General features: G+C 45.0%; 1 protein-coding gene across 1 annotated transcript; it reads right to left on the bottom strand.

The window, feature by feature from the left end:
* Window positions 1-27,620: 27,620 nt before the first annotated feature.
* LOC147698669 (myb/SANT-like DNA-binding domain-containing protein 4) lies at window positions 27,621-113,069 on the bottom strand. Its single transcript, XM_086935253.1, has 4 exons — window positions 112,885-113,069; window positions 51,313-51,914; window positions 46,006-46,050; window positions 27,621-32,549 (listed from the first exon to the last, which is right to left on the bottom strand). Exons 2-4 carry the CDS (start codon window positions 51,784-51,786, stop codon window positions 31,974-31,976), a joined length of 1,095 nt encoding a protein of 364 aa, XP_086791379.1. The 5' UTR covers window positions 51,787-51,914; window positions 112,885-113,069; the 3' UTR covers window positions 27,621-31,973.
* Between the last annotated feature and the right edge of the window lie 31,110 nt (window positions 113,070-144,179).

The raw sequence follows: 144,179 nt of genomic DNA, 5'->3' as shown, positions 1-144,179 counted from the left end.
CGGCTCTCTCCGCCTCCTCCTGCGATGACGCGGAAGGGGGCTCGGCCGGCTGGGCCAATCCCAGCGCGGCCCGGGCTTGAAGGCGGGCGCTGCTTCCTCCTCTCACTCGGGGCCGCGGCGGTGAATACACGGAGCAATGCCGGGTGGGCACCGGCCTTAAATCTAAATATTAAGCGAGGTGGGCACTCGCTCGGGGTACCACAACAGCGGCAAGGTCCCTGGCAGGGTAGGCACCTGCCAGCGGACAAAATAATCGAAAATCAGGTGCCGGCAATGCCGGACCAGATTCGGGGGCGTTCCCGGCTTTTGGCTGACGTATCATGACGTAGCCAAAAGCCAAAGATTCTCGGGAACGCCCCCGTGTCTGGTCCGGCATTGACGGACGCCTCTCTGTTCCAATGGCTAGCCTCCATTTATGGAGCTAGCCAATGAAGCAGAGGGGCGTGTTCAAGTCACCCATACTAGAAACTACAGATTTCTCTGGAGGAGGAGCCTAACGGCTCCGCCCCCCAGCGAAACCTAATCAGTGACACTCGGGTTAAACCAGGTCATCTTATTTTCAATCGGTAGGGTACTATCGTTTACATTCGGTTTAAACCGAATTCCGGACAGCCTATATATGTCTATGCGTGTGCTGTGCCGTGAATACATACTGGGAAAATATTATTAATGCAGTCCGTCCGATGCGACAGAGGCGGCCTCCGACAATATCACAGCGGTCATTGTGCACTGCTCATATTCCGTGATACATTGAGACATTTTGTAAGTTTCACAGAGCCCGATTTTGCAAGGTCATAGGTTTAAACCACCCCAGATCTCCACGCATTTTATAAATATTTCGAGAGATTAGTTTAACATATAATCATTGTGTACATTAAGGCTGTTTACGCTCCTCCATAAGAGATATAGACAGGCTACAGAAGATATTACACTCCGCGATGAGGGTGAGGACAGTAGCTCTAAAGTTCTCCTGCCAAAGGTCATCTCCATGGTGATTCTACCGCACCCCCTTCCAGAACACACATCGCGAGAAGGTGCAACGATGAGATCCATGTAAGGTATCTCTATAAACACATGAATTCATGTGCTTAAATATTTTGAGGTTTGTCTTGTTTTCAAGTGCTGAAGCTTGCAGCTTCACGGGTGTAATGACTACAGCATTCCCGGAACCATAATCCCAGAGTGCTGTCGCACATGTAAATCACAGGCCGTCATTCATGGATATGACATCAATCCGTGGTTATACAACCAACTGGGAAGCTACACAATTGTTGCATGGAATGTTAAAACTCTGCTAACAATCGTTCTAGGATCCTTTAATGCTCGATAGGAAAGATGAGTAGAAGAAACTACGGCACGCGCTGCGATACCTTTTGTATTTTGAGGGGCAGCTCAGCAAAAAAATCCACAGAATTACAGAGGCAGAATGAGTGCGAGAGCCTCAGAATATGCTTCTTAGCACTAGATAGATTTGGCAGAATCGTGAGCATTTTCAGAAGGATGCATATCTCAAGGGATTTTGTTATATATGTATCTGATGTAGTCCGTAACACAGTGGGCCTAATGAGGACCTGTCTAAAACACAGAGTTTGAGTCCTTTATCACACGGACAGAAAATAATTATGTCAACCGAGCGCCTCTGTTCATAATAACTGCAAAGAGAGGCAGAAATGAAGGCAGGGCAGATAGGCGGGCGGCTCCAATGTACTGGTTGACGGGCAAACTGAGAGCAAGAGGTGAAGAAAGGGACAGACGAGAAAAGAAAGGAGAGATATAGATATAGATATATATATATATATATATATATATATATATATATTACCTACTGGCGGTCGCCAGTAGGTATATATAGTTAGGATTTTTTCTCTATGGGACTTTTGAAAATTCTATGCCTAATAACTTTGGCGTTTGTGGACGGAATTGGCTGAAATTTTCAGGAAAATGGCACATTTTGTTTCTGAGCAGCTCCTGGAAATTTGGGGGGGGTTCGTCAAGGGGGGGCCGAGAAAAAAGGGGGGTCCCAAAACGCGTTTTTCCCATGTTATTTTCCATAGGGCGGTTGGACTCACTTTTAGCCCGAACGGCTGAATGGATTTTCACGAAATTTGGCAAAATTGTAGGGACTGTTAGCCCGATGTGCCTTTGCTAGGTCTCAATATATGTGCTTCAATGGATTTTGAGAAATTAACGTTTAAATCAAGATATATATCTGTAACAGCGCTCCGGGCAGCTATCCGGTTAGCGAACCTTTCGCGTAACGGAACTTTGCGATGAGAAGCTGATTGGCCCTCCGGTGTCTGTCAACATTCTAAACAGTCCGGAGCGGCCGCCATCTTGTCTCTCGGTAGGATCGAGAGACAAGAGGAGGCCAAAACAAAGGGGGAAATTACCATAAGGGGGCATAGTAGATCCTCGTTGACCCCCTAGGTTTTATGTGGAGGTTTTAAAAGGGCCTAGAGGGTCCAAAAAAAAAAAATTTTTTTTTGCGTGGTAAGCGCCAAGTTCGCGAACCGGATAGCTTTCTGGGCAGCGAACTTTATGGATAAAAGAATGAAAGACTTTTCTAATACTGTATGTTAATTGTTTGTTGTTTTTCTTGTTTTTTTTTGTTTTCTTTGTTTATTTATTTTTTTTATTATGATTGTGTTTCATACTTTATTAAATTTTCTAACATTTCATTGTCAGAAATGTCATAATTTATTATAGGGTGTAATTGTTTTTCATTTTGAAGCAAGTTGTCTACTGCTTCAACACATTGTAGAAGTTCGTGGTCTCTACTGTCATCCATAAAGTCATCAAGTTTGTCTTGGCTGTTCTCCTTCAGTTCAATCGAAAATGAAACTTGTTGTTCGCCTTCCATTTTGCCTGAAATTTTGAATAAGAAAATATATATTAGTAGAGATAGGGCACTGTTGGGATTAATTTTAGATAGGCAGTTTTTATCAGTGAATTTATCTTTTGGCAGTGTATAGTATGAGAGTGGAAATAGGACTATAAAAAAGTGTATGTGATTTAACCAAGACAAGCCTTACTCCATTGATAACTATAACAGAGAAGTCTATCTAAATACATTACTACTACAGAGGGATAGTGTATATCTAGCAGAAAAAGTCTACTATATTAAGTCATAGTGCACAATATATTAAATTATAACTTACCTTCACAAAGAAGTTGAAGTTTTTTGAAGCTTTTGAAATAGGAGGTACAACAAGAAGTAGTAGTCAAAATGGCTGTGTTTCCTTCTCTCCCTTTATATATATACAGGTATATAACCAATCAAATGTCAGGTAATAAAAGTAGAAAATGAAAGTAACATTTTCATTGGTTGTCAATTCCAACAATTCAGATGTGTTTTGTGAAGTAATTTACCTCACGGTACTTGGAGAGGTCTACAGGCTAAATGGCTAAATGGAATTTCAATGAAATTTGTGAGAATGGAAGGGATTGTTATGTAGTATGAGCTAATCTATATTTGGTGTGAGTGTCTCTAGTCGTTTTTCTGTAAATTACTTTCCCGCCTTTTTTTAGGACCGCTTTCCGGGAAGCTGCCCGGTTAGCGAACCTTAAGCGTCACGGGAGTCCACCATTTTGTGTTTCGTTCGCATTAAGATACAAGATGGAGGGCAAATAATGTTTAGAATGGGTAGAAGGGGTCATGGTAGACTTATCTTGACCCCCTAGGTTTTCTGAGCGTGGCTGAGGAGGCTTATATATGCGGGAAAAAAAAAATTTTTTTTAAAAATTCCGCGAGGCTAGCTTTCGGTTAGCGAACCGGGTAGCGCTCCGGGGAGCGAATTTTGTGGAAAATTAGTGAAAAAAGTTAGAGAAAAATAATAATTGTGAGTGATCAGATGTAGGGTAGCTCTGAGAAGAGCTTTTGGGTTTATGGTACATTTAGGTACTTATAAGTAGGTACCAATGCACAGTCTTAAATTCAGAATGAAAATTCTGTTGCCCTCATCTGAGAAGTGAACTCCATCTCCTCTGTAGATATCTTGCATGTAGTAACGCAAGTTGTTGTTGTACAGAGAGCCCATTCCATGGTCTCTCATGTAAGCTGAAACAGATTTGTTTACATGCTTCCTCGCTTTCTCAATTTGTGGACAAAATTGGTTGGACCACCTCCATTTCTGTCTTTGGCATATATTGGAATATACCAAGGCAGTTTGAGGAAAAAGTGCCATTAATTGCTCCAAGGTGTCCTTTAAAAGCATTTCCAGACCTACCCCTGTCAAAGTGCCCAAATCATTACCTCCACAGTGCACTATTAACAGGTCAGGTTTTGGCAAATGCATAAAGGTTTTCACCAATGGAATCAATTGGTGACATTTTAATCCTCTTTGGCCCAACCAGTTAATTTCCACATCTTGTAAATTGAGGTTGTGTAAATTTCTGCTCTCAGCATACCTTTGAGCCCAGTGGATGTAACTATGTCCAACAATCCAGACGTTAAACATGGTGGAAGAAGGTTGTTCTGCAGTCAGATGAAGTGTGGTAATGAAAGGGCAGTTGAAACAGTAGGAGTTTCTAAAGAAAAAAAACTGTGGTTTTACTATGCTAATGATTCATTAGCAGTGATTGGTGCATTTCCATTTCTGAAAACAGAAAGTTAGGGTGCATGGATGTGTTCTTTGAAAGATGTAATTTGAATGGTCAAGGAAGAAACAATTAATGAAAGATTGCACTGGATACGCAGGTGCACTGAGAGTTCAGAGTTCAATTGAAACATTGTTTTGTGAATTTGGAAACATGAGAGGTCTTCCAGGAGGTGGTTGCTATGGAAACAAGGCAGACAGGGTAGAGGGGGGAAGGGTTTTGATTTGAAAAAAGTGAGGGAAGAGGTATGATTGGCTAATATGAGAGATATGTGAAAAGAATATCTGTATTTCTGTGCTTTCAATAGCTGCAGCCTTTGGAGTGCATCCTTTTTCTTCTGCTGAAGACAATTTGGTGTATTTCTGAGACTGTTTTCAAAAGTCAAAAAATATTTGCTAAGGTGAGAAAAGATTTATTTAATTTAGATAGAGAATAGTATGATATGAGGAGAAAATGATGAAGAAAGCTGTGTTTTTAAATTGTGGTTTTGTCTCTAGTGATATACTAATAGAATTAGTTTCATAGAGAAATTATAATTGCATATTTGGTGTAACATTCTGGCATGCAGTAACACAAGATATTGTAATACATGGAGGCCATTTCATGGTCTGTTATGTAAGCTGAAACAGATATGTTGCTTTTAAAAACGATTTAAGAAATCAATTACATTTCTGGATATGTACTGCTAGAGCTTTATAGGTTGTTTTGGGCCATATTTATAAGGTATTTGAGTGTCTAAGATGTTGTGTTCGCCTTTTAAAATGTAAAGTGTTCCTCATGGGACAAGTGTCTTGTAAATACGCTCCCACTTGTGCTTCGCAAATTTAGATTTTGATTATGGGAGTTACCTAGCCATGTTAATAGTGTCCCAAAAATGGTGCTAGGGCATTCCAGAAAACACTTTCATGTGTCTCAAGGATATTTTTAGTTATTTCTTCATGAATGCAGGTATACAATTGATTTATATGCTGTGTTTAAAAACGAATTTTGAAATGAATTAAATTTCAGGATATGTACTGTTAGAGCTTCATAGGTTGTTTGGGGTCATATTTAGAAGGCATTTTAGTGTCTTTGAAGTTATTTTTCCCTTTTTAAATGGAAAGCGTTCCTCATGGGGCCCTGAGTAGTTCTTAGCCATGTTATTTAATAGGAAGTGGATAACATGGCTAATAGCATTTGCTGGAAAATGCATGAATATCGCTGATTTTTCTGCTATATTCTTGCATTGTGGCCGTTTTTTTTCACATTGCTTCATAGGTTGTTTGGGTTCATATTTAGAAGGCATTTTAGTGTCTTTGATGTTATTTTTCCCTTTTTAAATGGAAAGCGTTCCTCATGGGGCCCTGAGCCGTTCTTAGCCATGTTATTTAATAGGAAGTGGATAACATGGCTAAGAGCATTTGCTGGAAAATGCATGATTATCGCTGATTTTTTTGCTATATTCATGCATTGTGGCCGTTTTTTTTCACATTGCTTCATAGGTTGTTTGGGTTCATATTTAGGAGGCATTTTAGTGTCTTTGATGTTATTTTTCCCTTTTTAAATGGAAAGCGTTCCTCATGGTGCCCTGAGCAGTTCTTAGCCATGTTATTTAATAGGAAGTGGATAACATGGCTAAGAGCATTTGCTGGAAAATGCATGAATGTCGCTGATTTTTCTGCTATATTCATGCATTGCGGCAGTTTTTTCCACATTGCTTCATAGGTTGTTTGGGTTCATATTTAGAAGGCATTTTAGTGTCTTTGATGTTATTTTTAGGAAGTGGATAACATGGCTAAGAGCATTTGCAGTGCTGGTGGAAAATATTTGCTATGTTAAATAATTAGTACGGCATTAAGTTTTAGATGACTGTTATTTATTTACTGTTTGGTAATAGTGGTTAATAACATTTTATATTATATTTTTTCACAGATTCAACTGCAGATTCTTTCATAGTTTGGAAAATGCCTTCCAGAAGTCGAATACGAAAGGCTAGAAAACGTCAAAGACAGCAGGATGATGTTTTATTGCAGCAGTCCTCTTCCCCAAATACTTGTCAAAACACCAAGAAAGGGCCGGGTAAGAGCACGAAATCATTCTTAAGAAATATTTGTAGTAAAAAAAATTTTGCACAAAAAAATGTGTCTGTTCACAAAAAAAAACGTAATTTAAATGGAAAGGAGAGACACATCACAAATGTTACTGGTAGAGGAAGAGATAACTCTGTGCATGATAGTAGAAGGAAACAACAGTTTAGGGACATTCGACAACGAATGTTCCGTAATAGGATATTAGTTAATTTATTGAAAAATATTAAAAAGAAAGGCCAACAGAAAGCGGCATTTTATAGGAAGAAGAAAAATGTAGAGAAAATTATTGATCATGCTTTTGAAATCAAGCGAAAGTTGTTTATTTTGGTAATCAATAGAATTAGGAAACTAAGCAAGGTAATTTCTGATTTCAAAACAAAAAGTAGATGGAAGAGAGTAGTAAATCGTACTAACTTTTGTGAAGTTTTTTCTGGAGAATGGATGCATAGTTCAAGTTCTGAGGCATTTTTTAATGAAGAGACTTATTTTCAGGATAATGATTTGGTGCATGCAGTTGACATCAATGGTCGAGCTTATGAAGTGAAGGATGGTTGTCCAGTTGAAAAAGAACAACTTGTGACAACAGAGACAGAAGAGGCGCTAAGTGATGAGGTTTTAGGAAGACGTCCTAAGGGTCCTGTGTACATTTGGAAGTGTAGTTCTATTTGCAGTGTGCGACAGGTTTCCATCAATTTGCTTTGTGATTTTATACGGACATTTAATAAGAAAAGTTTGAAGCAGAAAATGAAGTTGTTGCAAGATTTAGATCCTTGCAGAGTGAGACAAATGACAGGTTTGCGTGGTCATTCACTGGCTTGTCTTTCCAGGAGAGTATGCCAGAGTGTTTTTCATCATTTCAGGATGCTAGCAGTGCATCATAATAAAGTGAGAAAATTAGTGAGAATGTTGTATTATGCTAAGAGTCCAGCAATTATGCTTAAACAGTTATGTGCTGCTCTTTTGCATGGTTCTGAAATAGATGTGAAAAATATTTGTGAAGAAATTGAGTTTTGTTACTTTGGTAGTAAAGATGAGAATGTTCAAATTGACCCTGAAGTAGAGGGTAATGTGGAAGATAATGTACAGGTTTCCAGTACAGATAATTTTCAGAAGGAAATTGCCACGTTTCAGATGAAATCAAGTGAGAGGCCTAATTTCACTTGTGTATGTTGTCGACGCACTTATTACAAGAATCAGATTAAGTTAGTGGATTTATATGCAAAAAGTGAAAGGGAAAATAATAGTGAATGGAAGGATTTAGCCACATACTTGATGGTAGAAAATTATTTTGATTTGGGATCGGATCAACGTGTGTGTACTTATTGTTGTAATAAATTAAACCAAAACCAGATGCCTGCTAGGGCAGTTCATAATAATCTGGAATTGGTTGAGATTCCTTCTGAATTGAAGGATTTAAATACTTATGAATCTATTTTGATTCAAAGTATCCATCCCTTTCAGGCTATTGTAAGAATGGAGCCAAAGACAGGGAAGTTGCCTCCAGCAGATTTACAGAGAGGATTAAAGGGAAGAGTTGTTTATTTGCCTCTAGATTTGAACAAAAACATTAACACAATTGGAATAGAAAAAGTGGAAGAGGAACCTCTGGTTATCTTGGTTAATGGGGTTCCGACAAAGAATAAGAAAATATGGCAAGATTTAGTGGATGTTAGGAAAGTCAAAAAGGCAACAGTGTATTTGAAGAAAAATAATAAGTACTATAAGAATGTATATGTTGCAGAAGAGGAAGTAAGTGATGAAGAGGATAGCGATTTGTGTGCTGGCCAAATTGAGAAACTAGAGGCCTCTAAAAGTGAAGAAATATATGAACATTATAGTGTTCATCCTTTGCATTCCAAGGAAGTCATGGGGAATGCTATTGAGTTGTTTCAAATGAAACAAGCCAAAGGGAGTCCCATTAGTGTTTGGGAGGAAAGTTTGGAAGCTCGGTGTTTCCCACAGCTATTTCCCATAGGTCAAGGAGGAAGATATGATGAGCGACCTCGTGAAATTCCTGCGTCTGAATACCGGACTTTACGATTGTATGCAGAAGATCCTAGGTTTCGGCAATGCATTCCCTATTTGTTTCATCTCCTGTTTGAAAGCGATCTGTCTGGACTGTCATATGCAGTGAACCACATCTTAAAAAGTGGTATACAGATGCGAAACATCTCGGCAAGTGACTTTATGCATAAAGTCAATGTCCAAGACAGTATTTTGGATTCTCACTTAATTAATCTCATGGCGTGTCAGCGTGGTACTAATGAGTACTGGTACCGTCGTCATGGTGACTTAAAATGTATGCTGAGGAACTTAGGAACTCCGACATGGTTCCTCACTCTGAGCTGTGCCGAGTATGGCTGGGATGACTTACTTGAATTTCTACGAGAGGCAAATGGAAATATTGAAAATATTGAATTCAAGACACCTGGAGAACTGTGTTCTTTGGATCCTGTGAATGTATGCAGGTACTTCAATCATAGATTTGAAGCTATGATGTCTTTCATCACAAATAAAAAGAATCCACCTCTTGGAGAGGTGTTGGATTTCTTCTGGAGAAAGGAGTACCAAGCAAGAGGTGCCCCTCATATACATATGTTGCTGTGGATCAAGGATGCACCTAAATTTGGAACAGATCCGGATGACTTAGTGATGAATTTCATCGAACAGTATTCTACGTGTGCTGTTCCAAACGCAACGGAGAAGAAAAGTCTAAGAGAACAAGTTCTACGTTTCCAAAGCCATCGTTGTGGAAAGTACTGTCGTCGTAAATTCAGAAACAAGGACAAGTTCTACACCAAATGTCGTTTCAACTTTCCACGACCGGTGATTTCTAAAGGAAGAGTGAACAGTTTGATGTCTTCGCTGCGACATAATGTGACGAGGAAATCACCCAAGAATACATACAATTTGAAAAGGAACGAAGAGTCCAAGTACATCAATGACTACAACCCAGTGATTTTGTCCATGTGGAATGCCAACATGGATATACAGTTTGTGGCTGACAACTGTATGGCTGTGGCTCGGTATGTGACATCTTACATCACCAAAAAAGAAAAGACTGAACTGAAGGATATGTGGGAGGACATTTCCCATGAAAAGAGCCTCAGCAAGAAGTTGTACAGTTTCAGTCTGAAGATGTTGTCGCATCGAGAAATCGGAGCTTACGAATGTTCTGATCGATTGTCTTCAGCAAGTCTCTATGCCAAATCCAGGAGTCTCGTTTGGGCGAGTCTTGGTCTTGCTGCAACGCGAAATCGAGTTCTAAAACCTGTTCGGGAAATTGAGTATTTGGCAGAAAAGGAACCAAACAGTACCGACATTTTGAAGACCAACATGTTGGATACATATTATCCAAATCGAAGCAGTCACCTTGAGAATGTTTGTCTATATGAGGTTCTCCAAAATTATATATTCAAGAGGAACATCAAAGAAGATATTGAGAAAGGAGTGTATGCTGTAATTGGAAGTGAGGGATGCCTGGTCAAGCAAAGAAAATGCCAATTAGTAAACCATCGAAAATTAAGTGGCGAATCTCCAGAAAAAAAGGAGTTTTTCTATTTAGCACTTTTGCAACTTTTCAAGCCTTGGCGTGCAGAAGAGGAACTGCTTGGAGATTTCCTCTGTTACGAAGACTCTTTCAATGCAGCCAAGGAGTCCATAGAATGTCCTGCTTTTTCTAAATATCAAGAAATGCTAACTTTGGAAATTGAGCAGGAAGCAACGATTGCAGCTGAGATTGCCAGAGACAGTTCTCAGGACAGTCAGAGTTCTGTTTCATTGAGTCAAGATCCACTTGGAGGACCTATTATCGAAAATGAAGCTGCCACTGCTATGAATGAAGTAGAAAGAGCCATGGCACATGCTCAGGAGGATTCAGTTAACTTACAAGACTTGGAAAAACAACTCAACGTTGAGCAGAGGAAAATATATGATGAAGTTACCAAGGAAATTGAGCACGGATTAAGTCATGAGAAGAAAGAGTGCTCGTGTACGTCGTTGAAGCCTGTCCGACTGTACGTGAGTGGAGAAGCGGGAACTGGAAAAAGTTTCCTCATTAAAGCAATCTCTTGTTATTTGCAGGAAAGGACTGAGTCATCGCTGTCTTGTGTTGTCACCGCTCCTACTGGACTGGCAGCACATAATATTAAAGGTATTACTTTGCATCGTCTATTGATGCTGCCGGTGGAGCATGACAACAAATTACAATACAACAAGTTATCTGGAGATGCTTGCTGTGAAGTTTCAAGAGTTTTGAGGAAAATGAAACTACTTATCATTGACGAAGTAAGCATGGTTTCCAATGTCATGCTTGCCTTTGTGCATTTGAGACTGCAAGAAGTACTTAAAACTGAATATGATGTCTTATTTGGTGGGAAACACATTATTGTTTTCGGAGATCTTCTACAGCTGACACCAGTAAAAGGTCAACCTGTGTTCAAAATACTCACGCATGAAGATACCAGGAAGTGCCTAGGGAGCATTGGCAACGTCAATATATGGTTAAACTTCAATTATGCAGAACTGCATCAAAATATGCGTCAGGCAAAGGATGAAGATTACAAGAATATTCTACAAGATATTAGAATTGGAAAAGTGACCGAGTATGGGAAAGAAGCTTTAAATGCACGGTTACTGTCAAATTTGTATCCCAAACAAGAGATTGTGCCTGAGAATATTTTTCAGAAAATTACTGAGAAGAAATCCGGGATATGTCTCATGCCAACTCTTGCAGAATGTGCCATCTTCAACAACAAAATGTTGAATTTAGAAAAGCAAGAGATTGTGAAACTTGAAGCTATCGACAAATTAGAGCATATGGGATCAACAATTATTTTGTCAGATAATTTGAAATCAAAATTGGATTCATTAGAGAAGACTATATCTAAGACAGCGGGTTTTGAAAAGACTCTGAATGTGTGTTTAAATTGCCGAATCATTTTGAGACGGAATTTACATGTAGAAAGAGGTCTGGTAAATGGATCAATGGGTAATGTTGTTGATTTTGAGAAATACAGAAATAGAGATGGAATAGAATTTTTAAGAATTAAATTTGATGGTATTGAGGAAGTACAGAAAATTGCTCGTTGTTCTGCTAGGTTTTTGCTTGTTAAAGACTTATATGTTCGCCGTAAACAGTTTCCTGTTTGCTTGGCATATGCGGTGACAATCCATAAATCGCAAGGTTTAAGTGTAGACTGTGCATTGGTGAATATTGGCAGTTCAGTGTTCAAGGAGGGTATGGCATATGTGGCATTGTCGCGAGTTAGAACTTTATCGGGATTGTACTTGATTGACTGTGATGTCACAAACATTTGTGCGGATCTAGATTGTGTTAAGGAATACAATAGGTTAAGAAGAGAGTATGCGCCACATTTGCCTCAATATCCTTTGTTTGAGAAACGTGTGGTAGGCCGGAAACGTAGAAATAGTAGTAATAGTAGGGAAGTTGTTGCAAAAAGACTAAAAGTCAATGAACCGAAAGTTGTTAGCAGAAATAAAGTGGATTCTGTTGAAGATGTTGTCGGTTTTCAATTTGAAAACAGTTCTGGTGTCAACTGCTATGCAAATGTAGTGGTTAATGTTCTCTTTTCACTAGAGAGTTTAAAAGAACAGATTCTGTTGAATTCTGAACAAATTTTATGCTGTTTGTTGAATTCTGTTTTCGAGAAATGTAGCACTGATCGAACAAAAGTAGAAAGTGTGTCTGAAGTTCGTTATCTGTTAGATGAATGTTCAGGTCAAACAGACTTCTCTGAAAATAATCAGCAAGATTGTCAGGAGTTTTTAATGTATATGCTTGATATATTGCAAGTTGAGGGTGTAGATGTAGATCACCTGTTTGGGCTTTCTTATCAATGGCAGCATGACTGCGAGAACTGTATGGTATCAAGTACTACTAGTGTAGACTCAGAAAGATTTATATATTTAACTTTGCCAGACAGTAAATCAGTCTCCTTTAATAAGCTAGTAAATGCAGCGGATCACAACATGGAGTGTAGTCAATGTAAATGTGATATGATGTCAACATTATTTATACGTAGATATGGCCAGTATGTCATTTTAATGATGCAACGATGTAGGCCTGATGGAACAAAATTGTCAACTTTAATAAAAAATTTTGTGGCTTCTCAGCTGTCAATATCAGGGAGGACTTTTGTTACTGTAGCAATTATCTATCACGATGGTTCATCAACTACATCAGGACATTATACAGCTTACTTAAAGTCTGGAAACGGCTGGTCATTCTGTAATGATTCTGTTGTAACGTTCAAAAAAAAATTGCCGTTTGACCTTAAAAATTCTTACCTGGTGTTTTTAAAACCAAAATTTTAAGTAGAGGGAATGTAAGTCTGCAATGCTGTCTCGATTAAAAATTCAACTATATAAACCTGATGCAAGTAAGTCTGCTTCATAGTAAGCAGTATCAGTGTCATAGGAAAAGGAGAACATGAGTGACAAAGAAGAGTAAGATATTAGTAGTCCAGGATTGTGAAAATAATCTCAAATATTTTATTTTTGAAAGTTGCGAAAATAGAAAATGTCGGGATTTGATTGGAAGAATTACAAGATTTGCGAATCGCGGCAACATGATTTGGCCTAGTGGAAACATGTGATATAATGAGAGAAGTTTTTTTTCTATGTAACATATTTCACGTATCGATGGAGGTTTTCTTTCAGAAAGTGGCGGGCTGAAAATATTTAAAGCACAACAGAGTGGATGCTGTTTATAGGAGATCCTTCGACGTCATTGAAAGTAAGTTAATTTTAAGAAGTTTTGAAATCAGATTTCTTAGGTTGTATGGGTTTTTTAAACACAGTCATTTTGATTGTGTTTTTTTTTCCCCGCTGTTACATGATGAATACCTTCAAGTCACTGATTTAAGTGAAATTTGATACATTCTGAGAACAGCAAAAATAAACCATTTAACATGTATAATTAATGTTATGCTTTTTGTCCTTATGATATACATTTAGAAATGTGTGGTACATATGGGTAAGCTGAGTTCTGTAAATATCAATTTTAAGGCTTAGAGTGCTGTACTTCTGGGTAGTGTTTTTTTTTTTTAAAAAAAAAGAGGCCTCACCTCAAAGAAAGCTCTTGAAAGCACACATCTTATTTGCATCCTAAAACAATCATTTACAATGTTAGACACAATTTTTTTATGGCTTTACATCTTTTTTGCGCTGCTATTGCATCACTATTGTGAGACATTAGCAGTGCAAGAAAAACATCATGTTCCAAAATAGGCCTCAGTTCAGCAACATCAAGATACAGTTTCTTTCGAATATATATCTTTAGGATTGTGTAGTGAACGTAGAGAAGCAGAGACTTCTGTAAATGTCAAAGTTGTTGAAAAACTGTTTGTTTTTGAACCTTTTCCCTTGTCTTTTCTAATTTTTAAATACATGTTTTAATATTTTTTGAAATGTTTGTTCTTTGTTTTACAGATTGAAAGTATGGAAAAATATTTAAAAAAGGTAACAAGAATTATAAGGTAAATGTTTTCCACTCTTTTTACCCGCAATGCACTGCTGATGATGTCATTGACACTATCTCTCATTTACTCTCTCTAGCTGTCTTTCTTTTTACATTATTCCCTGATTACTTCCCTTATACTAACTCTTCTTTTTTTTAAAAAAATATTTTTTTAGTTCGCTTAAAGTTCGCGAACCGGTCAGCGAACTTGAAGCGAATCAAAAGAAATAGAGCTTGCCAGAGTGATAAACATTCTAGCAATTTTGTTTGAAAGGGGAGGTAGTTCTGAAAAGAACTGTTTTTTTTTGTTTTTGGTGTTTTATATTTTTTTTTTATTTTTTGAACATTTTTTGATTTTTTTGTATTTTTAGAACTGTTTTATGTTTTTTTTGTTTTTTTTATGGAGGGGAGACAACAAAAAACAGGCTTTCAAAACGGCTCAACTGGAGCAAAAAAAAGAAAATTACTTTTTGGGTGCATTATGGCATTTATGATTTTCATATGCAATGTTCATGAGGTTGACACTCATGTTGCCATATGACAGCATTTCACCACAGTGAACACAAGATAACTTTATGTGCTGGAAGTTAGGTTGGATGTTTGGCACAGTCTCTTGTGCCTCTCTTCCCGTCAAAGACAATGTGGATGTAGATCTTGCCACAGGAGTTGCCGTCGGATTGTCTACAAGATCCCTTAACTCAGCCCGGCTGTAGTTCAAGGGATGCCACCTGCTCATGTGACGATGCATTGTATAGTTCCCCATACTGTACTTCTTTTCTGTGCCTCTCGACAATGTGTGATCACAGATGAGGCAGGTGGCATATTTTGCATTCACTTTCTTTGTTCCAGGAGGGATGGTGAAAAACTGCCAGATAAAACTGGATTTTCGTTTAGAAACCCGGGGCAACTCATCAACAAATTGTTGTCCCTCTCTCTCCTCTTCTTCTTCTTCCTCATCTTCCTCCTCTCTGTTAGTCAGAATTTGACTAGGTGGTCCTCTCTTCTTATGAGGAGGTGGAGGTGGTGGTGGGGGTCCACCAGCTGCAGCAAGAATGGAAGCCATTGTGGATCTTCAGATAAATGGTCTTTCTCTCACCAAGATGAAAGTCAGAGTGAGGAAATAAGGAGGGGTTTACATGATTTGGGGAAAACAAAAGTTCTGAGCCAATGAAAAGTGTTATTTTTAGGGCACATGACCTAGTCATACATCATTTGGAAACCAAAAGTGAAATGAACCAATGAGAAGTTTGATAAACAAGTCACATGACCTGTTCCGCTTACGTTACGCGGCGCGCGCCGCGTCCCAGATCGCTTTTGGACCGCGGTCCGGAGCACTTCCGGGAGCGCTAACGCGACGCGTCATTAGACGCATTACGCGATAACGTGATATGTCGCGCTTCCGCGACGCGTCACTGTTCCTCTAACGTAACGTTGACCGGTTCGCGGACTAGATCGCGGCATCAAGATGAGCTAACGGAAAGCTTCCCGGTTCGCGAAATAGAAGCGAATAAAAAAATATTTAAAAAAAATTATCAATAAATATCTATATATATTTTGGGATTTAAAGAATAATACATTTTACAGCTACAGATGTTAGCTTTTAAAAAACCAATGAAATTCAATGAAAAAACCATAGGTTATAGACCATATATAGTTAGGAATTCGCATTTACAAAACCTTATTTTACTCGCACAAAACCATTGAAATTCCATATATAGTTAGTTGCACTAACTATATATCGCGCACCCGCAATCCACTGCTGATGATGTCACATATTACATCATTCATGACATGGTCAGTGACATCACTGATGACATCACTGATGACATTATCCAGTGACTGTATGTTTCTGTAAAGTTAAAATATGTCTTACATATTGAAGAATGAGTGGATGTATAAGTGTCTGGATAAAGGATTTAGTAGGTGCATGACTGACTGTATGAGAGAGTGATTAAATGTGTCTCACTGAGTGCATTGGTTAGTGACTAAACTGTCTGAATGTGTGCATCAGTATGTCTGTTGTTGTATAAGATGATGCATGTGTTATTCTGTACCTATATGAGTAACTATATGGGTTATTGATTGGTTGCCCAAGTATTTGTATGGGAGAGCGAGTGTGTGTGTGCGGGTGTCTAGGGGGTGTGTGACTCTGTGCATAGATGTGTGAGCAGTGGATTCACTAGATGTATGGGTTCAAAAGTGCATGTGGAAACAGCTGTATGGGCGGTTGACTGTGTGCATGAGTGTATTGGTGAGTGAATGGATATCTCAGTGCTACATGTCAAAGTAAGTATATATGTAAAACACAGTACATGTGAGAGTTGACATATATAAATAACTGTGCATAAGAGCCAGTGAATGTGTGAGTGGCTGTATGGATCATTGTGAACTTGTATCAGGGATTGTATAAGAGAATAAATATGTGTTAGTATATGTTTGAATAAGTAAAGTTTGTATAACTGTATAGTTGAGGAAATGGAGGTGTGATTGATTCTTTGCATGACTGACTAGGTGTGTGAGTAACTCCATGGATGAGTGACAGTCTGTGAGTGTCTGTTTACACTGATTGTATCTAAGGTTATATTAGAGTCTGAAGAGGTTCATTGTATTATCACATGAATGATATCATCAGTGATGTGATCAGTAATGTCAAATGAGATGTCATCAGTGATGTCATTTGAGATGTCATCAGTGATGTCATCAGTGATGTCATTTGAGATGTCATCAGTGATGTCACTGACCATGTCATGAATGATGTAATATGTGACATCATCAGCAGTGGATTGCGGGTGCGCGATATATAGTTAGTGCAACTAACTATATATGGAATTTCAATGGTTTTGTGCGAGTAAAATAAGGTTTTGTAAATGCGAATTCCTAACTATATATGGTCTATAACCTATGGTTTTTTCATTGAATATATATATATATATATATATTTATTTTTTTTTATGCCCGGTCAACTTTCCAGACCTCCTACACTCAATGCTGCACAGCACAAATACTACTTGACACAGGAATCCAGTACCTGATATGTTACATTTATTGCCAGTCCACAAGTTTAAAAAACAGGTGCAAAATAACATAAAAATATACGGTGGACACATATTTATTTGAAAAGTTTTATAAAGCGCGAACAATACCCTGCAGGGTATCAGAGGGCTGTACATCGAAGCCGGTTGGTTAAGCTGGTACAGGAAAACATCATGGATAAATACACGGATACAGCAGCTGCACATTGCAGACAATATTAGACATCAAAGCAGTTACCCAAGATGCATATTGCATAGTAGATAAGGGAGACCAAGGTTGTAAGGCCATTTCAGTTAGTTTGTATGGCTACAGGAGTATTGTTCCAAACCAAACATCAGCCAAGACATATTGGATAACCTCCGACCAATATCCTTGCTACCCTATGTGGCCAAGTTAGCGGAGAAAATTGCTAATAATCAACTTATGGAACATCTTGAGGCCCATAATGTCTTCCACAAATCCCAGTCGGGTTTCAGATCTGGCTTCTCTACGGAGACAGCTCTCCTGAGGGCCACTGAATCCTTACGAGAGGGAGCAGATGAGGGCAAGACCATGGCCCTCATCATGCTCGATCTCAGTGCCGCGTTTGACACTGTAGCACACTCCATCTTGCTACAGTGTCTAAACAAAGCGGGAGTTACCAACAAGGCACTGGGATGGCTGAAATCTTTCTTGATCAACAGGAGCTTCCAAGTTCAAAGAGGGACTTTCCTCTCAGACAGGGTGATGCTTGAACAGGGGGTTCCTCAGGGCTCTGCCCTGAGTCCCACCCTATTTAATCTATACATGGCCCCCCTGGCAGAGGTGGTGCAATCGTTCGGCGTGGAGCTTGTCTCCTACGCCGACGACACGCAACTTCTTATATCTCTGACCCAAGCCCCGTCTATGGAAGCTGATAACTTTAATGCCTGCATGACCAAGCTGGCCAATTGGATGACAGAGCATTGTCTAAAACTTAACGGTACAAAAACGGAGGTTCTCATTATTGGAGGCAATGAGGTCAAATGGACGGCAGAGTGGTGGCCCAGTTGCCTGGGACCTTTGCCCGCTCCTACACGAGAGGCGAAGAATCTAGGCGTATGGGTTGACAATAAGCTGTCCTTTGATAGCCACATAAAGAAAACTGTAGGCAAGTGTTTTGGGGTGATGAAAACGCTCAATCGCACCCTTGACCTGCTACCTATCAACTCCAGGCGTACCATGACGCAGGCATTGATAACTTCCCGTATTGATTACGGTAATGTACTGCTCATGGGTACATCGGAGAAAAACATCAAGAAACTACAGGTGTTACAAAATTCGGCAGCACGCCTGGTGTTAAGGCTTCCCCGCCGAGCCCCTTCACGCCCCTCTTTAGCAGCCCTCCACTGGTTACCTATTGGTAAGAGGATTGTTTTTAAAGCTATGCTCTGGTGCCACAGGATAATCCATCACAGAGCACCAACCTATATGTCGGATCTGGCATCCTTGTATGAACCCAATAGACCTCTCAGATCCAAAGGAATAGGTCTGCTCAGAACTGCCTCCCCCAAAAAAGCTAGAATGGGGGGCAGATCATTCCGCACCTTAGCGCCTAAGCACTGGAACCTCCTGCCTCTGGATATCAGGCTTGAGAGTAATGAATCCTCTTTTAGGAAGAAGCTGAAAACTTACCTCTTTACTGTATGAATGGTCCCTCTCTCTCCGTTAATATGCTCTCTCCACAGCGCGGGGACACGCCGGGAGGCGTCACCAGGCGCTTTACAAACTCCTTTAAACTAAAACTAAATTGATGCATACCGTACTCTGGTTAAATAAGGTTCGTCTTCTCTTCAGCTCCACTGTTTCACTTGCTCACAGAATTCCCGAGGGCAGTGCCAGTCTCCGAGATGGGTTCTTCAGCGCTGTTGTCCTGCCTAAGGCAGGTTTTGCTTTTGCAGCAATCATGGTACCCATACAATCTCTGGCACTCTCAATGGATAGTGTTTCATAACAGTTTAATCTTATAGCAAGTTAGGTGGGCTAGCTGGACTGCGAGCTGGGACAGTGTGTTAACACCATGCCCCCGCAGACATAGCAAGCGAAGAGGGTCTTGAGGGTTACTGGGGAATTATCCCCCAAAATGCACTTTTTAGATGGAAGTCAAATAATTTATTCCATAGTGCATTTTTCTGAAATGTATGCTCAACAGTCATAGATTTTACAAGACTTCGTAGTAGAGAGAAGCGTGAAATATTTAAATCCTTTGGGGTCTGGCATGCATGAGCATTATTCCTCTACGAGCGCAAATAATGGTTGAGCCTTGAAAATACATTGAGCCCCTCAGGGCGGCTTAGAACTCGGTGGTCTGAGGATCCCTGAGCCCAGCCAGCTCTCGAAGCACCACTTTCTAAGACCAGCTATGTGCCATATAAATACCAACTAAAACGAAGAGAAAAAACTTCCAGAAACCTAGACACCTTCATGCGAAACTGATATAATAGAGCAGTATTGAATAAAAAAACGAAATCCTCTCTTAGCCAGTGCAAGAGCTTTGTGAAGAAATCCTGCCTCCTTTATTGAAACACAAGTCTAGAACTTTGAATAGAATATTTCTCCATGTAGCTTTAGCTGTCTTATCAGCCTTATGTAATCACGTAGCCCATAATACTTTTGTACTGTTAAAATGTCATTCACAGTTTGCTTCCACCCGGCACAACATAAAGCAAGGTGCAATGTGTCAGCCTTCTTCGGGCATTGGTGCTCTTGCACTGTGTAACCATATTTAACCTGATCAAATAGACAACCCGATCACATGTGCACATCCCCTCTAAAAGAAGTGCTCTTCCGAGCCAGGGTTGGAGACCATTGCTTTACTTAAGCCAATCATTTTTTTCCTTTTCGTTCTTAAACCTTTTCTGAAGTTATTCTTGACACTGTCTGCTCCTTACAGTCATTATTTTCTTAGCCTCAATAAATCATATTCTCTGCGATGGATTTAAACAAAAAAAGGGTTTCTATGCTCAGTCTCACAGCCCCTGCAAAGAGCACCCGTGCTGTTTTATTAAAATTATATATAAAGATATTTTTTATTAATTTGCGTGTTTGTTGCAAGTTTAGGTTCTCGGCTGGAATATGCTTGCAATAAAAAAAAAAATAGCAGCTGCTTGCAAAGGCCAGACCATTTAGCACTGCAAATGTTCGTTTTTGTAGGAACACAACATACAGGAACCAAACTTCCCATAAGAACCATACCGTAATAGTGATAATTGTATTTTTGTACCCAGTTGTAATCGGAACTGTGTTTTATTTCGTAATAGGACTCCTGTTTAGGGTTCCAATGCAAGAGGTTGAGATGTTAAATACAAAAAAATTCTAACAAAAGCAATCAGTCACATAAACTGTAAATCTATGCGGTGCTGCGTAAACAAGTACAAGTGAATAAACCGTTTTAAAGCAATAAGTAAAAGACAAACGAAGTAATAAAACCCAACACGACGGGGGGTAAGTTTACAGACCAGGCGGGCTGACGGACGTGAAATTAGCCAGGAAAGACCCCATCCGAGGGGAAAACACTACAGGCATTCTCTGCACTTACTCACCCTAAATATATATATATATATTATATATATATTATATATTCATCCAGCAGAAAACTCCTTCTGGATCCCAGGTGACCCGTGGAAGGTGGCGTACGTGGCGGCGGAGTGAAGCCGACTTGGATCAATTACACAAAACGATGAGTCAATAAAGTACGCTCTCAGGGCAGAAACAGGCAAACACCGGTAGTTTCTTTAGTGCTGTTTATTCCACAACGCGTTTCGCCGTGAAGACGGCTTGATCACGTGATCAAGCCGTCTTCACGGCGAAACGCGTTGTGGAATAAACAGCACTAAAGAAACTACCGGTGTTTGCCTGTTTCTGCCCTGAGAGCGTACTTTATTGACTCATCGTTTTGTGTAATATATTATATATATATATATATATATATACACACACATATATATATATATATATCCAAACGAGTGCGCATAAACCCACACACACCTAGGCACCACACACATGGCACGCATAACACACAAAAAAACGCGTAGTGCTCTTACAGACATGCACAAATGTGTGTATGCAGGCATGATTAAAGACATGCTAGCCGAGCGCAGGCAAAAACTAGCAAAGCCTACACATGCGTGCATGCACCAGACACACACATCCAGTGTGACGGGCTCTCAGAATGATCGGAGATGGCTTCACTCTGTTTGGATGAGGTCTCGGTTTCTCTGACTGCTAGTTATACTAGAATGTATATTTATACCCTAGGCACTGTCAATTTGTTGCAAATTGAGCACTGAATTACCTTCAGAGCTGCGCAAACATTTTCTCAGTGCTCCAGCTGCAGTTGTGATGTGGGCAGATTGGCGTAAGTGGCAGGGGCCACCCTGCCCGTGGTTTGCGCTAATATATCCGAGTCTCCCTTCAAGTGCGATGATCCACGCGCACTGGGGAGGGAGAGGGGGCGAAGGAGGGCAGGCGACCAAAGGGATGAAGCAGTGAGATACTAGAGGCGGAAGCTAGTATTGCGCATGTGTTAGAGTCGGCAAAAAAAAGCCATCAGCAGAGCGACATGAAAAGGGAGTGCAAGCAAACAGCCAATCCCACAACAAACAACCTTTTCTTAATGCAATAGGACTCGTATTTACGAGAGTCCTATTTACATGGGGCAAAATTAGTTTTGAAGTAAAGGAGCCAGTAGCCGGGGAAGGATAGACGGGACAACATGGTTGGCACTAACAACCTAAAAACGAATGAAAATGCAGAAATTACGATTAAAGCCATTGAAAACATAGATTGGAAAGTGGGCAGAGCTTCCCCCACAATACTGTATACTGCATCTCTCGACGAGACAGCGCATGCGATGCCTACTCAGAGACCTAAAAAGGAGATAAGGATAAGCCTCAATCTTACTGTCCAATCTCCCTATCGATGCTGTAATTAAGGTCCTGGGTCGGGTACTTCTATCTAGACTGTCTTTGTGGGCCACAGATAACCATATCTTATCGGAAGTCCAATATGGTTTTCGTGGTGACTTGTCAACATCGGATCAATGCCTCAATCTATACCTTCTGATTTCTATGTACACTATGGGCCAATCAGGTGTCATGTACTTGGCCTTCATGGACCTTACGTCTGCATTTGACCTGGTAAACCGGTCTAAGTTGTGGGACATCTTAATCTCACTGGGAGCGGATCTCAGTATTGTACATCTCCTCGTATAACTCCATGCCCACACATCGGCAGCAGTGAGAGTCTTACAAGAGGGAGACCTGTCTAATCATTTTAATTGTACACAGGGGGCGTGCCAAGGGTGCATCTTAGCTCCTTTCCTATTTTCAATCTATATTAATGGCCTCGAGGCGGCACTCTTGGCCCTTCAGTCAGACCCCCTAGAGTAGGTAGGAGAGCTTTGCCATGTCTACTCTATGTGGACAATGCGGTGCTCATGGCCTGTACTAGCCGGGAACTGCAGGTTTTGATAGATGGTTTTGTGGCATTTATGGACAGGCTGGACCGGTCGGTGGACTATACTAAGTCTTATGTACTAGTGCTGGGCCCACGGGGGCTTTGGCCAAAAAGCTTTCAAGCCGGCAATCATATTCTTGGAAAGGTCTCGGCCGTTCCCTACTTGGGAGTGTTATTTGATGACAAGCTTCAGTGGGAAGCCCTCATAGAAGGGAAGCTGAACGAGCTGACACATCCTTGGGAGCTATCACCAGTTTTGAGAGTAGATTGGGTTCATGGGCCCCGGAGGAAATTTTTAAACTGTACAAGTCTAAAGGTATCTCAAGAGTAGTATATGGTAGTGAAATCTGGGGGTATGTGCCCCCCACACAGGTTACAGGTGGCGGAAAATAAATTCCTACGCCAGATCTTACGAGTCCCCGAAGGTACGCCAGTTTGGACCGTACATAAAGAGCTAGGGGTTGGTTTTCTGGCGGACCAAGTAGCAATTAAACCCTTAGTGTGTTGGATAAAGATTTGACTTAAGAATTTAAATCGAATGATCGTATCGGATTGTTTGAAATTGGAACATGGTAACAAAATACCCTGGATTCACTAAGTAAAGGAGTCCTTCCAGGCTATAGGCAGGTCAGATATCTGTTTTGCACATGACACTTTAAGTAAGGTGGATGTTAAAATCATAAAAGCCCTACACCACATATTGTTTACCACGAACCGTGACAATTGTGAGCTCAGTAAACCCTCAGTTAGGGCGTATGCATTGTTAAATCAGTATTGGGTATTGAACAATACCTTTTGGCCCCAACTAGTACTCACAACAGATTTTTAAACACGTCAGCTCCATCATCTTTTAGCATCCCCGGCGGGGTTCTTTCCCTCACCAGATCAACAAGGTTCCTGTGGCTGCGATCTTCGATCTCCACAAGATACGTTACATTTCATACTTGTGTAAATATTTTTAATTCCCCAGAAAATGTTTCTTCCGACCCTTGTTAAAAAGCTTGAAGTTCAGGCATTCTAAAGTGTCCCTCCTGCATTTACAGTCGTTACCCAATTCTCTCACTCTTTGTGCAGTGTTAAGTTTCTTGCGGGCCGCTTATAGATCTAGACTATCTAGAAACGATTGATTTTGTGCAGCTGCTTTTTATTTATCTGTATTGATTCAAACTTTGTGTATTAGCATGAACTGTTTGCTTATTTATTATATAATGTGCTGTATCTTTAATGGTTGCTCCGCATCCTAATATAGAAATATTATATATAGATAGATAGATAGATAGACAGACAGACAGACAGGGGTCTTGATTAGCAGGATCCCAGTCAGACTAGTCAAAGACAGCATCACATCAAGCAAAAAGTGGGGGTAACCATAGAAGCAGATCCTACTTTCCTGCACAGTCCCACACCATACTATGGAATAACTAGCCATACCATATCATACAACAGGTTACACAATACCATGTTACACCATTGCACACAATGACAGGCCTTACTATACAATACCATAGAATAACAGTACATGCCATACCATACTATATAATGACATGCCATACCATACAAAATAACTATCAAAAATTGCCAAAGCCAATAGATTTCGCACAGGCAAGACCTATTCCTTTTGACAATGCTTGTAATTTGTTACGTGTGCAAATACCTTAAGGTGTCCCGGAGTTAGTCTTTCTCTTTTAGTATCAGGTCTACCAGGGATTGATGGCCAAAAAGCATAGATAATTGTGTCCATGCCACTAAAGCTGGTACAGAGGAAGGTCTTTACTTGGCTCTGTCTAAAATCCAGCAAAGATATCCACACTTGGCACATCAAGAAATTCTTTGGATTGCGCTACATTGTAGAAGAAATGTGCTTGCAGAATGGAATATAAGTTTTAGAAGGAGTGAAATTTTGCCATAGACCTAAAATGCTTGAGGGACTGGAAGTAGTTTACTGAAGGGGACTCAGTGATATATCAGTATCAGCTATAACGGTGCTTGGACAAAATAGGATACTTTGGATGTAGATATCAAAGATGCTTTGGTCAGCATGGAAAGAGTTACAGTCCTTGGAATTGTGAAGTTAGGCGCTCTATTCTTAGCTTTCAAAGTGATTCCTAGGAGAAGAGGTTAGTCTCTTCTGTCTTTACCTTGATGAGCCAAGAAGACTTTGTCTTCACTCTCTCCAGTCATCTAGTTAAAGTTACACTCTAATAGTAGTAACCGTCCACCTCTAAGCCACAATGCTCGAATGCTTCACTTAGTGATCTGTTCAAAATCCAAAGACTACTGCAGCAACTTGCCACCAAATCACAACAGGAAAAAATATTTTGGATAGAAATAACCATTAGAGTACAAAAGAAGCTCTGGGATCCTGAGACTAAAGCATTCAAAAGAGGGACAAAAGTCACAGGTGTGGAGAGAGAATATATGTACTTAGTACAACACATCGTTGAGGTAGTCGTCATGCAGCTCAAGAGACAGCTCCTCATTCATGCTTATTTGGAATTATGAAATACAAAATTCAGATTCTAACCGGAGGACGGCGGGCGTCTCTAGATAGTCTACCAAAAAGTAAGTAATCATAAATGCAAATCAAGAGATTCAAAAGTCTAATTGAAAAAGATTTTTGGGTGTGTGTACAAGCTCATTTTAAACATTTTAATTATCATTTAATGTACATAAAAGAAAGACATTTGACATTCTTGTATAACGTTAGCATTCAAAGGATGCATGCAATACAAATGCAATGTTAATCAAACTGCTTTACTATGTGAACAAAGCACTTTCTGTTGAATGTCATGATTAAGCCCAGTAGGACTAACAAACTGCTGTTAATTTTTTAATGGGACCAGTTATGCCAGGCCTTTTTCTGTAATAAGTATAATTGGCTAAATAAAATTGAGGTCAAAGGTTGTGTCTGTGTGTCAGGGGAACTACACAATAACAGGCTGGATTCAATTCAATCTCCAAGTCATACATGGTGCAGAAGACCGGAAACCAGAATGACTGATATTTAAAATTGTAGTGCGGAACAACACGTTCCTCAATCCCACATACATAAATGCAGTCTGAAAACCAACGCGTCTTTACCATGCATGCCTTTATCACAAATTTTCGTGGTAAAGGCATGCATGGTAAACGGTTACGCGTGGCTAAGGTCACCACCCCCCACCCCACCGCCCTAAGGTACAAACTCCCCTCTGCCCCTCCCCCTCGAAGTGCAAATACCCCTACACCCTCCTAACCCTCATGCTGTGTCCTTCTGCCATAACGCCTAAAACCCTCTCCCTTAACCCGACCCTGGCCAGCCCTAAAAACTGCCCACCCTCCCACAAGCCTTAAAAACTACCCTGACTACCCATGTCCCTCCCCTGAGGTCTAATACCCTAACCCCTAATTAAAAACATGTACCCCAACACTCCCCACTCCCTAAAAACTAACCCTTCCCCCCCTGCCCTGAAGACTAACCACGAATTCCCCAGCCCAGAGAACTACCCCGACCCACTCCCCAGCCCAGAAAACTACCCCGACCCACTCCCCAGCCCAGAAAACTACCCAACCCACTCCCCAGCCCAGAAAACTACCCAACCCACTCCCCAGCCCAGAAAACTACCCGACCCACTCCCCAGCCCAGAAAACTACCCAACCCACTCCCCAGCCCAGAAAACAACCCCCGACCCACTCCCCAGCCCAGAAAACAACCCAACCCACTCCCCAGCCCAGAAAACTACCCGACCCACCCCAGCCCAGAAAACTACCCGACCCACCCCAGCCCAGAAAACTACCCGACCCACCCCAGCCCAGAAAACTACCCGACTCACCCCAGCCCAGAAAACTACCCGACCCACCCCAGCCCAGAAAACTACCCTGACCCAGCCCAGAAAACTACCCTGACCCAGCCCAGAAAACTACCCCGACCCAGCCCAGAAAACTACCCCGACCCAGCCCAGAAAACTACCCCGACCCAGCCCAGAAAACTACCCCGACCCAGCCCAGAAAACTACCCCGACCCAGAAAACTACCCCGACCCAGAAAACTACCCGACCCACTCCAGAAAACTACCCCGACCCACTCCAGAAAACTACCCCGACCCACTCCAGAAAACTACCCCGACCCACCCCAGAAAACTACCCCGACCCACCCCAGAAAACTACCCCGACCCACCCCAGAAAACTACCCTGACCCACCCCAGAAAACTACCCCGACCCACCCCAGAAAACTAGGTGACCAACCCCCAGCCCATAAAACTAGCCGACCAACCCCAGCCCATAAAACTAGCCGACCAACCCCAAGCCCATAAAACTAGCCGACCAACCCCCAGCCCATAAAACTAGGCAACCAACCCCCAGCCCATAAAACTAGGTGACCAACCCCCAGCCCATAAAACTAGCCGACCAACCCCCAGCCCATAAAACTAGCTGACCAATCCCCAGCCCACAAAACTGCTGACCCCCCCCAGCCCACAAAACTACCCCGACCAACCCACCCAGCCCACAAAAGTACCCAGAGCCACCCCCAGCCCCTCTCACCTCACTGCGGACCTCTCCCTGCTTCCATCCAAATCTAGACTGCCCGACCCCCCCCCCCAGCCCACAAAGGTATCCCCTACTCACCCCAGCCCACAAAACATTCCCTACTCACCACAGCCCTCAAAACATTTCCCGACTCACTCCCAGCCCACAAAACAATACCCGCCCACCCAGCCCACAAAAGTACCCCGACCCACCTCCCAGCCTCACTTACCTCACACTTACCTCTCTGCTTCCGTCCGTCTGCAAGTCCAACCGCGCACTGCCTTAACCATGCACATACTTGGTTAACGCATGCATGGTAGGGCTAGCGGAGTCCAAACACTCGTCGTTTAGACCGCGGTGTTCCGACTGTTGCCCGATATTTAATGATCTAATCATGAGATTGATCGCTGTCAGTTACCAAATGATCAGGGCCGTAGTAAAGATTCCAATAGGCAGTAAAAAGAAACTGAAATGTGTTTTATTGGTCAATACACACATACAAAAACAAAACACAAGAACTTCAAACATGGTGTTAGACATTTTTAAAACACAGTTATATACATGTTTTTTTGCGAATATTGGACCACACTGGTACAAAAATACTGTGTGATAAAGGATCAAGGATTTCTCAAGCTGTCATTAACGGGAAATCTAACTACTACCCAAAGCACTTACATTCAGAAAATACACATCGGGTTACCTCTAAGCAATTACTTGACTATCAGATAATTAGCATTAATCCTCCCAAATGTATAACCTCACCGGAATGTTTTCAAAAGCTGCTTGACTCTGGCAGCTTAGATAGATAGTTTACATGAACAAAAACATTATGTTCTACAACACTTCTGATTGAAAGGCTAGCCATAAATCCAACCTTACATTTGCTTTGCAAAACTCGGGATCTTCTGTCCAAGTGAATAATCTTACAGTGCAATGACCATGAAGTCTGTAAAATATGACAAAAGCACTAGTTTCAGTTCGAAAACACACATTTAACGTCTTCATATTTTCTGCGCTTATTAACAGCAAAAAACACCAGCATTACACCAACAATGCTAACACATTACTATAATGTATTATTTAGGCAGCTTAAGAAAGTAATCCTGTTTAGGCTTTGATGTGGCAACAGCTGTATGTGACAATCTGAATGGTGAGGTCTAATTTCCTAAAAATCTTGCTCCCATTGGAAGCAAAACAAATCTATGGAAACAAGTGATTTGAAAACTGGCTGAGCAACAGAAGTTCTCAAATTTCTTTTAGGACTGCAACACTAAACAGACATCCGACCAAGCACATACACTAATAATACAAGAAATGGTTACTTTTCTTGATTAGTTTTGCACCCTCACGCGATTGTAGAAAAACACACATGGTGACGAATGACTTAGTGCTGTGCAATTGCACACATGTTCAATAAAAACATTTACATGACAACAGCTTAATCAATACAGTAACTACATCTGTATCAAACTTGCGTATTTGGCAGTTGATTCTCAGGCTGCAACTTGTTGGTTATCTGTTATCTATATGTTGACTTTTTTTAATGTAATGGCTCTCTCTTGCAGGAGAGCTGAAGGGGACTGGAGGCACCCAGCACAATTAGTGAACACACACAGAATCACTGAGTGATGTTTGAAGAAAGGTATCTTAAACCAAAACCGAAAATGAGACCACAGCTTGATGTTGTTTGTGTTATTCTAGATTCAGAAGTGTTGGCATTGGCCCAAATCTTTCTCCTACATTGTTTGCTAAGCAATTGTAGTGCTAATTAGGTATACACATCAAGAAAGCCACAGTTATGACATACTAATCATAATGAAACTCTCCATCATGGCCAATATCAGTATGATTTATAGTTTGCTTTGCATGGCCAAACTTCTCGAAGGAGGTAGCAGCGTTTCAATTGAAGCCGTTTTATTAATTACTCAGATATACCCCACTTGCAATTTTAAGAGTGTGATTATGTTTCAACACTCAGTGAATTTCATTGTTTTATGCTAGTCAGCGGTCTGATCCAATTGAATACTGTTTCAGGGTGCACCCAAACCCATCTATAATCACATATTCCTCCTTAAGTACAGGTAAAGAAAACTACATTCACACAGTGTTAGACTCAGAATCCTTAATTTAATAAACACAAAAAAACGCATTTAGGGCTGCCTTCTTCTATTTTGATGAATAGACTGTGCAGTATGTCTCTTTCACATCAGAAAGTATTGATATACACCTTACTAACAGACGTGCTCCAAATACGCATTTGCCTGCTACTCTGTACTCTGTGCCAAAATGCACATTGTGTGGCAAATGCATAAAAGTGGCTATGTGTTCTAAAGGTGTTTTACTAGGACTCGCAGAAGTAAAAAGAGTAAGCAGGCAAATATATACCCATCTATCCATCCACTAACCTTCTTTCCTTCTAAGTATTTGAAAACAGATAAACGGTGTTACTAGTACAGCAAAAACGTTGGTGTATAAAATGTTAAAAAGAATAATTAACAATGTATAAATAAAATAGCCGACATAGAACAGTAAGACAATACAAGAGTAGAGAAAACAAAGACGGTTCAGGAATGAAATTGTCCAAAACAAGTCCTCTGAGATTAGAACTATCAAGATATAAGAAATATTGTAAATGGGGACTATCAAAACAAGAGGGCAAAAATAAAAACGTTGTCATGCACCCGCATCATACATCACAATGGGGCAGCCATTTCCCTTTATTTATTTTTTTGGATTACGATTCAAAGATGGTGAACGCCAATCATGGAGTGGTAAAAATGATTGCAAAAATTTGCAAAAGTACATTTGCAGAAAGGAGCGGCTGGTAGCAAATTGTAGCTGCAGGGCCCTCCTAAAAGTTTTAACAAAAATAATTTTAAAAAGGGACAGGGAGGGGCTGCAAAACAACGGACGAGTGAGGCAATGGAGAGGTGCTACAAGTAAACCCCACCTCGCCGATAAGTGGAATGGGAATCAGTGGGGGAAGCAAAACGTGGAGCATATGGGGAGCAGGGATATGAATGGTAAAGCAGCACACAAGGGAGAGAGCAAGAAAACGTGGTGAAAACAAAAGAAAAAAGTAGTTCCCTGATGCGACCTATGGAAGACTACAAATTTTCCAATCAAAAATGATGGAAAAGAGGCAGAGCAGAGGGTCAAACACAAGTAGAGGAACCCAAGCCTTTGCATAAAGAGCAAGAAACTGGATTGTTAAGAAAGCCAAGCCATGGGATGACCAAAGTCCACTGTAAGTATACTGTATAGTCAAATGTCTTAGATAACCAAAGCTTCCGGTAGGCAACCTTTATTTAAGAGAGAAAAAACAGCAAGGAAGGCGGTTTATACAAAGTAAAATAGTAAGAGGGGAGGAGGAAAAGGAGCGAGAGGTAGCACACATTTCGAGATGTGGTGCGTGGATCTAGTACACGTGTTTCACTGCAGGCCTGCTTCTGACTTTTAGGACAAACATGTACAGCAGAATATAGATGGCTGTGCTGTAAAACCACAATGAAGTCAGCAAACAGGGACAGGATTTTGGATGCACAGAAAATTCAGAACTTCCTGCGCCTCTTTTTTAATGTGGTATACGACCTTGAAATTTCCGTACACTCTGGCCAAATGACTAATGAAAAGCAACACACAAGAATAAGGACTCTAGCTACAGATTTACTAAAAAAATAAATAGTTAGGGAACTGTAGGTACCCTACGATTCCATACCTACGCCCCAATGTGTATGGAGTTCTTAACTTGCTTGTTTGGCAAGAATCTTTTAACAACCGAAGCTAGCTATCTCATTTAACTTATACAATTTGGCCACCAACCTACCTTGATGTAATCAATATTACAATCTTACTAATACTTTGGTTACCAAACAAATCTGCAGGTTTATACCCAGTGGCAAATACAGGATACAAGTGTCCCCAGGAAATTAAAGGATATAAGCATCAGTAGTAGATGTGTATTACCCTCTTTGGAGTAATATAGTAGTTGAAGTGAAGCTTAGTCTGGAACTGATCACTGTTGAAAGCAAACAAAATCAATTTTGCATTTTCATTCCAGACTACTCGAAAGCAGTACTTGCACCCTTACAATGCAATGCAGCATTTCAAAATATTTTTTTTATCAAAAAAGGATCCAGATTATGAACCATCTTTGAAAGAAAAAGCACATGGCAAATTAAGTCATGTAGTGTTACAACTAAAATAATATTTTAGAATTAGTGTTCTTGATAATACTCGAGAGAGAAACTATACTGTAGTAAAGAAGGGCAAAAAAGCAGCAATTCATTGCAATGACTAGTATAAAATCTGCAGGAGTACAGAGGTCCTCTGTACTTGCTTAAAGTGAAAATTCACTGACATGACAGAGAAACCCTTCAATTTGTTGAGTAGATGCAACAGATAATTTGAACTGTTAACTTCTTAAATTCCAACAACAAACCTTACTTATTTGGTTAGGAAACTGCAGCCTGTGAAACTCCAATACTAACTGCACAATCTAATTAATACTGCCCATAAAGTACATGCACATACTTCATGAATTATTGCTACACTACATAAGGTATTAGAAGACATTTCATTGGATGCAGAATAACATTACACTGAAAAACGTGGTTCATAACAAACCCTCCGATAATACATGTATGCTTCTTTTTCAAATACAAACTCTTCACATCCACTATGAACAGACTACAGAGGTTATTAAGAACAGTGTTAGTGTTACATGATTACCAGAAGGTTACAAGACCACAATAAACTGGACACTGTTGCTACTTGTTCACAACTATTAAAGCTAATAATGGCGCTTCAGTAGAGCTATTGAGTATGTCCTTCTCTCTGAATTAGGAGACGTTCCTTTTCAACCTGCAAGCGCTCCCTGTCAATCTGAAGCTTCTCAGATTCAAACTTTAAAAACTGCAGCCTCTCTTTTTCCAGCTGCAATCTTTCCTTTTCGAGTTTTAATTTTTCCGTTTCAATATCCAAGGGCTGCAGAACAGTTTTTTCTGTTTGCAAATGTTCGTTGTCTACAATAGATTTTTCTGCATGTACTACATTCATTCGGAACTTCTCGCGTTCAATCTGAAGCCTCTCCTTCTCTAGTTGAAGCCTTTCATACTCCATGTCTAGATGTCGTAATCGTTCCCTTTCGATTTGCAGCCGCTCTTTCTCTACTTGAAGACGTTCAGCCTCAATGGTCAATCGCTGTCTTTCAAGCTCGATTTTCTGCTTCTCTATTGCTACGTGAAGATGTGAATCCCTGTATCCAAGCCTTGTTTGTGCAGAGCTCTGGGTACCAAATTCTTCATTATGGGGAAAAACTTCGGTCAGTTCATTTTCCCTTTTTGAATCAGGCATAACCGAAATACCCTCTTCTTGATCCTCAAACTCATACTAATGAACAAAGAGAAATTACTGTAAATTATTTCAGCAAAATTAAAAATGAATACTGCTCATTTTTAAGTGCACGAACATCAGAAAATATAAAAGAATATGTAATATTTGAATAACATACTATTATTTTTTGATGGATCACATCATACACGGTAGCATTAAGGCAGATCATTTAATTTAATACAGTAATTGCAGTATCAACTGGACAAACTACTTACCTTCGGTAATGATTGAAATCATAGATTCCTTACATGAACCACATTCAAAGGTGCCGTATTGGAGCCGCAAACTGTAATTCACCAATATAGAGTCCCAGGCCCAATGGTGGCGCTGACTGATGTTCTGACTGGAGTTGTGTGAATCCACTGGAAAATGCTTATCTCAAAATAAGGCGCAACATGAGCTGGTGAGCTTTGCTCCATCCAATTTTTCCATGCACTACATAATTGAAGGACGGAGCAAAATAAAACAGTGAGAAATAAAAAAAAGGCAGTTCATTTATCCTCAACAAGCGACTTGTCCCCCACCCCTCCGACTAACTCTCGCGCTCAGCTACCCCACCCCAATCCGACCTCAATCCCAGTTCTTAATCGCAACAACCGCCCTCGCCGCACCCACAATTCTTCTGACCTCGACACACCCACCCCCGCGACCAACTCTCGCGATCAGCTATCCCACCCCAATCCGACCTCAATCCCAGTTCTTAATCGCAACAACCGCCCTCGCCGCACCCACAATTCCTCTTCTGACCTCGACACACACACTCACCCTTCTCCGCTCCTATGACCCAGCCCCCGAACTTCACTCAACCACACCACACCGCAACATTCCCACGATACACCCAAATCCCCTTAGACCACCCACACTAAACAGCAGATCCTCTATCCCCAATAACCTTAGAAAAATCCCTCTCTCCCTAGAACCATCTAACACCCTCTACACACCCCGTCTCAAATGCACTCTTCTCAACTGCAGATCGGCCACGAAACATTCCGCCGCCATTGCTGAACTACTCTTATCGCAGGACCTTGACCTAATCATCCTGACTGAAACGTGGCTAACTGAATCTTCAACACCCATAATGGACATTCTGGTTCCTCCCAACTATCACATTATCAGGCTCGACAGAAAAGGCCAAATAGGTGGTGGAATCGCATGCATCTACAGGGACAACCTCTCTGTTCAGAAAGTCAATTCCACATCCCTACCATCCCCAACATCCTGGGAATACATCTGCCTCGACATCATTAGTGAGGGCAAACCGATATGCTCTCTTCACAGCATTTACCACCCACCCAGGGACAATCTCACCTTTTCCCAACAAATCATGGATATGATCTCAACCAATTCCGGACGGCAGCGCACCCAAATATACCTTGGTGACTTCAACCTTCACTGGAATGACCGCAACGACGCAGTGGTAAATAGTCTTAAAAATGTCCTTGTTGCCCTTAACCTCACCCAAATATGCAACAGCCCAACCCACAAGAAAGGCTCTACCCTCGACCTGATCATCTCCAAAGAGGAGTCTATCCAACTCGAATCCATCCAACCCTGTGACTGGTCAGATCATTATATTATCACATTCTTTATCAATGAAAAAGTCAAAATCATCCCGGCTCAACTCTCCAAGCCCAAAGTCTGGAAAAGAGACTTGAAAAAACTCAAACCAGGCTCTTTGCCCCCTAACAGTTGCAATCTCCTACTCCCACCTACAGGCGCCACGGACGTCCAAATTCTGACTGACCACTATATCAACGCTATGACCTCTATAATTAATGAGGTCGCACCTATGCAGCTAAAAAGAGTCTCTACTAAAATCTCCAAACCATGGTACGACGGGAGTCTCAACGAGGACAGACGAGACATGCGAATGGCAGAACGGACCTGGAGATCAGCCCCCTCCGCAATGCACCTAAAAGATCTGAAGAAAAAGAGAAACGCCTACTTCAGGAAAATAAAACGCTCAAAATCGGACTTCTTCAGCCTCCAACTCGACCAAGCAAAAAACCGCCCGAGAAAACTGTTTGAGCTAATCAAGTCACAATCAAAGGAGCAACCACAACCACTAAACACTGGGCGTGAGGCACCCTCCTGTGAAGACTTCGCTGCTTTCTTTATCCAAAAAACCGACAAAATAAAAAGCGATCTCCTTATTGACGCAAGCCTCTACTCCAAACCCCAATGCCTAGCACCCACTGAACCAAAAAACAATGCTACATGGTCAACCTTCGGCATATACTCGGAAAAAGAAATTGGCAAACTGCTCAGCACCCTGAAACCATCCAATCACCTCACGGACCCCCTCCCTGCCTCCGCAGTAAAAGACTTTACCCCTTTTCTTCTCCCTCTCTGGACTAAAATTATCAACAGCTCTCTCCAACAAGGCATCATACCTGACTCCCTCAAAGTTGGCCAGGTCACACCTCTGCTAAAGAAACCTACAGCCGACCCCTCGGATCTCAACAATTACCGTCCCATCACCAATATCCCCACTCTCGCCAAACTGCTGGAAAAATGCGCACAACTACAATTGTCTAAACACATTGAGCAATTCGATCTCCTCAACCCTCACCAGTCAGGCTTCCGAGCAGGACACAGCACAGAAACTGCTATGACTCACATAATTGACGACGCACTTCAAATGCTAGACCAAAACGACACCTGCCTCCTCATCCTTCTTGATCTCTCCTCAGCATTCGACACCGTTAAACATGAGAATCTACTAGAACTACTAAACACAAGAATGGGCTTATCTGGAACTGTCCTCAAGTGGTTCACTTCCTTTCTTCACAACAGGTCGCAAAAATTTAAGAGCAACAACCTGATGTCCTCGCCAATACCTGTAACGCTAGGCGTCCCCCAAGGATCTTCTCTATCCCCAACTTTGTTCAACCTAGTCATGGAACCTCTCACCACCTTGCTACAAGCATCCAATGTACACTTTCACATGTACGCTGATGACACCCAACTTTACCTCAAGCTACAATCACCCAATGACATCCTGCTCCTGAACTCAACGATCAGTTGCACCCAATCCTGGCTTGCCGATAATCACCTCAAACTCAATGCCCTGAAAACAGAGTTCCTTCTGATCTCACCTCCAGCGAAGATTTCCACCACTCAACATTGGCTTAAACTCCTAACCGCACTTAATGTCCAACCCACCATCGTGGATTCAGCAAAATCTTTAGGCATAACACTCGACACTAATCTGAACATGCAGCAACATATCAGCAAGGCAACAAAGGGAGCGAACTTCCAGATCAATACTCTGAGGAAACTTAAACCCTACCTCCCAGCCAAAGACTTCCAAACTGCAGTACAAGCACTAGTCATCCCACGAATTGAATACGGCAGCACCGCCCTCTGCGGACTCCCCCTAACTACAACCGCACCACTAAAAGCTTCTCTAAATGCTGCAGCGAGACTCATCACTGGGTCAAAAAAGTACTCCCACATTACCCCTGACTTGAAATCCCTGAACTGGCTGCCTTTTGAAGCCAGAATACATCTGAAAATCGCCTGCATGACACACAAGGCGGTACACCTAAACTCACCCGGCTACCTCGCTCAGAAGTTGACAATCTCTGGGGGAAGTAGAAACACGAGAGGCACAAACAATCTCCTGCTGAAACCTCGAAGATTCCGGAAGGAAAAAACATGCAAGCGCTCCTTCTCAGGAATGGCGCCTAGGATCTGGAACTCTCTCCCTCCCGAAACCAGGCTTATCTCCTCCACTGCACTCTTTAAAAAAGAAGTAAAAGCTATCCTCATGGCTAAATACACTTGAGCTACTATCTCGAACCCTGTTAACACCCTGCACCGATCTGTATTACATGTTTGACCCTTGACCTATTTGTAAGAGTTGTTTTTATCATTCACATGATTGGCTTTGTCACTTAGTTGTACTATTTATACTGTGATTTATTGATTTACTTGTTTGAATATGCTCCCCCATGCACCCTTCTATGTAAAGCCTGTTTACCTGTTTGACATTGCTCCCTCATGTACCCGTCTATGTAAAGCGCTCTGATATCTGTAAAGATCTTGTTTGCGCTATATAAAACTTTTTAAATAAAAATAAATAAATAAGCGAGACAGGAGGGTGATCAGGAATTTGCAGGAGCCACTATTTCCACTAGAAAGATCATTATCGAATGCAAGTACATAACTTTCTTGTAATTAATTTTTGCCTCCGCTGATTCTTCACATGAACCAGCCAAGAAATCAGAGAAGGAATAGGACCATTTCTGGGAATCACAACAAAAAGATTGTAAAATCTCTTCAGCATGATAGGTCTACAGTTCACATCAGAACAATAAAGTAAGGCTCAGGTAGTGGCAAATCACAGTAACAGAACCAAAAGAGTAAAGGCAGCTCCCATTCCTCTTTTATAATGAACACAATACTTCTGGTGGGGGTTACCCTGTCAATTTGTAGCAATATTTCACTGATTAGAGGGCAATCTGGAAATGGGGTACTTTCTGCTCATCTTCCACAGCTTTTTGCCCCCAAACCCAAGGAAGAGGTTACCACTGAGTCCAGAATGTTGTTTTGTAAATCTATTGACCCGCACATCCCTAAATCAACACTAACAACATCTGGTCTCCCTGTCTAAATGGGGTTGAGGTCTTGAGGGAGGGTTATCTAGCTGGACTGCTGTTGACATTGCATGTGGGTTGGTTAAGCTAACATGTATGTGGAGACGTCTGAGCTCGAAGCAACAAACTCGGGGGTGCCTTGTGTGGGGCAGGCAGAGGGGGGAAATGTTTTGGTACCAGAACAGTCAAGGTGGAATGTCTGGCTAAATACTGCTACATTTTTTTTAGCAGCACGCTACCATGACCTTATGAGAATCTCCTATTAGAAAGTTCAGTTCTTAGTTATGGGTGGCAAAGTAGTTACCCAAACATCAGCCGCAGGAATAGGACACACATAGCCAGTAGCGTAGTTCTGACACATGATTACTACCTGGGTTCATTGGGTCTACAAATGGTAGACCCAAAGAATTGGCTATTGGAGAAAAAAATGCAAAAATGGAGAAGAACTTGACTGATATACGAATCAAATCTGATTGACACAGACCTTTTGAATCCCTTGACCGTCTTATAATTCATGAACCTGCTACGCCACTCTATAACCAACTTTGATCTAATGGGTTGGAAAGATATTGGATTTTGACAACAGCGGCCGTTACAAGTTTTGGGAACTGGATAACAAGTCTGTACTGAGATAAAACCATTTGGAGGCACAGGCCTTTTACAGAAGCAACCATGGTGGAACTGTGATGAAACATATGAGAATAGTAAATGTTCCCTACAAAGCACACAAAAGGTGAGATGGCATTAAAATAGACCTTACAACTAACCTAAACTCTTCAATGTTTGCACGACAAACTGGGTCCTGTCCACAGTTGTGAGAGGCACTTGCTGGTACTGAAAACATTTGTAGATTGGGATGTGGGCCACAGGGTTCATATGAGATCCTGCATTATACCAAGCCTCTCTGCCAGTTGAGGGTAAGGAAGTAAATGAGTCATGATATCTGATGGCAGGACCCAGGGTGCCACAACAGCTGAGAAACACTTAATGGGTATGAAAATGAACTGCATAACATGGAACGTGAGAAGAGAAGGTAAATCTTGTAAACGCCACAGGATCCTTACATATTTATAGTGTAGGAATGTGCATGATCCAAGCTGGCTTGGAAGGCTTCACTGGGGACAGAAGTATTGAAAAATACCTCAGAGACAGACCTTTGGGATATGGCCAGAATGTTACCAGAAATGCACAACTCAAATTTAACACAAATAAATGATAGACACTAAACCTTTATATCGTCCTACAAGATAGCTAAGATGTACCGAGGGCCAGGGATGCATGCCCTAGGTGCATACAGTTCGGGGCACATTTTTATCGTATGGCCGGTGAGCATTTCAACATTCAGATTTTTTGGATGAGGATATGGGGGAGTGCTGGGGGAAGTAACAGGTAGAAATATCCCATTGGAGCTGCTACAGTACCTGTTCCAGAGACCTTAGCCACTCCTGCAGATCTGTAGGTTCCTAGATTTGGCCATCAATCACTAAAATAAATATTTGTATGAACTGGAAAGCTAACGCGAACCCACATATGAATGGTCTAGAGCAGAGGGGACCACCATTGTGGCCCAATACAGAAGGAATAATAAGGGCCCATCAATAGATGTTTAGGATACTATTTTGCTTGCATTGGAGCGACCACCCTGAACAGAGATAATCCAGGTTTGGAAAACTGATAGGCTCTCGGTCTTCGTACAGAAATGGAGGGGGGGGGGGGGGGAAAGGCTTGCATATATTTTTTTACTTACTTATAGTGTAAGGTTCGAATGCGTAGTGGCGACAGGACTGAATACGGGGAAGGGAGGTCTTGGCGGTTCCAAAAGTAGTTTTATATTCTGTTTTTTCATTGAACTACAATGTATACCAGTTTGATAAATATGTATTCGGAAACATTGATTCATGTAATGGTTAACACAGAAAAGATATGTGTGTATCAGCCCTGAGAAGGGCGCAAACATAATGCATGATACCATCTGAGTTATATAAGTGAGAGAAATGGCAATAAAGATATATTTATATTTAAAGAAAACCAGTTCTGTGGAATTCTGAGCCAGAAACACACGATTGCTCTACTGTGCAGACTGAGTGTGGCTCTACCACGTGGTTTGATACCACAAGACCCCAAACCAATGAGGATCTGTGCTGCTTTCTTTTGACAGGTGTTTATGCCCAGGGTCCCAAACTCTTAAACATACATAAAAAGGTCCTACAAGAGCAACATATTATTGCTACTCACAGCTAATGTTAACTTATAATCTAAAAAACTAAGATTGAGCTTCAGTTTTTGATAGAAAGCTGATCTATTCAAAACAAACAAAATAGTATGATAGGGTTGTAACACTGCCAACAGTATTATTTCCCAAACCTTCAAGAAATGTTATTTGTCTTTCTTGAGGACAATTTAGCTGCCCAGCATTGATTGGTTGGTGTCACATACAATTTGTAAATTGAGTGATTTATGCAACTTAAATGGTCTGAAACATTATGGTCATTCCCAGGTCTTTTTGTTGTCACACCTGGCACACTTGTAAGGTTCAATGTGTCTGTGCATACCTCATCTGGCTGTGGCGAAGCTATTTATATGACCTGGGCATTAGCTTCTCGAGCACCCCAAAACAGTTCCTAGGATGCTGGTTTCCGGTCCAGGGAGGACCTGGGTTGGCAGTTCGGGCTGGACTGTTCCCATGAGGCAAAGGGTCAAGACTGATTTTCATATGACCAGGTCTAAATTGGGGTGGCATGGTGAGATAAAGAATGATGGATTTAACCCAGATCTTTTGACTGGGGGTGAATGTTTTGATTTGTTCTGCATTCTGTCCATCAATTGTGTCTCTCTTGCTTTCTCGCCATAAGTGCGCCAGGTGTGCCCAGACGTGGGCCCTGGGCTCACTGTGCCACTGGAATCAAGCTATCCTGGCTGAAGAGGGGTGAAACCCCGAAACCAGTCCTAGGATCCTGGTTTCCGGTCCAGGGAGGACCTGGCTTGGCAGTTCAGGTTGGACTGTTCCCATGAGGCAAAGGGTCAAGACTGATTTGCATATGGCCAGGTCTAAATTGGGGTGGCATGGTGAGCAAAAGAGCGATGGATTTAACCCAGATCTCTTGACTGGGGTGAATGTTTTGATTTGTTCTGCATTCCGTCCATCAATTGTGTGTCTTTTGCAATTGTAATAGCAGCCTTAAGTTTAACAGCGAAAAAAATGAGGTGCTGGTGGTGGGGAAAAAACCATTTGAGATGGATGGAGGATGGACATTCCTCATTTTGTGCACCCCCCAAAAATAAGAAGTCAAAAGGCTTGGCTTTTGGATTGATGATAAATTAACAATGGAGACACAAGCCCAAAAATTAGCATCCACCTGTTTGCCATATTAAGAGTGTTGGACCCGGGCCTTTAGGCAGGTTCACCCCCGAGACTTTTTGCTTTTCCCTAGCCTGTTTCTGTGACCTAGTGTTGGTGATTTTAGGCCTCTGCGCACTTTTTCACTGTGGTACAGTGTAAAGTGCTTGAGCTCTCTGTGTATGTGTGGTGAGTGACCTGCCCTCCCATAGGAATGAATGGGGAATATGTATGCCCATGGTAGTTCCTGATGTGTGGGGAGTGCAGGGGCGAGTTTGGTATGAGAGAACTCGTGAGACTGAATGCTGCGAAATGGTATATGCGGCATGAGTGTGTCTAGTCTAGAAGTGCCACTTTTAGAAGTTGGCATATTTGTGTAATTTGTGTCTGGCGTGTGATTGGCTGGTGAGCCTGGGTCAGGAGTGCCTGGGCCTGCTTGTGGATGGACTGTCTGGTTTGAGGGTGACAGGGGCTGGAGAGCCCAGGAGGTTGTCTGAGTCAGCCCATGGATGAAAGGCAGCATCTGCTGCCAGGGAAGTGGGAGGAGATGGCACCTGATAGTGAAGGGCTGTGCCTGCCAAACCACAATGCTGGCTCCACCCCCCGCTGGGCGACGTCACCTCTGTCCCTGATACTGACAGGACTTCCCTATAACCAGTTCTAGCTGGTTCTCACACTGCCTACACAAAGACTTCAAAGACTTTTCTGTGTATAAGAAGGGGATGTGTCCCCTTCCAAAATGTTCTTGTTTCTGACTTGAGTCTACCAGGGGCGGGCGCTGCCCAGCCCCTGGATGCCTGGAGGACTTCTGGGGGACCCCTTTGCCTTGCCTGGGCTGATGGGGGGACTTGGCCCAGCCCCTGGACACTTGATGGACTTTCCCTGGGGACCTTTGCCTGTGGTCCCCTGCTACAGACTTCTGGGGACTTTCTCTTGCTTTTGCCAAGGCTTGTTATAGCCTAAAGTGTCTGGAAGGACCTTGCTGCATCCCCTGAAGCACTTCTGTGGACCCTTCTTGCTATAGGGGTCATTTCTAGGGGCCTGTGGGTGCTACCAGTGCCCCCAGCACGATGGAAGCGCTTTATTTTTGTCTCCTAGCACTTGAGAGCGCTTTATTTTGGACCCGTAGCGAGCGTGTCGCTATCACGCATTTTGCGTGAGGTTTTGCAGGTGCCACCCTGCTTTATGCCCGATATTGTTATATCTTTATTTACGGGTGCCACCCCGTTTTTATTTAATTACTTGAAGCCAGTGCCCACCCGAGGAGCTGCGCCCGCCCCCCCTGCCAAGGGCCGCGCTGCCATTGGCGGCCCTCGGCGCAGGAAGCCAGGCAGATTCTTCCGTGACGTTGGCGGGGCCTCGAGGCGGTCATTTCCGCTGTTCGTTGCCGGTCTCCCGTGTGGAGAGGGAGACCGGAAAGGCTGGCCGCGGCACGAGACCGGAGAAGAAGATGGCGGCGTCTGTTGTGGTGCTCCCGTGACCGAGAGGGAGCCCCGAGATGAAGAGCGGCAGAGAGCAGCTGAGCGTTCAGGCGGGGCTCCGTGGTGGAAGAGGAGCCCCGCGCTGCCCAAAAGAAGAGACCGGCAGTGAGTGCTTCCCTGCCACCGCAGCAACCGCAGACAGCCGGTGAGTGAGTCGAGGGGGAGGGGGCGTCGGGGCACATTGCCGGTGCCCGCCCCTTTCCTCCAGCACCAGTGCTTAAGTGTTAAGAGGCGGGGGGGCCCCACTTGATACCGAGTCCCCCGGGAGGGACTCCAACGTAGGCACTGCTTCAGGGCGGCCCCGGATGGCAGCGGGCTGCCCCAACGGTGTGTAGAGCCTGAGAAGGCTCTGGGGGCATTACTTGAGAGCCCCGAGAAGCTTAAAGCGCCGCATCGGTGTTTGAGGATCCCACGAGGCTCAGGGGCATAATTGATGTTCAGAGCCCTGAGAGGCTCCAAGTGCCCACATTGTGTTGCGAGCCCAGAGAGGCTCGTGGGGGCATTTTTGTTTTTAGAGTCCTGAGAGGCTCCCTGTCCCATGATGTTCAGAGCCTGTGTAGGCTCCAACGGGGGCATGAGTACTTCAGAGCCTGTGTGGCTCCTATAGTTGGCGCAGTTTGCGCCTAAGGGTCAGTGAGGGCCCTGGCGCAGTTTTGAAGTTCCCCAGCTGCCCAGCAATTAGTGGGCAGCTGCACCGTTTAGGTTTTGGGATGTTTCCAGGTGCCCAGCAAGTAGTGGGCACCTGCTATGTTTAGGCTTTCTTTTCTTGAGACTGGCGCTGCATGGCAGCGCACCCTGACATTTGGACTCAGGGCGTCTTAGCCCCAACAAGGCCAGTTGGCCTAGGGACTGCCACAGGTGGTGGCTTATGTAAGTTATGCGCAATGTGATTTCTATGTTTTTAATAGTAATTGCCTACTGTGTGTTTTTGCGCTATTGTGTTGTTCTGGCACCTCTGAATGTTTTTAGGCATCATGTGTCTTTCTTTCCATGCGCTGCACCTCTGAACGTTTTAGGCATCATGCGTCTTCTTGCGCCGCACCCCTGAATGTATTTTATTGCATCATGTGCTTTATTCTTAACACCTCTGAATGTTTTAGGCATCATGTGTTTCTCTTTATTACTCCTCTGAACGTGTTTCATGCATCATGGGTAAGGTGTTCTGGTGTACACCCCTAAAATGTATTTTATTCTTAGGTGGTTGTTCTTTTTAGTACAGGTGGTCCTAGTAAGGTCCTGGTTCCTGTTACCAGTGGATACTGGTTGTGATCTTTTTGATTACCATTTTATGTTTAGTATTCCTTATTCTAAAAGTGCTATATCTGATTCTGACAGTGTCCCATGTGGCCCTGTCTTGTAAATAATCCCTTATGAATGTTGCCCGTGCCAGTTGGCACAATGCACATGTGTGATTTTTATCTGATATGTGTTTTGACAATACAAAAGTTATTTTTATAATAACCTTGTGTGGAGTTCCTTTTGTGGTGTGCCTAGTATGTTGTTGCTGTTGTGCGCTGACGCAAATGCTTTACACATTGCCTCCGAGTTTAGCCTTACTGCTCGTGCCAAGCTACCAAGGGGGTGAGCAGTGGTTATCTTGGCGTGTGAGTTCCTTGCCCTGACTAGAATGGTGGTTTCTGCCTGGCTTTGGCGTCAGCCTTAGCCTACCAGAAATGGCCAGTTCTAACAAAGAGCCTTCATAAAATTGCTTAGATGGCTACCAGAGACATCACATAGGCTAATAATACAAGGTTTATTGATCTCCTGACTTGATTATGGGTATTTTTGTATATCTATGCAGCCCAAAGTCTGTTTTGCAAAGACTTCAAGTTGTTCATAACGCTGCAGCACAGATTAAAAAAAAAAATACTTTGAGCATTTATTCATGAAAGCATACTGACAATAGTATGTGCAACAATGCTCATAACCTATGCCAACCATCATTTCTCTGATCTTCCTCCCTTTCTGACTGAGGGTTCCTCCCTCGTGTTCACAGCCGATTATGTGGCCAGTCTCTGTGCCTGTGTCAGCACTCTTTACACTTTTTCGGAAGTTGGAATGTAATATAATGACTCATGCGGCATACAATGCCTCTGCTTACTCCATCTCAGATGGCAACCCCTTGCCCCCCTCCTTTCTTCCCATGTCTTGAATTACCTACACTAATGCCCCCCTCAGTTTCACTCACTTGGAACCTCGACTCAGAAGTCTTATTCTCCACTCATCCTTCAGGCTTCTATTAACTGGATGGCAGACCCAAACCTTCCTTCTCCATTCCATCCCTTCCATGTCTTTAGATCAGGCTACTTTATGGTGCAGTCTTTTGCGAATTCCCCTGTCGCCCTTAATCCATGGTTTCTTCTGGCTGCTTGAGTTGCACTACCAACGCTTCCCACGCCCTAGCTGCCTCAAGCGCCTTCTCACTACGATTCACGCCGCAGCACTGATAGTATTGAAGATTCCCAAGCATCAAGCTACCACTACTGCCCTAGCAAGCCTTCACTGGCTGCCAGTACTTAAGAGAATAGACTTCAAAGTATTGTGTATGGCTCATAGAGCAATACATAATAAAAGAGGTCCTAAACTGAGTCAAAATCTTCTCAGTCCATATTACTGCAAGAGTATCGCGGTCCAGCACTCAACATCTTCTTGCAGTCCCAAGGATAAAGAGAACCAGGAGTGGTGGTAGGTCATTTACCTTTTTAATACCCAAATTGTGGAATGGACTCCCTCTGAACTAGCATTTAGGAATTTTCTAAAATCTTTTCCGTTCTAGTTATAGATTCATTTGAGAACATCATGTTGTTCTACTACTGGGGAGCCTCTTGTGGTAGCCGTGTGCTTTAGAAATCCCGGTGAATATGATAGAATTCTGCTGTTGTGCCAGCTGTGTGGTGGTTGTGGTGGTAAGATAGCCACTGCGAGTACGGTGGGCCTAGTGCTGAAAGTCTATGACATCTACAACCAAATAAGTCTGAACCCACTATCTAGGGGAAGCACAGACCCAGGGTCTGCTCCAAAGACAGGAAAAAACAACACTTTATATGGCAAGCAATCCTTCCCTGCAGGAATCCAGTAATGCTGCATGTGCAACAAAAAAAGGTTATTTTTGATAAGCAGATGGATCAGCAGCAAACAGTATCTCCGACTAACCAACTGTACCAGAGTCCATTGAGGTACACTTAAAGTCTATACTCTGGACTGAAAAGTAGCCATGCTGATTGAATTTTTCACAGTGGTAATGGGTTTGTATTGTTTCCATACATATATTTAAATGTTTCCAACTTGGGCCATAAAAAAAGGTTTAGAAAGGCTTAATGAGACCGGCTAAGAAATTGACGAATCAGATGACAAAGGGTGCCATTTAGGTGTGCAATACCCTAATAGAAGCTGAACACTTGTTAAGGGAGTTGAGCCTACTACTGCCAAAGCACCACCAGACTAAAGGATAAGGAGAAGACGTGCCATCTCCCAAAAGTATATTCGATAGATCTTTATCCAAAAGGCTTATTGGAACGTATAAGGGGACTTCTAATGGCCTGGAATGCTACTAAGTTGACAATGGCAATAGATCAAGATTAGATGACTGGAGTGGCTGCAAAGGCAGTCTAATTGTCATTAACATGTGGAGTCTGTGGGGGATGATGGCACTGTAGACCTTTCTTATTTCAACAACCTATACCAACAAAGTGGGGCAAAAACTTATTTAGGGGTGGATACATTCTAGCCTTAATGAATCGAGCCATCTCCCAGCTAAAGCGCTGGGGTTTATTAATACGATTTTGACTGAATAAATAAGTGATGAAAAGCATTTATGTGGCTCAATGGCTAATAAATGTGTCTTGGCGCTTAATTTCTCCTTCCACTTGGATACTATATATTCAGTACTTACTCTTCAATTTCTAAATTGGAAATGCATATAAAATAGTGCAAAATGTTGTAAATTAGATTGTCTTCAAACCAGCAACTCGTACAAAGCCTATAATTTACACTTATACAGTTTTGGAGAGGTGCTAATAAAGTTTAAGACTAACCTGCTCTTGAAATTTCCCTGGTCCACGCAGATGATTGTTCCAGGGCTGCAAGAATAAAATAATAAGCAAGGATGAATAGGCAGGCAAACTGTTTCAAAATTACAGAATCCCAATATTTTAAAAATAACTATTCTAGAAATGCAAATATTATCATTCAAGGTTGAATGTAGCATCGGTAATCTTTCAGTCATTAGTTGCCAACTGCCCAAGAAGTATTTGGTTTTTAGACGATATTTAGGTATGTGTTTTTATTATAATTTCTTCAAAGATTATGCAAAGACCAGGCCCTCAACTCAAAGCCTTTATAGGAGAGTCCTACAATTAGCGATGGACATTCAGCACAGCAAAAAGAGTTGGAAAGATTAAAACCAATCATGATAGATTTAATTTATTTGCTGTATATTGATTGTTGGAGAATGATAAATACAAAAACGGAGAAGAGCTTGACTGCTATAGCTTGACTGATCTACAAATCCAATCTGATTGACATAGAAGCTTTTGAATCCCTTAGCCATCTTATAATTCCCTAACGGGCTACGCCACTTTACAACTAAGTTTGATCTAATTGGTTGGAAAGATATGGGATTTTAACTACAGCAGCCATTATGAGATTTGGGAACTGGCTGACATTTGGAGTCGCACAGGCCAGCTACAGAACCCACGAGGTGGAGCTTTGATGAAAAATATGGGACTATACATATTGTACATACAAAGCAAACAAAAGGTGAGGTGGCAATAAATAGACGTAACAATTAACCTAAACTCTTCATTATTTGCACTACGAACTTGGTAATGTCCTGTCCAAAGTTGTGAGTGGCACTTGCAGTTACTGAATGTATCTGTAGAAAAATACTACTTGGGGAAAACTGCTTATAGCCATGATGCCATGCATGCAGTTTTTCACACACACAAAATATGACCACCTATGTTTGATCAGGTTAAAACATTTACAGATAGGTCGCAGCAGACAAAGGTTACAGGAATTTACAAAAGTTGTTGTTTGATTGAAATACCTACAAGGAATTCAATAAGTGAAAACACAAGGACTCCTGTCTAGTTAGTACTATTGAATCAGCACTTTCCCACCATACGAGCACTGACCTGAGGCCAGGCAATGCATACGGGGTATTACCATAGGTCACGCCTTGTATTTTGAGACTTCTTGGTAGAATTATAAGCCATATTGAGCTGGCAATTCTAAGTTATTCTTCGAAGGCCGGGGAACAACGTGCAGGAAGGTGTCAAAGGCCACGCCATGCTCCTTGCAACTACTGGGCAAGGATATAGGACATGTCCAGCATTTGCTGGAGGCAGAGTAATGGCGGCAGGGGAACTAGGTGCAGAGTGTGACTTAAGGCTATGCCCAACACCTGCAATGTACAACCACAGGATGTGACCAGATAGCTTTTGAGTATGGGAAATTCTAGACATCTAAGCTTATCAGAAAACAATTCCCAAAAATCCACTAAAGAAACTTACCCTAGGAATGAAATGGATGAGCTTTAAACATAGTAACCAAAAATCTTTTTTTTTTTAATGGTTTTAAAAAGTACGCTCAACCAGTACCAAAATAACAACGGGATGTTATGTCCACGAAGCAAAACCTAAATGTTATGTTCACGAAGCAAAACCTAAATTACTCTGAAACTCATCAGATATTGTTAAATTCTACAAGTACAGCTCAAGTAATGCACTGCTCCACTACTCATGATCAAGAGTTGTGGAATCTTATAAATGATCTACTTGTCCGAGGGTCTGGATGATTTAGAAATGTATTTGCCATGTACAAAAAAAACACACAGATCTATTTGTTCGTTGTGGTGCCATGCAGTGAGCTGTCTCATTGAGGCATGGTTCTCCATCTATCAGAGCACAAATAACAGCCTCTCTGATCATTCATTACAGACACGAGCAGGAATAAAACAAATTCTACAGTGGGAATAAAGAATGTGCAGAGAAATTAAATTTGCACTTGCACCCCAGATTTCGGCACATGCAAATATATACATATATATTTGCTCATTGGAAAATGGAATTCACAAATATTTGATAGGAGTTCAGATTCCAGACCTACATCTGCAAACTCCTATGAATTCTTGAATAATGTAACTGCACATCAAAGAAAGGACAAATACCTCTGGATACACTGGTGTGCGTTTCTTTGAGAATGTCGCTCATAATTTCTTTTTATCTTGCCCATAATGGTTTTACATAGATGATCCTCCGTCCACACTGCCCGACTGCATTTCCTCAACCTTGAACACGAGAAAGTCTTGCCTTACTCTCAGACAACCCCCTTTCACACATCGATATCAAGGTACTACAAACTGGCAACCAAAGAATGTGTGTTGCAGGGAGGTGTGCCTACTTGTCCAGTAGACAAAATAAACAGCAACATTCCCTGCACTTGGCCCCCAAACAATGTCTCCTGGATGTTCGGTGACTAATGTCACTTGTGTCCTGCATATACATCACAAGGATGTAGGTAAAAGGCAACAGCATGAATTACCTTCAACTGGGAAGGTAAAGGTGTGCTAGCATTAGAATGACTGATCTGTATCAAGTGCGATCACTGTAATGTTACATAAACAAGGAAGGCTGTAGTACCTCTCGTGATGTGCTTCCTTAGTACAAGTTTATAAAGAGAACAAGCATTGGTATAGCCAATAGGTCCCGCCTTTGGGACCTTATAAGTGTTGAGCCAGAGCTATTGACTTTCCCAATGCCTTTTAAGCTATGTTGAAAAGTTATAATAAAGTGTTTTAAGCATTTTTGTTATCTTATATAAAACCAAAAATACATTATGTACAACTGACAATCCTATTAAAAAATAATTAACATGGGGGGTGTGGCCTGGCGGCGATCGGGATGGCCGTGTAACGCCGGAACGCGTCCGGGGACGCACTGAATGCCCCGAAAATCCGACCATACATCCTGCGGCAGGCACTCACTTGTTAGCGTCCCCCGACTCACGGGAAGCTCCGGAGTCGGGTGGTACGCTCAGCTTCTCCGTCGCTTGCCGGGAGGCTGAGTGGCGCCGACCGGCGGATTCGAGGCCTGTGGGGCCTAACTGCGTAAGCACCGGCCTCCAGTTGCAGGGCAGGCCGACTGGGAGAGGAGCGCGTCGGCGCCCACACTCCTGGTGAAGCGGAATTCAGACGCCGGAGGACACAGTGGCCCGCCAGGCTGCTCTCTGCCCCACGGAGGGACCAGGCCCTGATCCTCTGAGCTGACATAGGCGCTGCTCTGGGCCCCCAGGTGCATGACTGGAATTGGTGGCGGCCGTGCTCCCGGGTGGAGAGCATTACAGTGGGCCCATATTTACCGATGACAGACCTGGGCTGCCCGGTGACTGCCTGAAGACCGGCCGGACGATCATCGCTTTGCCTCCCTGCTGACCCCGGTGAGAAAGAGAGGAAGCGGGCCGGTGGTGGTGGGCAAATGCATATGAGGTGGAGGAGTGCCACGTGCAGCAGTAAATGAGTGTGCCAGAGGGTCTGGGGCCTGGCGCTCTTGGTGAAATTGCAGCGGCGGTGCGTGACCTGACCTGGCCCCCGTGGCGGGAACCTAGTACAACACCGGGCATTGTTGTTTTGGCCGCCCCGGGAGGCATAGGAGCTGCGGAGAGGGCCTGTGACGAGGACCACCACAGGGAACACAATGCGCCCCAAGAAATCTACCACCACGCAGACGAATACTATGGACAACTATACGGCGCAGCCTGGGGGGGCCAAGGTGGGTCACCCTGGAGCCTCTGGGGCTACGGAGCCGTCCCTGGCAGCCATCATGCCGGCGATTCAGTCACTGGGGGCAATGTTGGAAGCCAAAATAGACGCTGTCTCGATAGAAATGGACCTCCAACGAGCTGACCTTAATAAAACATCCGAGAAGGCAACCCAGAACGCGTTGGCGAATGCGGATCTCCAGCAGCCCACCAAGGAGGTACAGGGCCAGGTCCAGCGACTTACTCAGCAACAGAGGCACACAGAGGCACGCCTGGAGGACCAAGAAGGAAGGGCGTGGAGAAACAACGTGCGCGTGGTGGGGGTCCCGGAGGAAATGGAGGGGCCAAGTGTAGATCTATTCCTGGAGGATCTCATCCTGAATCACCTAAAGCCCGAGAGACTCTAAGTTCTTCGTTGTTGAACGAGCGCACAGAGCCCCGATCCCCCCTCCTCGCCCCGGCACCCCTCCTAGGACGATCATTGCAAGGATCCTGAACTTTAGGGACCGGGACGCCATCTTGCAGGCCGCTCGACAGAATGGGGACCTACGGATCGAAAATTCTACCATCCGGTTCTTCCCGGACTGCACTATCAAGGTCCAATGGGAGCGCAGGTCATTTGATGCAGTTAAAAGGGAGCTTCGAACCCGTGGCATCAAGTACATGATGTTCTTCCCTGCGCGCCTCAAGATTCTTCTGCGTGGGAAATCATACTTCTTCACATCGCCGGAGGAAGTCTTCACCTGGCTGGAGGAGCAGGCACAACATCGAGACAGTCCGCGGCAGGGAGATAGCTGGAGAGAAGTGGCGGAGCGGTCCCCGGCCTCCTCCACGGGATCGGCGGAGAGGGGAAGAAGGAACCAGGATGCGAGTCGAGGGATGGGGGGCGCAAGGGCTCGCAGCCTGTCTGCCTCACCTGACCTGGGCTGTGATCCACCAAATGATGTGTCTAATTAATAAAGCTTGTACTGGATTTTGTATACGTGCACTCTACATACATCATGTATAAATACAATGATGCATTTTATTGTATGCTTTTACGTTATTTTGATCTAGTCCTCTATGGCTCTTTAATTGCAGTAACTGGTGATCTCGCTCTTGTTTTAGTTAAAATTCCCTGATTCGTATTGCACTTCTCTGGCGAGTTTTATTTTATGATGCTTTGCTCTTTGTGTTCTAGGGCACCATTGATACCCCCAACACTTAATCTGAATGATTTCCCCTATGTTGTAATTTCACCTACACTGTACAGTGCTCTGATACCCCTATGGGTCTTGTTTGTGCTTTATAAAACTATTCAAATAAATAAATCAAATAAGCAATTTTTGATGCCTGAAGTACGAAATCTATTTACACTGTCTGGTGGAGCAAACAGTATGCAGCATTGCCAGAGAATGAGCCACCTGATTGATGGAGACCAAACAAAAATTAAACTGTTTTGCAACAGGACCGAACTGAAATAACTGCTCGGGTGAGGGCCGGACATATTGACTGTGCTATCCCCTCACCAAAGAGACTTGTGAATATGGTATAGGAATCAAACTTTAAAGCCAATCAGCAGTAACAACATTCTTGTGACATACCTCAAAGCCATGGCGATCCTGCTCATCATCCTCTTCCACTTTAATTTCTCCTGAGGACCCAGTTGATTCTCTGAAGTCTGCAGAAGACTGCCATTCAAATCCAGTTTCTTTTGAAAATGATGGTTTTTCATCTAGGTCTTCATTTAAGGAGTCATATAGATCAGGTAAGGGCATGCTGCTAAAGCCACTGGTCACCAGTCTAAAATTTGTTGCATTTAGCTGCTTTCTTTTCATTAGTGCTCTCCAGTCCAGGTACCTTCTTTTCACCTCTAGACCAGTCCTTTGCTCTCCTTCACCTATTGCATTTACACACTCTGCTATCTCCTCCCAGGCCCTCCGCTTCAGTTCATTAATTCTTGAATTGAGCCGCTTTGAGAAAAGTACTTCTTTTCTGTTTCTTATTTCCTTTAGTAAAGTTTGAGTTTCTTGAACACTAAAATTACCCTTTCGCTTTCTTCTTAACTGCTTCATCATTGAATAAATCTTTATTTTAGTGAACCGTTACAACCCCAAGGAGTGGAGAAATTAAGACGCTAACACTTCTCTGTTAAATGTCACTATTTCGATACCTCTTGGGTTCTAGTCATCCAATTCCTTAATGCCTACAAGAAAATAACAAAAACCGGTTTAGATCAATACATATACCCCATATAATAAGCAAATAATAGATAGAAGAAACTAAAAAATCGATTTAAAATAATTATCTTTTATATTTGCAGAGCTTTTTGTCACACATGAAAACACACACAATTAAAGGTAAAAGGAGGTCATCCTGTAGGCTGCACAAAACTGAATAATTATATATGCATGCATTCAAACTTGAATCTGATATGGACTGCTTTACCCACACATACTCTGTAAATTCCAAAGTGTTGATATGGTCTCCTAAAGCACATGGTATGAATTTGAATGCAGAAATACCTGGCATGAATTTGAATGCAGAAATACATTAAAGGTCAGTGGGATAGTGGTAGAATAAACTACGAAAACAGCCAAAACAGAAACATCCTACTATGTGTCCACAAAACCTTAACATACAATTATAAGTATTGTGTCACTGATGGAACATTTTTGCCTCGTTAGGCACTACACAAGGTTCTGGATTTCTACCATTCAATGACCCACTCTCCGGCTTTTTCAGACTTGATACACTCCCTGATGAACTGCTTCCTCAGAGTCCTATTTAGTAATAAAGCTGCATGTCCATTTAAGTACATCTGTTCACAGAAGAGGGACCTCCAAGTCATCAAAAGGGAGCAAGATTCTCCATCGGACTACTTGCGCTACATATCACCAGCAATGTTCAGACAAGCCTAGTCGCTTAGTATTTCCTATATGGGATACTCATAGATCATGAGAGAATTCGGAGTTTTTCACAAAAAAATCTGGATTTCTTTTTTTAAATCGCAATACTTAAAACTTAACCTTGCATACCCTTTCCCCACTACTACCTACTACACAATCTGTAGGAAAATGTATACCAGCTATTTAGGCATGTTCTTGTATGAAGGAAATTGTGCAAGATAAAAGTTATATGGCATAAACCACTGCGGAAAAATTGTGTTTTTGGTTACTAACACTGAACAGGCAGAGAATATCAATTCAGATTTGATTTATATGTATAGTCACTGAAAATAAAACTGTTAACCATTGAGTTATGGTTCTGCCTCTAATGGCCGAAATGTACAAAACACATGCTAAAACTCATAACGCATGCCATGTTGTTATCTTGATAGCTCTTTTTGTTTCTGTGCTTTCTGCAAATTGGTGGTTTGAGTATGGCAGGTGACCAACAGTATGCATATATTGTGTGCGTTGCCGACTATACCTGGCGTATTACAGTGGTTTGGGGCATTTGATATAGAGACATGACTCAGATTTATTGTATTTATTTATATATTTTTATAGAGCAACTAATACCCGGAGGCGTCTAGGCGCTAATATCCAACCATTTAACTGCGCGTTTTCAGTTAATTTAATTTTTTTACTACGTACTTCATTTCCAACCCCCACAGCTACGACTAGGCCATGAGCCCAACCTGCAGATGGGTGGCTAACCCGTTCAGTCGAGCGCAGCAGGATTTGTTGCAGAGCCGGACCTGTGGCCCTAACCCGTTGTCAGTCGAGCGCAGCAGGATTTGTTGCAGAGCCTGACCTGTGGCCAGGCCTTTTGCCTAACCCCTACTATGAACAGCCCATGGCCGTGCACAGCAAGAAATGGCCACAGGGCCTGTTCCCCAACCTGCCATACATGGCCAAATCTTACTGGTGTAAGCACTAGAAGAATTTTCCTTCTCAATGTGGTTTGCCAAACTACCTACATACACTGCACTGTAAACATAGTGTGGTGAAAGTAAACCGCTCATCCAAGTCTTATAAAAGGTTAAAGCCTGGTCTGCAAATTTTGTAAATGCTTATGCCTACAAAAATACTACTGAACACACTTACAACACATGAGATCATGCTGAGTAAATTCTACTTTCATGCCAAGTTTGCTGGCTGTAAATGCAGTTAGCCGTGTTGGCTATAAGTGCAAGGAAAGTTTCCTATGAGCTATAATTAGAAAACAAGTGTTTCTGCACCGTTTCCAATTTTTTTCTCCTCTACGGATTTGCAAAAAAACATGCATACTGAACCGTAGCCGACGACACCAAGCGAAAGCCAAATTTGGTGCAGAACCCTCCATCGGGTGAAACGTTATGGCAAATGAAAAAATCATCTTTGTAATGGCAAGTGTGGCTGAACCATAACTACATAGTGGCGGCTAACACTGTGTAAGAGTTAAATTGTATGTTTATAGATGAGTTGAAAATAAACAAAATGCTTTTTCTCCTAGATCAATGGTATGAACACGTTTCCTAGACAGACTTATTTCAAAGTACATGAGAAAGGTATAACAATATAATAACTGCCTACTGCCTATCAACTAGGTACAACTTTTTGGAGGGTCAACACAGGACTCAGACAAGCAAGGCATTAATCTGTAATTCAGTAGGAAGATAAATGCACATGTTTAATCAAGGATATGGCAAAATCACAGTTGCATATTCAGCATAAGTAACAAGGCCAAGTACATGGTGGCTCGTTTTTCTTGCTTTTGAACACCTTATTCATTAATTCATATATAGGTTTTGTTCGTTATTTGAGTACACAGTGTCATGCGCTTTGTTTTTCTGGTTTCTGAACCCCTCATTCATGAATTCATATATAGGTTTTGTTTTTTATTTCACTGCCTATATTCATTACTTCATGTGATAGTCTGGTATAGGATGATAGTATATTAAAGGGTCATATGTTATGTATTAATATAATGTGATTTACAGAGGATTAAGAGAAAGTATTGTGAAGTTTCATATTGGACATCACAAACCTTGAGGTCTCAAGTCAAGTCAAGTCAGAAATTTATATAGCGCACTACATACCCAGAGGGTCTCAAGGCGCTTGAGGAGGGGAGGGAGTTACTTGTCGAATATCCAGGTTTTAAGTTGCTTTCTGAATGCTAGGTGGTTCTGTGTGAGACGTAGGTGGGTGGGGAGTGAGTTCCAGGTTTTCGCTGCGAGGTAGGAGAAGGATCTACCTCCCATGGTGGTTTTATTGATGCGAGGGATGGTGGCAAGGGCTTGGTTGGAAGATCGAAGCTGGCGAGGGGGGGTGTAGAAGGAAAGTCGTGTGTTGAGGCATTCAGGTCCAAGTTCGTAGAGTGCTTTGTGGGCGTGGGTTAGGAGTCGGAAAGTAATCCTCTTATTGACGGGAAGCCAGTGGAGGTTTTTCAGGTGGCTAGAGATATGGTCCTTGCGTGGGATGTCAAGTATGAGTCTTGCTGATGCGTTCTGGATGCGTTGTAGTTTTTTCTGGAGTTTTGCGGTGATACCGGCGTATAGGGTGTTTCCGTAGTCCAGGCGACTTGTAACCAATGCATGGGTGACTGTCTTTCTGGTTTCGGTGGGGATCCAGCGAAATGTTTTTTTGAGCATGCGGAGGATGTTGAAGCAAGAAGATGAGACTGCGTTGACTTGTCTGTTCATCGAGAGAGAGGAGTCCAGGATGACGCCCAGGTTCCGTGCGTGGTCCGTCGGGATGGGTGCTTTTCCAAGGGCCTCTGGCCACCAAGAGTCGTCCCAAGCGGAGGGGGAGGTGCCTAAGATAAGGACTTCTGTTTTGTCTGAGTTCAGTTTTAGACGGTTGTGCTTCATCCACTCTGCTACTTCTTTCATGCCTTCATGTAGGTTGGTTTTGGCGGTGTTGGGGTCTTTGGTGAGTGATAGGATCAGTTGGGTGTCGTCTGCGTAGGAGATGATGTTGAGGTTGTGTTGGCGAGCGATGGTTGCGAGGGGGCTCATGTATACGTTGAAGAGGGTGGGGCTGAGTGAGGAACCTTGGGGTACGCCGCAGATGACTTCAGTGGCCTCAGACTGGAATGGTGGGAGGCGGACTCTCTGGGTTCTTCCGGTGAGGAATGAGGTGATCCATTCCAGTGCTTTTCCTTGGATCCCGATGTTATTGAGGCGCTGTAGGAGAGTGCTATGGCAAACTGTGTCGAAGGCTGCGGAGAGGTCGAGGAGGATGAGGGCGACTGTGTCTCCGTTGTCTAGTAGAGTTCGAATGTCGTCTGTTGCTGCGATGAGAGCGGTTTCCGTGCTGTGTTTGGCTCGGAAGCCGGACTGTGAGGAGTCGAGGGATTTGTTGCTTTCGAGGTAGGCGGCGAGCTGGATGTTGACGGCTTTCTCGATGACTTTGGCCGGGAATGGTAGGAGCGAGATGGGGCGGTAGTTTTTGAGTTCGGTGGGATCCGCTGTGGGTTTTTTCAGAAGGGCGCTGAGTTCGGCGTGTTTCCAGTTTTCCGGGAAGGTGGCGGAGTTGAGGGAGCAGTTGATGACGTCTCGGAGGTGTGGTGCTATGATGGAGTCTGCTTTGTTGAAAATGTGGTGCGGACATGGGTCTGTGGGGGATCCTGAGTGGATGGAGTTCATCAGGCGGATGGTGTCCTCGGTGGAGATTGGGTTCCAGTTGTTAAGGATGTTCGAGGGGGGTGCAGGTACGGCAGAAGATTGGGTGGGATGGTCTCTGGGTTGGATGTCGAAGCTGTTGTGGATGTCTGCAATTTTGTTGTGGAAGAATGAGGCTAGGGAATCGCAGAGGGCTTGCGAGGGGGTGATGTCGTTGGAGTTGGCTGAGGGGTTGGTGAATTCTTTGACGATGTTGAATAGTTCCTTGCTGTTGTGGGCGTTGTTGTCTAGTCGGTCTTTGAATGCGGCTTTCTTGGCAGACCGGATCAGTTGGTGGTGTATGCGGGTAGCGTTTTTGAAGGCGTCCCTGGTGCTGGTGTTTGGGTCTTTTTTCCAGGCCTTCTCCAGGGAGCGACAGAGTTTCTTGGATTTCTTAAGATCATCGTTGAACCAGGAGGCGTTTTTGCTGCCAAGTTTGATTTGACGTTTTTTTGGCGGTGCTAGGGTGTCGGCGCTGTTGGATAGCCATTGGGTGAGGTTAAGTGCTGCTTGGTCGGGGTTTGAGGAGTGGTTAGGTGGGTTTTGAAGAAGCGAGGAGGAGATCTGGTCGATGGTGATTTTGTTCCAGTTTCTTCGTAGGGTAGGTTGAAGTCGGTTGTGGGAGGTGGTTTTATTATAGAAAAAGTGTACGCAGCTGTGGTCCGTCCACTGGAGGGTAGTGGTGTGACTGAAGGAGACATGTTTGCTGGAGGTGAAGATGGGGTCGAGTGTGTGACCTGCGATGTGGGTGGGCGTAGAGACAAGTTGTTTGAGTCCGAGGATCGCGAGGTTGTCCCGAAGGGAGGTGGTGTTGCAGTCGTTGCTCTTTTCCAGGTGGAAGTTGAGGTCTCCCAGTAGGATGTATTCCTCGGAGGGGAGGGCGTGTGGGGTGATGAAGTCGGTGATAACGTCGCTGAATTTTGCACGGGGTCCTGGTGGCCTGTAAAGGAGGGTGCCTCTGAGTGTGGTCTTGGGGTCGGTGTGAATCTGGAAGTGAAGGTGTTCGGCGCTAGCTAGGTTGACGTCTGAGCTGGTTGAGATGCGGATGGAGTTCTTATGGACGATATCGATGCCTCCTCCTGTTTGGTCGATGCGATCCTTACGGATGATCTTGTATCCTTCCGGGATGGCAATGGTGATGTCAGGGGCTGATGAGGCGTTCATCCATGTTTCTGTCAGGAAGGCGACGTCGGGGGAGATGGTGTCTAGTAGATTCCAAAGTTCGATGGCGTGTCTGTGGACTGAGCGGGTGTTGAGCAGGATGCATTTTAGGTGGTTGGTGTCGGGTCTCTGCTTGGTGTCGGTGGATGAGGAGTTGGTTTTGGTGCCGTCGAACTTGCAGGAGTTGCAGAAGGGTCCATGGGTGTGTCCAGGAGCGGCTTGGACGCAGTTGGGGGAGCGGCCGGAGTTAAGGGCTAGGAGGGTGGTGGCATCGTATGTAATGCGGGAGGGCTGGGCAGTGCGAGGACCAGGGGGACTGGCGCTGGGCGCGGTCGGGCGTAGACGGGCTTACCTTTGGCGCACCTTCGGCGCGATTGGGGCGCGAATGCTGCGCGTGAACGCTGCGCGAAAGAGCATCTGTCATATATGGATAGTGGAGGGGGAGGGGCGAGGGCGGCTCAGCTGGGAGGCGGGGCGGGCTTAAGAGGACGACAACAACAAACAAAATGGCAGCGGAGGGGTGATCAAAGCAGAGCGCCGGGGGAGATCGCGCATTCAAAGTAAAAGTTACAGTGCAAATATGAAAAGCAAATAGAGCGAAGCGGCAACCAAGGCAGACTGCAGGCAATTAATTAAGAAGCAGTTTAGCGTTAAAGCGCAGCACAACGATACCAGATGTCGCCAGAGACACTGGGGAGTCTAGTACTTTCATAATATAAATCACAAACATTATATAAGTCCAGTACATGAACACTTTAATGGAGAGAGCATATTCAGATTCCTGAGCAAGTATCAAGACTGCGTACACATTGCTGAAGGTCAATTATCAATTCTATTGGTGTTAGCTGTCTGGTTCCAAAGAACAAGCTGGACAACATACAGACATTGTCCTTGCTTTTCATAGTGAGGCTGCAATATTATTAAAATGTATATGACCTAGTTTTTTGTGAGTCTCACAATTAGAAAGTAAGGAATGTAGTAACTTTGGATTTTTCGGGAATTTGATTACTGTTTTTTATGATGTATAACATCCACAGATTGGTGATACAATGTGAAGTAGTGCAATGATTAAGCACTTGCGTGCTCTTACAATCAGTATCTAATTTTGCATATTATGGGGTATTGTATGAATTTCAGTAAGTTAAAAACCATTTTCTTTTATTATCTTTGCTCTTTGGGTCCTTTTACTCTTTTGGACATAACTATTATTTGCATTACATTATCAATAAATACAATGGATTCCAATATAGAAAACAGTGCCTCACCTTAGTGAAGACACAATGAATGTTAATGGAGTTTTATAGAAGAAAGATACGGGTGAATTTGGCACATTTGAAGTAAAGGTTGTTAAGACAAGCACTTTTAGAGCATGTGATGCAGAAAGGCAGGTTCATATTTGGGAATGTTTTTTCTACTCATCTCAGAAACTGGTGTACATATGGCAGGAGGGTAAGGATTGTAAACCTAGAGCATGGGTACTCGCAAACATTTTTACTGGGGCGAAAAAGTTTGGCTTGCGGTGTGACCGAGGGCCGCACTGATGGCAGCAGGGTGATGTTTGAATGCTTCAAGGGAAGGCAGATGGATAGGTCGGGCGGAAAGGAGAGTGTAGGTGAAGCATAACATATACATCCAGTGGCTGAATTGCACAATGTGAAACCAGAAAACCTGAGATCAATCTTGGCTTCCCCACTTGACCAAATTGTATAATCCTAAGCAATTGTTTTCTTTAGCTTTGACTCCTTTTTCTTAATTAGTGAATAAAAGACCCACCTTGAAATACATGAGCTCAGGATGCGTGCTGTATACAACCTTCGCTTGTTGTTTATGATTTAATATACTAGGATGTTGTCCGTGTATAACAGCCCTGACCACCCAGAGGGTGCCCATAATGTGTAACTTGCCTCTTACTATTGGCATAGTTGTCAGAGTGGGGGGGAGAGGGTGGGAAGAAGCATTAATATTAAATTCATGTTTGAAAAACATCACTTAAAATAAAACTACTTCTCAATGCAAGGATATGATTTGATGTACTATAGTGAAACAGGACTGCATGTTAAAGAAATATAATAACTTCAAGCGACTTTGTTCAATTTTGTACACATTTGCTGCAAGATGTCTTTAAAAATAAAGTTGTTTCTAAAGTTAAGCATACAGGACACCCTAGTTACTTCCTTTTATTAATTTCAATTAACCTTCAAATAAATCCTTGTCTTTCTATTTAACATCTTTTTTAAGATTAGTGCTGCTGTTGACCAGGGGGACACATGAAAAGGTCAAGAGGGCTGCATGCGGCCCCAGGGCCACACTATGTGTATGACGGTCCTAGAGGCTGACACTGAGCTGTGTGTTCAGTATTGATATATGTTAATATAAACAGAACAGCAAACAGTTTTGCTTAACACGCCTCTTAAGTAGAAGAAAAAAAACTCTGTGGACAGGTAAGAAACCATTTAGTTGATCTGATGGAAATCAGAGTGAACGCTTTGTTACGGATAGTGTAGGCTTACATCACTCTATTAAGAAGTAATAATGATAACGGAGTTATATTCTTTCAAGATCATGAGAATCAGTTCATATAATGATGTGGAAATAAGGTGTTTTAAAGAGTTGTCCCACTAGAGGATTAGAGCATGATTTAATATAAATGACGAGATTTGAGGATTTCTAGCCTCGAGTCTCTCTATGATTTGATTATTGGATTTGTAGAGCGCACGATTGCCCAAGGGCGTCTTGGCGCTAAAAATGACTATGCCTGCAGAAGTGGGAAGAGCTGTGCGACAAGAACAGGGCTATGCTGAAAAAAGCCAGGTCTTCAGGTTCTTACGAAAAGACAGCAATGATGGGCTGTTTTTTAGTTCTACAGGTAACTTGTTCCAGGTTTTAGCTGTGTTCAGTAGGAAGCCTCTACCACCCCCCCCCCATCTTAGTTGTTTAAATCTGGGAGTCTTGAGGAGCTTGGCACTACTTGTCCTAAGAGTCCTAGGTGGATCATAATGTAGTAAGATAGTTTTGAGAAAGTGAGGGCTGATCCATGCAAGGCTTTGTAAGCCAGGCATGCTGACTTGAATTTAATTCTTTTTTCTACGGGGTGCCAGTGGAGACTTCTCATTTTATGGGCCACTGGTTCGAACCTGGGAATATCCAATACCAGCCTGGCTGCTGCATTCTGGAGACACTGCAATTTTAGTAACAACTGTTTTTGAAGCCCTAAATACAGGCATTCCCATAATCCATTTTGGATAGAGCCAGCATAGTTACCAGGGTTTTGCAGGTGTCAGAAGGGATATATGGCAGCAGTTTCCTAATCAGCTTCAGCGTGTACCATACAGAGGAAGCAAGTTTATTTATTTGCGCCTTAAAAGTAAGTTTGGAGTCAAACATGAACATCAGGTTCCTTACGTTGTCCACATGTGTCGGACATCTGCCGAGACTGTCGGGCCACCAATTGCGTCACCAGATGTTAGGTTCAGCCCCCACCAGCAGGACCTCTGACTTATCACCATTCAATTTTAAGCAGTTTGCATGCATACATTGACTGACCTGATCCATATGCAGTGCCTGAATCTATCCGCTGTCTCAGTTGTGTTGTTTGAAATTGCCACCACTATTTGGGTGTCATCAGCGTAGGATATGGGAAGGAAGTCGCAGTTTCTGATGATGTTTGCTAATGGGGCAGCATATATGTTAAAGAGGGTGGGGCTCAATGATGAGCCATGAGAGACCCCCCAGGGCGAGTTGAAGGGTTTTGATGCGAATTCCCCAAGCTGGACCGAGAAGGATCTTTCTCCCAGAAATGAGGCCAGCAATGCGATTGCTGATGCATGTAGGCCTATTTCCTCAAGACGGGTCAGGAGTATATCCTGGTTGACGGTGTCGAAGGCTGCCGAAAGATCTAACAATATGAGGGCAGCCTTCCCACCTGCATCCAGTATACTCCTAATTTCCTCCGCTGCCATAATCAGAGCGGTTTCAGTCCCATGTTCCTCCCGGAACCCGTATTGTGATATATCTAAAACATGGGAGTCCCTAACGAACCCAGAAAGTTGAGAGTTCAGGTGTTTTTCTAAGATTTTGGCCGGGAATGGGATTCTCGATATTGGCCTATAGTTAGCTGGGATAGAAGGGTCAAGGTTAGGCTTTTTAAGGAGAGGAAGAACAGATGCCGCTTTCCAAGCCTTCGGGAAACAATTGGCCTGTATTATATTGGCGAGGAGCAGCTGAAGTGGATTGCTGAGCATCTCAGGGAACATATGCAAGACCTTGGGGGAACAAGGGTCCATGGGGCCCCCTGATTTGGTTAACATAATGAGATGAAAAATCTGTTCTGCTGACGGGGCTGAGAACTTAAATTCTGGGTAACTTGATTCTGAGTGCTTTCCGGGGTTAGGCTGAAAATTTCCTATTGCATGTGAGTCGCAGTACGGAGTAGCGAAGGATTCATAGAGGAGTCTCACTTTGTCAGTGAATAAGAGCCCCAGTTCGTTACACAGATCTAAACTGCCTTCTATCTGTTTAGCGATTCAAAAAAGGGGGTGGTGATGAACAGAGTGTCTGAATTAAGCAGACCACTCTTACCCAGTCCAAAGATCAGGGCTTGATCCATCGCCGTTATTTATCTCACTGCACCATCCCAGCTCAGAACCTGGCTATATGCAAATCAGTCTGTCCCTGGCCCAGTGCATCATGGGAACAGGGCAGACTAAACTACCAAGCCAATTCTTCACCAGAAAGGAGACAAGCTACCGGGGACCGGTTTCTGGCATTTCAGCCGTCTTCGGCCCGGCTTGCTTGAATCCTGATGGTGCAGTGAGAAAGGGAGAATCTTCTATCTGTTTAGCAGCAGGCTCAGTGAGTTTTTTGACAGTGGCAAAAAGTTCCTTGCTAGAGTTTTTGGCCTCCTTGATTTTTTTTACGAAAAAGGACGATTTTTCTTCAGCGATCAGTTTCTTATAGGTAGCTAATGATTTGCAGTAGACTTCTTTCTCCTTATCCTCATAGTTAACCCTCCATCACCTTTCCGCCCGCCTGCATGTCTGTTTTTGTAATCTTCATTTCTCGGAGTACCAAGACTCAGAGATGTTTTTCCTCTTGTGGTTTTTCTTTTTAATGGGTGCGACTGAAAGAACCGCTGATTTGATCCAGTTATATACTTGATTTGTGGCTAGATTACAATCTTGGTCTAAACTTGATATAGTAGCTCCAAGCTGTGCATGCAGTTTGGCTATATCAATTTTATCCCATTCCTGGTACGACAGTTGCCCCCCCTGCTGGACCCTGGCCGTTTTTGCATGGTCAATAGTTAGGGTAAAATTGACAACTTTGTGATCAGACCAGGGGACCGGAATCACCTCACCTATTTTGATGTTAGGATTAGATGAGAAGATCCCATCCAAGGTGGGACCAGCGGAGTGGGTTCCTTGTTGGACTAATTGGGTCCTGCCGCAGCTAGCCATGGTCTCTACGATGAGTATCGTGTTTTTTTCTGCTACTTTTTCAAGGTGGATATTAAAGTCAAACTGCACTATTGAGACCTAGACGCCGCTAGGTCTGCAAGGCGCTCACCCTGTGAGTCCCTAGGGTTTCTAATCAATTATGTTCACTTAATCAAGTTTTTGACATTTTACTCATTGAATAAAGTCAATGGACAAAATGTTTACTTCATGAATATTTAGTATAGCTTTGACAAAAGTCTTTTGATATTATCATTATACAAATCATTTAATAAGTATTACATTGTACATTTTCACAATCATAAAAAAACGAATAAAATCATGTGTTACCGCGATTATTTGCACACTAAATGAAAGAAAAAGAAAAAGCCCTATACATTTCGGGTTCAACAGAACCCTTCATCAGGGGTTCAAAAAATTAAATCTAATAATTCTGGTTCTTCTTTAGTTTTCTCGTCAGTTCCGTACTTGAGCACTGCAAAGTAAATTGCTTAGTGTTACATTTACACTTTTATGTCCTCTAATATTTTCCCCCAATCTTCCTCTGGTAAATTGGTGGACAATTCATGTTTGAGCTTGTGAATATCCTCCTTTAGATCATTCAAAATCTGAGATAGTTCCTCTATTATAAGTAGTATTAGGTCTAAGGAACACTTATTCAGGATTGCATACCATTTTGTCATGAACGTTTTATTAAATTTGAACATCGGCTTCAGAGAAATTTGTAGACCCCTTGGTATTCTTTGTATTTTATGGTAGTCGATTAGTGTAGTCGCGTGGAGGCGCTGGTTAATTTCCCTTCGCATTGTATACTCCAATTGTTTCAGCATTTGCGTTGTCGTGCCCTTTGACGTACTGAAGGTACGAACTTGTTCTATTAATGAATAGATAGACGCTGCCTCGTCTGTGCTGTATACCTTAATATCTGCTTGGTTTAATGTTAAATCTGCTATCTCCTTGAAAGATGCATGTTTGTATTTACTATCTGGGTGCTGGTCTAATGTATGGGCTTAGACCTATCAGCTATGTAAGAGTTAGACCTGCACACCTTCAGTGTATGAATTTCTAAATTGTTTAGTCAACTGAGTAATCCCTTTGAGGAGCTGCCCTGCTGATGGCTGTGCCCACAACCAACTTCAAACTGCCCTGTTGAGACCTAGACACCGCTAGGTCTGCAAGGCGCTCACCCTGTGAGTCCCTAGCGTTTCTAATCAATTATGTTCATTTAATCAAGTTTTTGACATTTTTCAGCTTAATTTTCATCATCTTCACTAATGATTTGCCCCTAACCTTTTCTTAGTGCTAATCCCATTAGGATTTATGTACATACAATATTGAAATGTAACACTAAGCAATTTACTTTGCAGTGCCCAAGTACGGAACTCACGAGAAAACTAAAAAAGAACCAGAATTATTAGATTACATTTTTTGAACCCCTGATGAAGGGTTCTGTTGAACCCGAAATGCATAGGGCTTTTTCTTTTATTTAGTGTGCAAATAATCGTGGTAAAACATGATTTCATTCATTTTTTTAAGATTGTGAAAATGTACAATGTAATACTTATCAAATGATTTGTATAATGATAATATCAAAAGACTTTTGTCAAAGCTATACTAAATATTCATGAAGTAAACATTTTGTCCATTCACTTTATTCAATGAGTAAAATGTCAAAAACTTGATTAAATGAACATAATTGATTAGAAACCCTAGGGACTCACAGGGTGAGCGCCTTGCAGACCTAGCGGCGTCTAGGGCTCAACAGGGCAGTTTGAATTTGGTTGTGGGCACAGCCATCAGCAGGGCAGCTCCTCAAAGGGATTACTCAGTTGACTAAACAGTTTAGAAATTCATTCACTGAAGGTGTGCAGGTCTAACTCTTACATATACATGGATATTAAAGTCACCCAGAATAGTGTAGTCTGCCCCAGAGAGACTGGACTCCAGAGCGGGGCCCAGCAATTGTGACAGTGGGGAACTGGCCTTGGGTGGCCTGTACAGAAAAAGGCGGCCCACAAATATGTAGTTATTAGTGATGCCATTTTTAAAAAGGTAGAGTCTCACACTCTGGGGAGTTCTTGGCCTCCAAGCCCCGCACCTGAAATGCATCTTTACTGATGATGGCAAGCCCTCCTCCCCACTTCCCATTTCTATCTGCCTAAAGGATAGAGTATCCCCCAGGGACTGCTAAATCCAGATCAATATCTGAAGTTTTATCTGCCCAAGTTTCCGTTATGAACAACAGATCTAGGTCATGAATGTCAATCAGATTGGCTACTTCAGTATTATGTTTCACTAGGGACCTTACATTCACCAGAGCTGCCTTTATCTGTTTACTTGAACGCACTCCAGGCTGCTGGTATTGATGCGCTGCTGTTCCGCAAAGCGTGTAGTCAAGGGGCAGTGAACAACTAGGGCAGTGTTTGATTTCTTTCAATGGATTGAGTATCTCACAATCCGGCCTAGTCCGTAGTTCCCTCAATTCTAAGCTGTTATAAACCCTCCTCTTTGCTTTGTTCCCATTTTGCGCAGAGGTTCTGGCCTTAGGCCCGGGCCAGGCGCGGATGGGCGCAGACGGGCTTGCCTTTGGCGTGCCTTTGGCGCATCCGCTGCGCGTCCATATCAGCATGAATTTAAATGGTCTCAGGGCTGCAACAACTAGCCCGATCACCCCCGTAATATTCTCCCAGCCGGAAGTGAGGGCGTGCTGACCGCGCACTCCGCCCCCTCCGTACAATCGGCACTTGCCGTGACGGACCGGGGAGCATAGGCGGGTAGCTACTGCCTCGGATCGCAATCAATAAAAAGGTGAGGTAGATTTGCACAAATTATATTTAAAAGAGCGGCAGTGATTATTTTTAAAAGAAAGTTACCAGCACGAACACCACGATGTTAGAGCTACGGCAGTCACAGTCAATAGACCCCGTGTCCGCCCTTCCAGTGGTTATGTAGTCTTAGGGCTTCAACAACTAGCCCGCTCACCCCCGTAATATTCTCCCAGCCGGAAGTGAGGGCGTGCTGACCGCGCCCTCCGCACAATTGGCACTTACCGTGACGGACCGGGGAGCACAGGCGGGTAGTTACTGCCTCGGATCGCAATCAATAAAAAGGTGAGGAAGATTTGCACAAACTATATTTAAAAGCCAGCAGTGAATATTTTTAAAAGAAAGTTACCAGCACGAGCACCACGATGTTAGAGCTACTGCAGTCACAGTCAATAGACCCCGTGTCCGCCCTTCCAGTGGTTATGTAGTCTTAGGGCTTCAACAACTAGCCCGCTCACCCCCGTAATATTCTCCCAGCCGGAAATAAGGGCATGCTGACCGCGCCCTCCGCACAATTGGCACTTACCGTGACGGACCGGGGAGCACAGGCGGGTAGTTACTGCCTCGGATCGCAATCAATAAAAAGGTGAGGAAGATTTGCACAAACTATATTTAAAAGCCAGCAGTGAATATTTTTAAAAGAAAGTTACCAGCACGAGCACCACGATGTTAGAGCTACTGCAGTCACAGTCAATAGACCCCGTGTCCGCCCTTCCAGTGGTTATGTAGTCTTAGGGCTTCAACAACTAACCCGCTCACCCCCGCAATATTCTCCCAGCCGGAAATGAGGGCGTGCTGACCGCGCCCTCCGCAAAATCGACACTTGCCGTGACGGACCGGGGAGCATAGGCGGGTAGCTACTGCCTCGGATCTCTATACTTGTAGGAGTCATATCCTCGAAGCAACTGATCATACAGATCAAGAATTTGACTAAAGTCTTCTTTTCCTCTTCATATTTATGGATTGCCTATACAACTGTCAGTTTTGGGAAGAAATAAGTCTTGTCTTGAAATTATTGACAACTGTCAATAAAAATGATAGGACTACACATCAGTGTATGTATATTCTTTGTCTACTTACATCTTCCATTAGGTCTAACCTGTGATCCAAGAGAGCCTTATTTTTATATACATATGTGAAGAATTTGAACTCCCTTTCTTGAAGAACGATATTAATAATCTCAATGATCAAAATCTGTTGTTGTGATCACATTTATGTATAGTCATTACCAAAAATAGAGTATTTCATGGTTTTGAAGATTAGGGTCTAGTAATAAATCTCTGCAATTACAAAAAGTTAGAATGTGGCTATTATTTGAGTAATTGTGAGCTAGGTCAACATGCAATAGTAACATGACCTCATTAGGTCTCACCCACTCAGCGTGCATGCACTGCATAGGCAACAAGACCTTTTCCGATCGCTTTGGCTTTTCAGCCAAAAACGTGCACGCGTTCCATTGTCATCAATGGCAACGCGGGCACGTGAGGTTATTTAATTGCGGGAGCGCACGCCGCCAAATGGCAGCAAGTATCGCTCCCGCAAGTGCTGGCCCCCCCCTCCTCCCCATGCTGCCGCACCTCCTCCTGCCGCGTGAGCTTGTTTTTTTTTTTGCTGTCAGTTCCCCCGGGGCACAAGCAGGCATCCACTTCTGTCTTTTTGCTGCGATCATCTGTCCTGACACAAGTGGAGGCCTGCTTGTGCCCTGGGGGAACTGCAGGACTGTTCATCGGCAGAAAGTCTCTTGTTTTTAGTGCTGGGGCAAGACCGGTGTAGGGGGCGGGGTCCACTTCTGCCCTTCAGCTGAAACTGGGGGGCGGGGAGAACGGTAACTGCCGTTTAAGGCAATAAATATAGACAAAATCTTTATTTGCAGATCAGGGATACAAACACATACAGTGGTAAAAGGAACCACTGTGGACATGCTTTTTTGGAGGGGGGGAGAAGGGGTATCCATTGAAAATTAGAAGAAAAAAAGTCTCTGATTCTGCATCAATATTCTGCGTCACCACACTAAGGATTCCAGGCTTTTGGATAGGTTATCCCAATGTGTATAGCACCTTCTACCAATTGTATGACATCGTAGCGCTATGATGGAGTCTCCTATGACAATTGCAAAAAACACAGTTGATGGACAGAATTCAGAACAATGTCTTACATTCACCCCAGTACAAAGATCTGGGCCTAAATCCATCGTTTTTTTGAACTCCACACCACCCTAGGTCAGGCAATGGCTATATGCAAATCAGCCTTGACCCTTTGCCTCATGGGAACAGTCCAGCCCGAACTACCAAGCCATGTCTTTCCTAGACCGGAATCAAGCATCCAAGGACCGGTTTCTGGCTATCAGCCTTCTTCAGCCTGGATAGCTGGTCTCCTGTGACAGTATTCCCTGGACCTGGAAGGTATCCATCTTGGAGCTGCCGCACCCTAAACAAATCTTCCTTTCTCTCACTTCCTCCCAGCACCACTCCCCCTAAAGACAGCGTCCCAGCCGGAGCTGTCCAGCGTGACAGCACATCCCGCTCTCCCTCACCAGCCATGCTCTCGGCGCTAGAATACCTAAAAGCGGTCAGAACCGCCGGGTCTGCACGGAGCGGGGTTGTTCTGCCCCGCTGCTATTTCTGCCCCGCGAGTAGATTCTGTAGAGGGCAACAGAGGTGCCAACAACCCTGGCCGTCCATACAGCGCACACCGCTGTCCCGGGCTCACCCACTTACACAAATGCAGTTTTATCACCCATGCTAGATGGAATAATGTAGCAATATTCCAGCCTTGGGCGAGCCTTTCAGAAACTAATGCATCTTGGGAGTTGTAGTCTGAGTTCAATTCATGTGCATTTCTCAGACTGGGATACCAGACCCTACTGTGTGTGAAAGCATTACCAGGACTGAAAGCACAGCACCCTCGGACTACAAGTCACAGCGAAGCTTGACGAAATGTAGCAGTCGGGCCAGCTAATCCCGTTCATCCCCTTTTTCCTTACTTAAAATGCACGATTGTGATGAAAACACTCAATTCCCTTTTAAACAGCCCTCTGTTGAACAGGACCTCAGTGCACGCAGCAATGTACTCCGAGTCCAGATTATAAATGCTACCCCTAAACAAATGGCAGAGCGCCTTGAAGACAAGACGGAGCTGCTCACGGAATGGTGTGTTCCGGATTCTTGGTATGGTCTCGGAGTGGCCGGTCGCTGCAGGAGATGGGAGGAGGAGGCAGGCGGCAAACACCTCCAGTCCGAGTATAAACAACATAGCGGTTCACGGAGCTCGAGCCCTGCTGCTCATATACTGACAGCGAATGAAAACTGCCAAGGGAGGGTGAAGACATACTTGGAGGTGGGAGGAGCAAAAATACACACCTGTCAGCCATTAGTCAGTTGTTGAGTCATTCTCTTTATCTACCTATGACAGCAGACACAGATTCCAGTTTTTTTAACCTCAGGGCAGCACTTTCAACAATTCAAAAGTACTAGTTTTCAACCCTTACTAAAATACTTGGAGAAGTAGGTAAATGTAGGATATATAAGGTGTATTTTTAATAGGATCTCCTACTAAAAGATTAAGACCTTGGCCTCCATTGGGGCGTTTCAAACAGCATCTGCGGGAAGGAATCCCTTTTACCATGTATGAACAGAGATTTTCTCAATTCAAGTAACGGATTTAATTTCTGATGACAATAGAAATTCGAGCCATTTCTAGCAGAAGTTGACGTATCCCTTCATCCACAACACTTAAAAATAATGTCATGAAAAAAGGAGCTAGTAAATGGAAACATTTTGCTAGTGCACCAAACCCAGGTGGAAATGGTGCAAACTGGACATTTATTTACCAAAAATGCATTAAATGAATAACCTATGAATCAGAGGTTCAAGTGGCTGGAGTTTCCCCTAGCAACAGTTAGTGGTGCAAGCGTGTATATATATTCGAAGTTGATGGCGTGGCGAAGCAGTGGCTTAATTTCTTTTGATGAATTCACATTTTTGAAAAAAGATCATCCGGTCATCCCTACCTTTTACCTCCTACCGAAGGTGCACAAGGATGCCTCAATGCCACCTGGTAGGCCAATTATTTCGGCTATAGACAGTTCCACAGAAAATATTTCACGCTATATTGACTATTTCCTACAGGAATGGGTGAAAAAGCTAGACTCTTACGTAAGAGATACTACTGATTTCATATGCAAACTGGCCTCAATTGACTGGAATGATGATTTTCTGCTTATGACTATCAATCAATCAATCAATCAATCACAGCATTTATATAGCACACTACTCACCCGGAGGGTCTCAAGGCGCTAGGCGAGGGGGGGTCCGCTACTGCTCGAACAGCCAGGTCTTGAGCTGCTTCCTGAAGGCGAGGTGGTCCTGGGTCAGGCGGAGGTAGGTCGGGAGGGAGTTCCAAGTCTTGGCGGCCAGGTAGGAGAAGGACCTTCCTCCTGTGGTGGCTCTTCGGATCCGGGGGACGGCGGCGAGGGCGTGGCCGGTCGATCGAAGTTGGCGTGTGGGAGCGTAGAAGTCTAGGTGGCTGTTGAGGTATCCTGGGCCTTGGTTGTGTAGGGCCTTGTGTGCGTGGGTGAGGAGACGGAAGGTGATTCTCTTGTTGACCGGGAGCCAGTGCAGATCTCTCAGGTGTCCGAAGATATGGCTGCGACGGGGGATGTCCAGGATGAGTCGTGCTGAGGCGTTCTGGATCCGCTGGAGTCTCTTCTGGAGTTTGGCGGTGGTTCCGGCGTAGAGGGAGTTGCCGTAGTCCAGACGGCTGGTGACGAGGGCCTGGGTGACCGTCTTCCTGGTCTCGGTGGGGATCCACCGGAAGATCTTACGTAGCATGCACAGGATGTTGAAGCATGACGAGGAGGCGGCGTTGACTTGTCTGGTCATGGAGAGGGAGGAGTCCAGGATGAAGCCCAGGTTGCGTGCGTGGTCTGTTGGTTTGGGTGCGCTGCCCAGGGCGGGGGGCCACCAGGAGTCGTCCCAGGCAGAGGGTGAAGATCCCAGGATGAGGACTTCCGTCTTGTCCGAGTTCAGTTTCAGGCAGCTGCTCATCATCCACTTGGCTACGTCTGTCATCCCTTTGTGTAGGTTGGCTCTGGCGGTGGCGGGGTCGTTGGTGAGGGAGAGGATCAGCTGGGTGTCGTCGGCGTAGGAGATGATGTTGAGGTGTGTTGGCGTGCGATGTCTCCGAGGGGGCTCATGTAGACGTTGAAGAGGGTTGGGCTGAGCGAGGAGCCTTGAGGAACGCCGCAGATGACTTCGGTGGCTTCTGATCTGAACGGGGGGAGGCGGACTCTCTGTGTCCTTCCGGCGAGGAACAAGGACAGGGCTCGGATGTCATCGGTAGCTGCGATCAGGGCGGTCTCGGTGCTTGGCCCGGAAGCCAGACTGCGAGAGGTCGAGGGATCCGTTTGTCTCGAGGAAGGCGGCCAGCTGCTTGTTGACTGTCTTCTCGATGACTTTTGCAGGAAACGGGAGCAGCGAGATGGGGCGGTAGTTCTTGAGGTCGGTGGGGTCGGCTGATGGCTTCTTTAGTAGAGCGCAGAGTTCGGCGTGCTTCCAGCTCTCCGGGAAGGTAGCGGTGTTGAAGGAGGTGTTGATGATGTCCCGCAGGTGGGGTGCGATGACAGCGTCGGCCATGTTGAAGACATGGTGAGGGCAGGGGTCGGTCAGAGATCCGGAGTGGATGGAGTTCATCGTGCGGATGGTGTCTTCGGTGCTGATCGGGGTCCAGGCGCGGAGGGTGGTGGTGGGGGCGTGGTTCAGTCGTGGCGTGCGTCGGTTGAGAGCTGAAGCTGTTGTGTATGTCCGCGATCTTGTTGTGGAAGTAGGAGGCAAGGGAGTTGCAGAGGTCTTGCGAAGGGGTGATGTCGTTTCCGGCGTTGGGGTTGGAGAGCTCTTTAACGATGTTGAAGAGTTCCTTGCTGTTGTGGGCGTGGTTGTCCAGTCGTTCGTTGAATGCAGTTTTCTTGGTGGCGTGGATCAGTTGGTGGTGTTTTCGGGTGGCGAGCTTGAGGGCAGTCATGTTGTTCGGTGTTGGGTCTCTGCGCCAGGCTTTCTCGAGGGCTCGGCAGTTCTTCTTGGAGCTCTTGAGTTCGTCGGTGAACCATGGGGCTTTCTTGCTGCCGGGTCTGCTACGCGGGGTCCTCAGAGGGGCGAGGTCGTCTGCGCAGTTGCTGATCCACTTCGCGAGGTTGGTGGCCGCCTGGCTTGGGTTCGTTGTGCTGGTGGGAGGGTTCATGCTCAGGGAAGTCGCGAGCTGGTCGGCTGTGATCTTGTTCCAGCTTCTGCGTGCAACCTGTTGCTGGTGGTGGTGGATCGTGGTCCTTCTGAAGCTGAAGTGGACGCAGCTGTGGTCCGTCCAGTGGAGTCCGGTGGCGTGGCTGAAGGCGATGTCCTTGCTGGATGAGAAGACGAGGTCGAGTGTGTGTCCGGCGTAGTGGGTGGGGGTGGTCACCAGTTGCTTGAGACCGAGGTTGGCGAGGTTGTCCAGCAGGGTGGTGGTGTTGCGGTCGTTGTTCTCCAGGTGGAAGTTGAGGTCCCCGAGGAGGATGTAGTCAGCGGAGGGGAGGGCGTGCGGGCTGATGAAGTCGGCGATGTCGTCGCTGAATTGTGTGCGTGATCCCGGGGGTCTGTAGATGAGGGTGCCTCTGAGGGTGGTCTTGGGGATGATGTGGATCTGGAAGTGCAGGTGTTCGGCGGGTGCGAGGGTGTCGTAGGTGTTGGTCGTGATGCGGATGGAGTTTCTGTGGATGATGGCGAATCCTCCTCCTGTCTGGTTGACGCGGTCCCTCCGGATGATCTTGTAGCCGTCCGGGATGGTGATGGCGATGTCGGGCGCTGAGGAGGCGTTCATCCAGGTTTCCGCGAGGAAGGCGACGTCTGGGGCTGTGGTGTCGAGCAGGTTCCAGAGCTCGACGGCGTGTCTGTGGACGGAGCGGGTGTTGAGCAGGATGCACTTGAGGTGGTTGCTGCTGGAGTTCGGCTTGGTCGGTGCTGGTGTGGTGCAGGTCCGAATGCAGGTGAACTTGCAGGAATGGCAGCAGAAGGGTCGTGGGTGCGTCTCAGGGTGGCTCGATAGCAGCCCGGGTTTCTACGGGCGTTGAGTGCGTAGAGTTCGGTGGCGTCGTAGGTCCGGCGGGTGGGCTGGAGTCTGCGGGGGCCAGGGGTCCTGGCACTGGGCACGGTCCAGGCGCGGACGGGCGCAGACGGGCTTACCTTTGGCGCACCTTCGGCGCTCAATCGGTGCTCCCGCTGCGCGCATCCGCTGGGCGGTCGCTCTAGGGGCGTCATAAGAAGGGAGCCGGGAGGGTCCGCTGAGAGGCGGGAGCGTGGTAGCCTATCGGCTGGCGGGGGGGCGGGGCCGCAGGCAGGCAGTGGCGGGAAAAAACTAGTGCGGGCTTGGCGGGCAGCCCTGCGGCGGCTGGGGCGCTGGAAGAGGGAGCAGACGGCGTCGGCGATCAGGCAGGCACAGGCAGCAGGTGAGGCACAGGAGCAGGAGAGACGAGGAGCGTGGGGGCGACCAGGCCGATGAAGGCGCAGTGGTCGCTCCCGAGCAGGAGTCTGGGTCCCCTTAAGAAGGGAGCCGGGAGGGAGGGTCCGCTATGGATGTTACCTCTCTTTACACGTCGATCAAATACTGTGATGGTGTAAAGGCAGTGGAGCATTACCTTGACAAACGCCCCATGGAATGTATACAGCATAATAAGATGATTGTTGGTATGTTAAGGCTGTGCCTTGAACAAAACTTTTTTACATTTAACAACCAAATATATCAGCAAATGAGAGGGGTAGCTATGGGGGCCTGCTTCTCCCCCAGCTTCGCTTGCCTGCATATGGGGCTGTGGGAGGAGCGGGTCCTTATGGGCCAACACAGAGACACTATGTGCAACAAGGTGATGCTATACCTCAGGTATATAGATGACCTGTTTATGATTTGGTGAGGGTCATCTGAGGAAGCCACTGAATTTGTGAAGGGATTAAATGTTAACAATTTAAATTTACACTTCACATCACAGATTCATAAAGAAACTGTGAATTTCTTGGACGTAGAGGTTTACATTAAAGACAACCCACTGCAAACAAAGCTACATAGGAAATCAACTGCTGGAAATACATTGCTTCATGCAACGAGCCAGCATCCACAGCATCTCATCCGTAGCATCCCCTATGGGGAAATGCTGAGACTACGGAGAATATGTAGTTCAGATACTGAATGTGACCTGGCCCAGCAAGCTAGTAAAGTCAGATTCTTGAATAGGGGGTACAGTAGTGCGATATTAGATGGGGCAATTAAGTGCACTAAGAATATCTCAAGAGAACAAGCCCTAGTACCCAGAGTCAGACCTAATACAATAGGAAGTAACAATGAGCAAATACAAGCTAGAGCTATTATTACTTATAGCAACCAGCATTCAGCAATCAGGAAGATCTTTAGCAAAAACGGGAATCTGGTTAAAGGGGACCCGGTTATAGGGGGCTTGGTTTCTAACAAGCCAAACCTCACATTCCGTAGATTCCCTACTATGGCCAATGCACTAGTCAGCAGTAGTCTTGAAACCTCCAAAAGTTGGATGGATCACATTACGGGTTTTAAGAAGTGCCAAACGTGTAAGGCTTGTCGCCATGGGATAAATAAGACACATGTTTCAAGTCCTTTCCTGGAAAAGCCACTTGCTATTAACAAAAGACTTACATGTAAGACTGAATATGTGGTCTATGTTTTGCAATGTCCCTGTGGGCTTCAATATGTGGGCAGTACTCGCTTGCCCGCCCACAAGCGAATTCTACAACATCTCAGGGCAATATCCGTAAAGGATCAGACTTACCCAGTGGCCAGGCACTTCGAATCTGTACATAATAGTGACCCCAGCAGCCTAAAATATTTTCTCATTGATTCAATTTTGCCTCTTAAAAGAGGTGCAAATAGGGATGCGATGTTGCGTCTATTGGAGACAAGATATATTTTAGAGCTTAACAGTAAGAATCCTGGAGGTCTGAATGCTAGTGAGGATATGTACACCTGCCTCTAATGTCCATCAAGCTGTTTCTGTAGTATTTCAGTCAAAAACGTTTATATCAGTATGAGCTTCTCTGAAGGGTTTTGTTTCAGGACCGGAATCTCTAACCTGCTATAATCTGTAGTATGTTTTTAATGTTAGCACTGGCACTTTCACTTGATCTATTTGAAATATCTGCAGTATCCCAAAGAGGGCATCTTATAGGGGGTCTTAATGAATGTGGTTCTTAGTCTGTGCTTGATATGATTTTTCTTTTTTGTACCCACATGGATTTAATGTTCAGAACAGTGAGAATTTTGATTGAGTATTTACATGACCAAGAATACTGTTATCAGGCTCGTCTATCTTATGTTATTGAAATTATTTTGTACATAGTGTAGATAGCTTACATGTAAATATAATGTACATATATGAATTTCTGATTGGGTTTGGATTTTTAACTAAAATGTAAATATATGAATTGAATCATATGCATTTTATAGTCATCAACAACCCATATATGTGTATATATATATATATATATATATATATATATATATATATATATTTTGATGTATATTTATTAGTCGAACCTTATGGGAACTATGCCCCTGATTACTGTTGAAATCATGGAGTATTTTCTCACTGTCTATGCTTGTTACCAACACAGCTGAACCCACTTAAACATTTGTACTATATATGCCCTTGTTTGTGTCCATGACACGCTATGTGATCATGCCTCGTTGGTGGAGGCGAAACGAGTCATGGTGGATTGCAGGCTACAACTTTGGCACAAATAAATCACTGAAAACTGCACTTACGTGGTGGTTTCGCTCTTATTCGTTGTTCTGCGCGAAGCAGCTGCTAACAGCGACTTTCTGCATAATATATATATATATATATATATATATATATATATATATATATATATATATATATATATATATATATATATATATATATATATATATATCTATATCTCCTACTGGCGGTCGCCAGTAGGTAGTTATAGTTAGGATTATTTTCAATGCAAAATCTCAACATTCTATTGTGAATAACTTTGGCGCCGGTTGAGGAATCTGCCTGAAAATTTCCTCAAATTTGCTTCGCTGCGCCCCAGTCCTTCCCTGAAAGTTTGGGGGGATTTGTCAAGCGGGGGCCGAGATAAAAGGGGGGTCCCAAAACGTGTTTTCCCCATGTTAATTTCCATAGGGCGGTCGACCTCACTTTTAGCCTGAACGGCTGAATGGATTTCCACCAAACTTGGCAAAATTGTAGGGACTGGTAGCCCGATGTGCCTTTGCTATGTCTCAAGATATGTGCTCCAGTGAATTTCGAGTAATTTAGGTTCAAAAATATATATATATCTATGGCCGCGCCCCAGTACGCCCACCAGGGCTCTAACCAGCGCGCTACGCGTGTTCGCGCGCGGAAACCTGATTGGCTCTCGGGTGTCTGTAAACATTCCAAACAGTCCAGAGCGGCCGCCATCTTGTGCCTCTGTAGGATCGAGACACAAGAGGTGGCAAAAACAAAGGGGGAAATGACCATAAGGAGGCAGAGTAGACCCCTCCTGACCCTATAGGTTTGATGTGGGGGCTATAAAAGGGCGGGGGGAGCGCCCGGTACGCGCACCGCGGAGCGTACCGGGAAGCGTTCCACGGGAAAAAAGAATGATAGAGTTTTTAAAAAATGTAGCCTTTTTTTATAATTTGGAGGTAGTTCTAAAAATAACTTTTTTTTCTTCTTTTTGTTGTTTTATATTTTTTTTATGTTTTTTGAACATTTTGTACTTTATTTGGCTTTTATGAACTATTTTATATTTTTTTTGTTATTTTTATGGGGAGAAACAAAAAACAGGGAATTGAAAATGGCTCAACTGGAGCAAAAAAAATAATCAGGAAAAAATTAGGGTTTTTGGGGCAATTGTGGTTCTCACCAGCAAGGTGGATGAGCTTTATGCTCTGCTCACCATAGGAGATGGTCTTACCACAAAAAATACATGTAATTCTGAATTCCCCAAACCGTGGTTGTATGCAAAGAATCGTCTCCCTTGTCTCTGGTCCCGATGGAGTGGGTTGCTTTCTTTTGGAGGTGGTGGTTGTAGATTGGGGAGGGTTACTGGCCAGTTCTCTCACCTTTGCGGCAGAATAGTTGTTCGGATGCTTGCGCTGCATGTGCCTAATCATGGTATTATTACCGAAAGAATATTTTTTGTTAGGGTTCCCCCTTGAAAGTTCCATGCCACAGATTAGGCAAGTCACCTTGGGCGCATTGACTTTTTTCTTGCCCTCTGGGATTGAAAAAAACTCCCATACAATGTGCTGCCTTGGCTTGTATGGGGTATTGTCTTCTGGCAGCCACCTTCTCCTTTCCTCCTCCTCCTCTTCTTCTTGACCACCAATGTAATGTTGTGGTGGTCCTCTTGGTGGGGTGTGTTACTCTTACAACGCAACTATTACAACGTAATGCTGTTACAACGCAGCTATTACAACGCAAATACCATTACAATGCATGCCATTACAACGCATGGCATTACATAGCAGATGCTATTACAACGCATACCATTACATCGTAAGTATTGGCAAGTATTTAATTTTTTTTATTTTATTTAATATTTTATAATTGATTTAATTATTATTAATTATAAATAAAAATATTTATTTCGTTTTTAAATATTATAAATTCAATATATTAATTTAAGTAATTTTTTTAATAAGTATGAGTATAGGAGTATATGTTTTGGGGTACTGATGTATATGTTTTGGGGTGTTTGGGTATTTTTAAGTTTTTGGGCTGGGTTTGGGTTTTGGGGTACAGGGGTATTTTTAGGTTTTAGGGCTGGGTTTGGGTTTTGGGGTACAGGGGTGTTTTTAGGTTTTAGGGCAGGGTTTGGGTTTTGGGGTACAGGGGTGTTTTTAGGTTTTAGGGCAGGGTTTGGGTTTTGGGGTACAGGGGTGTTTTTAGGTTTTAGGGCAGGGTTTGGGTTTTGGGGTACAGGGGTGTTTTTAGGTTTTAGGGCAGGGTTTGGGTTTTGGGGTACAGGGGTGTTTTTAGGTTTTAGGGCAGGGTTTAGGTTTTGGGGTACAGGGGTGTTTTTAGGTTTTAGGGCAAGGTTTGGGTTTTGGGGTACAGGGGTGTTTTTAGGTTTTAGGGCAGGGTTTGGGGTACAGGGGTGTTTTTAGGTTTTAGGGCAGGGTTTGGGTTTTGGGGTACAGGGGTGGTTTTAGGGCAAGGTTTGGGTTTTGGGGTACAGGGGTGTTTTTAGGTTTTAGGGCAAGGTTTGGGTTTTGGGGTACAGGGGTGTTTTTAGGTTTTAGGGCAAGGTTTGGGTTTTGGGGTACAGGGGTGTTTTTAGGTTTTAGGGTAGGGTTTGGGTTTTGGGGTACAGGGGTGTTTTTAGGTTTTAGGGCAGGGTTTGGGTTTTGGGGTACAGGGGTGTTTTTAGGTTTTAGGGCAAGGTTTGGGTTTTGGGGTACAGGGGTGTTTTTAGGTTTTAGGGCAAGGTTTGGGTTTTGGGGTACAGGGGTTTGTGTTTTGGGTTACTTAAATTATATTTTCCATTTTTAAATTAATTAAAATATGTTTAATAAATTAAATTAATTTTATTTCATTGATTACATTTTTAAATTAAAATTAAATTAATTAAATTATTTCAATTAATTAAATTTCATATCAATTTTAAAAATATGTACATTAAGTTAATTTTATTATTAAAATTAAATTAAATTATTCCCATTTTTTAATAAAATTACATTTATTAAATAGATATTATTTTATTAAATTAAATTAATGGCTATTTTAATATGTATTTTATTTACATTAATTAAATTAAATTAATTAAATTAACTTAATAACATTTTTAAAAAAGGGTATACTTACCTATACTTACGATGTAATGCCATGCGTTGTAATACCATCTGCTATGTAATGCCATGCGTTGTAATGGCATCCGATGTAATGGATTCTGCGTTGTAAAAATTCCGTTGTAACGGAATGCGATGTAATATTTTGCGTTGTACCGACACCAATCCCTTGGTGGTGGTGGTGGTGGTGGTGGTGCAGATGCTCCAGCTGCTGCTGCTACTGTAGCCATTTTAAAGTACAACATTTTTCTTAAAGATGTTCAAACAGGTCTTCCTCAGTCAAAGGACAAAGTCAGAATAAGGAAAAAAGGTGGGGTCTTTCATCATTTGGAAAAAAAACCTGTCCTGAACCAATGAAAAGTGTTATTTTCAGGTCACATGACCCGGGCTTTCATCATTTAGAAACCAAAACTGTTCTGCACCAATGAAAAGTGTTATTTTTAGGGCACATGACCAGACGCGCTTACGCGACGCGCCCCCGGGCGCGCCACGGGCGCGTCGCGTAAGCGCGTCAGATGATTACGTTGCGCGATCGTATTCGCTAGAGTATTTCCGGGTGCGCTTATGCCGTGCGTATCACGCGGACGCGGCTACACGATACGTCATGAAGTTTTCGTTCGCGGCAATAGCGCTAACGGGACGCTCACCGGTGCGCTACCCGGGGCGCTCCGAAAAAATGCGCTTTCCAGTGCGCACACCGGGGCGCGCTCCGGGAGCGCACCAGGGCAAAAAATGTTTTTTTTAAAAGTATCATATAAATATACAATATAGGATTCATTATAAAAAATATTACATTTCATAGGTTTGAGGCCCTATATATAGTTAGGAATTAGCATTTAAAAAACCTATGAAATTCACTGAAAAAAACCATAGGTTTCACACCAGTTATAGTTGGGAATTAGCATTTAAAAAACCTATTAAATTCACTGAAAAAACCATAGGTTTCACACCAGTTATAGTTAGCAGGAGGTTTTACTCGCATAAAACCATTGAAATTCCCACGTTATAGTTAGTTGGACTCACTATAACTTGCGCGTGCAATGCACTGCTGATGACGTCACATATTACATCACTCATGACATGGTCAGTGACATCACTCATGACATCACTGATGACACCATCCTTGTGACAGTGACAGACCTCCTTTCACTGTAATGTAACCCATGAAACATATATTGAAAAATATAAATTAAATTTTTTTTAAAAATGGAGATACCCATACCAGTTACATCAATTCAATAATTCCACCATCTATATACACATCCACTCATTCACCAACAGTTCTATATAGTCACTCATACATACACTCACTCATCATATGTAGTGATTCACCTATACATCCTGTTACACACGACAGTCATCCTAAAGTTACTCTCACACATACTCACACATGCAAGTAAACTATTGAACATCCATTTATTTGCATATACAGCTATACACACACTACCACCTTACTTCTAAGGAAACTTACACATACTTACTCTCTTAAACAATCACTTATAGAAACACATAATTATTTAAACAGGAACTCTTTCAATATCTCACTCTCACATATACTCACTTATATACATCAATACTCACATATACTTGATTAAAAAATATGTAGTTACTGATAAAGACATTAGTGAGACAGTCATTTACTCACTATTACACACATATACACACTCATCCACCCATACAGTCCTGCACATATGCTGTCTTCAAAACACATACAAAGAGAGAGTTAGTCATTCATGCATCTATGTGATAAGTAATACCCCCACGAAACCATACAAACACTCATACTGATACTAAAAAAACATCTAATAACCCATATACCTACACATGTACCTACTCACCAACCCATGCAGCCACTTAGACACAAAGTGAAACACTAATACATATATTTAAATATTTAACATTACTCACTAATATATGTATTCACTAAGAAACACTTAATAGGCCAGTTAACTAATCAATTTTTATTAAAAAAACATCCATTTAGACACTTATTTAAACATTTATTCTTCCATCAACTTTTACATATACATATATAAAACAAATTTATTTTTCAAAAAGACACACATTTACTGGATGGGGTCATCAGTGATGTCATGAGTGATGTCACTGACCATGTCATGAGTGATGTAATATGTGACGTCATCAGCAGTGCATTGCACGCGCAAGTTATAGTGAGTCCAACTAACTATAACGTGGGAATTTCAATGGTTTTATGCGAGTAAAACTTCCTGCTAACTATGACTGGTGTGAAACCTATGTTTTTTTCAGTGAATATATATACTATTTTGAATATATATATATATATATATATATATATATATATATATATATATATATATATATATATATATATATATATTCAAAATAGTATTTCTGCTCCAATTTTACCAGTGGAAATCATCCGGCATTTACAGGTATCGTTAGTTTCAGGCTTGTTTATTTCAGTTACATCAGTTACATCAACGCGTTTCGGGAGTCAAGCTCCCTTGATCACGATGTTTTGCGTCGCCATTGAACCCTTCTTTAGTACATGGATGAGGTAGTAGAAATTGTAAAAGGACATACATAGGTCTGTTCAGTTATCTACGAATCTGGCGGCCATTTTAGCACTTGTAAGTAAATGGGATAATGGTACAGCAGAAATACAAAAACACTTATTTCGCATAAAAGCCAGTACAAAAGTGAGAAAATATTAAAATCCCAAAAACATGCTTCATATAATATTAAAACCTGATAAAAGCATTTTTTCAATTATGTGCAAGTGCATAAACTGTTTTTTTTTTTCTCAAAACACATACATAAACAGGGGTTCCACAATTATTTAGGCAAGTGCCTATTTAAACAAATGAAACCTTTTGGAAATTTTGGGATTATAACTTTCTGTACCAACATATTTCCCAATTAATTGCCATGAAATCTGACCTTTTAAACAACTGAACCTCGACTTAATTAATTATGTGGCTATACTAGTCTGGTTTAGTCCGAAATGGGAATTTTACAACTGGTAACGCTATCTTAATCAAACCGACCTTATTATTAAAATATATATATATATATATATATATATATATATATATATATATATATATATATATATATATATATATATATATATATATATATATATATATATATATATATATATATATATATATATATCATGTCTGTTTTACAACAGTAAGAGCTAGCAGGTCCCGATCCGAAATCATGGGAACAGAAAGGATGGCCTCCAAACAGCAAATATGTAAACAGTTTTGGCTAAGCAAGCTCTTCTCAGTTTCCATACCTCAGAAGCCAAGATGAAGAAGCATCTCCACATGCACAATGTTACCAAGAGCAAAAAAACATGGCAGAAGTGTGTTCAGGTAATACATAAAACGAGTGAATGCTGTTCTGCACCTTCACACTAAGTTTTAATATAGGGAGTGGTTCTATACAATCTTATAAGAAGCTTGCACTGACATCACTGTGGCACTCCCTGCCATACAGAATACAAGGTGAACGATTCTCACCCTTACAAATGTCACGCACGCTCTCTAGCAGCGGGTGCCCCCACTGAGGTTTGCGAAGCACGGAACACTGCGGCGACTGAACCAGGCCATGGAAACATTTCATTTCATGTCACCCTCTCTGAGGAACTCCTACTAAACACACAACAAGACCATAGGTATGCTACCCCCTACTGATCTGATCTACCACCTGCCGGGCTCCCCAGATGATTGAGGGGTCTTCGTGGGGTGTGACTACCTCACATAGTATATAGCTGGGCAAACGACAGTTCCGCGGCTGCAACAAGCGATGAATCCTGACACCTTACCCAAAGATCCATGACTCGCGCTGTCGATTACGTTGGGTGAAAGGGGGAGCCGCAAAGACCACTGACACTCTAGTATGTGTAAACAAGCATTGGCATAGCCAATAGTTCTCGCCTTTGGGACCTTATAAGTGTTTAGCCAAGCAACACGATGTTGTTGCACCAAGGATATTGTGCTGGATAACTAAACTCTTAAAAAGGTCCCAAAGGCGAGACCTATTGGCTATGCCAATGCTTGTTTTTGAGAAGGCATTAGTATGGTTGGGAATCCAACTAGTTCCTGTGTTTTCTTGGATAGGATAGGTCTTTTAGAAAATTACATGTATCTGTCAACTCAGAATATTTTTACTCCACTAGAAATTAGTTTTTAATAGCAGAAGAACTAATAAAACAGATATGACATTTAGAGCATTAATTAGGGATCAATTACTTAAAATTGTCTGTTTGAATTCAGTATTGTTATCATGTATTCTAGCTAGGGTGTGGTTTGTCAAATTGTTATATATTCTTTAAAAAAAATGTCTGTCTCTTTTGTGGTTATCTCTTTGTCTCCTTGATCCTATATGCGAAACGTGTTGGCTGGGGGAAACTAAGCAGCCATGGAGTTATTTTAATAACAACAAACATATGTGCTATGGAAAATGTATTAAATAGAAGGACGTCACTCAGGACTGTTCAGTCTAAAAGGGATATGTATACGAGTAAAATGATGTATTTGGAGCTATTACATTGAGAATATATTTTTATATTGGTTGAAAAAGTGAAATTAAATTACAATCTAATTACTTTACAAAATGAAAGAGTGGAGAATCGACTAATTTTGGAAACAAACTGAAAATGTTTGTTACATATTTATATATGGGGGGTATTTATGCATTTATATATAGGGGGAAAAAAAAAGCTGACTCATTTAATGTTTTGTGGACAGTAAGGGCAATATTTGTCAATGATCAAAGATACCTATGTGAATTTAATGTAGGTCTTTCTCCAAAAGAAGTGTATTTATTTATTTATGAAACATATGGAGCGCACAAATGCCTAAGGGCGTCTCGGCGCTGGTAACCGTAAACTAAGATGATAACAAGTTGATGGAATTCCTCTCTGTGAATGCAGCCAAACTTCTATTTGCACCGATAAATCAGGGTACTTGCGCATTTGATTTCCAGACTTCTAGATAGAAGTTTTCCAAAAGATATGTGACTGCTGGCTTCTTAATTGAAGTAATTGATATAATGTCTAAAACTGATTAAATGCCCAAATGGGCTATATAGTTTATATGCTGTTTGCCACTGAATTAAAGTAATAACCAACTGATTTTATGAATACTAGCCACTGTGACAAAATTGGTACGAGTGATATCCCACTTTGATTCAAATTAAAAAGAACAAGCATTTGCAATGCAATAGGTCTCACATTAGGAAAGTTTGAGCTATTGGTATTGTAAATGACAAATTTTTTATTTATGTGCTGGTTTTGAAAATAGCTAAATTAATAGCTTTGTCATTTACAATTCCAATAGTTTTAACTTTCGCAAATGTGACACCTATAGCAGTTGTAATGCAATATGTGTTGTATTTACGTGACTTAGATCTATTTATATTACAAATAACAATGGCTTTTTTAAAATAATTAATACTTAAATAAAAGCTATTGTAATATATAATGGCAATAGCCATAACATTTTGTAAATAACTTTTGTGAAGATTATGTCAGTGTATTTTATTGTGACTAAAATCCAAGAACAGAAGTGAGATATTAATATCTTTTTGTGACATTTGTAATAAAGCTTGAAAGATTGAGAGAACATATTTGAACCAGTTGTTGAATGGTTGCGCAGACTGATACTGTGGTGGCGCTGAGTGATGTTGTGGTGGCGACGAGTGATGCTGTGGCGTTCAGTGATGCTGTGGTAGCGCATAGTGATGTTGTGGTGGTGCTAAGTGATGCTGTGGTGGTGCTAAGTGATGCTGTGGTGATGCGATAGAGTGAGTGCGATAGCTGGAGGGAGGGCGATAGCTAGAGGGAGGGCGATAGCTAGACAGATAGAGTGAGGGCGGTAGAGTGAGGGCGGTAGAGTGGTAGACTGAGGGAGGTAGAGTGAAGGCGGTAGATTGAGGGCGGTAGAGGGAGGGCGGTAGATTGGTAGAGGGAGGGCGGTAGATTGGTAGAGGGAGGGCGGCAGATTGGTAGAGGGAGGGCGGTAGATTGGTAGAGTGAGGGCGGTAGATTGGTAGAGGGAGGGCGGTAGATTGGTAGAGTGAGGGCGATAGATTGGTAGAGGGACGGCGGCAGATTGGTAGAGGGAGGGCGGTAGATTGGTAGAGGGAAGACGGTAGATTGGTAGAGGGAAGACGGTAGATTGGTAGAGGGAGGGCGGCAGATTGGTAGAGGGAGGGCGGCAGATTGGTAAAGTGAGGGCGGCAGATTGGTAGAGTGAGGGCGGCAGATTGGTAGAGTGAGGGCGGTAGAGTGGTAGAGAGAGGGCGGTAGAGTGGTAGAGTGAGGAGGGTAGAGTGGTAGAGTGAGGAGGGTAGAGTGGTAGAGTGAGGAGGGTAGAGTGGTAGAGTGAGGAGGGTAGAGTGGTAGAGTGAGGGCGGTAGAATGGTAGAGTGAGAGTGGTAGAGAGGGCGGTAGAGTGGTAGAGTGAGGGCTTGGGAGTGGTAGAGAGGGCTTCCTTAGAAGTCTGATGCTGAGGCTCAGACAAATGGCGTGGGATGTGGCTGGCAACGGTGTGGGTGTGCGATGTGCACGCGTCTGGCTCACATGAACATGGAGAGGCGGGGGTAGTATTGGTATAAGTGGAGGGGCGGGGTGTAGGATTGAGGTGCTTTGGCAGAGTGGGGTTTGTGTCCTAGTAGTGGTAGAAGTGGAGGGGGGTGTAGGATTGAGGTGCTTTGGCAGAGCAGGGTTTTTGTCACAGTAGCGGTATAAATGGATGGGTGGGGGTGTAGGACTGAGGTGCTTTGGCAGAGTGGGGTTTATGTCCAAGTAGCAGTATAAGTGGAGGTCCGGGGAGGGGGTATGGGACTGAGGTGTTTTGGCAGAGCGGGGTTTGTGTCCCAGTAGCGGTGTAAGTGAAGGGGTAGGGGGGTGAGTGTAGCACTGAGGTGCTTTGGCAGAGCAGGGCTTATGTCCAATTAGCAGTATAAGTGGAGGGGCGGGGGTAGTAGCGGTATAAGTGGAGGGGTGGGAGTGTAGGACTGAGGTGCTTTGTCAGAGCGGGCTTATGTCCAATTAGCGGTATAAGTGGAGGGGTGGGGTTGCAGGACTGAGGTGCTTTTGCAGAGTGGGGTTTGTGTCCCAGTAGCGGTATAAGTGAAGGGGTAGGGGGGTGAGTGTAGGACTGAGGTGCTTTGGCAGAGCAGGGTTTGTGTCCCAGTAGCAGCATAAGTGAAGGGGGGTGTAGGATTGAGGTGCTTTGGCTGAGCGTTTTTTTTCCCCAGTAGCGGTATAAGTGGATGGGTGGGGGGCGTAGGACTGAGGTGCTTTGGCAGAGCGGGGTTTATGTCCAAGTAGCAGAATAAGTGGCGGTCCGGGGGGGGGTGTAGGACTGAGGTGCTTTGTCAGAGCGGGGTGTGTTTCCCAGTAGCGGTATAAGTGAAGGGGTGGGGGGGGGGTGAGTGTAGCACTGAGGTGCTTAGGCAGAGCGGGGCTTATGTCCAATTGCAGTATAAGTGGAGGGGCGGGGTTAGTAGCGGTATAAGTGGAGGGGCGGGGAAGTGTAGGACTGAGGTGCTTTGGCAGAGCGGGGCTTATGTCCAATTAGCGGTAAAAGTGGAGGGGTAGTACTTAGGAGCTTTTGCAGACTGGGGTTTGTGTCCCAGTGGCGGTATAAGTGAAGGGGTAGGGGGGGGTGAGTGTAGGACTGAGGTGCTTTGGCAGAGCGGGGTTTATGTCTCACTAGCGGCCTAAGTGGAGGGGGATGTAGGATTGAGGTGCTTCGGTTGAGCGGGGTTTTGTCCCAGTGGCGATATAAGTGGAGGGCGGGGGGGGGTGAGTGTAGGACGGAAGTGCTTTGGCAGAGCGGGCTTTGTGTCCCAGTAGCGGCATAAGTGGAGGGGGGTGTAGGATTGAGGTGCTTTGGCTGAGCTGGGTTTTGGTCCCAGTAGCGGTATGAGGGGGGGTGTGTGAGTATAGGACTGCAGTGCTTTGGCAGAGCGGGTGTATGTCCCAGTAGCGGTATAAGTGGAGGGGGGTGGAGAGGGGGTGGACTGTAGGATGGAGGTGCTTTGGCAGAGCGGGGTTTATGTCCAAGTAGCAGTATAAGTGGAGGGCCGGGGGAAGGGGGGGTGTAGGACAGATGTTTTGGAAGAACAGGGTGTATGTCCAAATGTCCAAGTAGCAGTATAAGTGGAGATGCGGTGGGGGGCGAGTGAAGGACTGGGGTGCTTTGGCAGAGCAGGATTTGAGTGTCCCAGCAGCGGCATAAGTGGAGGGGCGGGGGTGTCGGACTGAGGTGCTTTGGCAGAGCGGGGTTTTGTGTCCCAGTTGCGGCATGAGTGGAGGGGCGGGGGTGTAGGACTGAGGTGCTTTGGCAGAGAGGGGCTCATGTCCAAGTAGCGGTATAAGTGGAGGGGTGGGCGGTGTAGGACAGAGGTGCTTTGGCAGAGCGGGGTTTGTGTCCCAGTAGTTGTATAAGTGGAGCGGGGGGAAGTGTAGGACTAAGGTGCTGTGGCAGAGTGTGATTTGTGTCCCAGTAGCTGTATAAGTGGATGGAAGGGGGGTGTAGGACTGAGGTGCTTTGGCAGAGCGGGGTTTGTGCCCCAGTAGGGGTATAAGTGGAGGGGCGGTGGGTGTAGGACTGAGGTATTTGGCAGAGAAGGGCTTATGTCCAAGTAGTTGTATAAGTGGAGGGGGGGTGTAGGACTGAGCTGCTTTGGCAGAGCAGGGTTTGTGTCCCAGTAGTTGTATAAGTGGAGGGGGGGTGGGGGTGTAGGACTACGGTGCTTTGGCAGAGAGGGGTGTGTCGTAGGCGGTATAAGTGGATGGGTGGGGGTGTAGGACTGAGGTGCTTTGGCAGAGCAGGGTTTATGTTCAAGTAGCAGTATAAGTGGATGGGTGGGGGGTGTAGGACTGAGGTGCTTTGGCAGAGCGGGGTATATGTCCAACTAGCAGTATAATTGGAGGGGTGTAGGACAGAGATGCTTTGGCAGAGCGGGGTTTGTGTCCCAGTAGCGGTATAAGTGGAGGGGCGGGGGTGTAGGACTGAGGTGCTTTGGCAGAGCAGGGTGTATGTCCAAGTAGCAGTATAAGTGGAGGGGCGGGGTGTAGGACTGAGGTGCTTTTGAGAACAGGGCTTATGTCCAAGTAGCAGTATAAGTGGAGGGGCGAGGGGTGTAGGACTGAGGTGCTTTGGCAGAGAAGGGCTTATGTCCAAGTAGCGGCATAAGTGAGGGGTGGGGGTGTAGGACTGAGGTGCTTTGGCAGAGCGGGTGTGTGTTCCAGTTGCGGTATAAGTGGAGGGGTGGGTTGAGGGTGCAGAACTGAGGTGCTTTGGCAGAGCGGGGTTTGTGTCCCAGTATCGGTTTAAGTGGATGGGTGGGGGGTGTAGGACTGAGGTGCTTTGGCAGAGCGGGGCTTATGTCCAAGTAGCAGTATAAGTGGAGGGGCAAGGGTGTAGGACTGAGGTGCTTTGGCAGAGCGGGCTTATGTCCAAGTAGCGGTATAAGTGGAGGGATGGGGGTGTAGGACTGAGGTGCTGTGGCAGAGCGGGGTTTGTGTGCCAGTTGCGGTGTAAGTGGAGGTGCAGGGGGGTTTGTAGAACTGAGGTGCTTTGGCAGAGCGGGGTTTGTGTCCCAGTAATGGTATAAGTGGATGGGGGGGGGGTGTAGGACTGATGTGCTTTGGCAGATCAGGGTTTATGTCCTAGTAGCAATATAAGTGGAGGTGCTTCGACAGAGCGGGGTTACAGTGTGTCAGAAGCGTAGGGTGACCAGAATTTTAAAGCGTATGGCAGGCTGGAAGTGCTTGGCAGCCTATAGTAATGTACATGACTGCAAAAAATAACAAGTTAAGGTAAATTTTGACCAGGTGCATAAAGTAAGCGTTTGCTCAATCTAAAGGGTGAAAATTAGGCTCACTTAAAAAAGCACATTGATCATCAATGTTTGAAAGTTGAGTTACAATTGAGGTACAGTTGAGGGGATTACAAACGTCTGCTGGGTACGAGCACACTGTGCGACGTACTTTGAACCTGAGGCTGCTCTGTGGTGGGGGAGAGGGAGGGGCAGGTGTGAGAGACAGGAAAAGCAGATGGCCCCTTTGATGTTCTTGTCAGCTCTCGGCATTGCTGTGGCGGGGGATCGGGAGGCATTCCTTTGAAGTCTGAGACAAATGGTGGTATGCGAGTGGCAACCGCGCGCATAGAGCACATGCACTGTCCATAATCCGCATTCAAAAGCCCCTTGGTAAGCTTGCCTGGAGCAGCTCTCTATATCTCTCGCATAGCGATTGCTTCACAGCAATAGCTAGGCGAGACCTAAAAACAACATGTTGATCCTCAAGTCCCGGCCCACCGGGAGAGAATTAAGGAAAGCACCCAAACCCACTTTTTAGGTCGAGCCTACAGCGCATGAGCGGTCTGCAAGACCTGTTGTGGTCAATAAAGAACTTTACTCCCGCCCCCGACTGGTTCAGTTCAGTGTGGGTCTTATTTGCTGTCACCTAACTGGTTCAGACAGCAATACGTCATTTCCGTTTTTCCTCGCGGGAGCACCAGGCAAGAACTGTTCTGTTACACTTGCATTGCTCTTCTGTTCTTTTGGCAGAACACTTTTCGCTTTTGTGCCCATCACTTTTTGCTTTTGTGCCCATCACTTTTTACCAATGGTCTCGCTCACTCAGTCTCACCCACAGCAGTCCCTTCAGTTTTTAAAATGGTGGATGCCGGTCCAGGCCGCACGTTTGTCTCTGCCGTTCCCTCAGCCACTTACTTATTTTGTGCATAGGGAGCGAGTAATTGAGTAAGTCACATGCGCGCCAAGGGAGGGAGTGGCAGGCAGTGTGGACAGCACCTCAGAGCATGAGAGGTCAGCCAACAGGAGTCCAACGCAGGCAGCATGCGAGGCAGCACCGTCCACAGTTCCCATTCCCCACCCTCTCATGGTGTTTTCATGGGCAGTACAGCAAATAGGTTTGCTTAACACGCCTCCAGTAATCCATCATAAAATGTGCCGTGATCAGCATACACTTGCGAGTATTCGCGGACCCGACAAATAAGTAGAGAAGTGAGAACATTCTTCCCTATCACTTCTTTAATTATAAGCTTCCACAGTTGTCTCCCGAGTGGCACAGGCATTACTATGACATATGCGGGATGTCAGCCCCTGCTTCCCCAAAACATGTACACAGTTATTGCTGGCATAATTTAGTTCTTTTCTGTAATTTTTTGTTTTGATGGAGTGCAAATCATATAGTTGCCTCAACTGGATCTGCACAGAATACGTGGGTGCTAAAAGAAAGCTATTACATGCATTATGTTTTTACCACACTAACAGAATTGCTGTGTCTAAGGAATGTAGACTAATATATGTGCTTCTGAGCAACCTATCGCTGTGGGCATAAACAGAGATGCTAACGGAGATTGCATCTGGTAAACATTTCACAGGTGCTGTCTCTCACTAGGAACAGTCCGTTTCGTAACAGTGTGTTCACAAGAAGCTCATGTTTAAGGAGATGGGTGCAACCCTAGATCTAAAACTTTAGAGGAGCTCTTTCAGATTAGTGTAAAACATACAGTCCAAGACCGAAGCACTTTTGTCAGCCACTATGCCAGCACCGTGTACTGGGCTGTAAAGATTCATTCTCACTCAAAAGCAATAAAACATTAAATATCTACCGTTTCTTACGGTCCCTTACTAATTCTACCAGGAATGTAAGGTACTGCTGTAAGAAAAGACTGCTCCTATTTGCGCCAGATAAACATGAAATACGCCATTAATCCTAGTTCTGTGTTGCAACAATGGATTGTGCCGGTTTGATATCATGTGCTGTGTATTCTGGATAGTCATGTTGATGTAAACCAAGGATTGCAGGGCGGCTAGAATCAACAGAAGGAATTATATCAATAAAAGCAAGACGTTCGAGGTAAGCAAACAATATTTGTTTAATGCTTTTTGTTGGAGATTAGGTATCTACATTTGAAGGCAGAACACCTTGCTGTCTTTTTGTCTCCGATGTTCACTTGACATGCTTACTTAAGCATAGTATGAATTTGCATTGGGTCAGCAGCAAATACCAGATGGTGCACGTATTAATGTAGGCCTAAAACAGCCTTCGCTCGAATGCCAAAGATTAAAAGGTGTTTCACCTTGATCGAGTTAAAACTTGTGCATGCAGAACCAAGAACAACTGCCTGTAAACGTGCATTTCACCAAATGAGATCTACGAACTCTCCCTCTGCTTTTACTGTACAAGTTATAGAAAAGATTAATAAAAAGGCATTAGTCACGTCTTACTGGGTGATAGAAAATTGCCATGGATTACCTGCTAGAAGAGCAGGGTGTAAATTAACTGAGTGCGGTCCCCCAGGGAACTCCGAAGTTAGAAACATGGGGACTATATAGATAGTACTATCTAGCTCAGACTATGGCAACACCATTTAGCTCCCACACACCTTTCCTATAAAACCCTCCCTACTGTCTACTAATCACAAGGCTTATACACTCTGCAAACAAGTACGGCCTTTTCAACCCATACTTCAAGACATACATTGGCTTCCAGTAGCTGCCAAAGTCAAATTCAATTTAAGCTATCTTGCAATGGAACATATGTGACAATAACCCACCTTACCTTTTGGATGGTCTGACATTTTCTGGAGGCTCGAAAAGACAGAGAAGCAAAGACCCGTGGCTACAGGAAGTGCCCTATTTCAGAACTTACACCACCAGTACACAATCCTTTGCTAGGCTATTGTCACCAGGCTATTCTTAGTCATGCCCAGTTGACTTCCCTATGTCCCCACATAGCGCAGGTATACCAATTCATCTTTTGGAGTTGTGAAAACAAAAGCTGTCCTGTGACCTTCCCCCAAAGTTGCCTGGAAAGCGAAACTACCTACCAAAGATAACCGGTTTCTCTGGGTTCCTCTTACATTGTCCCTTGAATTAGCAAACAGACGAGACACCTGGACTAGTATGAGTGGGGCTGCAATTTTAAAACTGCAACAGCCAGGATACAATGGTATGCCGGGAGTCTTACCTGCCTTCTCACACTAGTGTATGGCACAGCGGTGCTCTAGTTCATAGGTGAAATGTAAGTTTTCATGCCATGGGCGCTTTTTGGGACACTATATACTATGGCCTTATAGGAACGTTAAATATGCCAATTTCAACACGTTTTAGGGGCCAGACCACATGCACTGGGACGAGGGTATCAGTGTCTCACTGCACAGAGTCAACGAAACAGCTATATCTGTCCATAAATAAGCAATGGCATAGCCTATAGGTCTCACCTTTGGGACCTTACAAGTGTTTAGCAGAGATATTGAGTTTGCCAATGTTTTTAAGCTATGCTGTAGAGAAGTGTGACTGCTGTGCAACAGGCTGAACAGTTATAATAAAAAAGTGTCACCTATGATGAACCGATTGCTAAAAATCGCATCCATTTGAGAGATGTGAGGTGTTAACGGATCGCGGTGTTTCCTAGAGATCCCCAAATGCTTTGGTGATTCGGGTGAGAGCAGGACACAAGAACACAGCCTGTGCAGCGGACTTGAGTTTCTGTCATCTAGAAACTCTTACTATTCCTGGCTCCTGGATGTATAGAACATGCTAATATTGATCTATAGCTCCCCGCGTTGATTTGACTGGTCATTGGCGCTATCCTGCGGTGGAGCGACCGGGTCAGGCCTTATGTTGGGGGGTTCATTAAAGAGTGAGTGTTAAGGTCGGAGTCTCGGACCTCCCCGTGGAGGCCTCCTCGGCCTCCTTCAGGATGTCATCTTTCCACCTCACCTTGTGAGGTGCGACTGCCTCTAGGCACTGCCCAGACACGTGCACTCACATTTGGCAGGGGTCAGCAGCAGGTACAAACCAGTGGAGACACAAAGGAAAATGAGCTGTGTTTACTGGCTCTGCATGCAGTGCAGGTGTGCACAACCGATGTTGCAGGCTGGGAGGCGGTGTGGGGGCTGTGTGGCGAGGCCCCCAGCCCTGAAGACACCCATGGAGAAGCGGCCAGCACAGTTGCGTAGTGGCTTCAGAAACCTGCTTTGTCGTGGCGCACTCTGCATGCGGTTATTTTGTGTGTTTTGTTTTGCGTCTGGTTTTATGTTATTGTGTTAAACTGTCAGCTCACTGCCCACCTCCACCCTCGTTTCTCTCACATCAAATGCTATTCTCTCATCCATCTATCTACCTACCTACCTACCTATCTACCTATCTGCCTGACTGCCTATCTGTATGGTAGTCTATCTTCCTGTCAGCCGGCAGATCGGTCGTTCTGTCTTCCTGCCTGTCTTATCAATTTTCTGTGTAGGTAGGTATGTGTGTGTGTGTGTCATGCTTCTGTCTGTACGGCCCATGTAAATTTGCCAACTTGGCCTCGCCGAGTCTAACCTTTCGTTTGATTTCTTCTCTATCTCTTGGTACATTCCGTCTGTATCTGTCCCTTTCGCCATTTCCCCTCTTCATGAACCCACTCCTCAGAAAAGTATGACCCCTCCTTCCCCCTAGTAGTTTCAATATTTATGCGTCATATAGAACACAGAGAACCTGCAATTTATGCGCCACAGCCATTGGCCCCAGACAGTACACAGTGATCAACCTTATACAGAGAACGCAGTGAACGCACAACAGGCCTTGGTGCTGCTGAGTACACTGTGGCCTCCCTCATACAGGGGGAGTAGAGAGCACACAGTGAATGAACAACAGACCCTAGTGATGCAGAGTACGCGGTGGCCGCCCTTACAGGATGGAAACAGAGAACACAAGAACACATGGTGACTGTACAACAGGCCTTAGTGTAGCATAGTACAAGGAGCCAACCTAATACAGTGGTAGCAAAAAGCACAAGAGCACACAGTGAATGCACAACAGGCCCTAGGGCTGCAGAGTACACTGGGGCCGCCCTCATACAGTGGGAGCAGAGACCACACAATGACTGCACAACAGACCACTGTGATGCAGAGTACACTGCAGCCGCTCTCATACAGAGGGAGCAGAGAGCACAAGAGCACACTGTGAATGCACAACAGGCCACTGTGATGCGAAGTACAGAGTGGCCACCCTCATGCAGTGTGAGCAGAGAGCACACATTGAATTCACAACAGGCCTTAGTGCAGCAGTGGCCACCCTCATAATGTGGGAACAGAGAGCACAGTCAATGCACAACAGACCTTAGTGCAGCTGAGTACACTCTGTGACAGCTCTCAGAGTGAGAGCAGAGAGCACAAGCGTACATAATGTATGTACAACAGGCCCTAGTGATACAGAGTACATTGTGTGACCACCCTCATACTGTGGAAGCAGAGAGCACACAGCTAAATTCATAAAACGCCTTAGTGCAGCATAGTACATAGAGCCACCATCAGAGTGGGAGAAGAGAGCACAGGCGCACACAGTGAATGCACAACAGGCATTACCTCCTCGTCCTGTCTTCCTCGCCACAGTAATTACCCATGAGCCTCCGGCTCCACACAGAACTCCAAGTCTAAAAACAGCGCTCTAGTCTCCCCTCCCTCCTCCAAGATGGCCCCCAGTGGCTCCAGCCAATCCCATAAAGGGATACATAGGACGGCAACTCGACCTGTTCTTTTTTTCTGCACTTCTCCAAGTGCTGTGTTCCCTGCTGGTCAGGTGAGTGGGGCTGGGGTCTTGCTTGTGCAGCCCCTTATGTCCTTGGGTATCAAGTTGGGGGAAGTCGTTTTCGTACTATTTGTGTTGTTGCTTGATGTTTTTCATTAGCATCTTTCTTTCTGTTTAAAATTTGTGTTTCCCCCTTCTTCTGCCTACACGCCTCTTGTCCGGCTTTAGCGGACTTTCGTGGCGTCTATTCGCGGCTGGGGTCGTTTTTCGACTCGTTGTGCTGGGCGCATGGGTTCCTGCTCTGCCGTTTGTGTGTGTTTCCTTCCAGCCGCGCGTCCTGCTGAGCGGACGTAGCGCGGACGGGTGCGTTTGCTCTGGGCCCCGGAGTCTCCCGTTGTATGTGTATTTTTTTCTGATTTTCACTCTTGCGGGTGGGCTTGGTCTGGGGGCTGGAGGCTCCCGGTAGCGTTTGGTTAATTTTCCCGGGGCCGGGTGAGCTTGCTATGGGGGCCCGAGGCTCCCGTTCTCTTGTTACCTGCTGCCGGTTCTGTGCTATGGTGCGGTGTGAGCGCCTTCGGGTCTCCGTTGCTCCTGCTGCCAGTGTCGTTAGGGGGCTGTATTTGCGCATGTGCGCGGATCTTTATGCTGCCTTTCTGTTGGTGAAAGTCGGGCGGGGACTGGTTTGTAGGGTTGCCTAGTACCCTCAGGTCCTTTTCTGCTGGGCGTGTTGTCCCATTCCTTGCCTGTATTTCTTTCCACTACTTCGCTCGTGGGGGACTGTGATGGAAGGTGGTTCAACGGAATGTCCTGCTCCTGGTTCCTTGTTGGAAGCTTCTGGTTCGGGAGTGCGAATTCCTTCTTTGGAATTGTTGCAGCAAATGTTTGATTCTGCTGTGGCTACGGCATTGCATGGTCGGGTTCCTGTCCCTCCTGCTATAAAGGCGAGGGTTGATGGCGCTGCTCCTGCTGATTCTGATAATGAGGAGGTTGATGTCAGGGGTCGCTTTGTGCAAGGTGCCGACCTAAATGAGGTGCTGGGTCACATTCGCGGAAACTTGGTGTTCCCTGACTCTGTTATGCCTCTGGAGGATGTCTTGTTTTCTCAGTATCAGCGTCCTGTGCCCGATTCCTTGCCCCTTCATTCTTCAGTGTTGGAGGTGTTGGAAACTGAATGGGAGGATGTGGACATGAGCTCTTTTCCTCGTTTCCTGAACAAAAGGTATCCTCTGCATGATTTTTCGGCGATATTTCCTTCCTCGGTCACAGGGGATTCCTTGATGGACGGTTTGTCGTCGCATGGTGCTGTGGTCTCTGAGGTTTCCTCTCCTGCTGACCCTGTGGATCGGAAGGTGGATGGTGCTGTCATGCGCGCTTTTGCGGCTACTAACTTTTCCTTTGGGGCGGCAACCTTTTCTTCTTCCTCGATCCAGCCCTTACTTAAGGATTTTCAGTCTCTGTCGGAGTTGTTGGTCCAGGGGGTGGATGTCTCTTCTACCCTGGCGTTGATGGAGCGGCAGGTTCGCCTGCTTTCGGATGTCTCTTTTGATTCTTTAGGGGCGGCGGCTTCCGTGGCTGGGTCTTCTGTGGCTGCGAGGCGTCTGCTGTGGCTTCGCTCCTGGACGGCTGATGCTGAGCGGATGGGTTTCCTGTCGGAGATCCCCTTTTCTGGGGTTACGATGTTTGGTCCCCCTTTGGTAGTAATGGTGAGGAAGACGGCGGGGGACCGTTGACTCCTTGCTCCTGAACCGGCTGGTCGCTTCCGCTCCTTTGGTTCTCGGAGGGCTTTTGGTCCTTCTCGTAGGGGACGTGCTGGTCGGGCCTTTCGTGGTTGGGGGCGTGGCCGGGGTACCCCTTCCTTTGATATGTCCCGGTTCTCTGGTGCTTCTGCCTCCTCCACTCCCAAGTCCTGACTGGATCGCTCCTGGTGTGGGTCCGGTTGGAGGGGGGGGGGGGGGGGGGTCGCCTCACTTACTACTTGGTTCTTCAGGTGGTTTCGGAGGGTGTACGTCTTGGGTTTACCCAGGCTCCCCCAGGCTGTTTCAGATCCACGCCTTGTCCCTGAGACCCTCTATGACGATTGACGCTTTTGGAAGGCATCGATTCCCTGGTGGTCGGAGATGCAGTGATTCCTGTGCCCAGCGATCTGTTGGGGTTGGGCCTGTTTTCCATCCTGTTTCTGGTGTCCAAGAGCACCGGGGATCTTCGACCTGTATTGGGCCTGGAGTGGGTCATTTCTTTCTTCCCTCACCAGTTATTCTAATTGGTTTCGCTTCAGTTGCTCCTTCCTCTGGTGTCTCGCTGCGATTTCCTGGCGTCCATAGACTTGAGGGATGCTTATCTGCATGTGCCTGTTCATCCAGAGCGCTCAGCGGTTTCTCCGGTTTTGCGTCCTGGGTCGTCATTGCCTGTTCCAGGTATTTCCTTTTGGATGGGGGCGGGGGGGCATTGGTGTTTTTCCTTATCTGGACGACTTCTTGGTTTCTGCTTCTTCTATTCCGGAGGCGGAGTTGCATGTCCTGAGGGTGTGCCATGTCCTGGTGCGTCACGGGTTCCTCGTGGTTGTGCCGTAGTCCTCCCTGGTTCCTGCGCAGGTTTTGACTTTCATTGGGGCTCTGTTCCGGATTCAGTTGGGGTTGCTGTTCCTGCCCCCTCCCCGGATTCTATTCCTGATGTCTGCAGTTCGTGCCCTGTTGTTGGGGCCATCTCATCCTGTGGGCCTGTCATTGAGGGTTCGGGGTCTGATATCGGCTTCTTTGTTGACGGTGCCGTGGTGTTTCGCAGTTTGTCGCATTGGGACCCCTGTTCCCTCTATAGGAGTCACTACGGTTGCAGGCCTGCTGGGGTGGGGTGCTTCTCTGGGGGATTCGACGACTCAGGGGGTTTGGCCTGGGTCGGTGTTGTCTTGTTCTTCCGACTACGAGGTGCTGAAGGCCGTCCTTCTGGGTTTGTTGGATTTCTCAGATCTTGTTCAGGGTCTCCATGTGCAGGTTCTGTCGGACCGTCCAGGTGGTGATGTCTTGTGTGTACCGTCATGGGGGGTGCAGGGTTTGTTCCCTCAGTTGCCTCGGCTGTCAGATTTGGGGTTGGGCGGAGGTGCTCCTGGCGTCCCTGTCTGCAGTTTACCTGTCGGGTCCAGTGTACACTGTGGCGGATTGTCTGTGACTGGTGTTTCCTTCCATGGGGTCTTTGTCCCTCACGCAGTTGATGTTCCGGAGGTTGCAGATGATGTTTGGTTCTCAGATTGTGGACCTGTTTTGCTTCCCTATCCAATGCCATGATCCGCTGCTTTTGCACGATTATGCCTTGCCGGGCTGCCTGGAGAGTGGACGCCCTGTCGTTCCTTTGGCCGGAGGGTCTGTTGTATGCTTTTCCCCCTGTTCCCCTGTTTCCGTAGTCTTGCAGGGGCTCAAGTGGGAATGATCGTTTGTCCTTCTGTTTGCTCCGGGTTGGATACGTTGCCCTTGCTGTCCCCTATTGATGGATTTGGCTGTTTTCTCCGGGCTGGTCGTTACCGTTCATGCCTTATCCTCTGTTAGGTCCTCTTCTGCCTCTGCCTGTGTTCCGGTCCCTGGGTCTGCGGGCCTGGCTCTTGTGAGGGGATCGCTGTTGCGTGCAGGTTGTTCTTTGCGTTTGCTGGCGTCATTCGGCGATCTCAGAGGCCTTCTACTCTTATATCCTATGCTAAGCATTGGGATTACTTTGCCTCTTGTTGTGTGTGTCACATGCTGTCGTTGGCTTCTTTGGACCCTGCTCGGATTCTGGTATTTTTACTTGATGTTTTTCCTTTTGGGCTTGGCCACTTCCACTCTCAGGGCTCGGTGGGCCGCCATTCGGGCGTTTCATGTCCTGCCTTTGGTTCAAATTTCTCCTATTGGTGGCTCTGCTTTTTAAGTCGCTTTCTTTGCCACGTCCCCGTCCTATCTTCTGTTCTCCTCCTTCGGACCTTACTCTGGTATTGCGTTCCTTGCGGTCGGCTCCTTTCGAGCCTTTGGAGTCGGTGGGCCTGGAGTTCTTGACGCTCACAGTGGCGTTTCTTGTGGCTATTGCATCTGCCAGGCGTATTGGTGTGCTGGGTGCCTTCCTGTGGTCTACTCCAATTTTGGTCATTTTTGTCTGATCGTGTAGTCTTGCGCCCTCATCCTACGTTTATTCCTGGGGTGGATTCTCATTTCACCGTTTTGCTGAAGTGGTTCTTCCGGTTCTTTGTCCTGATCCTTCCTAGGCTGTGGATTGCCTTCTCCGCCTGTTGGATGTGCATTGTGCATCGTTGGTTTCTTTATCACGCACTTCTTACTTTCGTTAGGTTGCCAATTTGTTCGTCAATTTTGGTTTGTTTCGTCTGGGCCAGATGCCCTCCCTGTCTACTGTCAGTCGTTGGATTATGGAGGCCATACTGTTGGCTTATGGTTCTGTTTCTGAACTTCCCCCTCTTCATGTTCGGGGTCGGTCCACCAGATCTGTTTCTGTATCATGGGCCACTTTTAAGGGGGTGTCCATGATGGATGTTTGCCGGGCTGCCGCTTGGTCGTCCCCGCATGCTTTCATGTCCCGTTATCGCCTTCGGATTGGGGGTGGGGGGGTTCTGTTTCCTTTGCCTCTTCTGTACTGTCGGCTGGGATTCCTTGAGGTGTAGGTTTCTGTGGACTATGTGTACCTCTTGTGATTGAAATATGTTTCTCTGCATGATTTCTGTGGAGTGTTTTCCTTGCATGAAGCTGATTGCTTTGGTATCGGCTCATGGGTAATTACTGTGGCGAGGAAGACAGGTCGAGGAGGTAATGCCCCGGTTACTTTCCGGTAATCTTCATTACTCCGAGTCCATGTCTTCCTCGCCACAGTATAGTTTCCCTTCCCTCCCGGCCCTGGTGGTGGCTTCATGTCTGCGGCTTAGTTTTTCAGGTCGAGTTGCTGTCTATGTATCCCTTTATGGGATTGGCTGGAGCCACTGGGGGCCATCTTGGAGATGGGAGGGGAGACTAGAGCGCTGTTTTTAGACTTGGAGTTCTGTGTGGAGCCGGAGGCTCATGGGTAATTACTGTGGCGAGGAAGACATGGACTCGGAGTAATGAAGATTACCGGTAAGTAACCGGGGCATTAGTGCCTCAGAGTGCACGTGAGGGCCCTCATACAGTGGGAGCAGAGAGCACAGAACACATTGAACGCACAACAGACCCTAGTGATGCAGAGTACACTGTGGCCGCCCTCATACAGTGGGATCACAGTGCATATGAATATGTCTGTGCGCATTTATGTGTATTTGAAAGCATGTATGCATGCAGATGTATCTGTTCTTACAAGCATACATGCATTTACCTGTGTTTGTAAACACGTTTACTGCGTGCATGTAAGTAGGAAAGTGTGTAAGTGTGTCTTTGAATATACGCATGTTATTGCTGAATACATAAGCATCTCACTACCAGCAACCCAATTTCCCTTCCATGATTCACCCGAGAATACTCTGTAAACGCGCAGCATTGTACTGGGTGTTAGTTCAGACTTCGAACATGCATCATGTATTTGGTGATATATATGCCCAACACGCTCATGGTTGTGAAACCTCCTCCCATGGTTCTGTGTCCAGCTACAAATTCCTTTTGACCAGTTTCGAGTGGATTCTGCTGGAATCGGGTAAGCACATATGTAAATTTGAACTGAAATGTCCGTAGATAAATTCCAGTCGATTCCGCTGGTTTCGTGTGACAGGTTCTTTCTGCCCAGGGAGGTCTTTTCCCCGTCGTTTTTTTGTTTTGTTTTTTTTATTGGCGAATTTTGCCTAATTTTTCTTCCCACCTTCAGCACCAACACACCGTCCAAAAGCATATTGGTCCCTGGAAGATTCAGGGGAAAAGACTTGTAAATGACCATTTCAACTGGGTTTGTAGATCATATTCACTAACATGACTCCTGCTTGTGGGGGGGGCGTGGCCAGCAGCCGAACATGGTGGCCGCGTATTAGCAGAGCTCCGGACCCGAGCTCAATAATCCTGTAAATATATGCCCTATTTATGTGGACTGCGCTCCCGCCGATGCGGTGACGGGTTGGGCGATCGTGCCCACACATTGGGAGCGGTATTTCCGGAGCTGAGGTGCTGCGGGGAGCTGGGATCGGCGAAGTCCGGGCGGCGCTCAGAATAAGTCCCCCGTCGCTACTATCACTGTGGTGTGACGCTGTGGTGCAAAGGAGGCGGCGGTGACGGTGGGGGCACTCGGCCGCGAGCGCAGTGCAGGCACCGGAAGCCCTTGGAAGCGAGATCAAGCTCACTCAGGATACGAGGTCGGGCCCTGTGATGCAACGCCGGCAAAGTATCTAGGAAACACCAGGGATGCAGTGAGGCCTTCCCTTTCCTGGAAGTGTCTCGGGAGGAGACACTCCCCGCTACAGACGGCGTTTTTGGTTGTTTCCCTGTCGTGGGCCACAAGACCAGTGAGCAGAGTACGGACCTGTGAGGGAAAAATCTGCGAAGTCCGACTTGATACCTTATGAGGTGATGGTGGCAGTCTCCATCCCAACAAGACGTGGACGACACGTGGATTCGCTATGAGTACAGGGGTGTGTACGGGGACTGCTGTGTGCTCCGGTGGGCCCCTCGCCCTCACTGTGGTCCCCGCACTTCGGTAGGAGGTCAACCTTGGAGTGCGGTTGCAAGTATTGTGGGAAACGCGCCCCAGACTCTTTTGTCCATACCTGTTTGGTGGCTGAGATTGGATGGTGTCCTTTGCACGATTCTCCTTGACCCCAGCACAACATGAATCCCATGGTGTGCTGACGCAGATACGATGACACCACCGCAGCGCTGAACATTGGCCCCGGATCCGCAAGTGTGCGTGGGGAAGGGAATAAGTACTCGCTGCGACCCGGAGATTCAGATAGTGCACTGCCATTGTGAGCGGCAGGTTACATCATCTGCACTGTGCCCACGATACTCCCGCCATCTGTGAACCATGGGTAAGGTGGGTCGCCCTAAGACGAAGCCGCTGGAGAGACGCGATGTGAGCAATACGCCGGATGATATGGGGAATACAGAGGAGGCGATGAGCTCAATATATGTCCCCCCGACTGAGGAATTCACCACAGAAGACGAGTTGGACCTGATCTTGAAGGAGGTGCGAGATACGAGGAAGGCGTTGGAGTTCCAGATAGGTTCCCTGTTCACTGGGTTGAACCTGCTTAGAGCAGATCATGCAAAGACGACTGAAACGGTCAAGGAACAGGGTACGACACTGGCGGAGCTCCTACCTAAGCAAAAACAAACAGACACTGATATACGCCAATTGCAGGCCCAGGTGGCTACCTTGATGGACAGGGTGGAGGATGCGGAAGGAAGGGCTAGGAGGAATAACATCAGAGTGATTGGCTTGCCGGAAAACAGCGAGGAGCCGGATGCGGTGGGATATACGGAGCAATGGTTCAAGGATAATGTCACCACAGAGGGCCTCTCTGCACAGTATTGCATAGAAAGGGCACACAGAATATCAACTGGCAGACCAAAAGCAGGAGCTCCCCAGAGACCCTTGATAGTCAAATTTTTAAACTTCTGCGACCGAGATGTCTTGTTACACAAAGCCAGACAAGCGGCCCCATTCAATTTTGAAAATACGAGGATATCGCCGTTTCCTGACTATACGATGTTGGTTCAAAAGCGGAGAGCCTCCTTCATGACGGTGAAGCGTCGACTTCGTGACCTCCACTTGAAATATGCGCTATTATTCCCGGCACATCTGAAGATCATCCACGAACAGAAATCATATTTTTTTAGAGCCCTGGAGATGTTGAGGACTGGCTTGAGGTAATGGAATTCACTAATGTGGAGGAGAAGGAACTGGTTGCGGAGGAGACACAAAAATCCAAGCTGTCTTCATTGGCCAGACGCAGAACCTGTCGCAGAACCTGTCGAATACAAAACGCCACTGGCCGGGCTTGGATCTCTCCACAGCAGGTGCAACAGACTAAGCAGCAGGCATTGTTGGCCACGGCGTCCTTCACAAACGCACCGAGATCAGTACATGAATCCTCTACAGAAGAAGAGGCCTCTCACGAATCGGACTCGGAGGGCAGTGTGGCATTATTTCCATCTGCAACCCCGCAACTGATTGCGAACCTCTTTGGGTGAAGGACGCACACAAGTATTGTAGACTCTCTATTTGCTTTTTCTATCCGGACTGAGCTGGTCCCCTATCTCTAGCACTGTGCTCATGTTAAATTGGCATCATAGATTGGAGCTCGTATACCGTAGTAGCTCGATTTGTTCATATTTGTCCGTGTGCTAGTATGTGTGAGGTGCAGGCACTATCCCCCAAATGGCGAAGGCGATTTCCCTTTTTTTTGTTCTGTTTATGTTGTCACGATTTCCTTGTCTCATTGAGACCAAGATCTGTAGTCCAGAACAGCTTTTGGGAGTTTTGGTCCAACACCTTTTTTCGGGTTGGCCCTAGTATTTTTGGGGGTGGGTTGAGGTACGGTCTTATAGTGTTTATTATGGTTGCCCTACAAATGTGTAACTATGTCCTGTTAGGATACCACAGACACTGTTTGATGGACAAATGCATACACAGGGTAAATATAAGATCATAACGTGGAATATAAGGGGAATGGGTACGATGCATAAACGACACAGGATACATGCCCAACTGCAGAGACGCAAGGCGCAAATAGTTTACTTGCAGGAATCACATCTGATAGAGAGCGAAGTTGGGAAATTGCAGAAGAAATGGAAGGGGCAAGTTTTTTCCACTATATATTCTAACTATGCTAGAGGTGCCGTGATATGTATCAGACATGGGGTGCTATTTGTTGCCCAGGAGCAGCGTGTTGATACAATGGGCAGATATGTTTTTGTTAAGGGCCTCCTGGATGGTCAGTTGGTAATACTGGGTACCTTTTACGCCCCTAATTATGAACAGGATCAGCACTGGCCCATACGGAGTAGGGCATTGGTGGGGTGGGAGGCCTATCTCTGGATACTGGGTGGGGATCGTAATGTGATACTGGATGCAACTTTGGATAGGTCACACCTACCGCTACAGGGTACAAACGTGATGAAACAGACTGAGGCACTTCTACAATGGATGGCGGGCTGGGACTTACATGACGTATGGAGAATGCCTCACCCCACGCATAGGGAATACTCATTATTCCACAGTACACGATAGATAGACTTCTCTGTTCTGGTAGAGTAGCCATGCAGATACTTGATTCCACTTACCTTCCAAAGACACTATCGTACCATAATCCATTGGAAACCATAATTACGTTGGGCAATTTCCCACGCCAGTTCCTACATGGCGACTATGGCCACAGCTATTGGAAGACCAGGTTTTTCGCACCGACCTTTCCAATACTATAGACCATTATTTTGCTGAGAATAGTAATACAGCCTCAAACAAACTGATAGAATGGGACGCATTCAAGGCGGTATTAAGGGGGAAGGCCATAGGCACGACGGTGGGTGCGCGGCAGGAAATACATAATTCATTAGTGGAGATAGAAGAAACAATGGGTAACCTTGAAAAGAGGCAGTTGCGGAGGTGGAGAACAGAAGGCCTTTACAAGACGCACAAATCCGATATGCAGAACTACTGGAATCATTACGAGTGATTGATTATGCAGCATTTACACAGCGCACACATAGCGAAGCTGACAAGGCGGGAGCATTATTAGCCCGCATTCGAAGGGCAGAGCCCCCAGCTGTGATCATACCTCAGATCATCACGGAGGACGGTAGCACAATTAATACACAAGGGGAGATAAATGCGGCATTCCGTGATTATTATGCCACTCTATATGGCACGCCTGTGGGAACCCCACTGTGCCTCACGGAGGCATTTTTATCGATGCTCTAACACCCGACGATCCCGGAACCGTTACGCAAGGGGCTTACTGGCCAAGTTACGGCACATGAAATCAAAGTGGCAATGAGAGATCTGTCACGCAATAAAATGCCTGGTATTGATGGACTCCCCATTGAATTTTCCGATACCTATGCGGAGGCTATGATACCCCAGTTGGTGGATTTATATAAGTCAATATGGGAAAGGGGTGCTCTACCTCCCACTACGGCACAAGCACTGGTCATTGCGCTACCAAAACCGGGCAGAGTACTCTCAGATATGGCGAATTACCGACCACTGTCGCTGTTGTCCACAGAATATAAAATACTGAGTAAGATACTTGCGAACAGGTTGATCCCACATTTATCTAAATTAATACACATCGACCAGACCGGTTTCTTGCCTGCTAGCAGTACATCCTTAAATATTAGAAAACTGCATTACTTGTTAACAGAAAGCCCGAAGCATTACCCACGCGCAGGCTGCCTTTCCCTTGACCTAAGACAGGCATTCGACTCCATAGACTGGGAGTATAGGTTTCTGGCTATGGAGAAATTTGGCATCCCAACAGACTATATAACCTGGGTGAAAATACTGCATGCCGCCCCCGCGGCGCGCACCAGAACGGGGGGACATATATCCTGTGAATACACAATACATAAAGGCACGAGGCAGGGATGTCCCCTCTCACCCCTATTGTTTATATTAGCGCTAGAACCGTTGGCGATCAAACTAAGACAACATTTTCTGGACAAGGGGATACACATAGGTAATACGACTCACCTTTTCTCGGCATATGCCGACGATATACTTCTGTATATGTCCGATCTTTATGCACCTCTGGATACACTCCTTGCGGAATTTTGGACGTTCGAAAGCATATCGGGATTGGCCTTAAACACCTCCAAGACGCATGCGTTCTTTTTTGTAGTTCAAGAGGACACTATGGTATTAGATATAGGAGACACTAATATTCAGGTCACCCAATCAACGTTTCGGTATTTAGGCGTACAAGTCTACAGAAAACACGTAGACATGGTAGAGGGTAATTTGAATAAAGCTATCAGAGCACTGAGGGCGAGCATTGCGTTTTGGAGTGTGTTATCGCTCTCTATAACGGGCAGAGCAGCCATTGCCAAAATGGTTATGTTATTGTTGTTATTGTTAGTTTAGATTTGTAACGCGCTCAATCACCTACAGGCCTCTAAGCGCATTGGAAATAGATGTTGTTACAATAACTTAGCTTCACTCCTCCGAGAGACACCACTACAGGCCTACATTGCGGTCAGGGCTCTTCTGAACAGCAATGTTTTCAGGGATTTCCTGAAACGTAGGAGATTCACCTCCCTGCGTAGCCCCTCAGGCAGCTTGTTCCATAGCTGAGGGGCCAAAACAGAGAAGGCTCTCCCTCCCTTGGTCACTAATTTATAGCGGGGGCAAACCAGTAGCTGAGAGTCCGATGATCTGAGTGTTCTCTTCGGACTGTATACTTCCAGGCGGGCTTTAATATATGCCGGCGCATGGCCATAAATCGCCTTATGCGCTATACAGAGGCTCTTAAACTCAACCCTCTCTTTAACAGGGAGCCAATGAAGATTTTGGAGTAGAGGGGAGGCCTTTGTTTGTCTGGGTACTCCGAAGATCAGTCGTGCGGCGTCATTCATTACGACTTGAAGTCTGTTTGTCAGTGTTTTTGGGAGGCCAAGATACAGGGCATTCCCATAGTCGATCCGTGAAATGACGGTTGCTGCTACAATTGAGCGCATCATAGAATGAGAAAGGAGGGGGGCTAACTTTCTCAATTGTCTAATGATGTTCGTGCAGGTTCCAACAACGGTGGAAATTTGGCTGCACATTGACAGATCACAATCTAGTTTAATCCCCAAACTCTTCACGTTGGCACTAGGTTTTGGGGCTGATCCAAGCTCTGCAGGCCAATACAGATCACTCCACGGTGAGGTGGTAGAAGGAATTACCAGTACCTCGGTCTTATCCGGGTTGATCTTTAGTAGGTTTTCCGTCATCCACCCCACGGTAAACCTCAAGATGTTTTGAGCTTGGATTTGTGCTATCCCTGTATTATCAATGCTCAGCACAAGCTGAGTATCGTCAGCATAGTTGAAGACTCTACAACCCATCTCAGCCAAAGACGCAATCAGGGGCTGCAGATAGAGGTTGAACAGGAGTGGGGACAGTGCGGAACCCTGCGGTACCCCGCACTCTAAGAATCCCACCTCCGATATCGACTCCCCCAGTTGTATCCTCTGTGTCCTTCCCAAAAGGAAAGATTGCAACCACTTAAAGGCCAAGCCTTTGATCCCAAAGGCCTCCAGTCTTCCCAGGAGCAGGTCATGGCTGACGGTATCGAACGCCGCTGACAGGTCTAATAAAATCAGGGCGCTCGGTTTTTTGCCGTCAGCCATGCCTCTCAGTTCATCTAGCACCGAGAGCATCACTAGCTCGGTGCTATGGTGCGCTCGAAACCCCGCCTGTCGTTCATGCAGTAAGCTATGGGATTCGAGGTACAGGGACAGAGACTTCAGCACATGTTGCTCTAGAACCTTTGCAAGGAAGGGCAACTGGGAGATCGGCCTGTAGTTCTTCAGGACAGCCGGGTCTGCGCCTGGTTTCTTCAGCAGAGGTCTGACACGCGCCTCCTTAAGATCGCTTGGTAGGTATCCTGTTTCTAGGGACTTATTAAGGAGAGAAATAATCCGAGCTTCCAATAGCGGCCGTGCCACACGGAAGACACTAGGGGGGCATGGATCTGCTGGGGAGCCAGATTTGGTTTTACCCATTAGCTGCTCTAGGCTCAGCTCATCCAGCTCAGGGAACTGTACCATAGAACAGTGAGCAGGATTATGAACCTCGGAGTGTATGGTATCACTATTCACCATACTATTCTTTATTTCCAGGATAATGGTCTTTACTTTATCTAGGAAATAACCCTGGAAGGTGTCACAGATTATGGGAGACTCTGAATTCTCCTGTTTTTTGCTCAACTCCGATAGGATTTGGAAGGTCTCCCTCTGGGTGTTTCTAGCCTTCTGTAGGCGAGACTCATAATACTCCGCCTTAGCTTGAGCAATAAGTTTTTTATACAGGTGGAGTGAGTCTTTATATAGGTTCTTTGCTGTATCCTGCTTAGTTTTCCTCCAAATTCTCTCCCGAGCTCGGAGTTTCCTTTTTTGTTCCCTTAGCAGCGAAGTGAAACATGGGGCCTCTTTACCAGGTCCTTTGGTTAACTGAGTTTTTTCCGGTGCTATCTGATCAATGGCTTTATTCAAGTTCTGGATTAAGTCTGTATATTCAACGTCCAGACTTCCATCTGTATTCGTCAGACAGGCCATTTCCGGGAGCACCGAGGTCAAGGTTTTTAAATCAACCTCAATCCATTTGCGGATCTTTCTGGTACCTCGGGGTAGATGCTTTAAGTAGTCTTTAACATTTACATCACAGGTCACCAGATAATGATCAGTCCAGACACAGGGACTCACATCCCTAAGGATAACATTTGGGTCCGTGGTCCATACTAGGTCAAGCGTATGACCCTTGATGTGTGTGGGTACTTCCACGAGTTGACTAAAACTCAGGGTGGACATGATAGTGTCTAACTGGCGTGTAGGCAGGTCCCTTTGGAGTCTATCCCAGTGCATATTAAAATCTCCCATTATCACGATTTTCTTGTATCTTGTACAAAGGTCTGATATGATGGGGGCGAATAAATCGTTAAAAAGTGGGGATGAGTTGGGCGGACGGTAAACCGACAAAATCACCCAGCAGGAGTTGTTTAGAGAAATCTTTACTCCAACTAGATCGGCTAAATCCACTGTTTTGGATATAAGTTTCTCCACGGATAAGGTTTTTTTAAATAGAATTGCCACTCCACCCCCCCGTGCCGATCCTGCACGGTTCCGCCATATAGCGTCATAGCCGTTAGGGAGGGCAGCAATGATGTCCGGCATTGAGTTTTGACCCATCCAGGTTTCTGAGAGCGTCAGGACGTCTAGATCTCTATCCTGAAGTAGGGTGTAGATCTCCACATGATGACTGTGAAGAGACCTAGTGTTCAAACTGGCTATCTTTAGCACTGGGTATTGTGTTTTAGAATTACAGTTGTGAGACCGCAGTATAGCATACTTTTCCAGCTTAATAATAACATTTTGATCGAGTGACAGCTGACCTTTATGTAGACAATGAAGATCTTCTGAGGTATAGGTATGCCGGTGGTCAGGAGTCCGAGCCCCCGAGCCCGCCCGTGCGCGGACGGGCGCAGACGGGCTGGACTCTGGCGTGACTCCGGCGATGCTCTGGTGATCCCGCAGCGCGTGACCGCTGCGCGTGTGCATGGTCGGCTTAAGTACCGGTCTAGCGTCCTTGTGACGACTAGACCGTGCAGAGCCTCAGCCCCCACCCAAGATGTCTGCCGCTGTGGCAGTCGATAATTTCCGACCAATGCAGTGAAACTGCAAGCTACAAGCTTGTCAAGTGCCTTGAGAAACCGCCCCAACGTGGAGTTTAGTAGTTTTTAAATGTGCAGGTAAGTGGCGATTTTAGGGACAAGGTGAGCGCATAAAATCATACAGTACACACATAGAAAACGGGATCAATAAAAACAATCAGTAAAAGCTCCTAATGAGCGCTATGCGTTCTGTGCTGTCTCCTGGCTTGAGGATTGCCAAGAAAGTAATTTCCAAGTAGCCTGCCGCCTAATTTGCTCGGCTTAAGTACCGGTCTAGCGGGGGGGGGCTGCTACTGCTCAAAAAGCCAGGTCTTGAGTTGCTTCCTGAAGGAGAGATGGTCCTGGGTGAGTCGTAGGTGGATGGGGAGGGTGTTCCAGGTCTTGGCCGCCAGATAGGTGAAGGATCTTCCTCCGGTGGTGGTTCTGCGGATCCGTGGGACGGTGGCGAGGCTGGCGGGGCTGGCGGAGCGGGGTTGGCGTGTAGAACGTGAGGCGGTTGTTGAGGTATTCGGGGCCCAAGTCGTGGAGAGCCTTGTGTGCGTGGGTGAGGAGTCTGAACGTGATCCTTTTGCTGACGGGGAGCCATTGCAGGTCCCTCAGGGGAGCGGAGATGTGGCTGTGTCGGGGGATGTCCAAGACGAGTCGTGCTGAGGCGTTCTGGATGCGCTGTAGTCTTTTCTGTAGTTTAGCGGTGGTCCCAGCGTAGAGGGTGTTCCCGTAGTCCAGACGGCTGGTGACGAGGGCCTGGGTGACCGTTTTCCTGGTTCCAGTGAAGATCCAGCGGAAGATCTTGGGGAGCATGCAGAGTGTGTTGAAGCAGAAGGAGTTAACGGCGTTAACTTGCCTGGCCATCGTGAGGGAGGAGTCAAGGATGAAGCCCATGTTGTGTGCGTGGTCCGTGGGCTTGGGTGGGGTGCCCAGAGCAGGGGGCCACCAGGAGTCGTCCCAGGCGGAGATGGATGGGCCGAGGAGGAGGACTTCCGTCTTGTCTGAGTTCAGTTTCAGGCGGCTGAGCTTCATCCAGTCTGCGATGTCTTTCCTTCCGTCCTGGAAACTGGTTCTGGCGGAGGTGGGGTCGTTGGGGAGGGAGAGGATCAGTTGGGTATCGTCGGCGTAGGAGATGATGTTGAGGTTGTGCTTGCGTGCGATGGCTGCGAGGGGGCTCATGTAGAGGTTGAAGAGGGTGGGGCTGAGCGAGGAACCTTGAGGTACGCCGCAGATCTTGGTGGCTTCTGCGAGGAAGGGCGGGAGACGGACTCTTTGGGTTCTGTCGGAGAGGAAGGAGGTGATCCATTCCAGGTCCTTTCCTTGGATCCCGGCTTGGCGGAGGCGGGTTGTCAGGGTGCGGTGGCAGACCGTGTCGAACGCAGCCGAAAGGTCGAGCAGGATGAGGGCGGCGGTTTCTCCGTTGTCCAGCAGGGTCCGGATGTCGTCGGTGGCCACGATGAGGGCGGTCTCGGTGCTGTGGTTCTCTCGGAATCCGGACTGCGAAGGGTCGAGGGAGCCTTTCGTCTCCAGAAAGGCTGTCAGCTGTTTGTTGACTGTTTTCCCGATTAATTTTGCAGGGAAGGGGAGGAGCGAGATGGGGCGGAAGTTCTTGAGGTCTGAGGTGGGTTTCTTCAGGAGGGCGCTGATCTCTGCGTGCTTCCAGCTCTCCAGGAAGATGGCGGATATGAAGGAGTTGTTGATGATGTCCCGAAGTATGGGTGCGATGATGGAGTCTGCTTTGTTGAAGATGTGGTGTGGGCAGGAATCGGCTGGGGAGCCAGAGCAGATGGTGTTCATTGTGTGGGTGGTATCTTCCGTGGTGACCTGAGTCCAGGTGCACATGGTGGAAGTGGGGGGTGTAAGTTCGGTGGTGGGGTACGTGTTCTGAGCGTGTTGTTGCTACAGGCAGTGTCCCACTTACTTGCACTGCATTATGCCTTGTGGTCTAATTTGCTGAAAATCAATAAATTAAGTTTAAAAAAAAAATGACTCCTGCTTGTATTAATATGTGCTTTATGACTGAATTGTTTTATGTGTTTTGAAATGAGCTTTTATGGTCTTACATTGGACCGAATAAAGATCTTCAATGAAAATGACAACAGAACACATTAGAATGGTTGTTTTTTTGCTGTTGGTATATTTGTAATTCTATCATTCCAGAACACAATTGTTACAACTGAAACTGCAATAATAAAATAATTGTCACAACTGAAACTAGACGAATATAATAAGAATATTAGTAATAATAATGATAATAAAATAGCCAACAACAGCTGACATGCTTTCTTCATTACAGTGCATTTTGCTCTGGTAAAAGTCTATTTAAAAAAAAAAAAAATTATATGGTCTTAATTTGTTCAAACTGGGTCGAACAATTGCCCGGAATTTCCAGGGACAGTTCTTTATTTTTTGTACCAAAAATGCCTTTTTACTTCCAACCTTGTAAATAAAAGTTCTTCTAGTGAATTTTACCAGGGACATAGAATGTACCCTGCCCGGCTCCTCCATTCAGACTCTGCATGGTAGTGCGTGCGTGCGTTGCTCTTAAGACCACGCGCATCTTGGGTCATATAAACACAAATAAAACATGGCAGCTGAATGGTTTCACTTCTGTCCACGCTGCCCAGCTACAGGGCTCCCTAGACGACAATCTCCCCTTTTCAATGACGAGCTGCATTGGAATGTGAAGGAATCTGCACTGGTGACCGGATTCATAGCCCACAGAAGCCCGTGCCTTTAGCAGTAGGCACACAGCTCTGCGCTCCTGTGTGAATATTGGTGGGGTACCTGCATATCCACCCAAACACAATCCTGCCATGAAGCGGTAAACCAGGGGACGGGGCAGGACTGGACTGTCTCAAATTAACAGGCCAGCTTGGCCTCTTTTATTCTGGGTCGGCGCAGTGGAATTCACCAGGATCTCTGCGCTTTTGTTGAAACCCGTCCAGTTAAGTTTAGAAGATGAAACGTGCAAAGGCCTGCATGAGATATAATTACCTCAGCGTTTTGTCAGTTGCTCAAGGAAGTCACTGTGCTGTTGCGTATGTGCGAATAAGTCACTGTAGCACTGTGTATTTTCAAAGACAGGGCCATGGCGGCTTTTCCGCTCCATAGAATGATCCCGACATTTCAAATGCATGTCTACTCGCTGCCCCCTTGACTCGCATTTCTTTTTATTATTATCCTTCACAAGAATCCCCTCTCCCACCAGGATCAGTATCGACAACAGTTTTGGTGCAGAATACAAAGCGCCCCACGCCCTCTACCCACCCCTGGTGCCAGAGGCGCTTTATAAACCCTCGGCTGGCCCGTAATATCTATCAATTTTTTTTATGGAGGGGGTGACGATGCTGCACTCTGCAGCGCCAAGAAGGGCTATCGGCAGGCCGCTAGCGCTTAGTATGTAACAACATGCATTTGCAATGCAATTAGGACACGCATTTACACTAGACCTATGGCATTGCAAACGTCCATACAGTGTAACACTTAAAGTAAAGGGGCCAGTAGCCACGGAAGGATGCAAATGATGACATGGCATAATAAGGCAGGACTTAACAAGCCTCATTATCAATCAGAAGACAGAATTGATGAAGGACAAACACAGAAGCCAATGAAAAATACGGGCGGAGAGTGATAGCAGCTTGTCTCCCCTTACTGGACTACTGCATGCCTCGCAGAGCGATCAGCGCTTGTGTGCTGCCGCTTAAGCTCGACCTACAAATGGGGGTGACCACACACAACAAGTCACTTTCTGTTAGGATTACATCAAAATCATATTATTAAATGGAGAACAGATAACAGGTAATGCCCGCCAACCAAGGTTAATGAAACACCATGACAGTCAATTTAGTCTCAAGTGTGGGGTTATCTGTTTTACTACAATTGCAATAAAGAAATGCAGGCGTATCGAAATCCAATACATGCAGCGTGCTGGAAATTGATTACAAAGGTTTCAAAAATCACTTCAGTTTCTAACGTCATTTTGTTGTATTTTTTCCTTTTTGTAGTCAATAATATACATAAAGGTTATTACTATGCTTAAATCTACTGAGGCTGACTAACGTTAAAGTAATATTAATGGCAGGCGCCAGCTGGTTTATGGCCCCATCAAAGCAGCTGTAAATTAAATATATATTTAAAAGTAAAGCACATTTCATGAATGCAGATGTTTTATAAATACATGCTGGCCACTCATATCCTCCTGTATACATCTTATGCTCAGTGCCAGAGAAGAGAAATAGCGTTCTGCTCTGCGGGACAATTCCAGACAACCAGCCCACCCGTACCACGTAGTTCTCACAAATCCGACGCGTTGAGTTGCATAGAATTAATCCTTTGAGGGACACGCATCGATGAGCAGAAAGCGGGATCTTTAGCATCTTTCGCTACCTTGCTCCGGGACAGACATATTACATGAGAGTCAATCACACACAACACAGAAGAAACCAACACACCTGCTGTGCGGTTCACCTTCCGTCTGCACCAGAGGCAGCTCATACAGCACCTTGGTCTACCCGTGTGAAAAGAACCACAGCCTCTGGCTTGACTGTGGCCCCTCCACCGCTCTCAGCAGCCCAACACAGGTATAGGGCAGACTTCCGGAGAAGATAGCCACCCGGCCTGATTATACGTCAGGAACGCGTCGCTTCCTGTAGCTCAGAACTCCTGCCCTGATCGCAGTAAAAGCTGTGATTGGTTGAGAGTGAAAGCGTGCTCGCGCCCATTGGGTACTGCAAAAAAAAAAACTTTAACTGGAAGACCTGCAAAAGCGATTAGATTACCTTTTACGTGCCTGAAAAACAAAGGGGCTTCTGTCTGTGCTGAATGGTTTGATTACGGCGCCCCAGTGTTTGTATTTAGGATACCGTGCATGCCTCACAACAAATAATAATAAATCTTTGATTGGTAGAAATGGGAGTGCGGCCGAACAACAGATTGTAACAAAATGAAACTTAGATGTTTTTTCTTCAAACCAAATAAAGTCACGTTTAGGGTTAAAGAGGACCCAAGGAGAACGGTGCTCAAAACTTGAATACTATACATGCAATATGTTAAGTTAAGAATCCACACGCAGTGAAGAATTTTTATATTCTTTATTTCAAGACTCAAACCCTGGCGTCTACAACATAGCTTCTCTCTTCAACCGTCTCTACCGTTCTGTACAACTACCCTACGTCCCAACATTCCAGCGCTCATGCCTATTGAACATTCTAGGCATAACACGCTCCCATGAAAGCCCCAAATTCCCATTACAGCCCTAGATCCCCATGCCATAACATAAACACATCTTCCTTGTTTTGTTTCATCTTCCTTGTTTTGTTTCATTTCAGGCAACGATAAATTGGTAATACAGCAAATAAATTAACGAAGTACGTTTAAATAAAAGGAGCACATTTAAATAACACTAGAATAATTGGTTAATATAAACTATGCAGAAAAATCTATGCAAGTTTTAGATAAAAACGAGACATAACTGTTACTGAATCTTCGTCTCACGCTTCCAATGATGGCGATAAATGTTTCCCAAGAACTACAGTTATCCCTTATGCGAACCATCTTCCCAAATGGTATGTTGTTAATACATGACTTAGGGGAGCACTGGTAGCGTGCAGAATACTATTGCAGGCTGTAGCCTTTCTCAACAAAGTGCTATGTATGGAGTAATTTTCCACATAGAACAGAATATCCAACAAGCATTTGCAATGCAATAGGTCTCGCATTTGCGAGAGTTTGAGCTATTGGCATTGTAAATGATAATGCCATTTATTTATATGTTGGTTTCAAATCAGATAAAAAAGGCATTGTCATTAACTATGCCAATAGCTTAAACTTTCGCAAATGCAAGACCTATTGCACTGCAAATGCTTGTTTAAGGGCAGGCAGTGGTCCTGGGGACCAGTGCCTGCCCTAAAAAAATATTTTAAGAGGCATTCACAAAGTGGAAGGGGTCCCCCGGGGAACCCTTCCAAATTATGACTGCATTACCACCCTCTTGGAGAAGGTGGTAATTTGCGAGTGTTTTGCGACTTCAATTGCGGTCACAAAACATTCTTATATAGCATTGCGGACACAATTAGGCAAGGAACGCCCCTTCCTAATTGCGACTCGAAATTCCTAAATAGAGAGTAGCAAATAAATTGCGACTCGCTATTTAGGAATTGTACATGGCCAACAGTGATTTTGCATGCTCAAACTGGTTAACTAACCCGTTTGCAGATGCAAAATCACATTGTACATCTGGCCCTATGTGTCCTAAGTGTAATATCGCACCAGATGTTCTATGGTGGTAAGCACCCTTGTAAACAGTGGAATGGATCACAATGATTGTTTATCTCCTGATTAACGCTAGAGCTATAACAAGTGCAGATGCCACTGGCCACCACATTTAAGTCAAGCATTTGCCGGGACCTTGCAATTTTACTAAAATATACATAATGCCTGAAATTGAATGGCAGCAAGACAGAGGTGCTTGTGGTGGGAGGTGATACATCGAGCTGGACGTCGGAATGGTGGCCTCCGAGTTTGGGCCCTACCCCCATACCTTGCACGAGGCGAAAAATCTGGGGATCTGGGTGGACTCCACTCTCTCCTATGATGGACATATTAGACGGGTAGTCAGGAAATGTTTTGGAGTCCTAAAAAATCTACGTAAAACGTTGGATCTCCTCCCGATAAAGGCTAGGAAGACAATGGTGCATGCTCTTATCACATCTCGCCTTTACTATGGCAACATACTCTATCTTGGGGCCACGGCAAAGGGTCTAGGGAGATTGCAGGTCTTGCATAATGCTGCCGCACGGCTGGTACTCATGCAGCCTAGGAGGGCGGCTAAAAAAAAAAAAAAGCCCTTGACTCACTGCACTGGCTCCCAGTTAAGGAAAGAGTTGTTATGTTTAAGACATTATGCACCTGTCACTGTATTTCCCAGAATCTTGGCCCTTCATATCTGAGTGACTTGGTCCCTAGGTATGTGCCAGGGAGGTCTCTTAGATTCAGTGGGACTGGGCTGCTGGAAATCCCGAAGGTAAAGAAGGCCAGAATGGGTGTGCAGATCCTTCAGGTTCCGAGCAGCTCAGAACTGGAACAATCTCCCTCTAAAACTCAGGATGGAAAGCTCTGAAGCTAAATTTAGGAGGACGCTTCAAACTTATCTGTTCTCCGGTTAGCACGAACTGGACGTCAGTTGCGGTTAACTGTCACCTCCCTCTCACTCAGTGCGGGGACTCGCCGAGATGGCGTAACCATGCGCTTTATACATTTCTTTATTATTATTTTATTATTATAATATACTTACGTACAGGGACTTTCAGCCAGCCCTCTTGAGCTACTGGTCTGTTGTGTCATTCACATTTTTCTTCTGCAAACTACAGCACACAACAAAGAACTTTTGTTTTTAGACAATGTTTTCTTTTTAATTTAGTTTCCTGGGACCAGCAGTTCTCTCAACTATAACGTTTTACAAAACCATGACGAATCAAAACAAGCCTTGATAAAAACCAAAAGGCTGATAGCCATTATCAAAGCTGTTGGCTTAGCTAATGCCTGTTTTCCTTAGCCCTCAGGTTTACATGGCACTGCTTCACCGTATATGAAGACGTTGCAGATCACAACAGGTGCAGAGGAACAGACAATAGAGTTAACTTCACAACTTACAGTAAAGTAGGGGCTGCACATCAGTCACCATTGTGGCGAGCCATGGGCCTCCCCGAAATGATTTCTCGTATTAGCTCAGACAATGGAAATGCCCCTCCAGAGAAAAGGAAATAGCAGAGTTATAGATTAGTCAGAACAAGAACCCTGTTGAAGGTAATCTACAAGCTGGTAAAATGGCTCCCTAAATTAATCGTTTAAACATTTGCAGACACCTACTATGGTCTGCGGGTCAAGAGTTCTAATCCTCTGACATCATCCAATGCTTAATTTGAGCCGGGGTTGCAGGTGGGGCCCATCAGCACTCATTTGTGGGAACCTGCGCTTAATTTTCCTCACCAAGCTTCCACCCAGCTCATGAGAGAGGTAAATACAAAAGGGGGGAAAGAAAGAAGGATAAATAGTGACAAAGGCCGAAAGGGGGATGAAAAAGAGTATTCCACAATGAGACAGAGACAGGGAGTGATGGATGAAAGAGCCATGAGGTGGGATCAAGACTCTCGGCCTTGGTATTCGGCAATCTGGCCTCTGATAGCGCCAGCCGAGGGCTTCTGGCCAAAACGGTGGGCCCTGGAAAATACTGTTTTACAAATGCAGCACTGCTTTCACCCTTGCGATGTCGGTAAAATATGCATCATTACATTTGATAGAATTAAAACGTGTCCATCGAGCACACAGAAAAGACAGCAGCCTGATACAGAGCACAATACAAACAAGCTCACAGGGAAGGTAGGAGGGGTGACTCCCTTTCGTCTCGGTGCCAGGGAGTCTAGGCACGGCGCCTCCTGGAATGTGCTTATCGCTCCCAAAGCCAGATGCAACCTTGAGTTCCCAGGACAGAGAGAAAACAGTTTACCTTCAGCTGCTTTCAGTAACTCAAATGAACTGGGGCTTGACAACTACTGGAGAGTGACACGTGATCCCAGCTCGTGTCCAAGTCAAGAAAAAGAAAATTGCGTCTGTACGGTTCTCGGCCTACTCTGGGATATAAACACAACAGGAACTGCCGATCACACAGCATGCTCCTCCTTGATCTGCCAAGATAACATCTAAAACCATACGGTTTTGAAGCGAAGCAAGTCTCGTCGCTTGTAGCTCTACAGTCAAATTAGTCAATATCCCTGCAGTGGTGTTAATTACCATTTCAACTACTCTGGGCAAAAGGCGTACTTCTTTGCTGGTGATTATAGGCCCCAAATAGGAAATACTCCTTGTACAATGTCGATAAAATGCAGTTCGGGAGTATCTGTCTGATCTATGTCAGTGGTATCTATATCTCTTCTATTACTTATAAATAGCAAGCTCCATTTATCTAAACGGTGATCCTTGTGATAGTTAGGAGGGGCTATATAAACTGGGGGGTACAAAAAAGACAGATAACACTGTCCAGCCCAATCTCAGGGAAGCCAAGTATAGGCATTTGCTCCACAGACAAAATATACATTAGGAGGGGTTAACAACAGAGGGCTGCTAAAGGTACGTAACCGATAGGTGTATTAACATTGACTTTCTCCTACCGATATGTATCCTGCTCCTTGAACACAGAATGCAGAGGTGCTATTCAATATAGGTACTGGAATGGCCCTATCATCTGTAACATTTCATTCTTGAAACTGGCGAAAGTAATGGGTGAAATTAAACTCAGCAAAATCCAAAATTTCATTTCTCAACCAAGTGATGTTTTCATGTGTGGTGTTCATATTCATACATGCACTCGGATCTAATGATCCCTCTCCATTATTTCCATCATGGTCAAATCCTTGGTGAACTTCAATATATGCTAAAATCCTTTCATAGTCTTTTTCTGAAAATCTTTGAGTGTCTACTGTATAATGCATGTACATCATCGAAAGCAATTTAAACCACGCTCGCAACTTCCTAAATAAGACAAGGGTAAGGATATGAATAAATCATGCTTGTGCATAACAGAGGGCAGAAGGCCACAAACTCAACAGTTCGTAGAATTAGTAGCGCTATGTGTTTAATGAAGCATTTCAACAAATACATTTTTCGTATAAGTCTGACGGTGCCCTTTCTTATGTGGTCCCAAAGTGTAAAACACATGTTACGGAGGTGGGGTAGTGGTTCCTAAAACAGTATGCATGGGATGACAACATTCTAGATATATGAATACCCCCATTAATATGATTAGCAATGTCGCTATAATGACCACAAATGCATTTTTAACACGTTGAGTCCAACTAGAAAAGACAGGCATATTTACAGGAAAATAACGTGGCGCAAAAGGGCGTTCCTCTTCGGGAACAAAACGGGCAAAGGGATACATGCTAGCTAAAAGTCCAAAAAATAAACTCGGGCAATGCAGTCCAACCTGCCAGAGGGTGCTTCTTTCCTGTGTCCGTTTAGAGCCTCACAGGCAGGCCCCTATTGTTCATCACAAATGAAACCAAACAATCTTCTCACGTTGGAGATATGTCCTCACACAACTCTTGAGGAAAACACAACCTGGGCCTTTTACACAAGAAATTCAGTCTTTCTTTCTGAACAGAGCAAGCAAATGTTCAAGGCTCTCAACGCGTTCAGTTCAGTGTTTCGCTCAGTACCCCAGAAGTGCATCTAACAGACATTCGTGGGACAGACAGGTCTGTACCGTATCACTCAAGTCTCTCCCTATCTCCTACCATCTTCACCTTGGGTACTGTGTTGTTTTCTGGGCCGCAGGTTGTATCGAGCATGGCCAGGCGCTTCCTGATCAGGGAACAAAACAGAGGATGATGAATCCGTTACAGCGGGGGTACTGCGATCCTCTCGTTCAACTAAAGGGGCAACAGAATCCGGGGCGATTACTTGTGCAGATGACAGAGCCCCTTCCGAGCCCGGTACTCCTTCTCCTTGCCTTTCTCCAATCTCCTGGGCATCAGAAAAAGGAACAAAGCGAGGGGCTTGTTCACTTTCCTGGGTCAAAACTCCTTCCTGGATTCGCTGATCATAAGGAAGCGAGAGGGGTAGTTTCTTCATGTGCGATACATGTATCCAATGTCGCTTGCTGTTCACTTTTACCACCGTCTACGTGGCCAATAGGATCTGAAGTGGCTCAGACCAACGGTGATCCAGGCTGGATTTCCGCTGATAGTTACGGACCAGAACCCACTGTCCTGGCTCCAAGCGATGTCCGGGACCTTCCGGCAGGGGCTGCTAAACTGCTGAGACCTGTTGATGAATGGAACGAAGATCTTTAGTCAAAGCATACAGATAGTCTGTCAACATAGGATATTCAATATCACAAAAGGCTCTGGGTCTCGGGCACCACAAACATTGGCAGGGCGCCCAAAAATAACCTCATAAGGAGACAAGCCAGAACGAGAATGTGGGGTAACCCGTATTGACATCAATGCTAGTGGTAAGGCATCTGGCCACCTTAACCCAGTACTTTCTTGTATCTTTGCTAGTTTGAGTTTTAGTGTTCCATAATACTTCTCGACCAACCCAGCGGACTGGGGGTGTCGAGCCACATGGAATTTCTGCTTAATCTGTAATCCATTGCAAATGTGACTGATAAGATCTGCATTAAAGTGCCCCCCGTTATCACTCCAGATAACCTGAGGCAATCCATAGTGTGGGACGTATTCTTTTTATCAAAGCCTTTGCTGTGGCCAAAGCAGTATTTTCGTTGGTGGGGTAGGCTTCCACCCATTTACTGAAAGCGCACACCATGACCAGAACATATTTCAAATTATTCACGCGCTCCAGTTCAATGTAATCCATTTGGAGCACCTCAAAAGGCAAAGATGGTGGTGCAAAATTTCCCCTCAAAACAGGTTCCCTGCCCCAGGATTATGTCACAAACAAACTATGCAATATTGCACCAAATGAGCAGCAGTTCTTGGGATATTAGGATTGTTCCACACAGGGTCTAATAAGGCACAAATACCCTTTGCTGAACCATGTGCCATGGTCACTACGGCATTCACCAATGCATTGGGCAACAACCATCACTGTTTTTCTGTCGTCAATCCAGCAACCATTTGCATCTAATTTCCCCACTTCCTTTTCCCAGCGAGCCAATTCAGCAGGGGTAGCTTCTTTCTGTATCTCCCGGACACTTTCCATAGTGTTGTCGAACATTTCCATTTCTGCCACCCACCTAGCAGAAATAGTCACAAACATTGAGGTCATTTTAGATTTTGCAGTTTCTTTAGCTACCTGATCAGCAAAGGCATTACCCTCACCCACTGCATCTACCACTGTCTTATGTGCACTGCATTTGACTACAGTCACCATTTTTGGTAATGTCAATGCTGCCAATAATCGTAAAATCAAACGGCCATGTTGTATTCGCTGTCCATGGGAAGTAAGAAAACCCCTTTCTGCCCACAGTTGACCAAAACTATGAGCCACTCCAAAGGCGTATTTGCTGTCCGTGTAAATATTTACTCTCAATCCTTCACTTAACTCACAAGCCCGGAGGAATGCCACTAACTCAGCTGCCTGTGCTGACTGATAGGGTATTCGGGAAGCCTCAACTACGGTGTGTAGAGCATTTATCGCATATGCAGCAGTTGTCGTGCCATCTGGTAATTTGAAACAAGAGCCATCGACATACAATTCCCCTTGGGGGTCGAATAAATGAATGTCTGTGAGGTCTACCCGTCTCTTCATCTCTTTCTCCGTCCGAAATATACAATCATGAACATCATTGTTCTTTTCGTCCGAAGGGAGGGGTAGTAACGTAGCAGGGTTCAGAGTGGCACATCGTTTAATCGTAATGTGGGGAGCAAACAAAGTCAATTCATAACCTGTAAGACGCGCACTCGTAAGGTACTGGGTCTTCGTTGTGTTCAATAATGTATCCACAGCGGGCAGGACCATCACTATCAGGTCAGTGTTCAGGACGAGCCCCTCCGACTGTCGAATGGCAACTGCGACCGCAGCAGTAGCCCTTAAACAGCTTGGGAGTGCTCTGGCGACGTTATCCAACACCGCCAAGAAATAAGCACAAGGTCTCTGCTTACCACGAAATCCTTGTGTCAACACAGAAAGCGAGTAATCGTCCACCTCGTGAACATAAAGTACAAAAGGTTCCTGGTAATCAGGAGTACCAAGAACAGGTGCAGGGGAAAGAGCAGTTTTTAAAGAATAAAAAGCATTTTGACAGTCATCGTTCCAGGGTAAAGGTTCATGCACTTCTTTAGTGGTTAAGTACATGAGAGGTTTAGTGAGAAGGGAAAAGTTAGGGATCCATTGGCGACAGTAAGAATTTGTGCCGAGAAATACACAAACATCACGTTGAATGCGAGGCACAGACATAATCGAAATGGTAGTCACACGCTCAGGGGTTAGTCTCCTCCCCTCTTTCGACAGTAGATGACCTAGGTAGGTCACCTACTGTCGACAACATTGTTATTTAGAAAGGGAGACTTTATTACCATTAGCAGCCAAATCAGACAATAATTTAACGGTGGCTTCCTTACAACCTTCCTCAGTATCCAAGGCCACCAACAGATCATCAACATATTGCAAAATTACATTACAGGGGGGGCAAGACCAAATCATCCAACAATGTTTTCAAAGCTTGACTATAGATACTAGGACTCTCCGCGTACCCCTGGGGAAAGCGACAAAATCTGAAGCTGCGACCAGATAACGAGATGCCGAAAATATGACGGCTATCAGGGTGGACCGGAATGCTGAAGAAAGCATTCTTCAAATCGATCACGGAAAAATATTTTGCAGTGGGAGGAATCATAGTGAGAATAGTAGTGATGTCCCAAACCACTGGGTATTGAGGCACCACTATTTTATTAATTTATTGCAAATCAATCACAAAACGATAAGTATCAACATGGTCAGGGCCACTGCCAACCGGAGCCTTTTTCAAGATCGGTAAAATGGGGCTGTTGCATATAGTAGCAGCCGTCACCTTCACTACACCCTTTTTGATCAAATCTTGTATAATAGAGAGCAAAACTTTCTCACCTGCCGGAGAGATCTTGTACTGAGGTATGCACGGTAGTCGAGCGTTGCGCTTTAAGGTGATAGCAACAAGTGGAATCTTTAATAATCCTACATCGGTGTCTACGGTTGCCCACAGTGTTGCCGGGATAACAGCAAACTCAGGAGGGAGGGGCTCGTTTTTAGTAAAGCACTGCAAAGTGTGCTTGCCAGGGGAATGGATAGTCAAATAAACAACATCAGGCGAGCAATGTATTTTAGCATGTAATCTTTTTAACAAATCCAAGCCCAATAAGTTTTCACCACAGTGGGCGGTCAAGGGAAATGGAGAGTCTACCGTAACTGGACCAATCGTAAATGGAATGGGTTTGGAGATGGGGCTTACCACCGTAATTCCTGAGAATCCCACCAAAACATTATTGTGCCCAGACAGAGCAGCCCCTGGGACCAGCTAACGAGAAATAGAACTATTCATTTCACCCGTATCAACTAAGAATTTTTCAGATGTCCCCATCAAATGCGCCTTTACATAAGGACCTTGCTGATCCACGGGTACTGACACCTGGCCCCCACTCTGTCTTTGGCTGTCCTATGCATAGTCATAACCTTCGGTTGCATCCATTACACAATTTTCATTATAATACTGCCTACCTCTTGGATTATCGAAATAGTTATTTTCTGATCCAACATGCGTTGCCTCTTCCAGTCGCATATCACTTCGATCCGCAACTTCCTCTCCCTCTTATAGCCCCATTCTGAGCCAGCAACAAAGGACACTGAAATCGCCAATGCCCTTCTTCCTTGCAATAGGCGCACTGGTTTATTCCCAAAGTAACAGCGGAACCTCATCCTTGTGCAGTTCCCGCCCCCCTCGGGACGAACCCTCTCCCACCTCTTTCTACGTCTCGTACTCCAACAACCTGTTGCATCAACACCCGAGTTTTAAGATCCTTCGCTTTCTTTTCCGTTTTATCCTTACTCTCAGTCTCCCTATGTTCGTAATATTGAGCCATACTCAATATTATGGTGGGCATAGAAGTGGTCCAAGTACTTTCAGCGGCTTGTAGAGGCGCAGAGACTTCTGGCAACAAGTTGGTCACAAAACGGTTAACAAATAATCGTATTCCACCTTCCACTGATAAATCCTGTCCACTAAAATCAATGAATACACCTTCAAATCTAGTGAAAAAGTCAGAGACACTTTCATCTATCTTCTGTTTACATGCTGTCAATTTATCCCAATCCACCTTACGAGGCGGAATCAAGGAATGCATGTAAGTAATAATACGGCGAGGTAAGGCCAACAGTTCGGGTTTTGGTTTATCACCAGGCTTATGTTCCTTGTCCCAATCTTTTATCTGATCCCATGTTCCGCCCAATTCTGCAGCATGGTCCTGATCATGCACCTGGCGCCATACATCAACAGGGACTAGCAACGCGAAAAATAGCTCTATATCAGCTAAGGTCATAACGGCTGAGGAAGCCACTTCTTGGAGCTCCTTGTATTAAGCCGTGGGGTTTTTACGGGGGTCAAGTAACTGCAATTTTAACGAAAGGACTTCAATCCTTTTCCAAGGAGTGTAGACCCACTGCTCCTGCACTCGTACCTCTATGCAATTTCTAGTCACTACATCCTGATCATTTTTAACACCTTGAATGCTCATGACGAGCTGAGCTCGTCATGAGCCACGGTGCTCCGGTGCTCTTGACGAGCTCAGCTCGTCATGGCCCGTGGAACCCTCAGGTACGGGGAGAATTCCCCTGCTGTGCTGAGCGTTCCACAGGAGGCAATACACCTGTGACGAGCTGAGCTGAGCTGAGCTCGTCATGAGCACAGGAGCGCAGTAGCTCATGACGAGCTCAGCTAGTCATGAGCATGGGGAAACTGTGCGCGCCCCCCTCCCCCCAGCACAGCTGGGGATTAACCCCCGCGGCGAAGGGGTTAAGTTCCGGTAGCTCAGGGTGAAAAACAGGATGGACATCACACATAGGGTGCGGAGAGTCCCATAAGGTACATTTTTGGTGCATTCATTCTCGATAACTTAATAAAACCTCAACATTTTTGTACACTTCCTACGGTCTAAAATCAGACTTTTGAGCCCTGTCCCGAATATTATACATCACTTGAGGGGCCATCCCTCCTGCAAAACACTGTTCCCATAAAGTAATAAGACATGTAGCCATATATTTCAGGGCATGTTGCTGCATAACGGGCTCAAATTCCCGAAGGGTACTCCATATGTCAGCTATAGTATAAATAGGCTGTCGCATCCACTGAGATGACTGATTTTCAATCACCTGTTTTTCAGTTAGTCCTACAGTCGAACGAGTAAACAACCTTCGTGTGTCCAAAATCCCCGGAGCATGAGCAGGAGTTGAAGCAGCCAAGGATGGGTTCGTGCTCGCAGACTGGGAAGCCCACGCACAAGAAGGGGGAGACAACACAGCTGTGGACATAATAGAGGAAGGCAGTGTAACAGACCATGAGGTAGCCGTCTCAGACACAGAGGGAGATAAGACAGAGGACGTTCCCGGAGAGGCAGGGGAAGAGGAAACGACAGGGGCAGAGGCTAGATGGACTTGTACTGGAGTGGAGGGAACAAAAGGATATATACGTTGTGGGGCATAAGGCGGAGGTGGACGAGTATCCAATAAATCCTCCATTTCATCCTCCGCTTCAGTCCTGGTCACATAACTTTCATCCGTCTGTAATCTAAATTGTCTGTCTGCACAAGCGATTCCCTTTTCGGTCTGAGCTTTATCATAAGCTATGGCTTTCTGCGTAATCGTCTGACCTCCCTTTATTTTACATAATTTCTCATCCCTTATACGTCTACGCTTCGCTTCCTTCTGCCACATGTTTAAAGAATCAAACATCGCCTGCCAACTTTGTCTGGAAAACAATCGATCCTGCAAAAAATGTATCTTTTTCTCATCAAAAGACCCGGTTAAGGGCCATTGCAACTCCACATTGTCCTTAGTATATTTAAGCCATAGCGTATTAAACAAAATGGGTGTAATACCATGTTTAACATATATATCATAACTTGGACTGCCCTCAGGAGGGTCAGGTTGACTTTCATCCAAGCACGTGCCCTTTTGGCGACAAAAGCATCCAAAACATAATTTGCTAAAACACGGCATAATGATAGTTGACAGTTACCTCATTCAAGAAACAGTCTTTCAAACATGGCCATGTTTAAACACTTCAAAAACACACAATTAAAAAAAGGGTCCTAGGGCATATTTATAGACCTGGCCCGGACACAACCCCCAACAGAATACTATAACAACAACAAAATGTCCATGGGTCTCATAAAATCAATCTTGAACCTGTGCGTGGCTAGAAAAATACTAACGGTATGTGATTCAAGAAAGACAGGATATCCCTCAAGCGTGAAAGATACCCATCAGTTACTGTCCGATACCGCCCATGTCATCATCTGGGTCTCCTCACACCAAGGAGATAGCAGTTGTAGCTGTCAGTGTTGAATTTAAGTCTTTAGGATGCTACAACCCTAGGGATGCAAGGATGTTGTGTTAGGTATCAACAAATGTTATATATTAACTGATTTGCAGTGCTTAAAGTAGTGAAAAACAAAATGGTGATGTGTATAAAATTGGAGCAATTAGAGGAAGAAAATTTTAATAGTGCCTCTCAAACTTCCAATAGTTAAAAACAGTGCAAAACGGTAGCAGTTTGAACAAATATCTGCTACAATACAATAATGGTAGACATGTTTCAGCAGATCAGATGGACATGATCGTCCTCTGCCTTCATCAGGACCTAACTTTCGCTACTGCAACGGGTGAAAAACTAATAAGGTGAGTACAATAAAAGAATAAATTACAACCATGTCACCTGGTAGTCCTAGGTTGCTCCTCCTGATTGCTGCATCGTATGAAGAAGAACAAATTGTTTTCAAGTCACGCACAGGGAAAAACAAATTGGTGTCACAATCATGAAAACATCTAAGACAAGCAATGAATGCTAATAGATCAGTCTGAGTCACTAGTACATCAACTGAACTCATTAAATTAGTACACTATATCACTGCTTACCTATTCAGCAGGAGTTTATGGCATCGCCTCACCTGGCTGCGGCTCAGGTAAGTGGAGCACCGCTCTGATAAAAACAGAAGGAGGTCGATATATCAAATAGATGTACACTGACCTACCTTACTGATCTATAGTGTATTAAGCATACCTGACCCTATTAATTCTGTGTGCATAAAGTAGAACCAACATAATGGTGAGGCTTCATGATATGAGCCAACTATCATCACTCTGACAATCAATCCTATCAATAAATATTCTGAAAGTGACACATATATATACAGATACCCTGACATCACTGCTCGTGCCAAATGCATTAGGTATGTGGCCGAACTAGTCAGGAATAGGGATCGAGGTCTTAGTATCCAATATGCTATAAAATCATGCAAATATTCTCGCTTGGTAGGATTCGTTAAAAATCATTAGTGACCATAAGCTTATCAGGCTAGTTTAAAGAGCAGCATACCCATTGGATAGTCAGTTCGTATTAACAAACCACACACTCGCATTCGTACCGCTAACACAGCCCTCAATAGTATTGGGACCAGACAGTGTGCCCTCAGCCAAAGGACAAAACGTGACCAGCTCACCTCTCCGTCGGTACCCCGGGCAAGCAGCAGAGCCGTCTTGGGGGGGTGACTGGTCACGTCTAAACGCCATTTTTATTTTGGGTTCAAAACACGCGTAGATCACGTGAACGTAATCAATCATATGTTTGCAAAAAGTGGGATCTAGGGAGTTGTAGTTTATGTGGAAATGTATAGTAACGTTAAAAACACAAAGCATTTTCAGTAATACCATAAGTAGATTTCCAACGTAGTGGGTATTGCTCAGAGCTGATAACGATACTTCAAAGGAGTGATGAATAAGAAACCGCAATTGTCTCATGAGTGCACGATTAGTACCTAAGTGCGATCATGCCCACGTGCACACAAGTATCATGGGATTCGTAGTGTATATTCTTAAGATCTCCTCGAATGTGCACAAAAATCGGTCCCACTTTTTGCAAACACGTGATTGATTACGTTCTCATGAAATACAGAGGCTAGGAGGTTTGGCTATGTCTCAGGTTACAGGCTGAACTGTAGTGTAGTTCCTATTTTCCCTATAGGCCCTGCGCATTGGAATAACATAAACAGCAGTGTAGACGTAAGACTGAGGTCATCTAGGTCTCTACTGACTATGTTAGAATTAATTTAGGTTTGCGCCAGCTAGCTCAGAGGTCACTGGAAACTTTCTTGACTGAATAGGAAGGGATCAGCTTCCCTGGCTCAGACAAGAAGGGATTCAGCTTCCGACAACCGCATAAACATGACAACTTTGCTCCCTCAAAATAAGAGTCAATCTCTAGAGTTGTGTGAAAACAATAGACAGCTATTTCACTCAGTCAGATGTGCATTCTTAGTTTCACCAGAGTGCAGAGAATAGAGAGACGGGCGTTTTCAATAAAAGGTATTATTTATTGAGCAGTCCTCCTTCTCATGCAAGAGAAATGAATTTCCACAATCGCAATACTTAATGTAAAGTAAAGTACGTACAGTAAAGGGAGTATTATGAAATAATACTGTAAAAGCATTGATATGGTTTCTTAGCCATAACACACTTTCAAATGGATAACATATACACATATATACATAGGCTAACGTGCTCAACTGGTGCTTCTAAAATACGCCTACCCCGGTGTACCTGACCTAAGCCTAATACGTGGGAAGGAGTAAGTAAGTAGTAGTTTAAGTTAAGTTGGTTTTTGCCAAGAATCTGACTCAAGAATTCTCTCTAAGGGTTTAGTCAGCACTGTACCTTGGGAATAGAATGTAGGAGGTCTGGTATCTCTCTCTCAGGACTCGATTTCCCAGTCACCTGCAAGGGTAGGCTGGAAACGCCGGAGCTGGATTTTCTCGGCAGGAGAAAAGACAGCGTCTTTCTCAGAGCGCCAAAGAGGAGGGGCAGCGACCGCCAGAGACGGAACACCATGTGTTTTTGTGTAAATGGAAGCAAACACTGTGCCCCAAGTGTCACAATCCTCCACATGTGGTGCGACCCCCATTGGAAAGCAGATAGTCAGAATTCTGTGTTTCTCAATAGGGGTAGTATTCGGGAATACTGCCTCTATTTGAGTTATTTTCTGTGCTAGCCAGAATGGAATTTGTTCCCGTTTTGCGGGTGTTTTTCCCAGACATGATTGTATGTTCTGTGGTGTAATTTTATTTGTGTTCCCCTGATGAGGGGTCAGCTGTGGAATGTTAACAGCTGGTTGGACTGTTGCAGTCCGCATTACATATTGGACTAACTGTCTGTGAATTTTAATTAGTAATTTTAGCTGGGCTAAAAGTTCCTTGTCTGACATTTTATCAATGTCAGGATGTGGTGTGTAGCTGGCTAGAACCGGCCACGTTGCTCCTGGTCTACCTAGTGGACCGAGCCTGGTGATGTGATCATTATGTTTTAGGGCGCCTTTAAACCAGAGCAGGTGCTCTTGGTAATTTAGTGGAATTTCCACATCCTCGAAAGGAGTGTATTCATCCGGAGGTTCCTCTATTTTGTAATAGTGGAATTCGTGTGTTGTAGCGTTTGCCGCTGGAAAGTTTATCCATGAATAGAATACCTGTGTCTGCCGATACTTGTGTGCCTCTATCATGAAAATGACTGTACCACCTCGTGATGTCAGTCCGTTTTCTATAAGTTTTAAAGTTATAGTTTCTCTTATGTTTGCCGGGATGATAATAGCACCCGGTTCGTTTTCCTTAAACCCTGTAACATCAAAACCCCGTTGATTCGCATCTACTGCGGCTTCATCGGTTTCGTTGTTGTCGCCGTTATTTGACATTGTTTTAATGAAAGTTTGCAGAGCAGGTTTCCAAGGAGACAAAAGATTAGGTGCACAATATTTTGGAACACTGTATCCTTCAAGGTTGACTAAACCAAAAAACTCTACATAGGAATCTCTTCCTACTAAGTTCCGGCGGATTTTAACCTTTCACCCACTCCAGACGTCTATTGGAGTATTTACGGGAAAAAGGGTCTGCGTGAAAAAGCACGACTGAGTTACTCTAACGTCTTGCGTTAGTTTTATCGCCTTACCAAACGTTGGGCGCCATGTAGTGTAGTTCCTATTTTCCCTATAGGCCCTGCGCATTGGAATAACATAAACAGCAGTGTAGACGTAGGACTGAGGCCATCTAGGTCTCTACTGACTATGTTAGACTTAATTTAGGTTTGCGCCAGCTAGCTCAGAGGTCACTGGAAACTTTCTTGACTGAATAGGAAGGGATCAGCTTCCCTGGCTCAGACAAGAAGGGATTCAGCTTCCGACAACCGCATAAACATGACAACTTTGCTCCCTCAGAATAAGAGTCAATCTCTAGAGTCGTGTGAAAACAATAGACAGCTATTTCACTCAGTCAGATGTGCATTCTTAGTTTCACCAGAGTGCAGAGAATAGAGAGACGGGCAAAAAGGAGTATTATGAAATAATACTGTAAAAGCATTGATATGGTTTCTTAGCCATAAGACACTTTAAAATGGATAAAATATATATACATATATACATAGGCTAACAGGCTCAACTGGTGCTTCTAAAATACGCCTATCCCGGTGTACCTGACCTAAGCCTAATACGTGGGAAGGAGTAAGTAAGTAGCAGTTTAAGTTAAGTTGGTTTTTGCCAAGAATCTGACTCAAGAATTCTCTCTAAGGGTTTAGTCAGCACTGTACCTTGGCAATAGAATGTAGGAGGTCTGGTATCTCTCTCTCAGGACTCGATATCCCAGTCACCAGCAAGGGTAGGCTGAAAACGCCGGAGCTGGATTTTCTCGACAGGAGAAAAGACAGCGTCTTTCTCAGCGCGTCACAGAGGAGGGGCAGCGTCCATGGGCTCTCCGCGTCTGCTGGGCTCTCTGCAAGTAGATTAGCTGCTCTGCTCCAAAACCACCACCGTGTGTTTGCTTAAGGCAATGTTGGTATATTTATACCTGAAAGGTGCTGAGTTTGACGTAAGGTTTGGACATAAGACGTCAATAAAGATGTCACTAAGAACTGGCCGTTCTTACAGTGCTCGCAGGAGTTCTATTACAAATCAAAACAAAGCAAGCGGGGATTTCCCAGGTTGCTGGAGGTTTGGTGTGTTGAAAGAACTCGTTGTGCTTTCTAGGAATCTAAGGAAGTAGCTTTTGCCATGCCTTGGGCTGCAAGGGCGATTTACTGAAATATGGATCTGTTTCTTATGCCATTATAGGGATATTTATTGATTATAGCTGTGTAAGGGCATAAAATGGTAATATTGATTCAGGTTCCTAGATAAAAACACTACGCCCACTCCACGATCTAATCTTCATCAATTACTAAAAACTAAGCAATAAAGGTGCATGTGTATTCCAACCCACCCCAAAATACATTTTGCATTCGAAATGGTGTATGCGAAATACACGAAAGTTTATGGGTACTGTATGTTTTTAAGCAGTGTAATCATTCAAAAAAATGCATATATATTTAGCTGAACGATTTGCGAAAATTACACATGAAATGTCTCTTAATTACAGAAAAGAAGGTCGAGACTATTTCATCACATATAAATGAAATTACTTGTAAGTGTGCTAGAGGCTGAGGTAATATTTTGTCTCTAGAATTACTAAAAATAGAAGCTCTGTTCTTTATGAATAGTTCTACTGTAAGCAGAGTACATGTGCCAAAAAAAAGTAAATATTTTGGAATTTGGAAAAAATAATTTCGTTTTCAGGGGAAAAATAGTTCCAAATGTTTTCAGTAGCTTTTGTTTATCAAAGCTGGAGGCCGAATTCAGAGTTCAGGGGAACGATGTGTGCCGGTTTGCTTAAAAGTTATTCTTTCGGTTCAGGGGAGAACATTACTTCAGATAGATGTGCAAAAAAAAGTCTACAGCTTCAGGTGAAAGTTCGACCAAGGATGATAATGCTGTAACTGGGCAGTCGTGAGAATGATTGCTATCATTGTTGTCTGGATCAGCAATGCTCACAGAAGGTCGTACCTGGGTGATGTTGCTCTCATTTCTTGCTTCACTGCCACCACCTAATCGTAGTGGAGAAGTCTCAACGAATGCCGTCATCAGGATTGGTAACCGCTGGGGACAACACGATGCATGAGCCGTTACTGGATTTAGCAAAGTATCGATATCCATTGGTACTGCTGATTGTAGTGTAATACAGGTGTCAAACACGCATTCTTCTCCGCATAGCATACATCGAAGCACAGGTAAGATGCAGTTCTGCCATATAGATCTGAATGAAAGAAACCTAGTCATATTCAGATCTCTTAGCCGGGCTAATCCAAGCACTTTAGTTATGCGGTCCCGGTAGCGTATTGCTAGGATCGTTTCTTCCATTGCTGCTGGAGTCATGTCTGCGTTTTGGCTTGCCATATTGGAGCAGAAGGGTCAAAAATAGAATTCCTGCTACGAGTCTCAAAAGTAATGGTAGGCCGCCAAAGACCGAATGGACAAAATTGGGAAAGATGCCCAGGACTGCTTCGAAGAGTGTTAACAGTCCCGTAAAAATTGTCTTAAATACATGTGCGATACCACTGGCATCTGACATATTTAGGATTTGGCTAAACATTTCTACGAAATGCACGGGGCAATTAGTTGATAAAAGTGTATGTATCTCTGCCGTTGTCCTTGCAACTTGAAGATCATACGTTTCTTTTGATGACGTAATAGGCACTGTTGTCTGTAAAAGCACAGACTTCATTCTGCTTAAAGTATCAATTCGTACAGAAGAGATATTCAAGGGAGGCCAAATCGTCGCCTCGGTATCAGTAGGGACGTTTGGATACAATGCTTGCATACAGCAAGTGACCATGGAACTAACGCTTATGAGATATGAGATATGCTTTCCCTGGCACCATGCCACAACAGCTGTGGTCCGTTATTAGAACGTAACTCCCGTTAGAAAGTTGTCTAAAGAATGGCTCTGTTTGTGCTGCAGGTGTGCCGTGCTGGTGGCATGAAATGTTATTTGAAGTTCCCTCACAGGCCCCATGTAAATTATACCTTGGCACAGAAGTATACCGCTTAGTGATCGTTTACAGTTATTACCACTAAGAAATCCATTCTGGTTTTTGTCACTATAACATGTATGTGTATAAGGTAATTTCCATGATGACTTAATGTAGCCTTTACCCAACCTTTCATACTGGCCTGCTGGTATATACTCTTGGCATTTTTTAAATTGGAAAGTTGTTATCGGAATTGTGATAATTCCGTGTATTATCCATTCAATGACAGGTCTTTCTGACATTGTCAATGGTAATCTCTCAAGTTTTTCAATGCTCAGAATCGTATAGTCTGCTCCTTTTTGTGCCAAACTGATCTGTTTATCAGTAAGGTTAAAGATAGAGAACAATGACGTTGTGTTGATTAAACGCCAAGGCACATAGCCTGAACGCAGATTTTGCAACAGCCTGAGGCGGAAGCCGGGAGACAACGCTTGTGATTTCCTATTTTTAAAAATAAACTACGAATTGTATTTTAACTTGTCTTCTGTGCGCACTCACCTCTGCTAATCTGCACTTGAGCACTTGACCCTAGAATTCATTGTTTTTGCTCCCCCGCACAGCGGATTCTAGTGCTGCCGCGGGACTGAAACACTCTCGCCGACATTGCCCACGAGGCCACAGGCCACGCCCACTTTCGGAAGGCCACGCCCCCTGATCCTGGCGCCTACTTAAGCCGCGCTGACTGCTAGCGTGTGGTAGATGCACTTTGCTCCTGAGGCGGAAGCCGGGAGACAACGCTTGTGATTTCCTATTTTTAAAAATAAACTACGAATTGTATTTTAACTTGTCTTCTGTGCGCACTCACCTCTGCTAATCTGCACTTGAGCACTTGACCCTAGAATTCATTGGGTTTGCTCCCCCCGCGCAGCGGTTTCTAGCGCTGCCGCGGGACTGAAACACTCTCGCCGCCATTGCCCACGAGGCCACAGGCCACGCCCACTTTCGGAAGGCCACGCCACCTGATCCTGGCGCCTACTTAAGCCGCGCTGACTGCTAGCGTGTGGTAGATGCACTTTGCTCCTGAGGCGGAAGCCGGGAGACAACGCTTGTGATTTCCTATTTTTAAAAATAAACTACGAATTGTATTTTAACTTGTCTTCTGTGCGCACTCACCTCTGCTAATCTGCACTTGAGCACTTGACCCTAGAATTCATTGGGTTTGCTACCCCCGCGCAGCGGATTCTAGCGCTGCCGCGGGACTGAAACACTCTTGCCGCCATTGCCCACAGGCCACACCCACTTTCGGAAGGCCACGCCCCCCCAGTTTCCAAAAATGTGTAATCCTCGTACGCGCAGCGGACGAGCGCAGCGGGCGCGCCTAAGGCAAGCCCGTCTGCGCCCGTCCGCGACCGACCGGGACCAGGGGCCATGTACCTTGCCCCTGCTCTTACATATACCTCAGCCCAATTACATTCATATGACAAATCTCAGCCCATCGCCCATTCCTTGCTTCAGCACACTATTTCTGTGGGCATCTCTGTCCCTTCACCCCTCATGTCCAGTCCCATGCCGCTCACCCCCCGGCCTAACGCCTTTCCCCTTCCTGCCCCCTCTCCCCCCCTGCCCTCCACTATGGCTTCTGCTTACCTGCTTAACACCAGATCGGCTGGCAAGCACCAGCTCGAACTTTTTAATTTACTGGACACCGAGGCCCCCGACTTTCTGTTTCTTACCGAAACTTGGTTCTCGGATGACTCCCTTCCCGACCTACTGTCTTCTCTACCTGCTTCCTATTACGCTCTTCGGGGGGACCGCCCAGCCGGTAAAACCGTGGGGGGGTGGCGATGATAACTCGCTCCACTTTTCAATTTCTGCCTCTTCCTCACTCCCCTATACCTCGTGTAGACTTTTTAGTGGCCCGCTCAGTTAATCTTCCGGTCCCCCTCACAATTGTCCTTATGTACCGACCCCCATAGAATATGCCTTTCTTTGTACCTGCTTTACAAGAAATCTTGGCCACCCTCGTGGTCAATAACTCATCAGTGCTCCTGTTAGGAGACTTCAACTACTGGCCAGGCGATCCCAGGGAAGACCAGTTTTCCAAGGACTTCTCGGCCACCCTTCAGTGCCTCAACTTCTCCCCTCACGTTCACTCCCCCACTCATGTCCAGGGCCACATACTAGACCAAATCTGGTCGGCTAGATGCACCATACCCCCCACCACTGTTCTCCCTTGCATATGGTCTGACCACTTCTTAATTTCCTTCTCCATTGAGTTTGAACCTCCAGAGAAACCTCTATTATATAAGAACATCGCGGCCCGCAATTGGAATCGGGTTGATCTCAACTCTCTCGGAGCCTCTCTCGCTTCTTCCCCTCCCAATCTTGCGAATATTTGCCTTAACTCTCAAGTGGACGCCTTGAATCATTGGTTGTCTTCTTGTTGCGAATTGGTTGCCCCCCTTAAGAAAGTTAAGGCTTGCCGCCCCCACGATGCCCAAAAGTGGTTCACGGATGAACTTAAAACCCTCAAACTGGACCTTCGGCGCTCTGAACGCCACTGGAGACGCAACTATTGCCCCCTTCTACGTGCAAAATACAAGTCTCTGCTAGCCAACTACAAAAAGGCCATCCTCTCTGCCAAAACAACGTACTTCTCGGAGATAATTACCTCTTCAGCCAACAAGCCCAAGGAGATCTTCTCTACAATTCGTAACTTAGAAGCTTCCGATAGGGCCAACCCTAACCTTATTCCATCTCAAGCTCTTTGTACTTCCTTGAACAACTTTTTCCTTGAGAAAATTGAAAAGATCAAATCCAACATCCCCCCTACTTCTATGACACCCTTTTCCCCCACCCCTCCCCCACCCCCCTCCCTCCTTCACCAATTTCCCCTCATCTCCCAGGATATTTTTCTCAAGCTTCTCCAGAAAGTCAAGTCAGGCTCCCCGACCGACTGCGTTCCAGCTCGCATTCTGAGAGAGCTCTTCACTCACTGCCCCGCTCCCCCTCTCTCCGTTCTCAATGCTTCTATTTCCTCAGGTCTCGTACCAAAATCTTTTAAATCTGCCATAGTTTTCCCCATCCTAAAAAAACCCGGACTAGACCCCTCTCTTTCATCCAACTTCAGACCCATTTCCCTCCTTCCATACCTTGGGAAGATCCTGGAGAGCTACATTACTACATGTTTCTCCACCTTCATCGAGGAAATCCATCTATTGGCCTCACACCAAGCGGGATTCCGCCCAGCCCACTCCACTGAATCAATGGTCCTGGACGTTCTGGATGAACTCAAGGGCAAGGCAGATTCCAATCTACCCCAAGCCTTGGTACTCCTCGACCTGTCCGCTGCGTTTGACACGGTTGACCACTCCATTCTTCTTGACCGTGTCCGCGCAGCGGGGGTTCGGGGTACTGCCCTCTCCTGGCTCGCCTCTTTTCTCACCGAACGGACTCAGGCGGTCCACCTCTCTGGCTTTTCCGCCCCTCCCGCTTGGTCCCCTGTGGGGTCCCCCAAGGATCTTCCCTGTCCCCCCTCCTCTTTAATCTTTATATCCACCCCCTAATTCTTTCCCTTCTCGGTATGGGGGTCTCCGTATATAATTACGCGGATGACCTCCAGTTGGTATTTCTTGTCTCCTCCCCTCTGACTCCCTACCTAAATTCCACTCTACCCTAGCCTTCATCTCTGGGTGGATGAACTCTAACCAACTTAAACTTAATCTGGACAAAACGGAGTTGGTCCTGACTGGCCCTACAATCTCTCCCTGGTCTGCTGCTTTCTGGCCCTCCACCTTTGGCCCCCCGCCCACACCAGCGGCCTCTACCAAGACTTTGTCAAGTCAAGTCAAGTCAAAGGATTTATATAGCGCGCTACATACCCGGAGGGTCTCAAGGCGCTTGAAGAAGGGTGGGGAATTACTTGTCGAATATCCAAGTTTTAAGTTGCTTTCGGAATGCTAGGTGGTTCTGAGTGAGGCGAAGGTGAGTGGGAAGTGAGTTCCAGGTTTTAGCTGCCAGGTAGGAGAAGGATCTACCTCCCATGGTGGTTTTGTTGATGCGAGGTACAGTAGCAAGGGCTTGGTTGGAGGAGCGCAGCTGGCGGGAGGGGGTGTAGAAGGAAAGTCGTGTGTTGAGGCATTCGGGTCCAAGTTCGTAAAGTGCTTTGTGTGCGTGGGTTAGGAGGCGGAAAGTAATCCTCTTATTGACGGGGAGCCAGTGGAGGTTTTTCAGGTGACCAGAGATGTGGTCTTTACGCGGGATGTCTAGTATGAGTCTGGCTGAAGCGTTCTGGATGCGTTGGAGTTTTTTCTGGAGTTTTGCGGTGGTACCGGCGTATAGGGTGTTTCCGTAGTCCAGGCGGCTCGTGACCAGTACGTGGGTGACCGTTTTTCTAGTTTCGGTGGGGATCCAGCAAAATGTTTTTTTGAGCATGCGAAGAATGTTGAAGCAAGAAGATGAAACGGCGTTGACTTGTCTGTTCATAGAGAGTGAGGAGTCCAGGATGACGCCCAGGTTCCGTGCGTGGTCCGTCGGGATGGGTGCTTTTCCAAGGGCCTCTGGCCACCAAGAGTCATCCCAGGCGGAGGGGGAGGTACCTAAGATAAGGACTTCTGTTTTGTCTGAGTTCAGTTTCAGTCGGCTGTGCTTCATCCACTCGGCTACTTCTTTCATTCCTTCATGTAGGTTGGTTTTGGCAATGTTAGGGTCTCTGGTGAGTGATAGGATCAGTTGAGTGTCATCAGCGTAGGAGATGATGTTGAGGTTGTGTTGGCGTGCGATGACCGCAAGGGGGCTCATGTATACGTTGAAGAGGGTGGGGCTGAGTGAAGATCCTTGTGGTACGCCGCAGATGACTTCAGTGGCCTCTGACTTGAATGGTGGGAGACGGACTCTCTGGGTTCTTCCGGTGAGGAACGAGGTGATCCATTCCAGTGCTTTTCCTTGGATTCCGATGTTTCTGAGGCGCTGTAAAAGGGTGCTATGACAGACTGTGTCGAAGGCTGCGGAGAGGTCGAGGAGAATGAGGGCGACTGTGTCTCCATTGTCCAGTAGAGTTCGAATGTCGTCTGTTGCTGCGATGAGGGCGGTCTCAGTGCTGTGTTTGGCTCGGAAGCCGGACTGTGAGGAGTCGAGGGATTTGTTGGTTTCGAGGAAGGCGGCGAGCTGGTTGTTGACGGCTTTCTCAATGACTTTGGCTGGGAATTGTAGGAGCGAGATGGGGCGGTAGTTTTTGAGTTCGGTGGGGTCTGCTGTGGGTTTTTTCAGAAGGGCGCTGAGTTCAGCGTGTTTCCAGCTTTCCGGGAAGGTGGCAGAGTTGAGAGAGCAGTTGATGACGTCTCGGAGGTGGGGTGCGATGATGAAGTCTGCTTTGTTGAAGATGTGGTGGGGACATGGGTCTGTGGGGGATCCTGAGTGGATGGAGTTCATCAGGCGAATACCAGGTTCGAGTATCGGCTCAGGCATCCTGTGATTGGCGGAGGTGTGGTGCTATGATGGAGTCTGCTTTGTTGAAGATGTGGTGAGGGCATGGGTCTGTGGGGGATCCTGAGTGGATGGAGTTCATCAGGCGGATGGTGTCCTCAGTGGAGATTGGGTTCCAGTCATTAAGGGTGTTCAAGGGGGGTGAAGGTCCTGCAGAAGGTTGGGTGGGTTGGTCTCCGGGACGGTTGTCGAAGCTGTTGTGGATGTCTGCGATTTTGTTGTGGAAGAATGTTATGTTATGTTATGTTATGTGGTTTTTATTTGGCGCACAGATGCTCCAGCTAAGGAGCGTCCTGGCGCCCGACAAGGCAGCTAGGGAGTCGCAGAGGGCTTGAGAGGGGGTGATGTTGTTGGAGTTGGCTGAGGGGTTGGTAAATTCTTTGACGATGTTGAATAATTCCTTGCTGTTGTGGGCGTTGTTATCTAGTCGGTCTTTGAATGCGGCTTTCTTGGCAGACCGGATTAGTTGGTGGTGTAAGCGGGTGGCGTTTTTGAAGGCGTCCCTGGTGCTGGTGTTTGGGTCTTTTTTCCAGGCCTTCTCGAGGGAGCGACAGAGTTTCTTCGATTTCTTAAGATCACCGTTGAACCAGGAGGCGTTTTTGCTGCCTAGTTTGATTTGACGTTTTTTCAATGGTGCTAGGATGTCGGCGCTGTTGGATAGCCATTGGGTGAAGTTAATGGCTGCTTGGTCGGGGTTTGAGGAGTGGGCAGGGGGGTTTTGAAGAAGCGATGAGGAGATCTGGTCGATGGTGATTTTGTTCCAGTTTCTTCGCAGAGTAGGTTGAGGATGGTTGTGGGTTGTGGTCTTATTGTAGATAAAGTGAACGCAACTGTGGTCCGTCCAATGGAGAGCTGTGGTGTGACTGAAGGAGACATGTTTGCTGGAGGTGAAGATAGGGTCGAGTGTGTGACCTGCAATGTGGGTGGGGGTAGTGACAAGTTGTTTGAGTCCGATGTTGGCGAGATTGTCCAGAAGGGTGGTGGCGTTGCTGTCATTGCTCTTTTCCAGGTGAAAGTTGAGGTCTCCCAAAAGAATGTATTCCTCGGAGGGGAGGGCGTGTGGGGTGATAAAGTCAGTGATGTCGTCACTGAATTGTGCACGGGGTCCTGGTGGCCGGTAGAGGAGGGTGCCTCTGAGAGTGGTCTTGGGGTCGGTGTGGATCTGGAAGTGAAGGTGTTCGGCGTTGGCAAGGTTGACGTCTGAGCTGGTTGAGATGCGGATGGAGTTCTTATGGACGATAGCGATGCCTCCTCCTGTTTGGTCGGTGCGGTCCTTACGGATGATCTTGTAGCCTTCCGGGATGGCAATGGTGATGTCTGGGGCTGATGAGGCGTTCATCCATGTTTCTGTTAGGAAGGCGACGTCTGGCGAGATGGTGTCTAGTAGATTCCAGAGGTCGATGGCGTGCCTGTGGACCGAGCGGGTGTTGAGCAGGATGCATTGTAGGTGGTTGGTGTCAGATATCTGTTGTGTGTTCGTGGAAGAGGAGTTGTTCTTGGTGCCGTCGAACTTGCAGGAGTTGCAAGAGAAGGGTCCATGGATGTGACCAGGAGCGTCTTGGACGCAGTTGGGGGGACGGCCGGGGTTTAGGGCTAAGAGGGTGGTGGCGTCGTATGTAATGCGGGTGGGGTGGGTGGTACGAGGGCCAGGGGGTCTGGCGCTGGGCGCGGTCCAAGCGCGGACGGGCGTAGACGGGCTTACCTTTGGCGCACCTTCAGCGCGCATGGGGCGCGACCGCTGCGCGTGGCCGCTGCGCGGGGAGACATCTGTCACATGTAGGTGTAAGGGGAGGGGTGAGGCAGGGTGTGAAAATTTAAACATTTGATATTACAATTAGGGAAACAAACCGTATGTAAAGCACAACAAATAATTAAAAAGTACAACAACTAATTAAAAAGTACAAGGTTGAGTTTATTTCTAAATGTACATATTCATATTAAAAAAGACTCAGTGCAAAATCATATGCACTAATTAATTTTTAAAAAATTAACAGTCATACATAAAAAACTTATATTAAACAAATTTACACCAATTTATACATAATAAAACAGTGGCGAAAAATGTATAACATCGACGCGCGTTTCGGCGTTAACAGAACGCCTTCATCAGGAGCCACAATCAATCTGTAAGACATATGCAGAAGAAATTAAAAACATGAAAGGGACATCAAATGACTCCCAACATACAATTCATTGTACATATTTAAACTGTGCTTACATAACAAGAACTCCCTATAGAATGCAGCTGAACTATATAGCTACACAATATTTACAATGAAGATTTTACATTTAAGCAGTGACTATGTGTTTGTACAAAAAGAATCAGGGATAGGAGATTCAGGGAAGTTGGATTCCTATGGAAAATCTAATGAGGTAACTATACCCATCAGAGTATTACTAGTTCTAATGATGGCATAGGGGATTCAGGGAAATTGGAATCCTGTGGAAAATCCAATGTGGTGACTGTACCCATCAGAATATTCCTAATTATTTTTATGATATAACATGCATGGATCTATAGACTATCATTGAAGTCTTACCTAGGAGAAACACAGGATGAGTGTTCTCTGATCCTTTCTTGTAGATATATCAACACTTTTATTCTCGGTGGAATTTACACTTCACCTGGCTTACTGTTTAAGCTGAAAGACATGTAAAACCTATGGTAAGGCAATATGATTAAACAGAGTTATATTAAGCTCTCCTTTGACTTATGGTGGAACATCGTGATCCTGTATAGGTAAAATGGTCTTGCCAACTATCAATTAGAAGATCAGGTATTAACCTACAGCTAAGATTTGCCATAAAAAGGCTTGTCATAAAGGGCCTATGCTTATTCTTATATCTTTGTTTAATCAAGTTATCAATTCTTCTCTGGCAACCCATAACGAGAAAATCAAGTTCCAAATGTGGTTGTTTTTACTTAACATTGTGGGTTTGTTTTAATATGTTTATCAAACCTTATCATGCACTTCACACAATAGAAGCCAGTGCACCTGATAGAGGACAGTACCTTAATACTTGTTATAGAGCAAGCGTGTGCTTTTATGCTTTATGTAAAAACAAATGGTCATGTAACTCAGAGGACTTCAGATTTTAATTATTCTCCTTAATTGCCAAGCTCGACGTTAAACAAACATAACTGCATGTGCGCTTACCCCAATAAGATGAGGGGCCGACAGTTACATCAACCTGTGGGAGCTCCAATTATGATATGCACAGGCTCCTCACAACCGATGGGAAAGATAACCACACTGCTATGAAAGATTACGTGGAAAAACATCTAATTATTTTCCATGTTGGAGATGATGGGATAAAATAAACAGTGCCTATTTTGTTGCATTAACGTTTAACATATGTTCGCTTACCCTAAGGAAGGAGCGAGCAATTATATCAACGTGTGGGAGCCTCAATCACCATCTCAGTATGCTCCTCACAGCCGTTGGAAAATATATAGCTGCGCTGTTGAACAAACCGATAAAATATTGTCCAATATTAGCAATTGCATAAAAACGTTACACCAAAATGTATGTGCTACGCAGAGATTCCAACTCAGAAATGCGGCGCGTTTACCTTGAAACAGTGTCAATTATGCCGTATCATCAGCCCGAGAGATCAATTACAAAGGCTCGCCGGAGCTTCAATTCGGATATACGTTAGCTCCCACAGCCGCAAATAAATGCAGCCGCGCTGCAAGGGAAACCGATAGAAAATGCCCATTAGTATCAAACGTCTATGGACGTACGTGGCATGGTGCAAAGCAGGCTTGAGAGTACCGCGCGCTTACCTAGAGACGGTGAGGAATGAGCCGTTTCATCAACCCGCGGGAGCCGTGCTTGCAATCTAAACCGGCGTCCCGCAGCCGTTGGAAGTGTTGAATGACCCTGCCGGTTCACAGGTGCTCATTTAAAAGGCCGAACGATACTTGATTGCTACTGACGTAATGGCCATCCTGATGGTTTTTTAAAGGGAAAGTTACGCTTTCAGAGGAAATAATTACCCATTCAGAAAGGCGTCTTTAAAAAGAAGAAGGAAATGCCGGATTCCATGTAAGCTCGGATGGGTTGCATGGAAATCCTCAATTATGCCATATTGTTTCCGAATGGTGTCCATGCATCTAAGTGCAGTATGGAGACGGAACTATTTTGATGTAGAAAATAAAAAAAGGGGAATTACTTAATAAATGAATAAATGCAAGGAAGGAAAGTTTTCCGTAATTAATTTAATAAAGGAGGAAAAATTAATTCTAAGGAATCAGTACCGGGCGTGGTGACCAAAAAGTGTCTCGTGCACAAGAAAAGAGTGTCTCATGCACGTCCAGAGGTTCTTATCTACTAGAGTACCGGAACCAGAGGTCCATTCATGGCTGTGATATTTATTCTACACAGTGCAGATCGCATTCTCCCAGGGGATTTCATTATTCAATCCCCTTTTGTGCGTGTCCAGAACGAAAATCCAAAAAACCTCACGTTTTTTGCGAATAGCACATCCTCCTTTATTGTCTGCTGTTTTAATTTTTTCTAGAACCCGCCAGTGGATTTCATCAGATGTGTGTTGCATTTCCAGAAAATGCTTCACTAACAGCGCATTCAGTTTTTGAGTCTTGATAGCAGATCTGTGTTCCGTTAGTCGAGTTTGGATTGATCTGCATGTTTCACCAACATACCCCAAACCACATGGGCAGCTGATGAAATAAACCACATTGGTGGTTTTGCAGTTCCAAAGGTCAGTTGCTTTAAAGGTGGAACCATTATGGGTGAATAGCTCTCCTCCTATGATGTTCTTACAGGATTTGCAAGAAGAGCACGGGACTGTGCCGCGTACTGGTAGGTTCGTCAGGATTGATCTCTGGGTATGGTTCCCATTTGGTAACCTAGAGCTAAATTTCGAATGGACAATTTTGTCCTTCAAATTCCGATTTCTCCTATGGGCGAATAAAGGTTTCGCTAGGGTAGTGGTGGAAGACGGATTGCAGTTTAGAATATGCCAATTCGCATTGACAATCTGCCTAATACGCTCATTCATTGTTGAATGGGTAGTGACACAGACGATGCGATCGTTAGTTGGTTTCTCTTTAGGGGCAAGTAACGCGTCTCGGTCGAAGAATCGGGCGCGTTTGTAGGAATCTCTTATCAGCCTGTGCGGATATCCTCGATCACGAAATTTGCTCCGCATGATTGCTGCCTGTTTATCGTAGTCTGACAGGTTGGAACAGTTTCTCCTAACCCTCAAAAATTGGGAGAATGGAATGCTTTCCCGTTGGCACTTAGGGTGGAAACTGCTGAAATGCAGTAAGGTGTTACGAGCTGTCTCTTTTACAAATAAATCTACCTCCAACTTTTTGTCCCTAACTCTGATCAAGAGGTCCAAAAATTCAACCTGAGTTTCATCATAATGGGCGGTAAATTTAAGATTACTGTTGGTGAGATTAATCCATTCTAGAAACTCAAGTAGAGCGTCTTTCCCATTGGTCCAGATAAAAAAGATGTCATCAATGTATCTGGACCAATGGGAAATAGACTCAAAAAAGGGCGCAATTTCATTCTCTATGAAACGCTCCTCAAAGTAGGACATATAAATATTAGCTATTGAAGGGGCAACCGAGGCTCCCATACTTACGCCTCTCAATTGGCGGTAGATGTTGTCCCCAAATTCAAAGACATTCTCAGTGAGCACTATAAACAGACAGTCTATCAGAAATTTTTTTGGACAGTTGATATTATGTTTCTCTATAAACCAGTCTGTTGCTCTAATAGCTTCATCTATAGGTATATTACTATACAAGGATTCGATATCTAGGGTTACTAGAATATCTCTCCCCGGTACGATGTCTAAGTTTTCCACTGTGTTGATCATGTGGCATGTATCTTTCACATACGATTTGATCTTGGGGATATGAGGTCTTAAAAAATGATCAACAAATTTAGAGAGGGGTTCTGTGGGGGTTCCTATAGTTGACACTATGGGTCTGTATGGAGGGTTTTCCAGGCTTTTGTGTATTTTCGGGAGTCCGTAAATACATGCGGTTTTAAATTTATTGGTATTAAGAAATTCATGATCTTTAGCAGTGATGTCGCCATTTGATAAAGCATCATTAGAGGGGTGAGGCAGGGTCAGCTGGGAGGCGGGCGCGGGGTGGAGCTACGTCCTGGGAGTCACAACAAGCCACAAAATGGTTGCTACTGGGGGAAAACGAAACTCGGCGAGCCTGGGTGCAAACAAAGTACAATGGAGCACTATCGGTTCAAAGCGCAACTACAATGCGTATTCTTACAGCGCAGCACAGAAATGCATACAGGGACAATGCACAAATAGCAGTTCAAATGTTACAGAGCGAACTGTGCAGGCAGCGGAAGTATTGCGGGGGAGGACGCGCTGTGGAGTCAGCTGGAGGCGCTACGATACCGCAGGGTGGTTATGAGGCGCTTCTGAGTCACCAATCTTAGGAGCGTGGAGCGTGGAGGGGAGCGACCTCTTCCCTATGGCCCGGGCCCACACTGCGCCGGTTTTCATTAACTCCCTCATTAGCCCCTACACTCCCAACCGCACCCTCCGTTCTTCTAATCAAGTCCTCCTCAGTGTTCCGCGCTTCCGCAGATCCAAGACCGGGGGCACTCGCTTCTCTGTCCTAGCCCCCTGCTTCTGGAACAGTCTCCCACTGCCCATCAGATCCATCCCA

This window comes from Lissotriton vulgaris, chromosome 8 (genome assembly GCF_964263255.1).
Source record: "Lissotriton vulgaris chromosome 8, aLisVul1.2, whole genome shotgun sequence".
Taxonomy (NCBI): domain Eukaryota; kingdom Metazoa; phylum Chordata; class Amphibia; order Caudata; family Salamandridae; genus Lissotriton; species Lissotriton vulgaris.
Note: the sequence above shows the minus strand (reverse complement) of the source record. Positions and strands in the feature narration are given on the sequence as shown.

What these genes read in the sequence shown, in the direction of transcription:
- LOC147698669 (XM_086935253.1), bottom strand. Translation starts at nt 51,786, where the DNA reads ATGATGAAGCAGTTAAGAAGAAAGCGAAAGGGTAATTTTAGTGTTCAA. An exon ending in AGGATCGCCATGGCTTTGAG is followed by an intron (nt 46,051 to 51,312) that starts GTATGTCACAAG and finishes TTATTCTTGCAG; the next exon opens with CCCTGGAACAATCATCTGCG. An exon ending in CAGGGAAATTTCAAGAGCAG is followed by an intron (nt 32,550 to 46,005) that starts GTTAGTCTTAAA and finishes TTTGTTCATTAG; the next exon opens with TATGAGTTTGAGGATCAAGA.